Genomic DNA, 144,179 nt, shown 5'->3' with positions numbered 1-144,179 from the left:
AGTCCTCATCAATGTTTGATGTAATCTGCATGAATCACGATACTTTGGTCCAGTGTTTTTTTTTTGGTTTGTTTAACAAACGCAGTAGGAATAGAAATCAAGGGCCCGAGTCGAGAAAATATAATTAGGAGGAAAACGAATTAAGTTAAACTGAAATATAGGTTTACACATTTGATCCTTTTCATGCAAACACTCTAAATAAAGTTTTTTTTTCTTTTTTAATCCCACTGACGTTTACAAGTCAGATATCTCCAGAAATCAAGATATGGGACCGTTCTTGTTTTTTATCTCTTATACAAATTAAACATGCTAAACCCAGAATGGAGATCACAGCTGGACTTGAGAGAGATATCCTACATGGCCTCCTTGAAAATCAATTTCATTTGTCCTTGTGCACTGTTTTTTTTTTTTTATAAAATCACTAGAACTGCTGTCTCAGCAGTATTTTAATCCCCAATGTGATTTTTTTTAAAACCATCATGCTATTGATTGCTCTGCAAATATTACTCAAATATTACTCCCCACTCTAAAATCCAGGCTGTTAGACTATGTAATCTCATATTGCTCTGACATTGTCAGCATGTTCAGCTGGTGAACTTTAAGCAGGCATGCTTTTATTCACTCTTGTTCTCTGCTGGATTTATATCATTTGCTTTATCTACTGAGTTCAGAGTCAAAGTTTGAAAGCTCAGTGCTCTATTTACCAAAGGAATATTTGTAAGAATATTTCACCTGTCGTCAAATAGATGCAAACCAACAAAAGTCACAGTTGCCAGAGGAGCTATACCATAGTAACTCTGCTCACATGCTTTCCATAGATCCTTTTCACATTTTTGCATTTGGAACAGCAAGTAATGTCAGTATATAGGATATCACAGCAAGTATAAGACAAACTGAGTAACACAATAATATAACAAATAAGACAAACCTCAAAAGATTACCTTGTGAAATTTGTATTTACATTTACATGTAATCAACCATAATGCATTTAAAATTGCTTTTAAAAAGCCAAATCCATTTCTCTGAAGTCACTATATAATTTGTACCCTAACAGCACACCTAAAAAATGAGAAACCTGGCCTGTTCAAAAAAGGGAAAATACATTTTCTTTTGGCATGCTGGCAATGAACGTCTCTCTGTAATATCGATGCATTGTACTCTTCTGTTTGTCCTTTGACATAGAAACCCATCAAGAGAAAACCAATTATCCACCCACTGTTGCTAATGACTGAAAAGTAAATGAGACAGTCTGACACATAACTCATCCTGATTGATGTTGATGATCAGGAGGGTCTCACCTGCTGCTAGATCTAATTCAGGCTAAAAACATCAAACTAATGGAGCGGGACGCAATTGCTTCTAAATGAAAAGCAGAGCAGCAACAGGCCATTCACATTAGAAGTCAAAAGACGTGAATGTGTTTATTAAGACAATCTTTTATGCCTAATGATATGCATTTATACATTGTTATATTTACATGGTTCTCCCGTTTCCAGCAGTGGATGGATGTTGTTTTAAGAAGGCTTTTCACCACTCTTCGCTTTCATTTTCAATGTTCAGCCTTCACTATTCTGCTTTATTGTTTGCTTGAGATTGTTATTGTCCTCATGAGCATTTATGTTCCTCCAGCTTCCTTTTTTTATTATTACTTCTGTTTCTTTGTGAATCTGCATTGTTCAGACCAATCCATTCCCTGGGGCAATGTCACAATTTGGTAGTTTAGATTCATCCACTCTATTTCAGCAATGTTCTTTTTTTTCAGGAGGCTTGACCCTTTGTGAGTATTCTGTTTGATGCTGCAGTGTTTTGGTTCATCATGTAAATATCCCTGGAATGGTTTTACAGAGAGTGCAGATCAAACTTCATTTTACTCTCTTTCCTGAGGGAGTACAGCGCATTTACAATTAGATTTGTTCTCTGGATGTATTTTGCTTTCCTCTGGGCTGTTTTCAAAGAGCCTTTACCCGCTGATGAAAAACAATCTGATGTTTCTTCTGAGAGGAGCATTTTGCATGAAATTGGTAATGTTGTCAGAATGCAGTGGACAGAATGATGTGGTCTGGCGTCACCTGTCCAGTCCTGACTGGATCTTGAATTTTATACTTTTAATGACTTATTAAGAAACAAATTATCAATGTTTTGTTTCATGGGTGTAGAATGACTGGGTTTAGGCTACGTCTAAATTAATCCAGATACATTTGAATATAACATTTTCTGTTATATTAGCATTGTAGCTCGCTTGATTTTAACTCCACATCAAGAAATTGATCGCAGATGGCACTGAGGTGCAGATGTGACACACTAGCAGCCTAAATAGTTCTTATGCACATGAGAAAGTGTTCTCTTAAAACCTGGGGGGGGGGGCATGCTTCAATCAAATGCATTCAAATAATGAAAGCTATTTAGAGCTTATTAGCCATTGTGCATTCTGTCGTGCATAGATGATTACTACTAAATATGAGAATTCACAGATGATACTATTCTATTATGTGCACAAATGCAAAATGGTTGAAACTGCATTAACTAGCTACATTATATTTATTCGTTTGAAACAACTCTTTTGTGAATGCTTGGTACTATGGTCAGGTCACTAATGGCATGCTGGTATGACAGACTCTGGCAACATCTCTATTCATATAGTGGCAGACTCGGGATAGCAGTCCAGGGAAGAAGTGAGGATCCCCCTGCAGCTGCTGGCCAAAGTTCAGCTGTTTGCCTTCACACTGCGCTTGTGATTATCTTCTCACTGCTGCTGTATTCACACTTCTCTATCTATCTTGTCACTTCTAATCTCTCCCTCACTGCTCTCATCTGTCATTGAGCCGCTTAAGACTTGCTCAAACATATGTGTAATGGACACACACTGAAAGGCTGCCCCAGTTTTCACTTGCGGACATGTTCAAAGCTAGAAGCTAGTGCATGTAATTTGTAAATAACCCATAACATTCGTTTAAAAAATAAAACCAGAAATCATTTAAAAAAAAATAATAATTAAATGATCAGGTACCTACCTTGTTCTATAGCTACTTTTGACACATTTCAGTCTAAGGTGGAAGCTCAGTTTGTCTGTGACACTGCTGACCCTTTCCCCAGTTGGTTCGTGCAGTGCTTGTGCTTCTGTTTTCTTTATTATAGACCTCATCTTCTCATTACAGGCCAAATTATTAGCAGGTCCCATTTTACCTCCTTTGTTTGCCTCTTTCATTCAGAATCACTCTGGAGACACTGAATTTGAATAGACGTCATCATTAGCCCGACAATAAAATGGTTTAAAAATGGTTTAAAATGGTTTACTGGTGCTCGTATTTGTAGAACATCCTTTCTAAATAAGATGTCTTCATCTGGCTATTTTTATAATTTCCCACAATCCTGAATAGCCATAATAGTCATGAGCCGAAGGGGTTGCAGGCTCTTTGATAGAATTATATAGTGCCTCCTAGCTTATTCCTCAATACATTGACGCAGGACAGTTTAACATGAACGACAAATTCTTATAAGGACCCCTGGTCATCTCTAAAGGGTGTCTTCAGGGATATTTTCTTACTCCTTTCATGTGTGATTTGCTCCTGTTCTTCTCTCTCCTCTCTGGAGGAGAGTCTTATCCAGTGCTTAATCATACAAATTTATTCGTGTTTTCCCCCTCTGCACTTCAGCTCATTTTCAGCATTCAGAACTTCAAAGTATCATTAGACGATATAATATCCCAGCATCCCTTATCTCTATACAACACTGATGCTTCTTTTGAACTTAAAGCTGGGAAGTGTCTAGGGTGTGACGACGAAGCGATAACATTTGCCAGATTGATTTCTGCCAATATTTTCATAGGTTTCCTATAAATGTCCATTCATAATCTGCATTTACCTTGCCGAGACGAGACAAAGGACACACTCAGGTTGATTGACGGCACATGCTCAGTAAAGTTCTGGGAACACAAGGAACACAACAAATGCGATCATTTTATTCTGAAGTACTTTCAACAACATTCATAATATTAAAGAGACAGAAAACCAGATAGATAGATAGATAGATAGATAGATAAATATTTTAAGTTATAACTGTGGTACATTGGCACCCTCTAATGGTCAAAACAAGTGGTGAACGTCTTAAAATATATTTCTCTCTCACTCCGTCTCTGTGGCAAGGTTTGTAGATAAGGCAAAATAAATAAACCCCATTAAACCATTTATATAAACTTTGAAAGCCTTTATATTCGTCTAAAAATTACAATTCAATTAATTTTTTTTATTTTCTAACTTTTAATTTGTATTTTTTTAAATTACATTTTAATATCAACATAATAATATACTATGGAATTATAGTATCGTTATACTCAGATTTTTTGTTTTCAAAAACAAAAACTTTTTTTGTCACACACACGTTTGTTTTTGTGAAAAGTGGGGACATCCCATAGGCGTAATGGTTTTTATACTGTACAAACTGTATATTCTATGGCCCTAGACCTAAACCTAACCCTCACAGGAAACTGACCAGCTTAAACCAGCTGCCATGCTTCAAAACATACATAACCAGCATATGCTGTTTTTTCAAAAAGGAAATCAGTGGCTGAGGCAGTTCATGTCCTGCTGCGTTGAAATGAGCTCATCTCTGCTGGAAGAGCATCAACTGTTTTCTTCCCTGAAGGAGGACATCACGCCAATCAAGACGCTTGTGACTTTAAAGGCAAATAATTAAGATGAGAATGTTGCATACACTGATAACAAAAGAAAGGCATATGCAGGGTCTGGTGGTAAATAATACACTTTTATTATCAGCTTAGTCGTAGAATTTGTACAAAGAGATCAAATAATGCAATTACAAGACTAGACCATTGGACATTTTGATACGCACACAAAATCAGACAAAAGGGCCTGATCGTAGTAGGGCAGCTATGCAAACTTGAGCAGACGATGACAGCTCGAGCAAACAGGGCCATGTTATGTGGTTTCGGAAAAGCATTAGCAGCACACACACACACAGAGAGCCACAATTCACTAGCATACCAGGTGGAGGAGTTAGAGCAAATACAACATGTCAGGACAAAAGTGTCACCACATCATTCAGTTCACAGTGGACCAGACTCTAACCAAGATGTAGATCACAGATAGAAAGCTTTCTTATCAAACATTGTAGTCAACAGTCAGGAGTGGCTTTGCCTCTGATTCTGTCAGTCCTGGATCATCAGTGGCTTCTTCAGGAAGCAGTTGTAAAAGCTTTTCATTGTATGCTGAATACTAGAGAATACTAGAGCAGTGAGTTTTTAATGTTGCTTGAATCCAGATTTATCAGCCAAAGAGAGATTTTAGAAAGCATCACCTAAAGGAGTATAGTGACTGACCCAGGGACAATGTTCAAAACTGGAGGAGCTCATCAGCACAGAGGCACTTGAGAAATGAGGAATACTACATCAGATAAAGGCACCACGAACAACAGTTACAACAGATCTTTGGAACAACAAAATTTACACACTTCAGGTTTATACACTTAATGCATTTTTTTTTAATCTGTCTGTCTAGGGCTACATCACCTTCTTTTGAATTAATTGTAATTTTAGACAATGTATATTATATATAGAGAGAGAGAGAGAGAGAGAGAGATTTAACTACTTGCTGTTCTTTTGCTAATACAGCAATTATCAATTTTATATATATATATATATATATATATATATATATATATATATATATATATATATATATATATATTAGGGGTGTAACGATACGCGTATTCGTATTGAACCGTTCGGTACGACGCTTTCGGTTCGGTACGCGGTACGCATTATGTATACCGAACGGTTCGTTGGAGTAATTAATTATATTTGAAAAAAAAAAAAAAGAGAGAGAAAGAAATATAATGATATGCGTTCAACAAGGTAGCCCAATAACCCAAACAACGTAACAGGCAACGCCCCTGACACTCCCGAAGAAGAAAAAAAACACCATCTTATATGTTTATGTTAGGCTACTCAGCAGGCGCTCGCTCACTCAGTACACGCTGAAGGCTCGTAGCGAAATAGCCAATGCGTTTAACAGACTAGAAATGAGAAGATCCTCCAATAACCAACAGGTCTGGTGTTTGGGTGCACTTTGGATTCCCTTTAAGCTATAATGGTGATGGCAAGAGAGTGGTGGATAAAAAAACAACGGTATGTCGCATCTGCAACATGACACCAGCGGGAATACAAAAAAAAAAAAAAAAAAACCCAGCGGGAATATCTGGGATATATGCGTCAGTACTATCTGGGAAAAGACGAAAAAAAGGAGAAACATGCACGCAGCAAACTATCCCTGCAGCATTTAGACACTATAGCTTACAGGGAATCCAACCCAAACACCAGACCTGTTGGTTATTTTAGGATCTTATATTTCTGGTCTGTTAAATGCATTAGACATTTTGCAACAAGCCTTCAGCGCGTGCTGAGTGAGCGAGCGCCTTAGGGGCCGTTCACATATCGTGCCTAAAAACGCATGGAAAACGCTAAGCGCGTCTTTCTCCTCCTTTCCAAAGCGCTCGGGCAGAAGCGCTCATGAGGCGTCTGTCTTTGCTAAGCAACAATGACGTGCTCTCTCCATGAGACGCGGAAATTTCAGCGAAGGATAAATGGATTTGCAGCTCTAAAAATCGCTTGCAGTAGCTCTGCTACTGAATTTATTTCAAAATTGCAATCCATATACAACTATGATCAGCTGTTCCTTCATCTTGGCTGAGCTCTCAACGTTGTTACGGGAAAGGATGAAGTTGATTGGTTGGTTCTTGTCACATGACCCGCGGTGCGCTTGCGGCATTCTGAAAAGTTGAGATGTTTTTACATTTTGCTGTATCTAAAACGTACCGAACCGAACCGAACCGTGACATCAGTGTATCGTATCGAACCGAACCGTGAATTTTGTGAACCGTTACACCCCTAATATATATATATATATATATACTTTCCTCTATCTATCTATCTATCTATCTATCCGTCTGTCTGTCACAAGGCTGGTAGATGGTAAAAAAGAAAAAAAAACTATTATACCATTTAGATAGACTGGGAAAGCATTTATATTTGTCTACAAATTAGCATTTAATTTATAAATATTTTTTTTTCCTATTACCAGTAATAATTTACCATGAGATTAGAGGATTGTTAAACAATGCATGATTGAAAATGAATGCATGTCAAAAAACCTAATTCATATTTCAAGTAAACACTGGTCTTTAACGTGGAAAAATCTAATATGTTAAATTACATTCAAATGCTTTCAAATGATTTAATCATATAGTAGCTTTTAGAAATTACATTTAACACTGGGACAACCTTCAAATCAGATCTCTGTGTTATACTACCAGAAACATAAAGCCAGTCTGTACTAACTTTCATTTGTATGCTGAGAATGAATGCAAGAACAGCCTCTGCTTCTCTCATGAATGATATATTGAATTGTGCTGAAGATGAAGAGAAGATATCCTCGAAGTCTCTCCTGTAGAGTACAATAAAATGCAAGACTAAATGCTAATCTAATCTCTGTAATGTTACTTCAATATTTTGGAAGGTTAATTAACGAGTTCCTGAGAACAGCACCTGAAATTAGCAGAGGCAATCAATAAGACTGGTGGAAAACACACACATGCCATGAATGGTTGTGGAATGTCACACGTTCGGTTCATTTAATAAGGACAGTTTGTGAATTCTTTGACAGGGCAATTCCCATATTAACAATTACCAGCTACTCATTAAGCCATAACAATCACGTGGTTAATTTTTAACAATGTAATTGTGTGTAAAATCTCATCTAAGTAACTCGGGCCACATACCCAGATGGCATTATGACTGTGATTAGGTGACTGAACGTCACAATCACAAGGCCAGCTTGTAGAGAACAGGCTGTGAAAGTGGGAGGGGCTTTAGCTCTGTGGGAGGAGCCCCTTCTTGCAGGCAACCACTCCTGCTGCTGTGGCCAGAGCCAGGAAGGAGGACACGCCCATGAACTTGAGTAATCCCCCAACGGATGGCAGGTTTCTTTCCCAAAATGTGGTGACAAACGGCTGGGCCGGGATATCCTGAGGAAAAGTGTTCAGAGTAGAATTTGAATAAGATCCAAAACTAAAAATGCTTTTTTGATATTTTTGGATTCAATTAAAACGTTTCATAAAACAAAGTGCATTCAAAAGTGCAGTTCATACCAATGATTCAGGCTCTGGCTGCCAGATCTGACTCGCATGGAGTTTTCCCATTGCACACAAAATCTTTAAGAAAGAAGCATAGAGTATTTAGAGATTATTCAAAATCAGACATAAACTTCAATTAGCATTTCCATTTAAAGCATTTAGCAGTCGCTCCTATCCAGAACCAATGACAAAAAGTGCTTTCGTTTTATATACAAGATCGATAACAGGTGGCAAGGAAGTATATGTGTTAGTTTAGAAGAGCTTCCTGTAAATACATTACTATTTAAATGTCTTGGTTCAGTAAGATTTAAAAAAAAATGTATTTAATGCAATTATTAATTTAATTTAATATACATTACTATTGGCTAAGAACGCACTTCTCTACTTGCTCTCTCTCCAGCTTGCACGGCCCCCTCCATGTAACCGCTCCACTCTGTGGCTGTTTCAGTTCCTGCAAAGTACAGCCTGCCCACTGGCTCCCTCAACACCCTGAAACAGAGAGAAACGGTCACTTCTCATGTCAATGCATGCTGTAGTTTACCATCAGTAGACTAGCATGATGCAGTGCACTAACCTGCCATACTGTGTCATGACACCCGGGGGGAAGCAGGCAGTGTAGCAGCCACCAGAGTACTCCTCCTCACACCAGTTTTTCTCCTCGTAGTGCACAGGCTAAAGAAGATATAGCCATAAAAATGAAGCATGAAACGTTATAAAGAAATTATAAGACTAAAGGATGGCTTCTGGTCACATAGACTCACATGTAATGCTTCTTCTGTGCCCAGCACGCGAGCATAAATCTCACAGATCCTGCTCTTTCTGAAATGGTTTACACAATTCTGGTAAGAAAAAGCCTTACAGCACAGTCATAGTGGCATTTGACCAATATGAAAACAAAGAAATATCTACCTCTCCTCTTTCGTCAGGCCTGCTAATTTTCTGGATTTCCGTGCCAGGATGAAACTGTAAAGAGAAGGAGCCAGCTTACTGTCCTGTAACCTCAAACGTCTCATTTATTTTGTTTTGTAGTTCATGTTCATCCTACGATGGTAAGCTCATCGCTTCATTTACCCCATTATAGCAGGCACAGACCCATCAGGCTTAGTGTCGTCAAGAGTGAGACTAATAGGTGCTTCTTCCTCTTCGATCACCATGCTGCCACAGTATCCTGAAAAAAATTAAGCAGCACAGGTTAGCACAAAGACTGTGTAACCAGTGTTATTGTACTATTAATTGTATCGTTTTTTAATAATATTTAGATTTAGCTTTTATTTTTAAATGTTCAGTTTTGGTTTTAATTTAGCTTAGATTTTAATCATTTTTTTAAGCCTGGTAATACCAAGCACTGCTACACAGAAGTACAGAAGCGAACTGAAATTGAGCAGATGTACGAAGTCTGATGTAGTCAGGCTAGTCATTTTTATTCGTTTTTAAAATGTTTTGATTTATTTTAGCTTTAGTTTTAGTCATTTTAGCACATCAAACTATTTTATTTTAGTTGGTTGCCAATGCAACATTTCTCATTTTTTATTTAAGTTTGTTTTTCCAAATATTTCTATTTAATTTCAGCTTCATTTCAAATAACAAAACAGATTTTTTATCATTACAGTTAACAATAACAACACTGCATGCAGCCAATGCATCTTCAGTCCCAAGAAGTGTTTGTAACTGGCTTTCATGTGATTTGTGTAATAGTAAGTGGACAAGAAGTACAGACCCTTCTTCCTCCAGAAGTCCTCTTTGTAGTACACCATGCATTTGATGACTGAGCCCATGGGGACCCTATGAATGAGCTGGTTCCTCAGAGGGGGCAGTTCAGGGTTGAAATGGATCTTCAAGTTCAGCCCTGGTGGTATGGCAAGTATAACATATTTGGCCTACAAGAACAGAGAAAAATAAAAATGTTTGAATACATCTTTTCAGATAGTTAAGTGTTAAAAGGACTTTGTCCATTAACAACACATATAAAGCTCTTGTAAGAGATATTTTGGGAATGCCGCACATTGAAAGGGTTCTTCTATCTGATGGATTTTGCTGAAATCACACATGTCTCTGTTACCTTGTATATAACAACAAGAGTTTTACATTTCATTAATGGATTTACAGTACAGTACAAAACCTCTCAGAAATGTGGAACTCATAATTGCACACAACAATTTTGCTGAAAATGCAACTTTGCCATCACAGGAATAAATTTAATGTTCAAATAAATTACTACATGCAGCCTTGATCAGCATAAGAGATCTAATAAAATAAATAATAATAAAACATTTACAGACCCCACATTTTTGAACAGTAGTGTACAAATGTAAGGACATATTGTTCAATATAGTGGTTCCAGTCGCCCCCACTGTTCCTCCCTTGAGGGTTAAGCAGCTCTACAGCATCCTTTATTAAGCTTTCAGCACAGGAAAGAGGATGTGACCAGGACAGAGGGATGAAGAGCAGCTTACTGACAACAATCCACCACGCTTAGACACATACATGCTGATACATACTTCAAAGTGCTACATTTTTCCTTCAAATTAGCCGATTTAGCATGAAATGTAAAATACTGCTTACTCAGTGGTTACTTAACTCAAAAGCTAGCACACTAACATGCGCGTAATTTGAGGGGGGTTACGGGGGTCATGACCCCCCCAAAAATCAGATCCAACTAATATAACCCCCTCAATATCATAACATCATTCAGATTAAAATAATATGAAATATTCAGAATGAATACTTTTGTTCGTTTTCTTTATTAATTTCATTTGCCAGCAAGAAAGATAGTATCATATTTTAAATAATCTGTAATGTAAATTAGCATGTTACCTTTTACACAAGAAAATTATTCATATGCCGCGAGTTTAACCCCCCCAATGGTAGACCCAAAGTTACGCCCTTGCACACTACTATATGTAACACATAATCTTGAGTTGCTATAGCCAAAAAAACATTCTATGTGTCAAAATGATCGATTTTTCTTTTATGCCAAAAATCATTAGGATATTAAATAAACTTCAAGTTCCATGAAGATATTTTGTTAATTTCCTACCGTAAATATATCAAAACTTAATTTTTGATTAGTAATATTGATACAACTTCAAAGGTAATTTCCTCAGTATTCAAATTTTTTTTTTTTTTGCACCCTCAGATTCCAGATTTTCATATAGTTGTATTTCGGCCAAATATTGTCCTATGCCAACAAACCATACATCAATGGAAAGCTTATTTATGAGTTTACTCATGACTTGTTTTGTGGTAAAGGGTCACATATTACCATTTATGCTGAATTTTCAGCACCCATTACTCCAGTCTTCAGTGTCACATGATCATTCTAATTTGCTGATTTGGTGCTCAAGAAATAATATAATATAATATATGCTGTATATATAATTCTCACCTTGTATATCTCCTCATTAACTGTCCTGACCTCCACGAGGTCTCCAGTCTGGTCAATGCTGTAGACAGCTCTGTCCAGCTTCACACGGTCACCCAGCTCTCTCGCCATCGCCTCACTGATTTGATTGGCACCTCCGGCAAACTTGCGCTCCTGTCATATGATGCATAGATCTTGTATGTAATAAATATGATCAGTTTAATAGTCACATACATAAACATTCACATTTCAACAAGGACTGAAAATCTTTAATCCACCAATAGGTGTCTCTGTCTCTCAAAGACAGAATTATGATAGAGTTGTATAATTCTGCCCACCATGCGCATACCTTATCAGACAAGTTCAGAATATAAAACTGGTTAAAGAACAGAAACAGGCAGATCATAACTGTTTACTGACAATGTCATTCCATAGTGAGTAAAAGATAAAAGAAGTGACATTTTAGCAAACAAACTGTTATTTGCTTTATTTGTGTTCTATCTAGAAGGCTCCTGAGATAAATATGACCCAGATACAGTGGCCACTATTTTGGTACGTTACATAATCAGTTCATTGTCACAGGAATGAATGGGTATGACACAAGGTTGTCTCTTTGAATATTTGTTTTAAGTGTTTTTTTTACTCTATGAAATCCTCTTTCTTTAATCATAACAGCAAAACATTTCTCTTTCTTCCGCAGAAAGTAATTTTTTTTTGCCTTGCAACAAATCCCGTTGTGAGAGCTGTGGTTAACTTAATTGGGGGTACAGACTGAACAGTGACAATGACTATTGGACTTGGCAGGAACATTGGATTGAACATCTACAGCTTGATTATATCACTATTTCTAACCCCCCATCTCTCACTCCCTCAGCCTGCCTTTCTCTCGTTCTCCCACAGATGTTAATTATACTGTAAACACAAGTGCTGGTGCGGTGAGAAAGCCAAAGAGATGTGCACAAGCATGCTGTGAAAACGTGGTCGTGGAGTTCAAATGTTTGGTATATAATTAATTCTGCTCTTCGTCAGTCAAATAACCAACCAAGATAAAGTATACTAACAGGCAAACAGTTTCTATGAGCTAAACTGTTTAAGACTTACCTGGCCTCCATTCGTGGTAGAGAAGATTCTCATGGTGCCTCCACACTGCTTGATGTACCAAAGGAACCACAGAGCAGACACCTCATGGGGCTCAGAGGTCACGTTCACATTGACGAACAGAGTGGCAAAGCGGCGAGCGGCCCTGCAAGCAACCCAAGGGCAAACGGGTTTTGCCTTTAAAAGCCAATATGCCACAATCTTGTATGATTTTAAATGGTCCCTTCTCTGTACCTGGTCCAGCAAATCTGGTCAAAGAGTTGATGCATGGTCATCTTGTCCCACTCTTCAGCATGAGGGGCCCTCCATGGAGCTTCTTTAGGAATCTAAAGTGCATTTATAATTATAACCAGGACTTGACATTAACACCCGTCAAATGCAGGTGGACTTTGCTCGTCGCAGGTAACACTGTGACTCCAAATAGCCATTTTGGCGGGTTGAATAATTGTAGCATTTTTAAAAGGCATCTGAAATAAAGCCATATTGCAGTGTGACACTACGACACTACAACTCCCATGTGTATTACATACACACTAGTGATGCACGGGTAGGGTTTTTTACTGCAGGTTATGAGGCGGCCTATTATAATTCAGTTATCAAACTGCCCAGCTATTTCACTTCAGCACCGCATTTCACACACACACACACACACACACGCACACGTGCAAATGAGGATTAGCGCATGTAGCCGTCTCTATTCACAAACAGATGTACATCGTCTGCAGATATAAGGAATTTCCTTACACTTTAACAAGTAATCTGAATGGGCTATATATGTGCAATATTTTAAACGAGCCCTGACTAACTGAGTTTAATGCCACAGTTGTGTTTGAATGCATCTCATTCTTGTTTCTGTGGCGGTGCGTCGGTCTCATCATGAGGTGCGCAGTCCGGAGCGCTGTATGACTGATGCAGCAGTTCAATTCAACTTTACTCCAAACATATGAACTTACGGGTTTTAAATACTTTATATTTAACGTGTTCGTTTATGCCCAATATTAGTGTTAAACTGTTGGACTTCAAATGAAATCTTCTTTTGATTTTCACCGTTGACTGATTTTGCATAACATTTAGACTGGTAACTTCCGTGCGCAGATGCGTCAGATTTGTCACAGGACACGTGATATGACAGTTGCGTTCGACTATATATGAACTAGCTGTTTTAAATACAGTATTTTTATATTTAACGTTAGTTTATTAGTATGTTTGAAAGTATATTTCTACGATTAATGGTGATTCCATAGGCTCTCTCTCGCACACCTGGGCAGTTTAAAACAGCAAATAGTTATGCTATGACAAGTACAAAGAATCTCTCTCGCTCCACCCATGCACGATAAAATATCGTGTATCGTCGATCTGATCTGATTAGAAAAATGACAATATTGCCCAGCCCTACAACATATATGGATTTTTTGTTTTGTTTTGTTTTTGATGACCCGCCCGGACCCACCCCGCAAATAAAGTTACAATTTCTTTACCCACCCCAACCCGACCTGCGGGGTCCAAGGGTTATGAGACGACCCACGCATCACTAATGCACACAGTGTTGCCTTGTGCTTGTGTGATAGTGACAGAAAGAAGAGACATCTATCTGCCCTGCTGGAGTTGGACACCGGTGGAGTTATGTGAGACTTGAAATATATAATCTGATTGATGTCTTGAGGTGTGGTAACTGTAGTATAAGCAGAATAATAGACTTCGATCTGTTGAATTATTTTTTTTTAAATAATGCACACCCGAGGTGGTCCATTAATAAAGACAGGCTCTTGATTCATTCTTGAATGAATCAGCCGTCTGAACGAATCGGTTGACTCAATGACTCACTCATCACTTGGTGCCACTTACTGGTGGTTTACTTATTTAAATGTAGCTTATCTTTGCATTTTTTCCCCTACATTTCATATGTGTATATTTTAAAATATGCCACTTCACCTGCTTCTGTTTCTTCTGCAGGGGAAAGATCGGTTTTGGTAATACTGATTATATTTAAATGGTAACAGCCCTATAGTGTCTTAATATAATACGTGAAATTATTAATAAAAATGTAAGAATTTCATATAAAAGATGAAGCATGCATTAGATAAGGTAAGGGGGAAAAACTTTTAAATATGCAAAAAAAAAGAAAGAATTAAAAAAAGGTCAATGTTTGTACATAACATTTATTTTTAATTTTGTATGCAGTAACCTTAGTCATATAAAAATGTAATTTCCCAACAACTAAATTGTGGCCAGTGAAAATACTGAATGGCTAGTAATTTTGGTAAACCAAAATAAGTTGGTGGGGGTGCTTGACACATGTCAAACATTAGAAAGGGGTGGACACTGCAAAAAGTTTGCAAACTACTGGACTATTGAATATCACCCATTCACTGCCATCATAGAGCTTATAAGAACCAGGGCATTTTTTAAAACAACTCTGATTGTATTTATAAACCTAGGGTGGGAGTCAATTATGGGGTAATTTTCATTTTTGGGTGAAGTATCCCTTTAATAATAATAATTTTACAAAAATTATTGGAGAAGGCGTGTTCATATTAACATATTTTTCATTGTTACTGAGAAGAAAATTTTTTAACAATTAATGAAATACAAAACTAAATGTAGTATTTGTTATTTATAAAATACTGCTGACCAAGTGCATAATTGTTTGAACAACCAGCCAGAATTAGCTCTAAATTACTTGTAAGCTGTATGCATTTTATTCACTAGAACAGACTCGTTAGAATCATTTGTTCGTAAATCTGACTACACTGGTTGCATTTTATGCATTCAATTTGCTAAAAAGAGCTCGTTAATTATAGTTATTTTTTAAAAAAGATTAATTTAAATGAAATCATCAAATTACATAAATATTAGGGCTGGGCAAGTTGATGCGTTTTTATCACGTTAACGCATTAATTAATTAACGCCGACAATTAGTTTATCGCGCGTTAATGTACTTTTTATTTTGAAAGTCCGTTGCTCACTGCGTTTCAATACACATACACAATACACATGTTTATCAGTAGGCTACTGGCTGCTTGGGATGAGCTACAGCGCAAAACAGAAAATCATGTCCAGAGTTGAATTCCATCTGGTTGGAATGTCTTGTATAAGCAACTCCTTCTTTAGTTTAAGTTCAATTTGTTTTGTTCTAATTCTGCAGCACTCGCTGCACTGTGCATAAAATGGCCCACAACCTTTCTGCATTTGGCCAGGACGTTGTCAAACGCGCTGTTGTGCAGAGATACTATGACAGAATGCTGGAGACTGTGCGCAACGCAGGGGACGTGTTCAAAAGGCAGATGTCTCGCAGCAGCGATCATATTTCTTGCACTATCTGTGCTAATTGTGCTGACTTTATTTGAAATGTCCCACTGCTGTGCAACATGAATAAAATGTTTAGCACACGTTTCAGCAAAATGTCTCTCAATACAAATCTACTTATTTTTTTTATTTTTTATTATTATTTTTATTATGTGTTTTATGTTCTGTTGTACTGTGGAGTTTCTGTTACGAAAATGTGAATGACCTTGTGTGTCTTAGCAACTGGCTAGGTGCAGATGAGTAAGTAAATGTAAAGTTGGAAGAATGGATAAATTAAGTTAACCTGCATCACTGAAATAATTTTATTATTTTATTTTATTTTTTGGACTGAGATTCTCAGTCTCTTAAAGGAGATTGATGTTGTAGCTTGTAAGGGGCAAGTTAAAATGTTATGATTGAGGTTCTGGACATTTTTTTTTTTTACAAACTTAACAAAACTTTTATGTTTTATTTAATAGAAAATTAATGTTTTAATGTTTTATTTATACATTAATGTTATATTTAATTTGATTACATTAATGTTTAAGTTAAGATTTACAAGAAATGTTAACTGCTACTTACTTTTAACTGCTGTAAAAAAGCACTTTATTTGTTTAAAGTTTTGACAAACAACTTTTGATTTCATTATTGAATTTTGCGCATGCTGCGATTAATCGTGATTAATCGCAGAAAATCATGCGATTAATCGCGATTAAAATATTTAATCGTTGCCCAGCACTAATAAATATACATAAATATACTAAAAAGAACTTGAAAGTCATTTGTTCGGGAAATCGGACTATACTTGTAACTCTGTGCGTGTTTGATTCACTAAAATGAATCGATTCTCATTCGGGAATCAGATTACACGTGTTGCACTGTTTGTGTTTTATAAGTGTCTGTTTTGTGAGGTAGATTCAGCAGCAGTGTTGTGGAGACATTCAAGTATTGCAGTCTCATGTTTTCAGGAGAACAGTTCATGGACCTTAAAACATAAATACAAATGGAATTGGTTCTGAATAAAAAACTTACCTCCATCCCCATCTTGTCCATCGTCCTCCAGAGGTTGTTGTAGTCCAGGTATGCAAGAGGGTTCCACACCGGAGGAAAAGGCCCTTTGAATGCATATGATTTGCCCTTGGAAACAAAAAAACAGTGTCTATAAGAAACCTTATAGCCTTAGCTATAACCTTAGCACCAAATAATGAAAATTGGGATTATTATTTTGTCTTTGTTGACGTAATGTCTTTATCATAGCCATCATGACCTCATTATCATTAGAAGTGTAACCAGTCTGGAATGGAAAATGTTTTTTGCTGCCTAAAATATACATAACTGCATTTCACCTGGCTTGGAATCAAATCAGTTAATGAAGGGGACTCTGTTCACTGTCACGATCATTAGTTGGAGTGCCCATAAACTCCAATAGAGGGCACTCCACTCAGGACTCGGCCATTTGGGTTTCCATCCCCTTTTTCGAACTCCATTTCCCATCCTGCCTCATTCCTGGGACTGACTGCACACACACACCTGCATCTAATTACACACACATACCTGCAGCTAATACACACACACACACACAATCACTCTCAGTCTTTGCAAAGTCTTGTTTAGCCCCATCTAGCATTTCCAAGCGCTTTTCTTGTGTTTGTTCTTCCTGTGTCTGGTTTTGGATTGTGTATATCGCCTTTGATTCTCTGCCGCCTGCCCCGACCTCTGCTTGTGACTGTTTTTGATTCTGGATATCCCTGACATACCTGACGCCGTTCCTGATTACTGCTTGTCGAACCATTCTTATAATAAAGTTCTGCATATGGATCCGAACATGTGTCTTACTCTCTGTAACATTCACAGCCTTTACAGTTTGCGTTAATACAACCAGAAGATCAGAAACAACTCGACCTTATCAAATCTTAGTACGATTTTATGATTTTCACATAAAAATGTGACAATCTTATTCATTAAGAGGAGGAGAAAGATAAATATGCTCATTTAGAGAGTTGGAGTGGAATCTACAATAATGATAAAGCATCTATAAATAGACATTAATGATAATGCTAATTCAGCAAAAAGAAATAAAAAAAACTATTATAATCACATTTATAATCTCTAGATTAACAGTTAAAAACATGCTAAATAAATGAATCTCTGAATCAGGTAACAAGCTGTGATCAGGTAGTCAAAACTCCTGACAAAGTCAAAGAGCTGTCACCTAGAAAGATTATCACATACCACTGGGTTTGATGTCCAGCATCCAATTCCGAGCGATTTGTCATGTCATAGTAATTTGTGCATTTTCAGCATACCGTTTTGGAAAACCCTGTCATTTTATTGCTCGCAGAAAACATCTGAGGGGAACCAGAGTGGTTTTTGGGTAGAACTAGAATGCACTTAGTAAGACAGATAAATTATTGAACACCTTAAATATCAAACCACCGCAAAACACTTGTCAGCACTACAAGGACATCATGCTGATACTTTTTTGAGCGGGCACTATGGCAGTTCTGGCTTACCTAGTGCCCTAAACAAGACAAAAAATGACCAAAATCAAAGAAAAAGAAATCATAACTTAGCAGTCCAGTGGTGGTTTTCATTTAGCATTCCAGGGTTAAAAACTAGCCTATTATATAAGTAAAAAAAGTGAACTGAACTTAACACATTTTTAAAAACTATTAGACCCATGCCTTATACGTTTACATTTATCGATTTGCAGACACTTTTATCCAAAGCACATTTCAGGAAGAATTTTTTTTTTCACTATTTACAGGGTATCTGTAGAATAAAAAATAAATAAATTTAAGGATTTTTAATGACCCAATTTAGGAGCTAAACAATTAAAAATACTACCATATAAGCAGGGTCGGAAAAGAATGTAACATATTACACAGTAAAAGGACATCATTTGCAGTTCAGATACAGGTTTTCACGAAACAAAATTATAAAGATCACATTTCAGCCTTAGACCATTTTTTAGAAACATAAATTATTTTACTAATTTAAAGCATAAATATATATCTTACTGTCTTAATTGTTTTGAGACTTTTAGAAGGCACATTGACTTCTTCCACATTTATAATTGTGTGTTTGCTGCATAAAAACATGGGTCGATTTTCATGCTGATCTAAACAAAAACAGCAGAAGGACTTACTGAAAATGCAAATGAATTCTCTATCACTAGGTCAGGCTTTTAAAACGGCAGAAATATAGCTGCTTTATCAAGCATTACAGGTAAGATGAAATGAAAATGCCATGGGAACTTTTCTGAAGACAGTCAGTTCCTTTCAGAGGCACATTTTTATAAAAACACCCATTTCACATTTTGAACCCTGTACCTGTGCTGTTAGCCCGTCGGGCACCGCAGTGATGCATTTTGGTTGCCTGACTGGAAGATAAAATTGCCCGGGACATCGGGCCAGCATTTGCAAGCCCTGTTTAAAGTTTACATTTATAGAGTTCATGCATTCCCTAGCAATCAAACCCATGAATCCATGAACCCATGACCTCTGACATATATATTTTTTACATTTAAAATACATGGTTCATGGTTCCTTACTATTATTTAGCAGTCTTACTGCCTTTGAAGTGACTTAGCCATTTTCTTCATTTCTAAGCCAACTTACACTACAAGAAAACATGTTCATCAAATAAGGGACCATGAAATTTCCATATCACTGGCGAGCCTGCCTGACCAATGCAGGAGAGGACACTAGATCGCTCATCCTCCAGCAACAGGTCTGTTCCCATGGCGACAGAATTGAGGTGGGGAGATGAAGTGCATCTCTTATGATATCCTTTCAGCCAAAGCAAACCCTAAGTCTCTCTACTATCACTAACCTCATAATGCCGCCCACCAGCCGGTTACAAGCAATGAAACGAGACCACATCCTGTCCGACAGCAATTGTATCATCCTCCAGAGTAATATTCTGTTCGCCTGTGTGTTACAGTGTTGACATTTTACAGAATGAAAATAATGAAATGTTTAAAATGCAAACCGTGAGTTTAAGCATTGCAACACTAAATGTACAGTATTAAAAATGCATATTTACTTTGATTTGCTAAAGATTATTAGTGTTTTAAAGATTAAATTTAAGTCAGTGCTAAATGAATGCAAAATTAATCTAAATATAAATAAGCATGAGCAATTAAATATCCAATATCAGCCGATATAAATTGAATATATTCACAGCGATGCCTTAGAAGAACCATTTTTGGTTCCACAAATAACCATTTAGTCAAATGTTATTTAAGAACCATGTCTTTCTGACCTTGTTATAATCTGAAGAACCTTCTTTCGCCACAAAGAACCTTTTATGAAACTTAAAAGGTTCTTCAGATGTTAAAGGTTCTTTATGGAACCATTTAGACACAAAGGTTCTTCTATGGCATTGTGAAGCACCTTTATTTTTAAGAGTCTAGCAGATCTGTACATACAATATACTGTCTACTGTCTTTTTGTCTATTGTGTATTGTTGTAACATGTTTTATTTTTACTCACTAATTTTTATTTTGTTTTTTGTAGTTTGTTACTCGTCAACCTGTCTGAGCATTGGAAGCCTCTGTCACCAAGACAAATTCCTTGCACACTTGGCAATAAAGCTACTTTTAAATTTGGGAAAACCAACTTTTAAGCATTAATAGTAAAGGTATACGCATATTACATATCATCATAATTGATTGCAATAGAAACAATAATAATGTAATTCCAAGTAATTCCACAACATTAATATACAATAAGTACGTAGATGTGGTTTATTAGTATTGCTCAGAATTTTGCCACTAATGTAAATGCACAGTTCTGCAAACACTGTCTAATAGGCTGTATTAATTTTTGACAACACTGCCTTTGCACAACTCAATCATATTATGATTATGTTCAATCATAATACTGATACTAAAGCTGCCTGAAAGTGCAGTTGCCTGTGAATCCTCATGGACCAAGGCAGAGAAAAGCAGATTTAACTGGATAAATGAGGGGCTGAAAAAAACTACCTAAAAATGGACATAAAAAATCTGCAAAAGCAGAAGGTCATCTGATAATATCGAGGATAAACTCAAAAGGTGAATTATGCCACAGCTGTTTACGTCAATAACAGAACAGGTAAATAGAGATTAATTTATTCATTCCTCAAAGACAATGGAAAATTGTGTTAGTGAGCTATAACAACTTAAGCGCAGTCACATTTCACAAAATTTCAAAAGCAAAAATATTTTGTTGTCAAATGTCAATAGTGTATCAATGTAAAAAGCATAGCTCCCACAAAGTCACTTTCAAATCAAGCAGCTTTCCATCGCTCAACACACTGAATCCCCATGACTAACCTGAAAACTTAATAAATTATTCACACTGACACCAAATTACAGATCGCATGGATTCCTATTAACACCCACCGCACAATTTTAGCTGGACAATGTACTCTGGCTTTATTAATTAGTGGGTTGATCACCAGTAAAAATTCTCTCTGCTGTGACATTTGCATAGCTCAACATTAACAACCTGAAGACTGCAGTGATCTGGTTATGAGAAGGAAACGCCCCTGATCCCAAAGACAGAGCCAGACATCATGGTGTGAGAAAACGAGAGAGAGAGAGAGAGACAGAGAGTAAGCGAGTGTGTCCCCTCAATCCTGATAGCGATTGTCTTTTGATGAGGAGTGCTGCCATGGTTACCCACAGGGATGCTCCGATCAGGAGATAATGGCACGAGGAGAGAGGGGACGGCTCTTTCAGAACATAAACTAACACAAACACACACATCATTAATCATTCTTTTTAAATCATAACACGTACCAAAAAGAAGCCTATAGCAAGACAGACCAGAACAGCATTGGTTGAAATGAAGAAACCAAATGAAAACATCATGTAGCGCAGCTCTGAGCCTCTTCTTTGTTTTCAAGTAGCATCTTTGAGCTTCTGAACAGCATCTCTCTTACAGATATCTGAATCCATGCTGATGTATTCTTCAACAAATAAAGCCTTGAGATCAATCAGATATGCCTACATGTGTTCATGGTCTCTTCCTGGCGTCTACCTCTTTCTGCATTAGTGACTTTGGGTTTATTCTGACAAAGCCTGTTAAAAAACAGCTGGCTTGACATTGACCTTGACAATGATTGTGCCGTCAAACTGCACAAACCAAGGAATGGGAACCAAGGATTGTGACTTGTAATGCAGGGGTTGTATTTTTATAGAAATGTTTATTGTATTGTTTATTAAAACAATAAAGGGGATTGATGAATAATTGATGATAATTCACCCTTTATCATCTTCTGTGGAAGACAGAACGTGATTTCCTCAAACATACACTACTAAATGTTGGGGTCAATAAGATTTTTTATTTCATTTTTTAGAAGAAATTCACTTTTTATTCAGCAAGGATGCATTAAACTGATCTCAAATTTAGACTCACTACATTTAATTGACCACTGAAACAACTAGCTATCATATGACTTGAATTATGGAATAAAGTGCAGGAGACATCTGGACCACTTTCATGATATTTTATGTTTTTGTTGTTTTTCAAAGCTTAAAAATGCCAATTATTGTAACTGCATAGAAAAGAACAGCCTGCACATTCTGCAAAAATGTCTCCTTTTGTGTTCAACAGACAAAAAAAAAAGTCAAATGTTTAGATCCACAGATTTCATTTTTTGGGGTGAAATACCCCTTTTAACAAGATTCTACAACTTTCACATTCCTGATTTCTAATACTGAGCGATTAGCCATTGTAACGATATTGAGACCGAAAGCAAAGTTAAAAGTTTCAGATCTTATAAATCTTATAAATATTCAGTATTAACCAAATATTTACACTTATAATGTATAGATGTGATGGTATTGTGTTACACAGTTAACTATTCTGCTGGGGAAATCAAAGTATTTTGGGAAACATGCCAAAGGGTCTTTTCCACAGCAGCTGAAATCCAGTTCCCTCCTGACATAATCTACAATGAACACTCCAATGGATCTCCACCATGACCTTTCCCTCTGTGTACACTGCCTTCTTGAGTATGTGTGAGTTGTCGCTTTGCTGGTCTCCATCTCAAGAATCCTTCTGATTTACCATGATAACTTTAAAACCACCTGCATTTTTCTTATGAAATATGACCACTAAAAGCAGTAAAGCAGCCCACGGAATAAAGAGCAGTACTAAGAATCCAGTGATTTATTTCTGTAACAGCAGGGTCAGAGCGGCGAAGACGCTGAATCTACAGCCAAATCTAATAAGGTCATGCAGTGTGCATGTGCTAAGGGCAGTGATGCGTCTCCCCAAATTAAATATGGGGCAGGAGGAGGGGAAGCTGGTTTCTTGAGTTCTGCCCTTCTTACCCACTCCAAGCGTCTGAAACCATATTACAGACTTCCTTAAGGCAGCGATTAGCATCTCCAGACTCGAGCGCAGCAGACTAATGTGAAGTAGGGTCTCTATACTCAGCCCTGTTCAGCTGAGCGAACCAGGGCTAGCTCTGACTTCCTGTGCATTAAGACATGAGTGTGCTCAAACAAAAGGCCGTATTATTAGCTGAATCTCTGGCCTGAGGCTGTGAAGAGAGCTGGAGTTTGAGACAGGGGAAAAATCTTGTTTGAATTACACAGATATTTTGCTTTTGATACGGTAATAAGTCTGATCTGCTACACGTGTAGGCCTTCACTGAGGTTTACCTTCACATAGTGAACCAAAGACTCCTCCTCGTTGACTTTGTATGTTTTCACGCCGTATTGTTTGGCTATTCTCAGGATGCGGTTTTGAGTGGGCCCAATGTACGCTCCTCCCAGATCAACCCATTTCGTCTCCTTATTCTAAAAAGCACACAAAATTTGGGTCAGATTCACAATGAAATAGTTACTAATTCACATTAAACCAGTATCAACTATATCTATTTTTGCAGTGCAGAAGTAGCACAGACGCTGCATCACAAGGAGTGTATGTGAGTTTATGTTTTGTGAGTGACATGTTGCACATTGTTAAAACAATTAATACGCCTAGTTGTGACTATAGTCAACAGACTCATGTTCCTATCACACGTAAAAGCAGACCGTGTGTCGTACAATGCAGTAATTTCATTTGCTTCACATGAGTATCTTACCTGAACGGTGTAGGTTCTTCCACCAACGCGATTTCTGGCTTCCAGGAGCACAGGATTCAGGCCGCTCTGCACCAACAGCTTGGCGGCACTCAGACCTGTGAATTTGGAATGTAAAATGCAGACTGTAAGATTTAGTTGACATTGAATATGTAAAAATATCTGATAGATTGGTCTTTAAGAAAACTTATTTTTATTCAGAAGATGATGAGGAGAAAACGGGAAATGAATTTGAACTTGTGTCAACAGCATAAGAACAGATCGGTACTCTGGCTAAATGCTAAAACGGAGCTTAAGAGTACATTTCAGAGTACATGTTTTCAAACTGTTCCTGTCCTGATAATAGTGAAGGTTGTTCAGTTCCTATCTGACTGTGGCTTTCTATTGTGTAAAAAAATAAAATAATAGCATCTACATATTTAAAAGTCTTTTGTGAAAACAAGTTGTGGTGTGGAAATATTTGTCTGTCATTTGCCTCAACATATAAAGGGAAGACACAGGGGTCTGTCTTGGTAAAATTTGTCAAATGGGCATGAAAGTGGCATATTCATATAAGTAACTGAAAGTATAATCAAATTAGCCAATACATCTAATGAACACGCGAGGTATAGAGGATGTGTAGAACTTTGTGAATGTGGGCATTTCCAACTCTGTGGAAATCTGCAGGGCATAGAATATGTTATACTGTATGTTAACAAGGATAATATTTTTTTTCTTAACAAACCTGGTTTGGCCTGTAGCTCTCACTTGGCCTGCAAACTTTTCCCAGAAACTGACACAAAAATAATTAAGAAAACAAAACAATGCAATACAATAGCATAACATTAAAATAAAAAAAATGTTCAGAGATTGTAAGCCTTTTTAAAGTTTTTGAAAGAAGTCTCTTATGCTCACCATCAACCAGCCTGAAAGTCTCACAGAGTCTAGCTTTGTTTTTGAAGCCTTTGTGTCATTGGTATGACAAAGCAAAAAGAAAAAGAAAAAAATCTTCACAGCATCTAACATGTCTCTTGGGGAACACTATGAATATAAATCCACTTTTATGTTTCAGTAAATCTGTCCTGTGATCACTGAGATTCCTGTTTAAACCCCTGAGGCTGAGCAGTGAATATGGTGTCGGACCAATAAACCAACAGTTTCCTCCAATGCCTTGCTCAAAACTAGAAACAACAAGTGAGAACTGGGTTCTCTGCAAGCAAAAATCACAACTTTACAAATTCACAGGACTTTCCTGACCCTGAATACACACACATAAGCACTTCCTCTCCTTACAGATTTATCCTATGAATTTCATAAGATTTAATGACTTTTTACCATGCTGGAAAGATTAATACACACACACACACACACACACGTTTGTTTTTGTGAAAAGTGGGGACATCCCATAGGCATAATGGTTTTAATACTGTACATACATACTGTATATTATATCGCCTTTAACCAACCCTACACCTAACCCTAACCCTCACAGGAAACTTTGTGCATTTTTACTTTCTCAAAAAAAACCTCTGTATGGTTTATAAGAGTTTAGAAAAATGGGGACATGGGTTATGTCCTCATAAGTCACCCTCTCCTTTTAATACCTGTGTCATACCCATGTCATTATACAGAGTTGTGTCCTGATATGTCACAAAAACAAGAGCACACAATCATTTCATAAAAAACAAGTCGTTTTTTTGCCCTTATGAAAATTAATATCTGATTAATATGTGATCATAAAACCTAAAGATGTGGAAAAACAACTTTTAGATAAAAGTTGAATACCGTTTCAGATGGAGTACACAACAATACACATCTGGATAATACATTGTCAATGCTTAAAATTTCTTTTTCAAACAAAAAAATAAATGAAAAGATTAACCCGTTTTCTAAAATTCTGTTACAGCTACAGTGATGAGACAATGAAACAGAGAACATCTGAGGTCAAAGCATGACCTTGGAAGTTTATATAATACTATAAACTGCCTCTGATAAGGAGATATTGGCAGACTCAGCTTACCCAAACACATGGGTCAAACATCTGAAACACTCTCCATCATTCTTCATGCTCTCAGAAATATCGCAGATACAGCTAAATGTGATCATTTTAAAGGGGGTGATTGTTTTCTGTATACTCACTGTAGAAAAGAAACCGCAGAGGCCTACAATCCCTGGCCACCGATGTGAAGTCTGATATCTGACAGGCTTGAAATGATTGTTTTTTTCTAAATTATGTTTTGGCTGAGCCACAGAGCTAGAAAGAAATCCAATATAAGCCTATAAGGCATTGTTCACACAACTCACAAGGGGGATTTAGGTTTTCAAATCCAATATTTATGATTGACTATCTATTTAGCAAGCGATGAGATCTGATTTGTTTGTTCAGACAGCATAGACAATATTACATGTATACATCAGTTACTATAGAAATCCATCAGCACAATGTCAAGAGGCTCTCAAACACTAACTGAGAGTGGCTGTCAGTGTGGAAAAAGAAGATTTTGCCTCTGCTCATGTTCATCATAGCATTTCACCACGATTCCGAATGCACACTGTCAACAAAAGTAACATTTTACAACTTCACAGATTTTTAAACATTGAAATTTAATGTTTTCGGTGCTCGGACTACGACAAAAGCAAAACAAAAAAGGGCCAGTCTGAAACAAAGCCGAGAACTATACATGAGCTCGCAGTCAGATACGTCGCAGTGAAACCTGATTATTTAACCAAGTGGCGTGAGTAGGAAGTTTTCAAGTCTTATCCCAAAGAGATAGAGCAATTTCAACACATCCTCATATTTCACACATTTATGAAATTGACCTTTCGCAAAAGACCTGTCCCCCTTAGTTACTGTTGCTACATCTGACAAGCCATGGCGCTCTCATGTCACACATCATGTTCTCCCGCAGTGAAAAATACATCGTAGTGCAAAGAGAAGACTGACAACGCACCGACAGATGTGTTTAATGTGTTGTAACAGATCGCTGTACTGGCTTAGTTCAGGCGGCACGTGAACTGATCATCTCTTCCTTTTTACTAGTTATAGCACGAAAGAAACATGAATGAACATCAGAAGGTATCTTGTTTCAACTTTTTCAAGTTCAAGTCCACCAATGTAAATTTATTCTCCTGTCTGGTTTGTTTGTTGGACAATATGGCAGATTTGGCATTATAATTGGTCTGATCGCCTGTCAATCAAACTCCCAGCAATTAACAATGTCATACTGTTATTGTTTGTCACTGCTTGACTAAATTGAAGATATTCATTTAACATAAAAAGCTCTCATGTGAAAGGTTGGTCTGTTTGAGAAAGCTGGCTCACAACATAAGTATATATTTTCTTCTTTAAGAGACATAAAATGGTCAGGAAATGAAGAAAAAACTTGAAGTTGGCAGCAGCACAATAGTGGCTGTGGTCTTTGAAGGGACCACAGCCCTGAAGGGACCACACTGACTGATCTCCACCACTGCCAATTAAACACACATATGGACCTGAATACAAAAATGAAGCTTAGCCGACAGCTTGATAAAAACAACATGTTTACAATAAACACTGGAGACAGTAATAGTAAAAGCACACACAGTAAACATCTCAAAGTGTGGTTAAGCTTAAGAAAGATTTCTGCTTGTAGACTCGGGACCATTCACACAGGCCATGCTCTTGTGTTCAATCTGCAAAATAATTTCATTGTTGGTCTAAGTACACATGCATTGGGTTACATTCATGTTTCTTCTCTCAGTAGGGGCCCACATCTGTGCAGCAGTCATTCAACTGCGTCTCAAGAGTTGGACATCCTTTTTTCACTTGGATGAAGGCCACAATATGAAAGAAAAGTTCTGCTGCTACTTTCATTTCATCATGACTTTAACCACACATTCCTTAAATAAAAAAAAATTGTGCAAACTTCTTAACACAAATAATTATTGTGTTCACAAACACCATCCCTTTTGTTCTTCAGGAAGTGATGGACAAGTATGATGCAAAAACTGACAATTGCCAGATAAGTGCCGACAATGATATAAAGATGAGTAAATAATTGCAGAGCTATTCTTTTTTGGATGAATTATCCTTTCAGGCTCACTGACTATCAAAGTTGCAGTTATTCATGTTCTAAACTTAATCAAAAATACTGTGGGAGACATTAAAACAGTAGCTAACAATTTAGCTAACGATTAAGTTTAAGCAGTCAATCTTGTTAAATACTGCCAAGCCAAACGAGCTTAAAAGATCAAGCCATGAATCACAAAACAGCCAGCCTCAGGAATACAGTCCCTAGAAGCTTTGTAAAATAAGCAAAAGAACTAATAAAAACCTAAGACTAGCATTGTTGCCAAATGATAACAGTTATATTTGAGTGTAAAATGACACATTGCAATGCTTACTACTATTTTATAGGAAGTGGCTATAAATAAAGTCTGAATTATGATGGTAACACTTTATAATAACTGCACACTATTAATCATTAATTAAGCATGAGTAAACAGATAATTCATAATTTATAAAGCATTAATAGACAGTAATACGCAGTTTATAAATAAAGATATAAATGCTTTATTCAATTTATCATTTCTCAATGAAGTATAGCATTATTTACAAACCAGTTATTTAGGAGTTGCCAGTGATTTATAAGATCACAAGAAATGTAGTAAATTCAGGTAATTTAGTAGTGGTCAGTTAACTATTTATGTGAGCTCATCTAAAGTGAGGACTAGTTATGCCTTGTAAAGTGTTTATAAAGGATATTTAAAGTCTCAGTTATCTTCTAAACACAGTGATACAGAACATATAAATATTAACAGCCTTTAAATCTCATTTGTAAAAGCTTTACAAGGCATAAATAGTCCTCACTTTAGATGAGCTTACAAAAATAGTTAACAAACAACTACATATGTTTTATAACTACCTGAATTAACCCTGAATTACAGTATAAATACATGTTAATAAACCATTTATTAACACTATAAGTAACTATTACTATACGTCTGAATAAAAAGATGTATGAATGCACATTTAAATAGTTTATTTATCATTTACTTATAATTTCTAGGTGATCTTATGAACCACTGACAACTCCTTAATAACTGGTGTGTAAATAATGCTATAGTTAATTTAGAAATGATAAATTGATCATTAATAAAGTATGAAAAAACAATTATTAAATACATTATAGATATGCTTTTAAATCAGGTATAAAGCATTTATATCTGTATTTATAAACTGCTTATAAATGTCTATTAATGCTTTATAAATGATGAATTAACTGTTTCCTAATGCTTAACTAATGATTAATAGCATGCAGTTATTATAAAGTGTTACCAAGAATTCTTGTCTCTGACTGTGAAAGTCTCGTATACATTCCTTCAATGTCTTTGTTTTCTTCATTTTATTCTTTTCTTTGCATTTCTGCCCAATTCATTTCTAATTCTCACCTAGCTGATCATGATAAAACAACATATTTTTGGATTCACTGCTTCTGTTGAGGCTGGTTCAGGGGACCGTTTACTGGGAAACAAGAGTCTCAGGCTGGATGGAGTTTCCATGGCAACAGTACATATAAAGATGCAGTCGCTTGGCAAATGTAAATCTATACCAATTACCTCCTTGTATTCACTGAGAACAGGAATCTGCTGTGCACTCTTGCTCTAATTGACATGACATAACAAGGTTAGGCTTTTCAGTAAGACATTAAACTAAAGGTAAATACAGTAAAACACACAACATACTAGCTTATAGGCCTGATCCTGATCTTATGCAGCATCAATTTGTACTGTAAGAACAGAGTTATTCACTCTTCTCCTGTTGCACAGGATATATGCTATATGTGGCAGTTGACCACCAAACCTTCTACATTTAACTAAAATGAGCATTTAAACAATTTTTCATGAAGTAGTAAAGTCTATCATTTGCATTCATACTGAAATCTAGAACTAAATATGCATGCATATTTAAAATATTCAATTCAAGCATGCAACTGATTGAAATGCAAACAAATAAAATGAAAAAAGGAAATAACTATGTTATTAACATTTTTGTTCTCAAGACTTTGTCAAAAGCATCCACACCTTTTCTCTGCATCATTATGTCTTGTCCAACATAAGCCAGGATTAGTTTGCAACTCTGTTCCTTTGAAAGGTCAGGTCTACAACTCTATCAAATTACAAATCGCCTTTTGTGTTAATGCTACAATCCAAATCGAATTGCTTTGATTGCACTCTTACAGAACCTGATAAAACCTACAATTACAGATCAAGAAGAATCACATTTAGGAGGCTATGTCTGTCAGCTTTGGTGCTAATTGCCAATCAGATTATCACAACACATTAAGAGTCACCAAGCCCTGGAGGTGACACAGACCTCCTTTAAATCTGTGGTTCATCCCTCAAGGAATTTCTCAATTAAAAAACGAATGTCATCTTTATCAATCAGCTCATTCGTCATTCATTCAAGACAAAGGTAACCAGAATTTTGAAAGAGTTTTTTTGACTTATTAAAAAAGCTTGGAATGGACCGATATTATAATTTAAGTGGATATATAAATAAAATATAAATGGATAATTTTCATGTTATGCCGATAACACCATTTCAATAAATTAAAAATAAACTAAAAATAATGGTTTTAAATGCTACAAATGAATTTATATATTATAGTATAAAGTATAAAATGATAATAGAATAATCCTCTGACCTGCAAATAATTGCACGCAGGAACTTGAATCCATTTTCCTGTCTACATTAAAGCATGCTCCATTCCTTTCTCAGATTTAAATATGCACCAAGATAATCCAATGCAAAGAAAATTATGTTTTTTATTTTATTTAATGCAGCATATAAAAAATGTGTACGTGACAGCAGGCACATGCTTCATGCTCTTCTAGAAGCAATTGCTCTCTCCAATAAGCTGCAACAATGACGTTTGGATGCATTATTGAAAAGCAATTACACAGAGATCAGCGAAATGGCATGTTCTCCTGGCAACCCCAAGGACAGTTGTTCGTCTAGAGAGGAACAGAGCAGTATTATCTTAAGTTGCATAACAAAGCCAGTCAAGCTGGAGTCAGGCTCCTCTCTGCTCAGCTCAGAGGGGGAAAAAAACAGACCAATGACGTTTGTTTGCACAAGCTTAGAGGACACTGCAAAAAAGGCATTTAGGCATTTGAGTATTTCCCTAGCTCTAGGACTCTGTAGACATGTTTTTCCAAGTTCATATGTTTGGTTTACAAAATTTTTAAAAAGAATACTAAAAAAAGTGACTGGAGATATTAAAGAATGAAAGCATTGATTCTAAATACATCAAAACATGCTGAGCTTTAAAAATCAATGTTTGCAATTGGTTTTCACAGAGATCTACAGCTGTATCTATTACTGGAATAAACACTGATTTATTCATTTTAAATAGGCACTGAAACATTTGTGAAATGCAATGACAAAGCAACCAGAAGTCTTTTAGAAGACAGCTGGCAATTTTCAAGAACACTGCAACACCTGGCAATGCGGCCATGTCTGAGATGACAAAGTTGAACTTTAAAGGGCTCATATGATGTTGCTAAAAATAACATTATGTTGTGTATTTGGTATAATGCAATGTGTTTATGCGGTTTAATTTTCTATATATATATATATATATATATATATATATATATATATATATATATATATATATATATATAAAACATTATTTTCCACATAATGTACATTATTGTTGCTCCTCTATGCCCCGCCTTTCTGTAATGCGTACATTTTTCAAAGCTCATCGTTCTAAAAAGTGAGGTGTGCACTGATTGGCCAACTATCCAGTGCGTTGTGATTGGCCAAATAAATCAAGCATGTGATGGAAATGTTACGCCCCTTACAACAAAACTAAAGCAATAAAACCATTATAAACAAGGCATTTGTTGCATCCAGTGGGGACATAATTACTGATTATAATGACTTAAACTGTCCTTTTATGGATTGCGTTGCGTATCCTGCTACATAAACAAAACCATGTCTGTAAACGACAAACAATAAGCGATTTTCTACACTACTCACTTGCGTTTGAATCATCAGTGACAAATTCTTTAAATATAAAAAAACGTACTTACAGGCTGTGATTCAGAAGCGCCAGACATGTGGGGGCGTGTTAGAACGAGCTGTTTTATGTAGGAGTTGTTGACTCTTAACTTTTATAAAGTATATATCTTGGTTTTGAGACATTAGTTTTTGCAAGTTTACAGATCTTCTTTATGTACCAAGAGATTGTAACACTCCAAAGAGAAAGGATTAATTGAAATCGCATCATATGACCCCTTTAAGCAAATACAGCAAAGTGTGGTTTATTTTACAGCTAATTCTGTGCAATGTCTACCCACTCAGACAGGAAGAGAACACCTGTCCAAAGTTTTTTTGCACAATACCTTTCAGAAGTTTGTGGTTGGTTATGTTTTTAAGTTGTTGTTTTTTTTTTTTTTTTTAAGTATCTTATGCTCCGCAAAGCTGGATACAGAAAGAACTGTAATATTGTTTAATATTAGTGACATTTATAAAATAACTGTTTTCTATTTGAATATATTTTACAATATTATTTATTCCTGTGATGGCAACAGTGAAATCATTCCAATTTCCTGAAAGATTTCTTATATTATCAATGTTGAAAACTGATTTATTTTGATGCATAATATTGATTTATTTGAAATACAATTCTTTTGTAACATCATGTCTTTACTGTCTCTTTTGATCAATTCAATGTGTCCTTGCTGAATAAAAGTAAATAAATAAATGATCATACTGACCCTAAACTTCTGAATGGTAGTATACATCTTTGCAAAGCCATTGTTAAAAAATGCTTATTGACACATATCATATAATGTGTCAATAAGCACAAAACCACAATGTAAAAGCAGCCCATTATGACATGGCCTGTGAATCTCTATGTTTCCGGACTTTCCTGGCTGACTTCCAAAACAGGAATGCCAAAGTTCTTTAGCAAGAGCAGGACACCCCCCAGGAAGCATCAGCATCAACCTCCTCCATAATTAGATGTGGAATTCTTGCCCTCCACTTGCACAACCCATAAGAGCTGCTGCTGAGACCTACTACAGTTCTGAGCAAAACAACTCCCTAATGCTTTTATTTGAACACTTGCTGGTTGTTCAGTTGTCAAACTGTTTCTGACAGCTATTTATACATATAAGCAGTTAATAAAGTTAATTGTTACACAAAAACACTTTCTCCTTTCCTAGCTTGATACACACATTCAACAGCAAGTCATCTGTAGGTTGATTTCTCAGACAAGGGTAAACAGAGTGACTTTCAAAAAACATCTAAAGAAATTTTTCGCCAGCACCTGACCACCTATTACTAGCACTTACCTCTTCTATTCTGTTCTATTCCATTCTATTGTTTAAATTTTAAACTTTGGATAAAAGTGTCTGCTAAAGGATTAAATGTATATGTAAATGTGAACATCTTAACCAGTCCACCACTGGTTGATCCAATGGCATGAATTTGGGGGCTGGACTATCTGTTTTTCTGACCAGTGACAGAGGGTGAGAGATTTGAACCAATCTCAATAAACTAGCCGTGGAACTTGTCCCTCACAATGTGCACTATGGACTTCAATGACATCTCAAACTCATCGACTCATTGAGAAGAGGTGTGCTAAAACTTTTCTAAACGGCTCAACTTAAGATTTTTATTTTAAATGGGTAAAAAATCCACTAAAAACTCTACTGTTAGAGCTGTACGAAATGACACACTTTGTTTTCAACCGTGGGAATAAGATGTAAACTGTGACAATTTAATTCAGTTGTTGACATGAAACAATAAGGTCACAAGAGTAAAAGGTGTCATTTCCATTGTTTAGCTGAAAGGCATCAGTTGTCTCTCTTCTATGTCAAGCACAGCCCCTGTGGCGCTTGACAACAGACACAAATACACATTTCCTGTCATTTCTTCCAATATCCCAGGGAGCATAAAAATGATTTGTCAGTTTTGTTTACAACCTCTGCCAATGTGCTGTCTACCCCGAGCAACTCAAGTGGCTTTGTAAATAGTAATTGGATTTGCAGGGAGATCGTTATTAAAAGGTCCCTGAAGCAATGTTGCATTTATTTTCAACCCACTTTATAAAGTTTGGTTAAAATAAGAAAAGGCCAACAGGTGGAACACATCTGCATATTCAACAGGTGTACAATAACAGGCATTTTGAGAGAAAACATCTTTTGTCTCTCTCTACCTCATGTGTCAAATGAAGTCATATCTGGATCCTATTCACAGAATTCATGGTTTTTTCAAATGAAATAGTGCACAAATCAGATGCATATCATGAAACATAACGTACATGCCATTGCATGAATTGCACTGTACCTTTGACCAGTGAGGGAATATATAAATAATCTCACACCTCCGATGACGTGCAATATAGGAAGGGAATCAGTCCTGATGTGAAAAAGGTTCTAATCAGGATTGGATAATACCGGGTCCATGGTGCACAATGTGTGGCCTTATTATAACATTGACTGATTTACATTAATTCGCTTTTTTCAAGCAGAGTAGTATGACTGGTTCAGTGCACAGCACACACTTTCATTTTCTGAAACAATGTTTGAGATGAGTAATCAGCAGTCTATCAAGGTCAGCAGATATTAAATTGTGAGCTACAATGCAATCAGACACAGAATTAACTACAGTATATAGAATAAAACATCTGACTTGATTTTGTGGTCTTTGTTTACATATCACATAAAACTGAAACTGTCGAAAAAGTCTGAATTAATAGAAATAACATTTCCAGCAGGTTATCAGGAGGACATTTTGATGCTGTTTTGCTCAGTTCTGTCTCCAAGAATGCTGTTCTTACACAAGAAAGATTTCATCCAGTGTGCATTCCCTCTGAGCTGGGTTTATATTGTCATGCCTTTATATAATAATGCATAATATTCACTGTGGGAACAAGTCAGTTTGCACAAAATAAATGGAATTCCTGTCAGGTCGTAAGCGTTAGGACATTATGCTGTGCTTTCATGCTGCTCTACAAAAAATAGGTCACATTGTAGGACTGACTGTTACAGATTCCTTACAGTATTTTCTAATCAATACTGCATCCTATAGTAGACAATATATTCATGAATCTCTCTGCAATCTATGTAAAATAAACTATATACATTATTCAAAGCTATGTTTCACACTAGTATTATATGGATTAAGCACAGGCTATGAAGAGCACCAGAGCATTACAAATATGTGCATGCAAGGACTGCAGCGTATGTGGGTAGTTGATGCAGGTTTAAGGAATTTTCTTTTTAGAAGTCAGTGTAGGTTTAAATGTATATAAAATATAAGGAAATGTGAATTTTGGGGATTAAAAATAATTTTGGATTATTTTTAAAACACTATTTTGGCATTTTCCAGTTAATTTTAAATGATCTTGCCGTTTGAAAAATAATTTCTTTTAAGAAAATATATTTTATGAAATATCTTGAAATATTGCTGACGGAAATAAATATCGAAAAATGAAACAGTGTCGATTAAACCAGCATGTATAATAATTATAAAATAATAAAATATGAAATAGTTTTAAATTAAGTATACAATATCATTCCACGTAAGATGACGTCTCAGGTGTGAAAATCCCATTTTTTAAGAAACCTGTTGCATCTAACAAGACTATTACTTCTATAGATCTTTTTCAAATAAAATATATGGCCATGAAATACTGACTGAGCTAAAATATTCAGTTAAAATTATTAAACACATCAAACAATAGCACACGGATGAATGATCAGTTATACACCATTGCTGGTCATTATTCATTTGATAAAAGCAGTGATTGACCAATCAGAATCAAGCACTCCAGAAAACAACACAAGGATGGGTAGCTGACATTGAAAAATGGGTAGCTAATTCATTACACATAAGACACATATAAACAAAAATATATGCTTCTATAATTATTATAAATGCAGACTAGACAAAATGTAAAAAAATATGAAATATTTGTACTTTTTCATATAATTTTGTCATTTCAGTACCTTTCTAAATGAGCTAGTGAGGGTAAACGTGATTTTAAAAGAACACTTTTATACACAAACGCATATTTTAAACTAATATCTTGATGTTGAGTATAAAAAAGTTAATGGGGATTATATGTATAGACTGTTGCATGCCTTGTTACTGTCTCTGCCCCTGGCGTTATTAATATGAAATAAACATGTCACGGAAGTGGAAAAGCAAGCTCAGGTGACATCGCGAGCAGATTCACTTGAAGTCTGCAGAACTAACCCCGTCCTTTTGGCATACTAACACATTCCTATTTAAAACGTAAATATGCATTATTATTAATATTTTGTAAACGCAGCCATAATGCAGTCTTGTTATAAGGCATTTAAGCTTAGAAAATGAAATAGTCGTTCAGCACTGGTCTGTCGCGCGCCTTATTTTACTCAATAACGACGATCATAACTCAGCAATACTATCATCAGACTGTAATCTTCAGTGATATAAAGTTACTTTAAGAGTGCGTTAATTGCAATGAAATTATATGAAGTTTTATGCGCTATTTTGATGACACTAACCTGAGATGCCTCCGCCAATCACAATCACGTCGTACGCGTCCGCAGTCATGGTGCTGTTCGCCTCACACTGACGCTCAGACAGAAGAGCATCTGTGTTCAGAGCATTGTGAGCCCCGCCCCCGCCTACTATCACCGGAACGACAGATTAGAAGAGCACCGAAGCTCCCATCTACAGTAGGGTACAACCTTTAGAAAAAAAGTGCTATTCACTGCGCCTAAAATGTACAATTGCAGAAAAGAATATATATACGTTGTATTGAACATTAATGGAGCAGCATATTTTGTGTGAAAATAAATCATTGAAAAAAAATAAACAAATATATGAGGTGGAAAAAGGGGCCTTTTACCCCACACACGGGGTAAAAGGCTCAACAGCATGGGGTAAAAGGCACAAGGTACTGATACAAATACCGACTAAAATAATGTTGTTTATATATATATATATATATATATATATATATATATATATATATATATATATATATAATGTCTAAGTTAATAATAGTTAAAAACAGTAGGGAACTTTTGACGCTCTAGCGGCTAATAAACAGAACTGCTTGCGTCTTGCGGAAGAACATTGTAGCCGGAGCTACTTCTCTCTGTTTATGTCTATGAAGAATCACAAAGGTACTGGGTTACTTCGCCGCGGTACTCCCGAAGCAATCTAAAATAGTCCGAATATAAACACTTATTATAGGTGCACCCTAGTGATTCAGGACAAGCTAAAACACGGTTTGGAAAATGGATTCATGGTGTACTCGCTTATTATGTTCATTTTTCTACATTTTGAACACAAACAAAGTTACGGACCGCAGCTCTGATTGGTTGTTTTTGACCGGGAGCGCATGAATTTCTGCCAATGGCAATAGGACCACTGGGAGGGGCCAGAGGAGCTTGATTTTTTTCACAGATTATCTGTCTCATATTCTACTGTCAGGACATAATGACAGGTTTAATAAATATGTAAAAAATATTTTTTTTTTTTACAAAAGTTCCCTACAGCACCTTTAAGCAAAGTTTGAACTATTTTCTGTTTATTTGGAAACAAAAATGAATAAATATACTGTCATTAAAATGTTAATATGAAAATATATATTTTTTAAAATACAGAAACAAAATAATTTTAATAAGTAATGATTCTGAAAGTATCGAAGATCCAATAATAATTGAATATATATTTACAGTAGCTAATAACAACTCATTATATTTTATTATTTGATATGATTAATATTATGTTTTTAAAGATCATGTTTTTTTTTTCAACATGGTGATTATCTCAAATGTGGACACCATGCCATGTCAACGAAGAGTCAGCCATCTATCAGTTATCACTTTCTGCCCCAAATACCGTACTTTTACATATTCTTTCGTTATCTAAAAACTGAAACTAACAAAAAATTAAACTCATATATCAAATATATGCATTAATTTGAGCGATTCTCATTTTTGCTGCTTAAAAAACCCATAACATATTTAGAAGTAAGCGCAAAAGGATCAGGATCAGACAATTGCATCTTGAAAACGGATGTTTTTGAAAGTGCTACGCCATGTTTTTTTTTTTTTTTTTGCCATCTAGCGGTTTAGATGAAAATAAGTTAGAAGTTTGAAGTTTTACTGCTAGGAGGTGTCCTGTAAGTTTTTGAGTCTTTTCAATCCTAACAAATGCTTAACAAGTGTTTTGCTGTGCATCTATTATTTTGTTGTGTATACTATTAGAGTTTGCTGCCATCTGGTGGATGTAGTCATGTAGGTTGTGCCTGTAGACTCACATTGCTTCAGGCTATGAGATCTATCATAGAATATATATATTTTTTAACCTCACATACTTCGGTATAAGTAGGTATATAGGTATAAACTTAAAATGCAATATTAATATATTACATATAAAATGCATAACTTAAACTGAAATATTAAAATATGCAATAATGCCTACATTTAGAATAAGTAGCTGTGCATCAGTGAATGTCTACATTTTCAGTTACTTACTTGATAGTGAGATACTCTCTGATAAGATTGTTTTGTTTTGGCCACGTCTGGAATGCTTTGATTTAAGACTTGGGATTTAGTTTAGGGTTGTATAGACATTTTTGAAGCTTGATAGCTCTTGTATATACTTTCATTCAAAAGACCTGCATGAATTTTCTTCATAGTATCTCTTGTAGTGCTCCCCAGAAGAAGGGGAAAACAATTATTGAGTGAATAATGACAGAATTTTAGTTGAAATATTTATTTCAAGAGAATGTAAGAGAGAGAGAGAGAGAGAGAGAGAGAGAAAGAGAGAGAGAGAGAGAGAGAGAGACAAAGTCCAGCTACTATGTTGGCCACAAGAGGGCGTAATTGCTACGTAAGTGTGCAACATTAAGTGTGAAACTCATCTCAAACAACAGCACCTACAGTGAGTGAAATAATCACATTTTGTTATAACATCCAAATGATAACACCAACATGCCAGAAATTTTTATAAAACTATAAAAAACAGAATCACAGGATCACCCCATTGTGTCAGTATTTTGTTGAATGACCTTTTGGTTTAATTACAGCTTTTAGTCTTGTTGGGATATGTGTATCTATCTCTGCTAACTTTGCACATACACGTATTTGCCCAATCTTCTCTGCAGAACTGCTCAAGTTCAGTTTAGTTCAATTGTGTCCATTTGTAGACTGCGATCTTCAAGTCAGAATCACTGAGTTGGAAAAAGGATCACCCCTCATAAATGTATAAACTCAGTCAGGTGCAGCTAATCATCTTCTCAGTGACACACAAAACCATCTGACTGTCATTTCAGCTGTGATCAGCTGTGGTCATTTTGATTAACCCAGCATGAAAAGAGATTTCCTGGAGCATTTTAGTCATTGGTTTTGTAACTGAAGCAAACAATCAGCTGTGGGTGTGGTAAGGCAGTCAAAAGATCTCCGGGATAAAGTCAGGAGAAGGATACGAAAACATTTACAAGGTTTTATCAATGCCTAGAAACACTGTGAAGTCTATTATTAAGAAGTGGAAGGTATTTGGTACGACTCAGATCTCCCTGGATCAGAACGTCACTCCGAACTGGATGAAAGAGCCCAGAGGAAACTGAACAAAGAGGCCTACAGCAACTCTGAAGACATTGCAGGGATTTATGAGATTTAAATGGTTATTGTGTGCATGTGACAACAAGATCACAAATTCTCCACAGATGTGGCTTGTATGGGAGGGTTGGTCACTCCTCAAGAAAGTCCACATGCAGCCACGACAGAGCTTGCCAAGACGCGTTGACGATTTTGAGGCAGATGAGACTAAAATGGTATTATTTGGCCTCAACAGCAAATGATATGTCTGGTGAAAATCCAATACAACCCACCATCCAAATGACAGCATTCCTCCAGTGGAGCATGGAGGTGGTCAATCCTGTTCTGGGGGTGTTTCTCTGCAGCAGGGTCCAGGGACGTCAGGATAGAAGGAAAATTGGATCGGGCAAAATAACGTAAAATTTTTGGGGAAAATCTGCTGCCTTCTTTAGCATATGCCTCTCAAACTTTTGGTCATATAATTTATTAAATGTATTTTTACAGCATTTGATCATCTACAGTTGTTTTTGCTTTTAAGTAATTATTTTTCTGTTTCTTTTTTTCTGACACCAAATTTTTTGTGAAGTAGCGATGTGTGCAACCCCAGTAAAGCAGGACTGTCTCAAATACAAATACGAGTGAATAACTATTTCTATTTCAGTACTGAAAAAATTGCAGATGATATTAACTTCAGTCTAATAAAGTGAGAGGAGAGAATACTACACTGCCTCATATTGGTATCTTATGAGAGATCAAAAAGATATTGCAGTCGTGTGTGGATTCAGTGATCACAATGCCTTTATCTTTTATTGCTGAATCAAAGCATCTCTGTTACATTTCTGGGAGAAAATAACTTGCCTTTTTGTTTTTTAGATAGTTAAACATCATCTTCATCATGTGGACATCACAGAAAAAGGAAAAGTCACACTTTTGGGAAAAAATTGGGACTGGCATCAATTAACAGTAATCATGTGAAAAACGTAACCTCATTCTGTTTGAAACACTTGTCAGTTTTGGCTTGAATTATCACTTGTTAGAGACGGGATAAAGACACACATGTGTACAACACCTGGAACGTTCTGTTAGAATTAAAAGAAGGTCAGAGAACAACGTGATCAACGCTGAACAACGCAGCCGATCGTGTGTGGAGATGTCTTGGGGCTGCCATAAAAATGACAGAGAACTCAACTGACAGCTATTATGTGCATTGTCTGTCATGCTGTCAAATTAGCCATTAAGTTAATTATAGCCCCGCTGAAAGTCACATATTATCGAGGAGTTAAAGTATGTGTAATAAGACAGCTAGCATAAGGCAGCCAGTCAGTCTTTAAAAACAAAAAGGCACTGTTTATTAGATTAATGTGCAGAGCCCAAAGAGCTGTCAGGATTGTAGTGGAGTACAAACCTTTCCAGCAAGCAAACTGTCATAATTTCACATCGGTACAGTTTTAGCAATTTGGGGTGAATTTATTTCCACAGACACAAAAAATTTGAGAAACAATACATTTTCTTTCTTTCTTTCTTTCTATATATATATATATATATATATATATATATATATATATATATATAGTACTCATCAATTACTGTACAATTCCACAAGGCAAACATCATAGTTATCATAACTGTACATGATTAGCTTGACAACTTGCTGATATTATGTCAAGAGTCATTGTGAGACTTTGATGATGAAATAAACACACACATACATGTTCCACATACAGTCTGGCATGGTAGACTGCAGTGAACTCCACAGTAAAAAAAAAACCTAGCTTTACAAAGTCTAAAATTGGCAATATGATCATTACAAGTGTATTTTTCTTTGTTTAAATATTAAGCTGGTATAATGAAGCAAAATGTATGCTGGAACATGTGAGCAATTCCAGAGATCATAAAGGGATAGTTCACCCCAATATTTTGTCATGTGATTCCGAGATATTTTAGGGGGTGAACTATCCATTTCTTTCCTAGACATAACTCCAACTTATTTACTGCATTGTCTATGGAAGCATTTCTGTCCGTGCATAAAGTCTCTTAGATTTTGTAAAACATTGTCCGCCAAAGTGACTCCCCCTCAGCTTCATCACATTTCCCTCAGGATTTACGATTATGTTGTCGGCATCCGCTAGCTATTTTACACATGCAGTGATCAAAACAATGGAATGCAATAAAAGTAAATTGACAGGCTGAGCGCACGCGCAGGTGCGACAACATCTGGAAATCCCAGTGCATGTGCTGCTTTACATGAGATGCGATTCTTCTTGAAGTCTTGATGGGTTGTCGGCAACTTTGCAGCAGTGCTAATGAATTGTAAAATGCTTGCTCTGAATCATCAGCAATAAAGAGTACCTTCAACTTTTCTTGTGTGTGTGTTTCAGCCAGAGGGTCTTTCTCCATGACAAATTTATTCAGCTGCACTCCTCACAGCTGCACGCAAGGATGTAACGGTAAGTAGCAGTTATCCGTGTCCCGCCTGAGCATCGCAGACGTACCGCCTTCAGTTTGGAGGTATGAGGACGGCAGCAGAAACACGTGCTCTTGAAAGGCTGCTTCAAGACGGAGCTGAAAGAGATCAGTGGGTCTGAGCGGGACGTGTGGCTGCAGTGACCCTCACATCGAGCCAGGAGAACCATCTGTAGAGCAAAAACAGTTCATCAGTTCCATGTTTAAGTAAAATATCTAGCTATCTGACGTAATAGAAATTAATCTATTTTTGAGCATTTTTGTAGTCCAAAGTTGACCCTCTTTTACATAAAAACTGTGGAACGTAAATCTAAAAATTGATTTAGTAGTTTCACCAGTGGAACTGGTGCACAGACATGTTTAGCTATAATAAAACAAGACAAGAGTTCTGTGCCATCCCTAATTTGAACCCTGTGTCAGGACTAAGATAAGCTTCCTGAGAAAGTTTGGAGTGTTGAACAAAGAAAGCTTGTGTACTCTTTCACTTTGACCTTGCACCTGCATGCTGATGGGAGAGTGCTTGATCTCTCCCAGACCTGGATGCTCAAGCTACTTGACTCCCTCAAATACCTCTGTCTCACAAATTTGCTTTGTCTGCTTTGTGAGGATTGTTGTGTGACGGATGAAAGGCTTTGCATTTTGTGGGACCGATATATGGGGGTCAGTGATCCACCTGGCTACATCGCTGAGGTCCACTGGCTGATAAAGAAAGATTAGCTCATCAAAAAAACAAAAAACAAAAACAAATCCCCATTTGAAAAGCTCTGTCCTATAGAAGTTCTCTCATAATTAAAGGTTAATGAGTGATGCTCATCTGTAATGATAGACACAAACGTGACCCAGTTCAATGGTCTACTGGTTTGGAATATTAGGTGCTGGCCAGACCACATGCCGCCACATTCCTGAACCCTCCGTAAATGGACTCCTATGTCATGTTGTCTTTCAGCTGCATAGTGTTAGCGAAGTGTCACCCCCATTATAAGGAACACTAGCCTGACTGAAGCCAAAAAGTACCCGATATGCATCACTCATGGTCCGACGTCCATGAATGAAGTGGCATTTGCTTGCTGCTTTTAGCTGATGTCATTATTTAATGTCACCTGAAACTGCAGGCATACGGCCATGTTCGTAAAACAATTGGTGGAGAGATGTGGGGGATTTCAGAGGGAGGTGCAGTGGAGGTGTGCGGCCAGTGGAAGATGAAGATCCAAGGAAACATGGCAAGGTGACAAAAGCTGGGCAGCAGATGTAAGCTCTTCTTCCCCTCTATATTTATCTCAGAGTGACTGCGCAGGTGGATCCTATTGTGTAGCACTGCTTTTTTTTTTTTTTTTTGCATGGAAGCAACAGCTATCCTCATAACTAATGCAATGTGTAATAGGCTTCTTTAAAGGTGACTGGGTTGAGCTTAATCCATTGTGCTGCTTTTAGACAGTGTGTCTGCGTACTTGCCTGTCAATCAGAAACTGTTTTTAGACAGGAAATGTTAAGCGGTTGTACATTGCGTAATATAAATTGTTTTCCGATTTATTTCCAGAGTGGAAACATATTTCAGATTGTCTATAATGTCCATTTTGCTTGGATATCCAAGAAATTATCTCTGTGAATTACACAGGGAAACTTCTTGGTACAGTTCATTCATCATTCAGGCACCTCACCACTGTGTGCTGTCTGGAACTTGACGATATTCCTTTGTGGTTTTGTTTGGAAATATGCACTTCTTGGTTACTGAACTGTTGTATAAGAACCATCTCACAAGAGTCATGAAGTTGCTTGGTGCTTTACTGGTTGCACTGAATGTTTTTAATTCACTGAAAAGAACCGGCTCATTAGTCATTTGTTCTTTAATCTGATTACACTGGTTGCACTGAATGTTTGTGATTTACTAAAAGTGACATTTTTGAATCACTTTCATCAGATGTATAATATCGCCTGCAGTCCACAAGGACAATTTAATAAAAATATATTATTTTTGTGCAACTACTTTGTGGTACCATGCATTTGTTGTATCTTGTTTAAATTCGGAATGCATCACACATAAAAAATGCTAGTGGTGGGTCCTTTTTGAACATCTGTCCATGGCATTTGTCAAACAACAAATGAATGAAAGACTCAGGACTCTGGAGGTCATTTGCCTTGCAATGCAACTTTGGCTGCATTATAATAATTGTCCTAATTCAGAATCAAAATATTGCATATATGTTGTTGTGACTGCTTGCTCTGTGAAGTTGCCTGTTTGAAATGTAAGATTTTATCATGAAATATAACCTTTTATCAATTAACAAAATGACCTTAATAAAGATTAGCACATTTTGCTGAATGAGATTCAAAGATCATGGTAAACTGATAAGAATGATCCATTCATTTCCAAAATTATTGACTGATTGAGCAACGTGCAACATTGAAAACTGTTTAGCAACATAAGGGTTAGTTCTAGGGATTTAAAAAATATAGAGATCTTTTAAATGAAAATTACGATTGATTAGAATATCAGTATATTAACCCAACCCTATTCACTAATCATGTTTCTGGAATCAACAGTAAAAAATACAAATAGTAATGTACGCAAAATCAGTCATAATTATTTTAGAAAGACTGAGCTGCCTTATTTAACTGAACACCTTTTTTTTTATCTCACTGCTTTTGGATTATAAAGGTTGTTTGTCTCATAAGGAAATACCTTGTGTGTAATGATTGCAGAATTAAGATTTTCAGCTCCAGTACAGGGGACTGACTATCTCATCTTCAGTTTATTGGAAGTTGGATATTTGTTGACACCGCCCAGCTGGTTTGTAAGAACAAGAGCCTGCGAATCTTAATTCATGATGCACAGATCATCAGTGCTTGCCCTTCCGAGGGGTACAGGTGAATCAGAGCATCTGGAACTCATCCCAGAGGGTTTATTATCAATGCTTCTATTTTGAGGGGATGAATCTGAGGCACTCTATTCTTTCGCTAACCAAAAGCACTGTGTGGAGACCTGGAATTGTGCCATCTCCCAGACATTTTATGCATCCCATGAGTGCTTATTTCTGGCAAAGCTTTAGGCCGCACAGGCAGGCTGTTTGCAGTGTTCCTGCCAAGGTGTCAAAGTAACTAAAGGTAGAGGTCATTAGACAAGCCAGCCATGCTATCTGATTCAATAAACGAAAACAAGGTTTCTTCTCAGCCTTGGGTTCTAATGACTAATTATGAACAACATCCCCATGGTCAGTATTTATATTTAAAACCTTTAAAGCATCAAGAGAATTGGATGACCAATAATTTTCTCCTATTTAATTCAGATAAGAGAGAGATATTCATTATTGGACCAAAAAACAGTACACAGAATCTTGTAGATTACAATTTGCAACTAGACTGATGTACTGTTACTTCCTCTACAGTCAGAAATCTGGGTGTTATATTAGACAGCAACTTGACATTTTGAAAACCATATTTCCCATGTTACAAAAACAGCATTCTTCCATCTTAGAAACACTGCCAAGCTACGAAACATGTTACCTGTTTCTGATGCAGAAAAGCTAGTTCATGCATTCTTGACCTCTAGACTGGACTATTGTAATGCACTTCTAGGTGGTTGTCCTGCTTCTTCAAATAAACAAGCTACAGGTAGTCCAAAATGCAGCAGCTAGAGTCTTTACCAGATCAAGAAAATATGATAATATTACCCCAATTTTACAGTCTCTACACTGGCTACCTATTAAGTTCCATATCAGTTACAAATTATCATTATTTACCTACTGTATAAAGCCCTAAATGGTTTAGCTCCTGCATACCTAACTAGCCTTCTACCACGCTACAAACCATCTCGCACCCTAAGGTCACAAAACACTGCACTTTTGGTAGTACCTAGGATAGCAAAGTCCACTAAAGGAGGTAGAGCTTTTTCGCATTTGGCTCCCAAACTCTGGAATAACCTTCCTGATAATGTTCGGGGTTCAGACACACTCTCTCTGTTTAAATCTAGATTAAAAACACATCTCTTTCACCAAGCATTCGAATAATGCATCTCATAATTTGTGACTGCAGTTGTATCTGATCAAACGACGCGCATTATTATTCTTTAGCTTGGGTTAAACTAATTCATTTTACTTTGTTGGAACAGCAGCTACGCTAATTATGTCTCTATTTGATTTATCCCGTGGTACTGTAACTAGGATTTACACAAGCATCAGTCTGGATCCAGAACCCCTCAGAAGACCTCAGATGATGCTAACCCTGAAATAACATACAGAACTAACAAATATTGCTACAAGTGTGATTGCATCATATAATAATTGCTGTTATAATATTCATCGTCTGGCTGAATACGTTTTGTATTAATTTCTCTGGAAAATCCTGTCATACATGCACAAACTGACAGTCACCACTTTTAAGCTACTACTAAATATTGTAGAAACTTAATTTTCGGTAAAGTTGCTTTGTAATGATTTGTATCGTAAAAAGCGCTATACAAACACACCTGAATTGAATTGAATTGAATTTGTCTTTAAGCAGCTTGTTAGCAGGAAAGTTGTGGGTGTAGAGATTGTATTGTCTCACAAGACGATCTGACCTCCTAGACCGTTTTTGTAATTTAGTAAGGATCATGGTAGCTCGATTTTGTGTGCATTTCAATGGATGCTAATAAACTTTTTTTTTTTCTTTTTTATAAGACCACGAGAACTCCACACCAACATGCGAAAAAAAAATAATAATATCAAGTTGCCATTCTTGAGGTATGGGAAATTTCTGTATTTTAGAACTTCAATATCAGTTAAACTTTCATCTAACTACATTTTTCATCTAATATTTAGATTTTATTTCAAATTTATTTCAATTACCATTCTTAGTTAATAATAACAACACTGTATGTATGTATCACTGTATCATCAACGTTTTGTCTTCTTACCTTTGAATTGCACTTGTAAATAGGATGTGTAATGGTCTCAACAAAATGATGCCTCATACACCTGTCAGGATCATTTTCCCCCAAGTGTCCACTCTCTGCTCTGCAGGTTACACCATGCAGGATTGTCAGCAGAGGACATGTGACCAGAAGAAATAGAATCCCAGGCTGGCTCAGAGCAGCTGAGTTCCTCATATTGTCCACAATCTCCACAGGTAAAACAAAATAAAGCTTGACCGTCTCCTACAGAAGACAACAAAGAATTCTCCACTGTGTTCTTGATGCCACATATATGAACTGAAACATGTAGTGAGCGTTTTCTGTAAACTCAGCCATCCCCTTGAGTGGTCTGGATGTATCTGTGGGTAAAGAAAGGAGCCACGGTTAGTTCAGGATGAAAGTTGCAGAAAAGACACCCACCCGAAAGTGCAATATCAGGTAATGTTTTGCATGTTTCGTCCGGTTAGCCAAGCTGTTTAAGTTGTTAGTTTGCAGGACCGGGCAGCTAAGGCAAGGTGCAAAGTGAGGGAGAGGGGGAGTTTGTCTGCGTGAGAACCCGGCAGTGACAGATGACCCGAGACAGACGTCTGTTGTGCCTTTGCCAGCTGGTTAAGGTGATTGTTGCCATGTCTCCAGCCAGGAATAAGTGGGCTGTGATGTATGAGGAGTTCTGGCAGACCGCTGTAGTGTTATTCTAACAATCCCAGCACTGAAAAAACATGGTGTTTTTATTACACACTGAAGAAACCTAATATATTAATAAACAGCCAGCAGTGAATTTCCCCAGAAATGAATTTTTCATAAAAAGAAATTTGTCTCTATGCAACAGTAATTCAACTGCCAACTTATTTTTGTGTGTGTGTGTGTTTGTGTGTGTGTGTATGTATGTATATATATATATATATATATATATATATATATATATATATATATATATATATATATATATATATATATTTCATGAGCTCACTGCTTTACAGTCCTCATGACAATGCTTTGTGCGTGGCAGTTAAATTCACTGAGCCACAACTGCTAAAAGGTTTAGCGTAATGAGGGGGAGAAAGAGTAACAGAGCCCTGAGAGTTACCGACGCCGCAAACCTGGATCAGACAGAGAGGAAATTATCATTCACTAAAACAATGCCTTGCATTATGTCTAAACCTCTTTCCAATTTTATTTCGAAACCCGCAATTGCTCTGAAATCGCAAACACATTAGGCTAATTTAAAGCTTTCTCCTTGTTTCTTTCTTACCGGAGTGACTCATTTAATTTTATCATTCCTCACATTAGGATTTTTAGGTATAAATTTGCCTGTTTAAATAAATAGTCCCTGAAATGTATAACTGCACTGGAGAGCTTGTGTTGCTGGGTTTACAAAAGCACAGATCACAGTCTGTTCTTAACTCGGATTCTTTGAATACAGGATACTCTTGCTTAGTCATTTATTTATTGGGCATTGCAATCGTCATCATCTTCATCTTTATCATTGTGCCCAGACAAGACTGTTGACATCCAAACCTGTTTGAGGGCAACTGCCGCACTGATCTGTAGGCAACGTAATGGGAATTAAAAATGCAGTGTAGACACCCCAGCTCAAAAGATAATTACAGATCCAATTCAGGTTATAAAAAATGAGATGGTGACCTCATGGCACAACCATCCATGACAGCTTCATCAGTTAAAAGCTTCTAGTGCTGTTAGGACAGTTGTGGGTGTGTTGCTTGCCAGATTTCAGTGTAAGGAAATGTTGACCACCATGTGTCCACACCTGCTTCAGCCTGTAGATTTATAAAGCCCAATGTGTCTACAAACAGCAGAAGGATTTGCAATCCCCAACATCTGAGACAACGTCCATCACATACATCTGTCCACCTCTGACCAGATGAATTTTTTCCCTCTCTGGCTTTGTATTTCCCTATTGGCTTTGCAAATGTAAATTTATGGTTTATAGACCAGGGAAATTAACTTTGGCATGTTGGAATCTGTCCATAACAACTATCTGATACAAGCTGTACTCGAATGTTTTCTTAATTAGCTCTCAGAGTACAATTGGAGACTGAGACAAGAATTTGGTTTTCTTGTTGGACATTTTTTGAGATGTCTAAACCAAAGTGTTTAACTGGAATATTTTTGGCTCTGCGGTATAATTGTAATTAAAGCTTAACAGTGTTTCCGGTGACAAAATGGCATTACCAATTGACCATTGGCCCTTTTATTTAGAAGGCACTAGCAGGACTTATTCTGGCATATTTCATGTTACAGTTTCTAAGTAAACCCTCTTGGTATACATTTAGTCTTTCCATTTACTCACACTGGTTTCGTTTCAAACTTATTGTGACTTATTATATATATTATTATATTATTATTACTTTGTTATTCTGTGGAAAACTTTTTTTTCATGCAGTGAAGTCTGTTGTTTTACATTTTTACTGGTTTTATAAAAACAGTTGAAACATTCTTGAAAATATCTTATTTTGTGTCCCACAGAAGAAACAAAAAGTCATTGGAGTGACATGAGGCAGAGTAAAAGTGAACTCTCCCTACAATATTTCCAAGTTGCAAGATGCAAAACAGGGTATTTTTCATATTCACGGATTGCCAAATTTGATCCCACAGAAAAAAAAAAAAAAAAAAAAAACAATAAACAAATTTAAGAGGAAGGCAGGAGCCAGGACCGTGAGAGACATGCCAGAACCTCACTTCACTGAACTCCCAGGCCCAGACTGCTTGCCTAGGGACCCCGTCTTAACCAGGAGTCCTGTCAGCAGCTATAACGCCACTTAGGGAGCGGATCCCTGGAATGAACTGTCCTAAGGCGCGGCGCTGGTGGTTGTGAAAATAGAGTATGGATCTTTTAATGGTGTCTGGTCCTCTCAGGCCGCGGGAAGGCTGGAGAGGGTCCATTAGGACTGTGAAATTCCTGACATTCAAAAGCAGCTACAGGTTAGGGCCGTGAGGCAGGAGTCGTTGCACACTATTCAGTGCCGCTTCTCACCTCACCCAGCTCTTTGTGTTGTGACATTGTTAAAAACCATAGTGTCTGTTTGATTTAGATAGGTTAAAACGTGGGAAAATCATAAGCTTTTCATGTCATGGCATCTTCACATGATGGTTTATCATTGCAGACACTGAAAGAACTCGGGATCATGAGTAGGCTCTTAATATCTCAGTCTCTGTCTCCTGTTCCAACCCTTGTTGCTCTTTCTGCTTTAGATATAGCACAGACTGTCATTTTAAGGAGGATTTTCTACTCAAAACCACCTAAGGGGTTGGATTATGTGGACTGAGACAACTGAATCCACATTATTAGTTATAGTTTCCTCAACATTGCTGAGGAGAAATAGGCTTATTTAAAGTTAGAACTCAATTTTGAGGTAATCCATGTCAAAGTCACCTAGTGCCTTCGAACCAAACTATGCTGAGAAAATGATTTCATTGGAAGAACATTTAATCTGGATCATAACAATTGAGCAATAATGTTGTATAAAAGGAATAATTATATTTTATAACTTTAATTTTAGGCACAATATTAGATGTTTTTTTTTTTTTGGTGCAGTCAACAAATATGAGTCACATTCCAAATGAGTCAATGTAGAATTCTGCATATTCTGTTGTGAAATCTCTTGTGCAACGTAAAGCAATACACAGTATTCTGGTTCCTGAATAAATCATTTTTTTTTGAACGAATCATTGGAGTACTGTCACTGTCTTATGAAGACACTAGCTCAGTTTGCATACTGAGTAGGTACTACATTTGTATTAAAACATACTTTGCAACTGTTAAAAAAAGCACATTCTATATAGTTTGAAAGTGTGTAGTCTGTGGTGTTACTAGTATTTCTGGGCCCATTGCACAGAGTTTGCTATATAGGGAGGCTGGGATTAGGGTGGCAATCTCAGTGGAAGCCCCTTAAAGGACATTGTTGTGGGCCCATCTCACAACCTCTGTGCCCTATGCACTCTGTCACCCTTTCTCATCCCAGTTGCGACTCCCCTGGTGCAGTATGAACAGCTGCCATGTTGTCATTGTCATGTGACTTATAGAGTTAGTTGCATGGCTTAAAAGGATACTCCACCCCAAAATGAAAATTTTGTCATTAATCACTTACACCAACGTCGTTCCAAACCCATAAAAGCTTTGTTCATTTTCAGAACACATTTTAAGATATTTTGGATGAAAACCAGGAGGCTTGAGACTGTCCCATTAACTGCCAAGTATGTTACACTGTTAGGGTCCAGAAAAGTGTGAAAGACATCGTCAGAATAGTCCAGCTACCGTCAGTGGTGCAACCGTAACATATAAAGAGACAAGAATACAATAAATAAACAAAACAAATAATAATAATAATAAAAAAAACTTCATTCAACAATTCCTTTGTCAACAGTCTCCTCTGTGTCTCTCCATATCACCGTATGCTGCGTATGCTTTTCTGTATCAGCCGCACCACAGGGATGCGCTGTTTCTATGTGTATTTTGCTTTGAATCGCTTACAAAAAGTATTCTCGTCAATTCATAACATTATGGTTAAACCACTGATGGCAGATGGACTATTCTGACGACGTCTTTCACACTTTTCTGGACCTTGACAGTGTAACTTACTTGGCAGTCTATGGGACAGTCTCAAGCCTCCCGGTTTTCATCCAAAATATTTTAAATTGTGTTCCCGAAGACGAACAAAGCTTTTTATGGGTTTGGAATGACAGGGAGGTAAGTGATCAATGACAAAATGTTCATTTTGAGGTGGAGTATCTCTTTAATTGGAATTCACACTGCCATTCACAACTCATGGGATAGTAAATGGTCCATCAGATGCACACTTCAGAATCTTGGTGGAAGTAGTAGGTCATCCGGGTATTTCTGCCTTCTTTTTAATGAATAATGTGGACTTAATTGTTGCATTGTGGCCACCAACTGGCTTAAGGCTGTAATATGTAGTAAGAGTCACAAAAAACCTCCACTACTTAACTGTTGTATATATTTGTTGGTTATAAAAGAAAAATGATGTGAATCACTTAATGTTCCCTATGAATATCTCAGAATTAATTTCACTGCTTGAGTAATGATTAAAACAGTGATATGAAAACTTCAAAAGGGCATGCTGGGTCTGACAGCAGCTGAGTCCACAGTTGTGGAGCGAGGCGTGTGGTCGCCTAATATTTGCCAATAAGCAGAATTCTCAGTCTTCTCAGTCACACTGACATGTCCAAATTCTCTCCTCCGGCGAAGGGTTACGTCACTGTTTGCTGCATGTTTAGCACCCTATTGTTTGACCAGCTTTTAATAAACCAAAGGGCAGATTCCTGCCAGGATCACCCTGCAGCCCTCCTCTCATGCCCATCTGCAACCTTAGCAGCATGCCAGGGGCACTGCCACCACACGCCGACGCCAGTAACACGCATCTCCACAGCTGAAGCCCACACTAAATATATCCCCTATGATAAAGATAAGACAAACACAGTGGATTTTATAAGCAGCTTGCTGCCAACAGACAGGCAACCATGTGAGCCAATGCTAAACTAATGTTAGCTTTACATTAAGCTTCTCAGAAAAGCGCCGGTCTGATTGGAATGCTAAAGGATGAAAGCGTCTGTGCACAGCAAATCCGTGGCTGTGTTTCCAGTTAAATTAATTAGAGACCCTGTTATGTTGTCCTGTTAACCTTCCCACTTTGATGTAACGTGCAAACTGACAGCTGATGTCATCTTCTGAGAATACCCCAGGCTTTAATTTCTTTATAAAGAGCTTGCAAAGTCGTCAAAGGACTATTACGTAGTATTGATTATGAATGAGTTGCACACAGAACGCTGCTTCACAAGCCTGCTTTTATATCTAACATCTGGAGGGTTCTAGTTCACCTCTTCCTCAAGCTCCATAAACAATCCTCAGAATATCTATGATTTCTCATCTGGTGTGCTCAGCTAACGACCTCTGGCTTAGCATTAAATCGAGTATTCAGTCACTGTCTGTGCAAGACAAGCAGCTGATGGCTTACCTTAGCAGCCGACCTTATGTGAGGCTTATCATATATAACATAGCCATTTTACTTTGGTTATGAGTCATTTGGAGATACGTATGCATCTGATCTTAATGTTATTAATATGCAGTCTCTCTTAATGCATTATATATATATATGAAAATGTAGAATTATATATATATATGTATACACACTTACAAAAATGTCAGTGATAACATTACAGCCATTGAAAATTATATCTGATGACCTGGTCACCTTTACAACGATGGAGGTCTTACCTTCTGCCTGGTGCCATTTAACTGGCAATATCCAATCCCTACTGGCTTTTCTAGGACAGAAATGAAAATTTAAAGCAACAATTGCTTGTAGATTTCTCCTTCTCCTTCATCCACTTGCTCTCTCCCCTCTCTCTGTTTCTCTTTTACTCTCTCTCACGCATGCCGATTGTGTGTGAGCTCTTACTCCTACCCCTCCCTCTCGGCTCCCCTCCCCTCCGCTCTGACATTCACACCCCCTCTTTTATTGAGGGATCACATGGAAAAGGGAAAAGGATGGATGATGTACATCTTGGGATGGCTGTCAGATGTGGAACGTGACACAGCAGTCGTATATCACCTTAGGGACACACACATACTCGCCCCCAGCTGACCCACACAGACAAGCAAATGGGGATTCCAGTGAAATCAGAAGACTGACCAAAAGTCTGGCCCTCTTTTACGAGGTCCAGGTTATAAAGCTGTTAGTGGAGTTTACTTAAAAACAATTTGTCTGCTGGGTTTATTTGCTGTCTTCTGTGAGACTTGGGAGGTGTAGCTCTGTTCAGCTGGAAGCTATTTTGAAGTATGTATGTACAGTAGTTAAATGTTGTAGGATAATAAAACAAAATTATTATTATTATTATTTTTACCTCAAGAATAACTACAAAGATGGAATGACAAAAGCTGTATTGAGTTCGCATCTCTATTTTTGCTACCACATGTATTGAAATTCATACAAAAATAAAATAATGCATTCAAATTCAAAGTACATAACTCCATTCTTGGAATATAAAATAAAAAACAGATGTGCAATTATAAGTTCCCAATAAATGCTTAATTACTATTTCACATCCCTGCCATGGAGAGAATCCAAGAATTTCTGCTTTTCTCAAAGTTTGTCCTTCTGTGGCCAAAAATGTCCTTTAAACATCATGGTCGAGGAGGCAGTTAAATTAAATTACTGCAAATATTAGCACTAGAGGGAGGAATATTTGACATATGGACTTTATTCGAAGGCGAACTGAGGGTTTGTGGCTTGAGAATATCTGATTGTCAGATCTCAGTTTCCATGATGCTATGTTTGGAAAACATAATAATGATAATAATAAAAAGATAATTTCACAGAAAAGAAAAGGGAAAAATGGCCTAACTAAACTGCAAATATTGACTAACATTCAGTTTAACAAAAGAAATGCAGCACAAAATGTGATCAGATGGAACACACAAACCATTATGCTAAGTTAGAAACCCCTTGAGAAATAAAGTCTGTGCTAAAAGCTCAGGAGGTCAAAAGTTTACTCAACATAAATTACCTGCAAGGCCTGGTGTGACCTAACAAATGTTCTCACCTTCTATCTCTCGACCCCTTGACAGCACCATAATTAACAACCAGCAACTCCTGTTCACACTACAAATCTGAACTGAAGTAGATTAGCGCGATGCTAATTCAAAGTGGGCTAATCATGACAACTGGGTTATGTTACAAGGCCACTAGCTGGGTATTTTAGTGAGACGTACACATATATGCATAGACAGAGTAAAAATAAATCATTTCTCTGAATCCTTTCTATGACTGTCAGACAAATGAAGGCTGGCGTTGAGCTGGTATGTCAGTGCAACGTGATAGCCTTAGCATAGATTTCCTCCGAAATCTTCCCGTTCTGGAAACGTGCCCTTCTCATGCCTCTCCATCATATTTTTACTGTATGACTAATGTTAACTATTCTTTCAACTTCCGTTTTGAAATAGGTCGTTGCACAAGTATCATATCAAGGGATTTACAGTCTGTATTTGTCTGTTCAGTTATGTCCATCTAATATTATTTATTTCAGTGCATTCAAACCTTTTTACCAAAGACCTGACACTTTCTAAGAGGACAAAGGGAGTGAAAAAACAAACTGGGAAAAGGACCAGGCAAAATGACCATCTACAAGTTCCTGACACTTTTTCTATTAAATGATAACCTGTCTAAAAAAATGAGGACAATCTTTTTTTAACTGTGTTTTGTAAGTGGTGTCTTCCATAAGATAAAACAAATCTAAATAATATTAGATGCTGTTTAAGAAAAAAACATTTTACCCACTGTCATTCAGTTTCATACTATATTAAGATATTTAAGTCTAGGGTTGCTGTTTTTACTAGGAGATCATAAAAGTCGTCATTAGGAATTTTTATTTATCATGAATGCTTTCAAAAACAACAAGATCTGAATATGAAATGGCAAGACCGGTGATGTAAAACTGAAAAAAAGAAAAAGAAAAGGCAGAATTTTATTTGTTGAACGCCTTTTATAAAATTTATACCCTAAAGCAGAAGTGTGTAATTTGTGGATCTCTAGTCACCAAATACAATATTTATGACTGTTTCAAACAGGTTTCACTAAACAACTTCTGTCTGCCATTGGTTATTTAAACAGATAGCCCTACCCTAAAACATGCCATTGGCTGATCGGCCACTCAAGCAAACAGCATTTCAGAGCCACAACGCTTTTTTGACATGTTTTGGTGAAACCAAAATTCTAATTGTTTACCTATAGTTGTTTCTGCATAATATTCTTTGACATAAGTATTTTAAGTTTGAAAAATAACACACTTCACCTTTAAGGGAACGGTTCACTCCTCTTTTACTATAGAACCTCTCTAATGATCTCTACCCCTTTGGCCAAGTAGGGTTTGGTGGCGGTTTAGTGGTTAAATATTTTAGGTCTGTGCCTAAAGTCAATTTGGCTGAGAAGGTGCTTACTAAAGAGTTAATAACTAAAGCAATACGATTGGTTTTGACTATAACACTATAACTGAAATGTTTAGCAACCACCAATAGACCTTTAAAAAATTAACTGGAGATCTTTTGCACCAGAGGCATTTATTACATTTTCCTATTAAGAAACTTAAGGAGACTCGACTGGAGACTGAATAAACATCAGTTAAACAAGAGCCAGGAAATATTAAAATGATGAACGCCCTGTTGCTTAATTTTCTTAAATGTTGTAGGTTTAAACTCTATAACGGGTGATCAAAGAGTTCATACCTCTCTGAAGAAGGCTACTTACTGTACCTCAGTGTGTTTTAGATGGACTGTCCTGGAGGTGCTGTCAGTCACATTTACTGTGAAGGTTCGAAATCCAGTCATTTCAGTAAAAATCCGTGCGATCAGCAGTTTCACCTGAGGGCAAACATTTATCCACGCAGATTTTGTCCGTGTTCAATGTGGTCAGGAAAATTTGCCACTTTGTCCAGCTGCTTGGTGTAAAATGTGATCACTGTGTGAGTGATTCTCACATTGCTAAACTATTAATATAGCTAAAGTTATCGCACCTTAAATGGTGTACTGTAAAACTCTGAACAATTTGTAATAACCTCACCTATATCAGTAATTTGTAGTCTTATAAAAAATATATTAGGCCACAGAATGACTGTACTCTACAATGGACCTTTTTGCCCATGAAAATTCTTTTGAACTATTGCTATTGTGACCTTCAAGTGATATTCCTTTCTGGAAAATGCTGTTAGTGGAGATCATCATATGCATTCTGCATGGTTATTTGTTATGTGGAGGCCTTTTATTATTATTGTTAATACATCTTATTTTAAGGATTTCACCTACTTGGTGCCATGTTCTCCAGACAGAAATGAAAACAGCAGAAGGGATAACATTAAGGTAATGTTTACATCTGACATTAACTTCTTGTTGATCTGGAAATTTTAAGCTTCATGCTTATAGTTATCTAATGTATTAAATGAGCATGTACATGATTAAATACTCTTTGTTTTGCAGAAATATTTGTACATTATTGTGCATTTACACTACAAATACAATGTGGACTACTTCAGAATGTGGTCCAAATGATCAGATTTTTTTTTAACAAAAACAATTTTATACTTGTATTTAATGCTCACCACAGAAATGGATGTTAATACCAGATTAACCGGGGTCATTGTTGCATTCTGGGATGTCAAAGTATGTCCTCATTCCCCGTTCAGTGGAACCAGGCTAAATATATCCCAGATCCATCAGCCTTTGTGTTTCAGACAGAAGCCTGCTAACTCATGAGGCTAATATTTTAGTAAGTGTGAAGGTTAGGAATGAAGACTTGATAATACTGGTGTGATGTAATGCACTTCTTTTGTCTTGGCCAGGAACTGAGACCTTAATCACAAAAGCTCTGATTACAGACAAACTCAACCTGTCTTTTTATGTACCGCATCAGCGTTTATCAGCTGCATTAAGAGCAGAGCGTGAACAGCAAGTGCAGGTTATAAAATGAGGATGATGAACCATGGGAAAAATTCTTGCTTTCCTTTAAATAAATCATGAAACAATTTTTGGGTATAGTGGGCAGTTATTTTCTCTCATATAGCTATGGCATGTTTTATTATATTGACAGCTTTATCCGCATAATCACAGCAAAAGTGCATGTCTTTCTGTCTGTATATGAAATAAGGTTTGATTTAGCGGCTCATATTTTACGTGGTCCCAAGGCACATGAGGCACTTCTAAACAGCTCTCTCATTCCAGCATGTTTTCAATGCAGGGTCTGCAGCTTCTCTGCTCCAGTCTGTGAGCACATATGTTTAGCTGGCACTCTCATTTCATGTCTTTGCAAATTAAGGTGAACCGAGACAGATTTATCAGGCTGGCTTGACTTAAGCACATGGTAAATATATAGTACTTGCTATTTAAAAATGTATGACAAATGTTTAAAGACTTTGCATGCTTCAGTAAATCAGACACATTATCATCTTTTAAAAAGAATTGCAATTTTTTTATTGCTCAATGGGTTAATGTGACCAGATTTCTCAAATTAAAACTGTTAATTTTCTTAAACTAATGTTCATCGATGGATGATGATATTAGCAGTGTTATTAATGTTAAATGAACCTAAAATGATTACAAATGTTATTGTTAATTACGTACAGCTGACGTAAAATAAAATACTAGAGAAAAAATGACTAAAACTTAAAAAATAAAGCTATATAGAAATATACTTTTAAATTAAAATTGACAAGAGCACATAACTAAATTGCTAAAATGAAAAATAAATATGAAAATACAAAGCTGAAGCTAATTCAAAATATGAAAAAATTACTATAATAGTATACTAAAATAATATGAATAAATACTATAATATAAATAATATAAAAAAAAAAACACTGGATTTCAGTGCATATTGGCCATCAAAGGGGGAAAAAAAATGGGGCATCTGGTTACCCTGTGACAGATGTACAGTATATACTGGTAAGTATACATAGAGCTTTGTGTGTTTTTTATGAAACATGGCTCTAGATGGGTTAGACAGACCGATTGATCCTTACAGTTTCAGTGTGGTTCTCATTCTTCTTTCTTTCATACTAAGAATTATTTGATAAATGCAGAGTAAATCACCATTGTACGGCACATGGCTCCTAGTTTATGTTCAATGAGGGCCACAGGAAATGTCTGGAAAGTGGGTAATTTAACAGTCAATAAACACTGTGAAATGAGCTATGAGAAATGAGTGAGCAAAGCAAAAAACACAGAATTACACAACCTTGCTTGCTTCTCATGGATCCATCTCAGAATCGCTGTATGCTCCTACAATCCCTAAATACGTAGAAAAGACAGCAGTGAGAAACTATACAGACAAGACGACCGCTGTCTCCCCCTGCTGGTTAGCTAAGACCCAGCAGAACCGAAAGGCTTCTCATTGTGAGTCAGTGAGCAGATGGTTCTGCTTAGGCTCCAAGGAGGCATGCTAAATTACTGCACTGTAATAAAAGCTCCACTTCAGAGTAGTTGTTGAGTGGGATTTTCCCAAGGCTGATTTACTTGAAATGAGGCTTGGAGGTGCTCAAAACTTGTGGGGCCCACAGGTTACCAGGGCCTGGACCCTGACACAAACACTCTCATGTAAATGTGGCCGCTTTAGCAAATGACAAAGAATGACGTCTCAAAGTAGGTTTATGATGACAGAACAAATGGACTATTTTTTTGATTGTCATCATTGCATCCAGACCACTTTTAAACTCACCTTCACGATGACATCTGGAAGCACCAGGGGCCGGGTTTTCTCTCCAGTTGATAGCGGATAGGAAGCCATGATAGTAAAAACTTCTCAGACTCGCCTTGAAACCTGGATGTAAATATAAGAAATGCAGAAAATAAGGATGTGTTTTGGTGTAATGTTAATTGGATAATGAAGCTGAGCTCTGTTGACCCTAGTTTTCGAGGAGGGCTCGCTGTAGGTCATCATAGAGCGTCAGTCGGAAGATCTTCAAGATGATCTGTGTCTCTTTAGAAGATAGGTGTCCACATCTACAGCACCATTTGAGTAGACAGAAATGAGACAAAAAAGAAGAATGAGCAACTCACATCAGCACATTCTCTAATAAATATGGAAATAACTGAAACGTAATGTAATATATATTATGCTTTTGAAAGAAGTCTCTTTCAATTGTATATAAAAAAAACAGTATTTATCTGAATTACAGTTAACAACTTTGCAGCATAACAAATGCTGCTGTCACTTAAATGTAATACATCCTTGCTGATTAAAAGTATTAATTTCTTTACTGACCCCAAAGTTTTGAATGGTACATATTATAAAATACATTAGAAAATAATCGATTCCGAAATGATTTACAGTTTTCTTATGGAGTTCATGACGGAGAGCTGCAGGCATTCCAGATTCATTATTTTCAGAACATCGTAAATAACTAAACTTTCCACAGGGCCACACAAACAGGACAAGCACGTTGACCTGTCCGCATTCTTCCTCATTTATTTCCCCTGCCTGCAACATGCCACAGGTCCTCATCTGGTTCCAATGCTTCACTTGAACCGCTGAAACTAATCGCACCCCTTCAATCTAAAGCAGACTGATGGTTATTCTACCTCACTGTGATTTTTAGTGGTTCACATCAGTGCCTGACTCTAAACAGCTGAAATAGGGAGTCCTTAGAGGGTTAGTTCACCCAGATAGCAAAATTATGTAATTAATAACTTAACCTCATGTTGTTCCAAACCCTTGAGACCTCCATTTATCTTTGGAACACAGTTTAAGATATTTTAAATTTAGTCCGAGAGCTCTCAGTCCCTTCATTGAAGCTGTGTGTACGGTATACTGTCCATGTCCAGAGGGGTACGAAAATACATTTTGGTCCAAAAATAGCTAAAACGACGACTTTATTCAGCATTGTCTTCTCTCCGTGTCTGTTGTGAGAGAGAGTTCAAATCGAACTGAATCGTTGCACATCTCTAATACGCATTAATCCACAAATGACTTAAGCTGCTAACTTTTTTAATGTTAACAGCTTAACATTAAAAAGAAATATACCAGTTAGTATATGTCTTACTGACAAGAAACTATGCTTCTAACCACAGCTCGAGCTGTAGTTCCAACCACATAAGTTTGCGATGCTGTTTGCGAATGTTCATTTATACTATGGTTTCGGGAAACCCTGAATCATTGAACTATGTTGGTAACGACAGAACTTGCAAATATAGTTGGCTAACAATGCTTTTGGGAAACACATCCCAGGGCGATTATTGGCGCTGATGTTAAGCTTTATTATGGTTATAGTATCGGTCATTCTCAAAACCGATTTGCCGATAAAATAATTTAAAAGCACTTACATAACGTTTTTTTTTTGTGAGAACCCTCGTTATTCTAAATTTTGACATAAATTTTCATTTTTGCACCAGACATATATATTGGTTCAAAACATTTTTTATCGGTTTACTTAATCTGTAATAATCGATATCGGCATCAGTCCTGAAAAACACATTTCGGTCGACCCCTTGCTCACTATGTCAGTGAAAAGTGCAACTGATAATGCATAGAGGGCATTGAATACCACCTGTCACATGCTAGACAATTACAAATGAAAACATGATGCAGAAATGTATGAAACTTACTTTAAACTTGCACTACTGTTCGATAGTTTGAGGTAAGAAATTAATACTTTTATTCAGCAAGGATGTATCAGATTTATCAAAAGCGACTGTAAAGACTTTTACTTTGTTACTATATATATATATATATATATATATATATATATATATATATATATATATATATTTATAAATGCTGTTCTTTTTAGCTTCCTATGCATAAAAAATCCTTTCCATCATCAAAGTCTTTCATTTTGTAAATACCACATCAGAATATTAGAATGAAGGACAATTTGACACTGAAGACTGGAGTAATGGCTGGAAATTGAAAGAAAAAAACAAGAGAAAAAAAGCCTTAAGTCAGCCTCATAGACTAAACAGACCAAACTGCATCTGACATATTATGCCAAGTATTATTATATGCTCATACTAATGGACTTCACTTTACTAGAACGTTTGAAGATCTGTCCTCTTTCCAACTTACATTGCCTATTCTTTAAATATTTAGTTCACCAGACTGGCAAGATCAGATGGGTCTTGGTTCCTTACGAACTTTCAAGAAGTTTCCTTACTTATTCAATGTGTGTTTAGTCCTGTTACTTAGCTGCTTTGAGGTATACTATCTATAAAATAATCCTTTACTAAGAAGAAACTTATTTTTCCCTTCAAACTCTAGCCTGCAAATGTCCAACAATGTATTGTCCAAAGCAAATTGAGTGAGACAGTAATTTGCAGCATGATACTGCTTCTGGGATTATATTTGGAAGCAAAGCACTATGAAAACAATGTATAACAATAAACTGACCTGCAAAAGTGTGTTTTACATCAGAAGTATCATGAGATTGCGTTTGAGCTTCTGATTATTTATGAAGGGCATGTGTTTCATCCATTTGTTCTTCTGCAAAGTGCTGCACTGATAAAAACGTTAACAGGACAGACAAGGGTCTAAAGTCTTCTGTCAAAATGGTCAGAAAGCCAGTAAGGGGCTGACATGTTGTTTTGATGTAACATTAATGGTTGTAATAATTAAGGTTGCAATATTTAATGTAATGTTAAGAGAAGCATATACATTTAGGATGTCCTAATGGAGATTAGCTCTGCTGATTACCTGTCTTTTTCCATAAGTCCTGCTGTGGAGCTTTAAGCAGCAAACCATGACAGGAGCACAGCGAATCTTCCTCAGATCCAAATCCAGTGTAGGGTGGCACCTGTCTTGCTGATTTAGGATGGGGCGAGGCCTTGTATGAGGCAGGTGTGAAGTCCTCTGTGAAGCCACACAGGAAGAAAACATCAAACACACACACATTTAAGCAGACATAAGCATGAAAAACTGTACGTGAGGCAAGACAGGTTACATTTTCCCGTATGAATTCAGTCTGCATCCTCTGTTCCTCTGAGAAATGAGCAAGTGCTTCATCAGTGCATGTGTTAACCTGGCTCCATTAGGCTCATGTGTAACTAATGCTATGATCTCTTCAGTCGGTATAACGCCACAGCAGACAGATGCACACGCATCCATATTGTGTTACCACTGGCATGGAGCGAGCTCGTGTGCTTCTCATTCCCGGGCTTTTAAAGATAAAGAGGTCAGGCTGGTCATTGCTCATATCTGCTGTCCAAAAATTGAGTCACCTTGAGGTGTCAATCAGTTCGGCTCCTTTAGTCCTCTGCTGTTCAGTTCATGTTATTCTGACAGTTATTCATAGAGATGAAAGGACACTAGAGAGCATTAGTGTCTCATAGAGACATGGAATTTACCACAGGAAGACTTTTTAAAAATAATGAACAGCTTGTCAGACCACATAGATGTAATGTGTGCTGAGAATGAGCGGTTGGGGTAGGCTATGTACATTTTCAGTGGAGAGTTTGTTGGTAGCAATCAAAATAAATATGAAAGTGACGCAACATTCAGCCAAGTATGGTGACCCATACTCAGAATTCATGGTCTGCATTTTACACATCCAAAGTGCACACACAGTGAGCAGCCATTTTTATGCTGCGGTGCCCGGGGAGCAGTTGGGGGTTCAGTGCCTTGCTCAAGGGCAACTCAGTCATGGTATTGCCAGCCTGAGAATCGAACCTACAACCCTAGGGTTAGGAGTCAAACTCTCTAACCACTCTCTAACCACTTGGCCACAACTTCCCAGGATGAGTTCATTACATTGTTCTAAAGTCACAGGTGAAACTCAGTACTGACATCATGTGGTCATTAATAGCGGTGCCAAACCCCTCTCATCCTTGAGTCACCAATAGCATATTTAGAGTGATATTACTCTAAGTGAAGTTGTCGCAGTCACATAATCACCCTATGACCCCACACTTTAATGACGCTTCCATTAATCAAGTCACAGTCTTTATAGAATTCTTCTTCTACTGCTCCAGTCTGTAAAATGTTAAGGAGACATTGAAATTCTAGTCCATTATAACTGAAACAACTAGCAACTAATTAAACAAATTAACAATTTTATTTATAAAAAGAAACTTTTTTTGGTCAGTACTGACTTTGAGGCCAACCTCCTTGTCCGACTGGTCCAAATGAGGACTGTGCGGTCAGTTATTTCTCCAGGCTGATGTTTGGGAAAAGGAGCCTGCTGTTTGACAGAATCAAGAGCAAAATAATTGTAATTTTTCAGAACTTGAAGGACAAGTGAAATTTGCTAATGGGTTCATAATTATTTTCTCACTGGGGGATTCCCACAAAACCTTTTTAGATGACATTTAGTGAAAGGCAACAGAATGCGTGACAAGACTACATAACAACAGGAAAAAAAAACTTAACAAATCCTTCTTCTTTCATAATGAGTTTGGCCTGTAAAACAAGCAGGGAGCAAACTGAAAAGTGCTTTAGGGAAACTGGATGTTCTTTCAGCCCTGTCAGTCTGGATAAAAGCTTGGCATAGAGGATGGAGAAATTTGTCCAAGCAAAAGAGGAAAGAGGAAGCTGATAACCACTTTGTCTTATCTAAAGGTGGAACAAACTGGATCGAACAATAACCATTTAATTTCAGATTAGATATGTTCATTTATTATTATTATTGTTTAATTTTTTTGCAGTGCTGTTTTTTCACTCACTGTTTTTCATTCACAAACCTTGGGAAAATTGCCCCTGTGCAGACATTTAGGGGACACATGATGGGATCACAGTCTGTAATCATAAAGGTTCTGGAATAGAATACTATATTTCCTGATTGATGTTAAAATGGTGCACATTGTAGAAGCATCTTTAGGAGCTGGGAGAGGAAAGTGATGCCTCCAAATCAGGGTTCCTATACAGGAGGAGACCAGCTGCATTCGAACAGGATGTTTTTACTGGGTTGTCATTAAACAGTGTGCTATACATTTGATTTTAATAGTTTACCCAGTGGGATTCCACTGTTTTTGAACTCTGGCTCCTTTACTTCTATGGTGTCTTGCACATATTTACTCTACATTTTTCTCCCCTCCTCTGAGGTACAGTTTCTTGGAAATAAGCATCAGAACACTGGACCTTGAGGTAACAAAATAGTGATTATTATTAATATGCTTTGCACAGCACTAAGGAAAAAAAATAGTTTTAATGTTCCCTTAGAATAATTACCAACCTGTTTGTCAAAAGCAACCCATGCTGGAGCATCACTGTGCACATCACAAATGCTGAGATTTGTGAAATTTGTCTCTTCTAAGCTGAGAAATAATGGATAGAAAATAAAATGTACACTAAAATGTTGTCATAGTTTTGTTATGACAGCATTTCTATGAGTTTTACTTGTTCTGTCGTTTCTACTCCGTGTTTTTGGTTTTCTTCATCAAAAATAGAATGAATTTTACTGTGGGTTGAGAATTTGGCACCACTTTCAACATTTTAGGCAATAGTGACTAACTAACTAAACAGTATAGTATATGTATATTCTATACACACACACACACACACACTATTGAATTATTTTCAGTTTAAGTAAATATGAGCTAACTGCTCCAGATACTAATATAGATAGCAATACTACTTAAACAGCTCCTACTCACAGAAACGTATTGTCCCTCAACACAGACAAAACATTTATTGAATTACATGAATAGAGCGTAAATAACCAGAAGGACAGGATTTGTATTTTTTCACAAACATGTTATTGGTGGGTTATGCTGTATATTAAGAACAAATTCATCACAAAGCTCTCTCAAAAAAAAAAAAAAACACTATACATGCCTCTGGACAAGTAAATATTAAGGAAATGATTACAACTAACTCAAGTAATGTATTGTCAAAAACAAAATACAATAAGAAACACTTGAGTCGTATATGTAACAGACTTCATGTTGATGTCTTTATGATTAAGGGTAAGCAAAATAATATAAAAATATAACATAAAACCACACCACCAATTTTTGTATAAAGTTATTGGCACAATATATCTCTCTTCATCAGAATGATTAAGCTATGTACAGTTAAGAACAACATTTTGGAGGAATATATTTAGAACAACAGTTCAGACAATACATCAAGTTTCAGAGTTGTATCGCTGCGATACAGAGATAAGGGAGAATATTCATGTGCAAACTACTTCAATCAGTGGCAATACAGTAGATCCAGGTTTGATTTAGGATGCCAGGCCCAGCAGAAATCCTCCGACAAATCCCCCCGAGATAACAATATTCCTCTTCACAAATTCTGTCGACTGTATAAGAAAAATACAACACTTATTGAATGCAGGATAGATAAAAACAACTTTCTAAATAATAATACAAAATGCTTTATAGAATTTTGGGAGCGCAAAATAGCTATTAGACTGGTATATGAAGTAATGATGAATGAATGAAAGAATACCCACGTCTTCAATAAAGGAATTGAGCTCAGGGGCTGCTTTGTTTGCCTTTTTCTTCAAATGCTTTTTAGCTTTATTGACATCCTTTTCCACTTTCCTCCAGTCAACCTGCACATAGCCACTGTGGTTGGCAATCTGAAAGGAGAAAATTAAGATTTCTTTTCCCTCTTAAGTAAGATGACATAGAAGCATTTAAAGCCCTTAAAAGAATAGTGAAAAATGCTAATTTGCTGAATATGTACTGACCCCCAGGCCATCCAATGAGTTTGAGAAACAATCATCGGAACATATTTGGAGAAATTTAGCATGACATCACCTGTTTAACAAAGGATTCTCTGTAGTGAATGGGTGCCGTCAGAATGAGAAAGCAATATTATGGATAGAGGGCTTGTTTTTTGGCCGGAAGGATCTGTTTGAAGTTAAAAATGTGAAGTTAAAAGTTGTGATTTGGATTATTGTGATGTTTTATCAGCTGTTTGAACTCAGGACCCAACAACATAGGATCCATTGGTGAGCAAGTGATGAAATGCTAAATTTCTCCAAGCACATGGACATGGATGCCCCGAGAGGGAGTAAACGTATAGCAAATTTACATTTTTGAGTAAACTATTCCTTTAAAAATGGCTTTGACATACGATGCAAGCATTTTAATAAACCATACTTGTAGCAAAAGAAATCCTCCTCCAACAGCAGTAGCCACAATTTTCCCAACTCTCTGAAAAAGATAACCAGCACACCTAGAGGACAGAGATTTTAAGTAATTAATGCACCCATTATTATACATTAATGCAGTTCTTTCATACATGTAGAACAAAGAATTGAAGTACACCAATCAGAGACTACAGCACATGTGAAATATCTTAGGTTTCTTGATCTATGTTAACACTAACCATCCAGTCACTCCACCCATCATGATCTGTGAAGCCACAGAGTACTTTTCTGCAATGGGTCCAGTACTGTTCCCAAAAACAAGACTCCACCATTCATGCCTCCTGGCATAATCAGTGATGTTAACAACCTCATAAAATTCATCTTCGCTCTCTCCATCTACATCTGAAAACGAAAGTAACTGTTATTATACATGAAGTAATCACAAAGCGTTGATGCATGTGAAAATACACCACATATATAATTCATTAGAACGTTTTGCATTGGTAAACAAATGGTAGCCTATACAGATTATTATTTCCACCCAAGAACCAAGTGTAGGTTTTACACAACCTGTTTTAGATTGTTTTATATTAACCTTTGTTTCGATCTGCTTAAAAACCAAGTAGAAAAATAGCATGAACCTTTCATAATGTGATAATTCAGGTCTCACCATCGCACCTTATACTGAAATATCGAACCTGAGAGCAAGACACTTCAGATTATATTTTGAATTTTGGCATGCAGTTAACAAAAACATGAATGAGAATGAAAACAGTATGAGGTAACGTTAATTTCCCGAGATTTATCACATGATATCCGACTTTAATCACCGATTATTTTGCTGCTCTGCTACATTTGGAAACACTTGGAATCTCATGCATATAAACTGTATGATCAAATAAACACGTTGTCAAACCAGACTGTTTATTCAAATGTTTGTTTTGCAAATTTGTTTACCTTCACCGCGATCCGCCATTTTATGAGGCTCGGCTCTGTTCACAGCGTTCGAAACCGCCGCAGCTTGACGCAAAATCCTACGCAGTTTACGTGCGATAACTGTCCACGGAATCATACCATCGCTTCTAAGTGTTATTCACAAAATAGGCTACATATTGTTTCAAGTGTAATTTTTAATTATATATATATATATAATTATTGTTTACCTACAGTAGCAGAAGTCTTTATACCGTCTGAAGCTGACTTAATTTCGTATAAGAAACACTATAAGAAACTAGTTAAGGGAGAAAAAGAAAGAAAGTTAAAGAAATACATTTTTTTTCTTTTTCTTTGCTTAACGTTTTGATAGATGTAGAGATATCCAACAACTTTAAAGAAAAAGAAAAAAAGAAAACATGATAGGATATGGCAGAACAGAATGGTATTTATTATATGAAAGTTAGGCATTACACCATTGGACAAACACAGAAATGGAAATAACTGCAAGCACAAAAAATAAATACAGTACGGTGCAGTACAATACAATACTAATAAACAAAATACATTGATAATAAAGAAAGAAATAGAAAGCGAGATCTGCCCTGTATTACACATTTCTACGTTTATCTGAAGTAATAAAAATCATACTGACGCCTGCAGATCTAACTGTATAATAACTAAGAAAAAAATCAACGTTACATCCTCAAAAAGCTAATGTTTCAAACAGACAGACTCTTGAACCAATAAGGCGTTTTAAACTGGTGTTACGTAATCATAATAAACCCAGCTGAGCCAATCGCAGCAGGCGAAAATGCGACGTAAATTTGAGGTGTTTGTTATTTACCCTCCCCCTTAAAAGTTTATATGAAAAAAAAGGATCCCAAGACAAGGACGATCACGTGATCCTCAACCGAGAACAGCCATTGGCCAGAACCTCAGAGAGGGCGTTCCGACGGCAGCGGCGTGGGCTCGCTTGAGTGACACAATTATAACAAGTTTGAGCTGGCGGCTAGGGGGAAGTTTGAGATATTACTAAATAACAGTTTACCGTTGAATCCCGCATTGCTCGTTCCGCATGCGTTTCGGTGTACCTGCTACCCACGACTCATTCATGTCGAGGACAATGTGAAAAAGAGGGTGTTCAGAGGAAATATTTTCCCGTCTGTTGTTTTTTTTTTGCGTTTAGATTTACGCAAAAAATAGGTGCTCGGCTTGCGGTGCGTAAATATTTTCGCTGGAGTTTTTTGTCTATGAAATCGTGCGGAGTGTCGGTGGCCGCTGTAGCTCGCGCTGCTGCTGCTGATGGTGATGAGGAAAAGAAAATGGCGGCGGGAAAAGCGAGTGAAACCGAGGAGGACTTTCCGAAGCTTACGCCGCAAGAAAGAGAGCGCTTAGCCTGCGTAGACAGGTCAGTCAAAGCCCCTTTACTTGCACCGATAACCCTCCGTGCATTTCTATGAGCGTTCCCCGCGTGTTAACGTGGTGCAAATGAATGCGGTGCAGGTAAAGTAACGCGGAACCGCCTGTGTTGTCCTCTGTTTGCAGCACACTGTTTGGATTTCAGAGGCTTCATGAAGATGGCGCCAGAACGAAGGCCTTGCTGTTAAAGGTGAGAGTGTATGACGCTGATGGAGGTCTGGAGACAGACACACACACACACGACTCTGCTAATCATATAACAGCACTCTTCAAATATGCTCTTGTTGCACAGAAAAATAAAGCGTAATATTAATACAACCCACCATGCAATTACACTTAAGGGAGTCTGTGTAGACAAATATATACTTTATTAATCGGCAGCATTACACGTTCAGAATATGCACAGAGACAAACATTTTTTATTGTACAAAATAATGCAGTGTGCGTGTCACGTTTATACACTCTATAAAAGGTATAGACGCAGTATTCAATTCGTATTGTACTATAGAGTAATTATGTACTTAAACGATATACTAAAAGTTGAATATAGTTCTTCCAACTCCATCCACATACATACAATTTACTGATTTAAGTAACAAATACTATATAGAAAAACGTCGTGATTGTTTATCGACGCCAATATAAACTATATTATGGCCAATCTCTACCTTTATGCGATTGTCAAGGCATGAAGATATCAGGATATATTGTAAATATTGACTTTTCGTTAAACTTATTTGAGTATCGTGAAAAATGCTACACAAGTGAAGTTGACTATATAAGGCTGTCAGTGATCTTCCGTAGTTGCTCCCTGCGAGTATTTTAAATATTAGTCCGCTTTGAAAGTTATTAAACTGAGTGTTATATTAGTTTGGGTGCTTGCTTTGTCGAGGCCTCGCGTTTGTAAACCGCAGGTAGACTTTGAGAAGAAATGCTATTTGATATGAAGCCGTTTTCGCCTGTTATGACCTCGTTAACCCTTCGTCAACACAGTTGAGTGTAATGAGGGTGCTGTTTTTATTCTTTTGCAACCATTTTAATATAAGTTAAACAAGCGAAGGGTGTTGGATTTAATTAATGGTCTTACGTATAGAGAAATGTGTCTTGATAGCTTTTTATTGAGCCAGAATCTGTCGTTGGTGGATAAGTCCCCCCCAGTGATGAGCCGAGCTGTTCAAACTCGGTTGGGCTAAGGCGGTGTACTATTGAATTTATTTGCCGATCGAAGACCAGTCTGTAGGCTGTCGTAGTGTTTCAGGATAAACTGGGGAGGTTAAAGCTCTGAACCCAGTGGTGAACCCGTTGTTATGGATCAACTGGGGATCGTGTTAAGTTGGGATGTGCGCGTGCATGTGAGCTGTTTTACGTCCCATTCCAGCAGATTCGTCAAAAGTGACTGCAACGCTGTAATGTAAAGACGTTGGTACATTCTTAATAAATCTTGATGCAATTATTACTCTGTGTTGTTTCCCTAATACCTGTTTTAATGCATGCGACACAGTTTAAGTGTCATTTTAATGTGGTGACATCGTTCACAAACCACGCCCACATTACCTTGGCACATTCACTTCAATGGAGAATGACAATCATTCAAATAAATAAAATTTAAATTGTAATTCTCTTCTGAGCAGACAATTAGCATGCACTGAGTGAAAATACCGTTATTTAGCAGTCTGTTATTTACACTAAGTGCAAATAGCCTAGATTTTATTTACACTAGTTAAAAATAGCAGTATGTTTGCATTAGGTGTACAAATATGCAATTTATACTTGGTGGAAATAATGGCTGATACTCTATAGGCTACATTATTTAAAAAAGTATGCAATTGTTAAAATGTACATTTATTATAGTTATCAAATGGATGCTGCTATTTTGATTTATTTCCAACTTTACTGTGAATGTTTTATTCATTTTATTGAAAATACATGTATTTTGGACTAGCTATATGATGGGGAACAATAATATTAAATCACTTACCTCTCATCCACATTTTCACAAAAATGAATAAAACATTCACAGTAAAGGTTGAAATAAAGCACCAAAATAGCTATTTGAGAAGTATTTGGTTTGGGGTAGGTGTAGGGAAAACTAACCGTCACATAAGGCAACATCCATTTGATAACTATAATATTTACTTTTTATAATGTCACCTATTGAGTATCTGCCATTATTTCCACTAAGTATAAATTGCATCAGTCTGCACTTAATGGGATGTAAAACAGCTCAAATTTGTGTGTGTGTGTTTTAATGACTTATGTTTTATTTATACATATGGCTGTTGTTTACAACATGGGGGAAACATATTGGTATTTGAAAAAATTAATTGTCTTATTGCAGGACTCTTGAAGTAAGCATGAACTGCAGCAAATTGATAAAGATGATTGAAGTCCATGCACTTAAAGTTTTTATCCAAAGTGTAGATGCAGTGCTTCTCACAGGTTTGAAATATACTTGCGGAGGACATATAATGTGATTTTATTTTTTTATTTTATTTTTTACAATATTTTAATTTATTGAAATTACGTAGGCTTCTATTACATTTAATTACATACTAATATCATGTATTATTTTATGCATTGTAAATTATGCAAAATTACAGCAATTAAATGGTAGAGCTCACCTTACTTTGTCATATAGTGTCTCAGTGAATGGGACACAGATTTTACTGATACTAGTAAAATATATACATTGAATAATATGTCAAATAATGTTCTTCGTCTTCCTGTGGGGAAACATCATTGTGTGCACTGATCAGTCAGTCTCTTACTGTCATTTTTTTAATCCTGTAAAAGTGTCTGATATTTAGATTTAGACAATAGTACGCTGCTGTCCCTTCACAGTTCCCACTCTCATAAATTACTCCCAGTTCATGTTGACTTTTAAACCTAAATATAAATGTTAAACAACATATTTCAGCACAGTGGATGTTTTTGCTCTGAATAGCATATCCCTCTCTACTGTGATCCATCTGTTTAAATCGCGCGCCCGCCCCTCCGGCGCTCATTTACTAAAGATTTCAACTTAATGCAGACTGTCAGGGTAGGCCTTTATGCAAAAATGGAAAGGCTTGCATGAATTTGTGACGAATACTAATAAGTAATTGACCATTAACTAAAGGAGATGCATTTTGTCCATAGAAAAGCGTTATTCAGTGCTGTAATTTGACGCGACTGGCTGCAGTTGTACATGCACTGTGGGCAGACCTGACTAATCGATAATGAGAATCATTGTTAATGATTTTCATTATCAATTTTATCGATTAGTTGTTGCAGCCCTAATCAAGGTCATAAAGTAGACATTGTCATAATTCATTAACTCAAGTTCATAATAGAGGTCGACCGATATATCGCACCGGCAGATATCCGTGTTTTGTAGCGCCGATTTAAAGTCAGGCACGTCGGCGGGCAGCCCCGTGTTATTGGTGCGGTGGAAAGTGCTGCTGCTGCCACTGCATGTGAAGCACCCCAAGACAAAACTTTTGGAAGATTCAACAACTGCCCTGGTAGATAAAGGTAGTCAGAGAATTTCACTCTGTAAGTGGGGTGGAGAAGTTGTCAGCTCTTACAAACACTGCAGCGTGATTGAGGGCTCCGTTACTCCGCCCCGCTCACAGACAGCACCGCGCTTGGAGAGACAGCTGTCCGGGAGCTGCCCAGAACGGTGAATGACATTTGTTGGGAAGCATGGTTTGATGCAGACAATAACCATTTTTCCATCCAACTCATTTGTATTTAGGGATGTCAATATTCAATAATTTCCATGATCGTCTTTTAAATTAACGATCAATTAATATGCTGCAAAATAAGTCTGCAGCGGTATAATTATGTGCAAAAGCCACTTGGGAAAAAAGCTTTCTCATCCGAATTAAAGGGGTTTTAGTCTGAATAAAATGCTAGTAGCAGGACTGTAAAATGAATAGATGTGATTATGATCATTTGATAAAATGAAGAGAGCGCGCCATACGTTGGAGATCATTTATCTTTGTTGACTGTTTCTCGTCGAGGAGACCACTGAATGTGCCTCTTTAAATGGTTTCGTGGTGCTCGTTGTTGTATTTTAAAACGCAACTGCAATGTTTTCAAATGACACTATAGTAATGGTGCAACGGATCATCATTGATCCGTGATCCGTTCAGATCAATATCTTCGGTTCGGCACAAACCTGACCCGCAGATTGATTTATGAAAAAAAAAAAAAAAAAGTTGCGCATGTTCAGTCCACCCTCAGCGGTCATGGCGAGCGGAGGAACGGAGGAGCTTTAACGCCCCACGCATTTTGGCTTCCCTGTCAGATATAATGATGAAAGGTTAGAGTGAAAAGATTGTGCCAGATCTTTATGAACAGGAGAAGAAAAAAGTTGTGGATAAACTATCCCGAGCATCCTCTGTTGTGCTCACGACAGACGGGTGGACATCCAGGGGGACGGAGAGCTTTGTGACGAAAACGGCTCACTTCATCACAGCAGACTGGGAGATGAGAAGTCGGGGTATTATGTTAGGAAGAAGATATTATGCCATGTGCACTTTGTTGATTTCATATATTTTAATTTAATAATTTAATGTTAATAAAAAAAAAAAAAAGACAAAACGTATGTTTATCTTGGCCTTTTTTTTTTTTTTTTTTTGCTGTTTCGAAAAATTATCCGATCCATACGAGGACGAGCGAGCGCGGGTTTGACTAGATGTATTTGGAGGTTATTGCTCCGGTCTCGTTCTGCGCATATCCAAATGTTTCCACATTCGCAGTTTATCTGAATGTTAAACTAGAATATATATATATATTTTTTAAATAGACGGAAAATATCATCCTCTTCACATGACCAAAAACGTCCTTGGCATAACAGCAGAGAGGACCGGTATATGGTGTATTTAAACTAGGGCTGTAGCTATCGAATATTTTAGTAATCGAGTATTCTACCAAAAATTCCATCGATTAATCGAGTAATCGGATAAAATGTGTTTTTGCTTAATTAAAGTGCAATATTATTTATGCGAGAGAAAATAAGACTCCTGGGGCTCTTAAAATGAACAAATAAGTTTCCTTTTTTAGAATTTTTTTTTGACTTTTTAAATGCATAAAATGCATTGCATACATCAAAAATAAACATTTAATTATTACCCATTGTTTCTCTGTCTGTACTCGTAATGTGAACAATGACAATAAAGTTGACAGATGAATTAAGTTCATTTAAGTGCCATTCAGTTGGGGTTTAAAATAAAGCATTTTCTGAGATGCACATTAAACATTAAACACATAAAACATTAATTTAATTTATCTTTTAATTTTTAAAAATTAAGCAAACTTAACTTTTTGGTAAACAAAGGGGATTTACTATTAAAAATAAAACATGGAAGAAATGTTGTGTGATTAAACCTTAAAAAAAACGGACTTTTATTTTGACGGGTCGACGTACCTTTACAGTTCTTTGTATTGTGATGTGACAACGGTCAAATGCTCATGAAGTGACTGTCAGTGCAGTTCTGGAGATGTTGTTCATGTGTTCACGTCCTTATTTAGTGAGACAGCACGCGCGCTTCAGTGTGCGTGATAAAGGAACTCGCGCTTCTGCTCCATTCATTAACAGAGACACACAGAACATGCAGAACATGATATTAGTCCATATTTGATTTGATGTAAGTGCAATGACCTATTTTTGATTAATTCATTCACAATTTGTCAAATTTCGTGCCATTCCGCATTAAACTGTTAAACTCCATTAAACTCTGTTTTTATGACTGGATTCCGCGATTCCCTCCGCGTTTTCTGCATCGCGGAAATCATATGGCCCTAGTTGTTGTATGCCAGCTCTATCTTGCAATGGACACACGCCACGACGTTCTCTTCAGGTTTGCCCGCGCGCTCTAATCAAAACACTGCTGACTCCTTGCAGTATGCGATCTCGGATGCAGCGCTTGCGTCTCCTTCCACTTTGTGGGTGACGTAAACGCAATGTGTCACATTAAAAAATCATTGCGAAAGAACCTGCGAAAAATAAATTAAAAGAGGCTTCGAGGCAGAGGAATTTGCCTCGATCATTTTTTGTAATCGAGTAACTCGAGTTACTCGAGGAATCGTTTCAGCCCTAATTTAAACTGACCAGTGTAACCTTTTATATGTTTGGTTGACTGTACTTTATTTTAATAATGAACAGACTGCGATGTAAGTGCGAAATTAGAATGCACTTTAGGTGTTCTGTGTCATTTATACCAAACACAAATGTTGCTGGTTGCTAGTGTGTTTGCAGCACTACTATTATTTATTTTTTATATATTTATTTTTTATAATTTTCAGTTTAATTGATTTTTATTTCTAAAATTGTATTTAATTTAAATGTATATTTGTGTTTACATTTATTTTCCAACAAACAAAAAAAATTCTGCTTGATAAATGCTCTAAAACTTTTATGTAAATGATTGACATATATATAATTTACTACTTGTTCACTTTATTAATTTCTTTGGTTAACTTTGGTTAAATTTTTTATTTTAATACCGTGCATTGCACAAATTTAAGATTCGAGAGATGGTTCAAGTCAGTGCTCAATAAATGATGATAAGTTTAGAAATGTTGTGCATCCACTTATTATTAGTGCAACATTTTAGCATGCAAATGAAGGGGAAAACTTCAACATATCGGCCCTAAAAATCGGCAGCACATATCGGCCATCGGCTGACCCTGACCTCTAAACATCGGCATCAGCTATAGAAAAACCCATATCGGTCGATCTCTAGTTCATAAGCAATTGCTTAGCATTAATGTGTGCTATTCATTGATTGAGAATCAGTTTGTAGGCGAGTAGGGCTGGGCGATATATCTAACGATATGATCATGCGCATCTAGTTAGTAAATCTGGTTCTGTGATTACCGCTAAATCGCCATCACCTGTTTATAATTGGAGTGGCATTTAATAGACAGAGCCGTAGATCACTGACAAGCTACGCAATATTGTGTTCATTATCGAAGGCGATACATCTGGGATAATGAACGGCATATTGCCGTTGTTCACTGACAAACTGTGCAAAATGTGCAAAATTTTGTGGTTTGGTGCAGCTTTTCAGTGAACCACAGCTCTGTGTAGTAAATGCTGCTCCATGTGAAATCACGCACGTGTAGAGATTTACCGCGGATTACAGAACCAGTATTACTGACAAGATGCGCATTAAATATCAGCCGATATTTATTGTGCATCCCTATTTGTTTCATAAGAAATCTTTGGGTCCATTTCTACAAGTCCATTTAGACAGTTATGTTTTTCACATCTTCTGATAGACAGGGTGAATGTTTAATTACCGTCTCTGCCCCAGGGGCAGACATTTTGAGGCTGTGTTGGCTCTGAAAATAATGAAACGATTCAATTAGAAATTGACGTGCATCCCTCAATCACTCCACTCAGTGCTCTTGTGCTGTCAGTGAGCGCTGCTTGCTGTCTGTCTGCTGCTGTGCAACTCTTACCGCAAGCTAGCCATGTCTGTCAGAACGTTCAGTGTCCCAGATACAGCCAGCACCTCTTTAAAGACCTTGAGAACGCAGCAGTTAAATGAACGCTTCATTTTAAGTTTCAGTATTTAGAACACATATTAATGTGTTTAGCAGTGATATTATTGGCTAAAATATTCTCAAGTTTTTTTTTTTTTGGTTTCTAGATATTGTAGAAAAAGTAAATGTTTGTGCAAAATATTTTAGTGTTGTGCTTATTATTTAAAAGAACTGAGTTCTGACATTGAGCTTCGTAAACAAGCACCGATTATACAGCGTCAAAGTTTGCATTGTTCAGTCTGAATGTTTAACTTTGCATGTGTTGTAATTTGCAGCCCTAATGCAGGTTTTAGCAATTTAACACCCCAAGTGAAATAATAACACAGAGACAATAATACAGTGCAAATACCTCTGTTCTGAACTTATTTTGTCATAGAAAATAACCCATGTATTTAACATTTTCTGTGACCTTCAGTTCTGTTCAACTCTGGTGACCTTGTAGGTGTTTCAAAGCTTTAAAGAGACAAGCAAACAATATTGCTGGTTGGTTATTGGATGTTGCATTAGTATATTTACAATGTTGGCTCCTTGTTTACTTCAATAGCCGCTTTTCCACTGTCGGGCCAGACCGAGCCAGGGCTTAAAACTGACCAGTAGCACCGAGGCCAGAATAGCGCTGTGTTTCAGCTGGTGGGCCTGAAGCTCCGCTGTGCTTCACTAAAACCTGCCCTTTACATGCCTCTCAGGAGCAACATCATACAACCCCTTCATTTCACCAACAAAGAGAAGAAAACTGAGGAATAAGTCACAGGAACATGCGCGATCACAAAACGAACATGATAAAATGCATGCATGCTTTGTTAAATATTTCAGTAATTCAAAAGCATCAATGTTTTAAAGTAGAGTAATTGATACATTGATCATAATGAATGAATTTATCAGGGCTCAAAATAAGTCACACAGAAATCAGAGTGCTGTATCAAGGCACCTCAGTGGGAAGTCTGTGGGAGGGAAAAAGTGTGGCAAAAAACGCTGCACAACGAGAAGAGGTGACCGGACCCTGAGGAAGATTGTGGAGAAGGACCGATTCTAGACCTTGGGGGACCTGCGGAAGCAGTGGACTGAGTCTGGAGTAGAAACATCCAGAGCCACCGTGCACAGACGTGTGTAGGATATGGGCTACAGAGAAGCAGCACTGGACTGTTGCTCTGTGGTCCAAAGTACTTTTTTCGGATGAAAGCAAATTTTGCATGTCATTCGGAAATCAAGGTGCCAGAGTCTGGAGGAAGACTGGGGAGAAGGAAATGCCAAAATATCTGAAGTCCAGTGTCAAGTACCCATAGTCAGTGATGGTCTGGGGTGCCATGTCAGCTGCTGGTGTTGGTCCACTGTGTTTTATCAAGGGCAGGGTCAATGCAGCTAGCTATCAGGAGATTTCGGAGCACTTCATGCTTCCATCTGCTGAAAAGCTTTATGGAGATGAAGATTTCGTTTTTCAGCACGACCTGGCACCTGCTCACAGTGCCAAAACCACTGGTAAATGGTTTACTGACCATGGTATTACGGTGCTCAATTGGCCTGCCAACTCTCCTGACCTGAACCCCATAGAGAATCTGTGGGATATTGTGAAGAGAAAGTTGAGAGACGCAAGACCCAACACTCTGGATGAGCTTAAGGCTGCTATCGAAGCATCCTGGGCCTCCATAACACCTCAGCAGTGCCACAGGCCACGCCGCATTGAAGCAGTAATTTCTGCAAAAGGATTCCCGACCAAGTATTGAGTGCATAACTGAACATAATTATTTGAAGGTTGACTTTTTTTATATTAAAAACACTTTTCTTTTATTGGTCGGATGAAATATGCAAATTTTTTGAGATAGGAATTTTGGGTTTTCATGAGCTGTATGCCAAAATAATCAGTATTAAAACAATAAAAGACCTGAAATATTTCAGTTGGTGTGCAATGAATCTAAAATATATGAAAGTTTAATTTTTATCATTACATTATGGAAAATAATGAACTTTTTCACAATATGCTAATTTTTTGAGAAGGACCTGTATACATTAGAAGTATCAAACAAAGTTCTTTTTGCACTGTATATCAGCACCTTTGACAACAAACTGATCGATTTCTTCAAATGGGCATTCTGACTTGTTTCACATTCACTGTTTGCTTCACAGGCTGTTCGCTGCTATGACGTCTACATCTTAAAAGCTGAAGGGAAAGTAGAGCCAGAGGTGTTTTGCCAGTTAGGTCACTTCAACCTTTTACTGGAGGAATATCCTAAAGGTGAGTTCTGATTGAAGAATTATTTCTGTTATTGTCATAAAAAAGTGACAATCAGTAATCTGTTTCTTTTGTTTTCTTCTCAGCATTATCTGCATACCAGAGATACTACAGTTTACAGTCAGACTACTGGAAGGTGAGAGTTGCTTGATTCTCATTGATTGTGAACTTACACAATTTACACTTGTTGTTAAATCCACCCAACATGTAGACAGTGCTAAATGAATACATTGTGTTAAGATCACACCCACTTTCAGAGGATCGTGGTAACATTGGTGCATTTTCAGAGGTTGTGGATGCATTTGGTAACATTGCATTTGTCTAATGCAGTGGTGCCCAATCCAATTCCTTCCTGCAAAGTTCACCCTGATCACACACAACTGAACCAGCCAATTAAGGTCCTCAGGGACACTTTATAATTACAGAGAGTTGTGTTGAAGCAGGTTTGGAATTGAACTCTGCAGGTAGGTAGATCTCCAGGAATAGGTGCAATGCATCACAAACAATATCTAAACGTGGTGTAATCATTGTCAAAAGGGTTTTAAACTTAAATTCTGCTTGGCAATAACGATACAATAAGAACTGAACAAATATAGATGCACAAGACTCAGTGGACCATTTGCAGTATGGCTACTTGTATTTGGATCACATGTAGCAGATGTAATTCCAGGTGTCCAATATTAGTGAAAGCAATTCAATTTGATGTGTCGGTTTAGCTGTAGCTGTCTATAAGAGAGTTTTTAATGTGAAGTGAGATACTGTGGGAGTGTCAGTAATGGCCTCTGACAGTTCTGGGTTCCAGACACCGTTCTCTCATTGAGCAAGAGTGACATTTTTGGCTGTGGAATTTCCATAAGCAGAGTAAACTTTTTGACTGCAGATATGGCTGTCAACTGTAGAAGTGTCATCTCTCACATATCAGGCGCTCCGCCTCAGCATACTGCTAATAGAAACTGATTTCCAGCACAGATGGGACAAACTTGGGTAGTTTCTAACTATAAATTTCATTGCATTGGCACGATTTAGTTTGGATGCCTGAATGGAAAATTTGCCAATCTAAACATTGCAGACCGCAGCTGTGGAAGTTGAAGATTTCATATTTTCTGCCAAGCTTATGTAACCGCCCCTCCCCCTCTCCCTGTTCAGGATTTATTTTTTGCTCTCAAAGGCAGGGCATGTTCTAAATTTGTGTCTGTGGTGAAAGGGTTAAAAGGTGCTGTCTCAGCAGTCAGACAGCTGTGTGATGATCGGCCCATGTGCAGTACTGTCAGCCTGTCAGAGTGATGGACCATGTGCTTTGCAGTCAGTGCTTATTTGGCACTCTTTATTATTCTGCGCCTGTCCTACTTCACACTGCTGTCTGAGGTCTTGCGAGACAGTCATCCTTTTTCAATTGTAAATAAGTAGCATGTGCTGTCAAGCTGGTCATTGAAAGCTCATGTTATTGTTGACTTCGTGACCACATTTGAATAGAGCCACATTCGTCTAAAATGTGAAACCTGGTCTTGTGCATTGGAATGCATGAGCTGATGAAAATGTGCACTTTGAATTCAATTTCTGTCACATACAAATGCACGTAAAATTTTCTCTTGCTTTATCTACACTATTTTTCCTGTACTTCTGCTCTGGTTAAAATGCATCCGACTGAAATATATAAATTGTCATTAACTGAGAACAACGAGCACTTGTCTCTATGAATAAAGGTGACTTGGGTCTTTAAAGTGCACAATCCAAACTTACATTTTTATAATTCATGAATGAAAACATTTTGTAACAGGATATTAATGTACCGTTTATATGGTAATGCAATGTCTGATTTTAAAATGGGTTTTAAAGGATGAGTTTTGAGAGTAAGTTTTCAGTTGATATATAATTTCTGCTGATTTCTAAAATGTGAAAAGACAACGAAGAAGCCTTTTTTTTTTTTTTTTTTTTTTTTTTTTTTTAAACAAAGGTCAAAACTCCTGTTATGTAGATTTTTAAGGGTGCACTCTTTTCATTAAATTAATCTATTACTTTTCCTACATAATTTTTTACAAAAAACATTGGTAAAATATTTATTCAGGTAGTCTTAGACCTTTCCAACGATATATAGTTTGTCAAGATTAGATTAGATTTAATTGTAATATAGTGAAGTAAATGTAGGTGTCCCGTATACGGGACGGGGGTGACAGTTAAAGGGTTAACACTACAGCCCAGTCCTAGTTTAATTCTTAAATTATTCACTTCGTCAAGTAACCATCTAGTTTCATCATCTAACGAAAGTGCATTTGTGGGGAAGACAAGCCACAGTGGGTTTCAGTTTGAGTCACGCTTTGCCTCTGTGAGCACAGATAAGTGGTTCAGATAATGTTTCATTGATCCATATTGTATAGCACATCCCGTTATGTAAATATAACCTTTAGTGGTTGTGGGAGACGAAGTCGTTGCCACCTTTTTAACATGTGCTCATTAGCCGCAGATGTTTCTGTCCCCTGCTGAGTGCAGATGTGTCAGACCTGCCGAGAGGGTAAACCATCTCTACTAATACTTAAGGGGCCATCCTTAATTAGAAAGTCAATTTGCTCTTTAATTCTACTATGATGAATGGATGAATAGTTTCTTATAATGTTTCTAATTCTCATCTTTTTTTTTTTTTTTTTTTCAGAATGCTGCCTTTTTATATGGCCTTGGTTTGGTTTACTTCCATTACAATGCTTTTCACTGGTAAGTACACAATTACTGTATGTTCTGTAATTCATTTGTTTTCTGCATTCCATCTGGTTTCTTTTTCTTTTTTGTTAATCTGTAGTGTTGAACATTGTTGAAATTTCATCCCTAATAGCATTTTTCATGACCTGAGGTGTGATGTTGATGCTTTCTCAGCTTACAGACTAATTAGGAATTCTGTATTTTGTTATTCTCTTGTTTGTCTTTTTTTATTTCATTTTTTACATTCAGTCTTTTATTTTTTTTTGTTGTTGTTGCCAATGTCTACAGAAAGTATGTGCATCATTTTTGTCTATTTTCTCTCAACGAATAACAGAAGTGTTATTTTGGAGACAGTAGCTCTTGTGTAAAGTACGGCTAAGCAGTTAATTGAATTGAATTAGCTGTTGCAAGATATGATTAAACCACAAAATTTTGGTAAATATATGTTCTGCATGTACTGTGTGGTTAAAAGTAAAGGGGCTCTTCATTCTGCTTTTGTTAATAGTTTATTTAAAATACAAGTGTGTGTGTAAGTGGGCTGTTTTCAGGGTGGCTTTGTTTCAGGAGTTTGGTTCACATTAGAGGACCCATTATGATTAACCTACAGCTTGATTGTTTGTGTTCCTAACTCTGTATTGGTGTTTCTGCATCATTCTACAAGTATACAGCCAAAACACTAGTTGGTAGTGCTGGCTACGGCAGCAAAGCACAAGCAGAAAACTTTGATGGAGAAGTGGCAACAGTGTTGACATAGACCTTTTTCTTTTATTCTCTTTTAAATCTTTGTTGTTCTTTGATATTGTATATGGATAAACAATGATAATGGACATCACTTGATTGATTCACAGTTTATGACCTTATCAGTCCTCCGTTGATTTATTAGAAGCTTAAAAATGCAACCGTCATGCACTAGGTGACTAAATACTGTAAGTTGCAATAAAGAAATTCATTCGATTTGTGTTCAACGTAGTTCAATTATGAGTTGAAAGATTTTTGGTCTAAATAAAACATGGTCAGATTTAAAATACGTAATATTTATTACACAAAGGTTCTATAAAATGTCTGCCTCTCTCAGCATTCACACAGTGCTTGTCATAATTGATCACTGTAACATTGTAACAATGAAAAAAGGGTATATATATATATATATATATATATATATATATATATATATATATATATATATATATATATATATATATATATATGTGTATGTATATATATACACACACACACACACAATGTAGCTTCTTTATTGGATTTTTCTTAAATTAGGTAAATGTCTCATGTTTTGGTCAGGTATAGTTATCTTTACTGGTTTACAGCTGTTTATTTTTTTTATTTTTTTAATATTGAGCATTCGTAAGGACTTGTAATGTATTTAGTCAGATTACATCAGATTAAGTTTAATGTTCAAGATCTGCCGAAGATCAATATTGTGTTCAGCTGGTAATCTTGTACCATCACTGAATGGCAGTTGGGTCTAAAGGATTATGGGGAAAAGCATCGCATTCCCTCATTCATGAATCGGTCAACTTTATTTTTTTTTTTTCTCCCAAGTAAATTAAGGTCAATTTGATATATTGATGATGTATAGCGTATGACATTTGATAGGATCTTGGATCTTGATTTGGCAAATATGTGTACAGATGATGTGATATTTACTACTGGAGGTCCCCTCTTTCCTTATCTTAGGGCAGTGCAGCACGCCCCCTCAGATGCCCATTCTGGACAGAGAAGGTAGGCATACCATGTTGGTTTTATAAGGGTATGCCTTAGACATGCTCTGTAGATATCTTCAGCTTGCTTAAGTTGCAAGAATATTTGCATTAACTTGGCATACATAGAAGTACATTGTGTATGATAGATTAAAATGGAATGACTTGTTAATCGCTGTTAGAAATAAACCTTCTGCATCGTTCAACATTTGGTATGAAAATATCTGCTGCCGTTTTAGGTAGTTGGGGTTGAAAGGACAGATGACAAGCTCGTATTTGTTAAAGCTCTTCATGTGTAATTTTATTGTTATTATTTTTAAGAAATCCTTTTTTAAATCATACTTTTGGTAAGTGTTTGCGCCATGTACAAATACTTAATGGATAGTTGATATCATTGCACAGGTTAAGGTTGGCTTAAAGTTCTGTTACATTGTGTCATGCTAAAGCATATGATAATATGTTTTGTGAAGTTAAGATCTGTACTTTTAAAACTGTGTAATAGAACTTTTTTTGGGATATTGTCTTTCCCCATAGATGACTTTTGTGAGTCATTGTAAAGCCAAGTTTTTTTCCTATGGTGATGTACAATGTCACAGGTGCTGTTGATGTAGTGTAACTGTTATTCAATCTGGAGCATTCCATTAGGTTGTTTTTTTGGTCCCATGTAGCTTTCAGGTCTTCTTCAGGTCTAATTCTTGCTTGCTTAGTAAATGATGAGGCAATCTTCCTGTGCCTTTCAATTCCTGAGCAGAAAACTGCGATGACTTGCTTCCCATTTTCACTCCGTTTCTCTCTCATTCTTGTCCACACTCATGCCAATCGCACTAATTCTGTGATCTCCAGAGAGGTCGAGAGACGATAATGATTTTCAATACTATAATATGATCTGGCCAGATTTTGTTTATAGTTTGTGATCCTAAAGTTTGTGGTTAAAATAATCTTACTTATCTTTCAGTTTTCTATTTGTGTAGTTTTCAGATAAGCTGTGTGATTACGTGCTGGTAGGGCTGCACGATAAATCAAAATGAAATAAAAATCATGATTACGCAGAAGCTGCGATTTTCTTTCATATATTTCAGTGAAGCACGGTTCTGTGATCCATAGTTAATTTCCATCCGAAGGCCAAAGGTCGCTCCTTAATGGGGAAACTCCAAATACGCCTCGCAGAAGAAACCCAGGAAATGCCTGAAATCGCTACAGCTGAATAAGCAGATTATTTCAATTCTTTCATTGATTCAACTTGACTAATAAACACACGACTACAACAATGTATGAATTATCTGTGTTTACCTTATTATAATTTTCATTATAATAAAGTATTTACTATTGATCACAGAACCGGCTTTACTGACAAGATGCACAAGATAATCACATTCGACTAATCGTGCAGCTCTACATGCTGGGTTGGTTGTGTCATGGGTTTTGGACATGTAACTTATGAAAGTATGAAAGTGACTTCAGTAGTTTACTGGCTTCTGGTACTCTTAGCAAATTAATTGTCCTGACTTGCATAGATTTTTGGTTTGTATGTTGTGTAAGTGGTACTGGCAGAACAAGTGAGTGGGATGTTGATGCTTGATGATGAATATTTGCAATTGGAAATCAAATTAACCAGCATTGGGACTAAAAATTTAAAGGTTGATGATGATTTAATCAATAAAACGAATTGATGGTTGGTTAAGCAAGCTGCATAGTGTTGGGGTATGTGTGAATGTGCAAAACGCAGACGCACAGAAACAAGCGAGTCGTTAGGGGTGACAGGCTAGTTCTATTGCGCAAATAATTCAATGTACAAATTATGCTTTTATTGTGATCCAAACTTTTAATGTACATTAAAATAAACAATACAAAGTCTTTGAACGTCAAATATTGGGAACAGCTCCAAAGCCCATCTCTTGTCTTATATCTTCATGTTTTTTTTCCCCCAATATTCCAAAGCAATGGACACCATTTGTGAATGAAAAGCAAATTATATTTTCAGTTTAGAATTCTATTTTCAATTTAGAAAAGCAAATTATATTTCCAGCACGAGCAAGACCTTTATATTGGATGTTGAGCTGAAGGGAGAGTGTAATTGAATACCGGCAAATTATTGATGTTGTTGTTGTAATTATTATTATTATTATTATTATTATTATTATTATTCCAATATCTTAATTCATTCCTATGACTTATTAGGGTGTACTTAACACTAGGCCCACTTGCCTTGAACTGAACCAGAGCGCGATTATCCCCCTCCCCACTCCACCACTGGTCTGCACTGACACTTGCACTAAACATTCTGGGATGAAGTATGCTTACATCATGTACGAGATAACCGAGAAAACCACTTTCACTAATAGAATGCCTAATAAAGATATAATTTATGCCATGCAGCATAAATGATACATGATACATGATTTTGACTTGCATGTATCAGAGAATTATTACGGAGGTAGCTGAAGTTAATGAAAGACTTTGCAGCTTTACTCGAAAACTACAATTCCTGTTCATCAATAAGGTGATAACCAGACCCATTATAAACATTTATATACCTTTTTTAATTAAATTAATTGACACACAAAATAGTTCCTGTTCTGTGCTCCGGCGTGGTGGGCAATCACTTATTACATGCGTACTATGCTCTGACCCATTTATTCCAAGCAAGCCAGGGATGGCTAAATGAAGAGCAATCACAATTAGGGATGGGTGATATCGCATGCGATTGTCACGTGCATTTCGGCAGTAAAGCTGGTTCCCTGATTCTGCTAAATCGCCATCACCTGCTTTCAAATAGAGCGTGGAAAAAGGAACGAAATGTGTTAAAATTGAATGTGACGAGAGATAAAGACTGAAACCAATGATTCCGGCATCGAACCCGGGTAGGGGACCTAGTAACATTGCTTGGTTCAATCCCGGGACGAGCGCTGTGTGAACAAAAGCCAGATCTAATGCCGTGCCGAAGTGATGATGCATGTTATCGCGCAACTTTTACCGGCTGTTTTGAAGAAAGATCAACATTCGTGTCGAAAAAATGTGCAAACTGTAATGAAGTTAGATAGTTCCTCACTTCCCGCACTGACGCCGAGATTGTTCACTTGCTTTAGTGAAAGTATAACGTGCCTAATGTTTTCGACTCGTACATTATACGTGTCGTTACGGGATCTGTACGGGTTGTGTGTGAAAGCACGCACATATCCTGGGTAATCAAATCTAGCGACCCGGAAAAATCTCTGGAACACTTTACCCCTGTATTTGCCGGAATGGCAGTGTGAAAGGGGCTGAAGAGATGCAGAAACCGGGTAAATAAAGTAAACGTTTATAATCCTCTTCGAAATTAAAGGATGAGATGGTGAGTATATTATAAAAAAAAAAAAACAAGAAATATTTTTAAAGTGATAGTTCACCCAAAAAATTATAATTAGCCTATGATTTTCTCACCCTCAGGGAATCCTAGGCGTTTCTGACATTCCTCTTTCAGACGAACACAATCACAGTTATATTTCAAATTATGCTGGCTCTTTCAAACTGTATAATGGCAGTGAATTGGGCCCTTTATTTTGAAGCCTAAAAAAAAAAGTGTATCCATCCATCATAAAACTACTCCACACGGCTCCAGGGTGTTAAAGGCCTTCTGAAGCAAAAAGATGCTTTAGTGTAAGAAAATATTGATCGAGCTTCCAGTCACTCAAGCAGGTGCGTTCACGACGTGCATTTGAGCGTATGACATAGGCGTAGCGAAAGGCGCAATGTAAGCTAATAAATACTGAGACTAAAAATTTTATTAAACAGGCTCTAGCGTATTTATTTGCCTGTCATATAGCTTTGGCTCTCCTGAGAGAGATGCGATTTTCAGGGAATGAAGAAATTATGATAAATCTTTGTGTTCTGTTATGCAGAACTCTCACACACTGCAGTCGTTTGCAGAGAGAGCAGAAAATACTATTTGGAGGGAAGGGAAGAGGAGGGGATTGGGGCCATTGAGTTCAGTGGGCCGTGGCTCAGCAAAAACACTCTCTGTTTGTTTGAGCCAACATTGTATAAGCAAGCAAAACCCACTGCTGTGAGACAACCATGTGTTGCAATCTCTGTCAGAGGAGGAGATTGTGTGTGTGTGTGTGTCACTCTCTGTTGTAAATTTGAATGTCATATATACATGAAGCTCAAGTGTTTCAATAGTATTTCCATTGCAATGATGCTTCTGCTGCTAGCTTTTCCTTTTGAAGCTTATGCTCCATGCAGTTTTGATATTTGTTGCTTTAAATCATTCGTCACATTTAAATTTTTTTGATTGCTAATTATAAGTATATATATCATATTGTTTACATAAATGACTTTGTCCCTTCCTTGAGATTTATTTTGACGTTTCTTGTCTTCCACAGGGCGATTAAGGCATTTCAAGAAGTGCTTTACATTGACCCTAGTTTCTCAAGAGCCAAGGAGATACATCTACGACTTGGCCTGATGTTTAAAATCAACACAGACTACGAGTCAAGCCTCAAGGTATGTCTTATGCATTTAGCAAATTTTTTTATAATTTTTTTTATGTGGTCTGTGTGGTGTTGTCTCTGTGTACTGGAAGCTTATGTCACTAAAACAAATTCCTTTTATGCGCAAGCATACTTGGCAATAAAGCTCTTTCTGATTCTGGTTTACATGTAGACTCAGTTTGGCTGTAGTCCTCAAACAACTTGCAATATAGTAAAACCAACATGACAAAGAATCGTGATGTAAAAAAAATAAATATCGTGCTATGATATTTTTGTCATATTTCCCACCTCTAAATTAAGGTGTTGCAACAGTCCAGTTAAAGACTAGATCCCATTCTGACTAAAATGCTGGGGAAAGCTGTGCATAAACCAATGCCCATAAACCTCAATAAACTGGAGCAACTCCTCGATGTGATAGTCATACAGAAAATGATTACTTCATGTTATTGCTGCTAAAAGCAATTGAATCTTAGGGTGTCATGAAAGGGTTGGTACACCCCAAAATGAAAACGTCATTAATTGCTCAACTTCATGTTGTTCCAAACCCATAAGACCTTTGTTCCTCTTTCGAACACAAATTAAGGTATTTTTGATGAAACTGGAAAGCTATCTGACCCTCCATAAATAGCAATGCAACTGAAATGTTCCCATGTCCAGAAACGTAGTAAATACAGCGGTAAAACAGTCCTTGTGACATCAGTGGCTCATATGTATTGTTTTGTGCAAAGAAAACAAAAATAGAACATCATTAACTCCCCCGAGTTACGTCTTCCGCCATTTTTGGAGAGTACCCAAGAACGTGTTATACATAATCAGCATTTTTTACGTTCGGGGGAAAACTGTGCACATGAATGTAATCTCCATAATAAGTGTGGTTTATGCTTCGGGGAAACGCGTGTATACATTTTATAATTCTCTCTAAAATGGTGTCTTCACTGGAGATTTGTCTCTGGGGCTCATCTAGTTTTCCTGGTCTCCGCTGACATTCAGGGCTGTAAATGTCATCTCTAGGTGCTCTAGGATCCACCATCTGGGCTGGATATGTACTGGATCCGAGTGACCATCCAATCTGGATACAGACTGGATTTGGTGGTCACCGTGACCTCCGAGTAAGAGAGAAACAGACTAATATTAACGTAGATGCCATTCTTCTAACACTGTAGCTAGTACATCGGGTGTTATGGAAAGTGTTCCTGGTTCCAGTTGACCGAATTAATGCAGCCTAAAAAGCCTTCAATGGATTTGAATAATATAAATGTGTTATGTGTAAGCCAGGTTAAAGAGATGAGTCTTTAATCTAGATTTAAACTGGCAGAGTTCTGCATCTCAAACAATGTTAGGTAGGTTATTCAATGTGCTTACTGAGTTTTCAAGTTCATGAGGTTTATGGCATCAGATCCTCAGTCAGATACATGGCTGTATACATTACATGAAATAGTCTCTGAATGGTTGTTTTACTCATCACGCAGACAGTCTATTCATAAGTGGGTGATTCTTATATAAAACTGCAGTGTCTGAATGTGTGTGAAATGCTGTGCATTCAACATTCCCAACCATCCTTTAGTCTTCTGGGTATTGTGAGCCAGAACAAATGATGGGGTGCTAATAAATCGCGAGAACTGCACGTGCAGCACGTCCTCCCTCTGCTTTGGGGAAGGAGTGGCAGGGGTTTGTTGGCAGGCAGCTGAATGTTCACCGGCTTTCTGTGTGTCCCACTTATGGCAACAAAGCCTCTGCTCTGAGGGCAGGCAGCAGTGCTGTCTTTACTCTCCCTGCATTCTGTGACTCTCTCCCGTACACAACCCTGCACTCCTCGAACATAACCCTCTGGTAAGTGTCTACCATAGGAGACAACAGGAGGTGATCTTGCTATTGCTCCTACGTTTTAAAATGATGTATCCATTGTAAATGCATACAGAACTTATTCAGTTCTCATGACAGAAATTGTTACTGTAGCTACAGCATAGTGGAAATGTGACCAATCTGATGTAGAAATATTAATGAAAAGCATTTATAACGCACTATATGGCTGCTGTAAGAATTTATAGTTAGGAATTTAAAGTTGTAGTATTTGATTCACTTGGATCAAGTATGCACTATGGGGCAGCTGTGCCCTGATGGTTAGAGAGCCGGACTAGTTATCAGAAGATTGTCTGTTCGATTCTCTGTGCTGGCAGGAGTTGTAGGTGGGAGGGAGTGAATGAACAGCGCTCTCTTCCACCCTCGATACCCATGGCTGAAGTGCCCTTGAGCAAAGCACTGAACCCCCAGTTGCTCCCCGGGTGCTGGATCTGTGTGTGTGTGTGTGTGTGTGTGTGTGTGTGTGTGTGTGTGAACTTGAATGGTTGAAATGCAGAGCACCAAGTACGAGTATGGGCTACCATACTTGGCAAATGTCATGACTTTCACTTTCACATTTGACTGACTATACAAGGTTAAAAAATGTATATATTTTAAGATTTGTCTTTCACCATTCTAGTTGACAGAAGCTGTACTTGTGTCCATTATCCATATATAAATTAAATGCACAGGGTTTTATATATATATATATATATATATATATATATATATATATATATATATATATATATATATATATATATATATATATATATATTAGGGGTGTGCACGGATAGTCGAACATTCGAATATTCATTCTGCTCTAATTATTCGATAAATAAAAATGATATTCGAATTTTGAAAAAAGTTTACTATAAAATCTAATTTGGTCACTTTCTGTGATTCTCTATGGCATATTTGAAGATTAATGCAAGCTAAAAAATTGTTAATGAATGAATAAGGGGCCGTTCACATCACGCCTAAAAACGTGTGGAAAACGCTAGGCGCGCCGCTTTCTCCTTTCCAAATCGCTCGGGCAGAAGTGCTCCTTAGGCATCTGCCATTGCTAAGTAACAATGATGCGCTCTCTCCATGATGACGCAGAAATTTTATCAAAGGATAAATGGATTTGGAGCACAAAAAATCTCTTTCAGTAGCTCTGCTACTAAATTTATTTCAAAATGGCAATCCATATATAGCTATGATCAGCTGTTCCTTCATCTTGGCTGAGCTTTTCAACGTTGTTACGGGAAAGTATGAAGCTGAAGGTTTAGTTTTTGTCACATGACCTGCGGTGCGCTTGCGGCATTATGAAAAGTTGAGACGTTTTTAACTCGATGCGGTGCGGATGCACCTGTAAAAAACGGGCGCGTCGTACCACGTCGCTTGCATTATGAGGGCGCATACAGTGCGCCTACATTGGAAATAACGAACTTGAGAACATTGATTGCGACATTGTTGCGACATCTCTCAAGCAAAGAGTAAACACAGCTAACTTGGAGAATGCAGTGAAAACTCTTCTTCTCGCGTCTTCCCTAGACCCTCGGCACAGACATCTCAGGTTTCTCGATGAAAACATGAGAGAAGAAAAAAAAACTTTTTGAACATTATTAGAATATTTCCCTTGATGCGAATGGTGCGGAGGCACGAAGAAGTGGATGCAATGCTCACTCGTCGGAAAAGGCTGATCCAGTTCTTCAGCGATGATTACAGAGAGTCCAGCCGAGACGAGTGGGAACAGTTCTTGCTGGAGCCATGTATTCCACCAGATGAGGATACCATTCAGTGGTGAAATGAAAACACAAAGTGCTTAACAAAACTTGTTCACTTAGCACACCGTTTTTCTTTGAGTCCCGACAATGTCTGTGCCGTCAGAGCGCGTTTTCTCCCCGGCCGGCCTTATAGTTAATAGACTAAGGAGCCGACTTCCCCCCCGATCATGTTTACATGCCCGTATTTCTTAACAAGAACATGTAAAACAACAGGAAAAAAAAGCAAAAAAGATTTGCTGACAGTTTAAAAGTTAAGTGTAGGCTACGTTCTACAATAGCCTAATTGCTGCAGGCTGCTTTTACATTTTTTCTTTTTTCACTTTTTTTTTTCTTTGTTGCTTTTAATCTGTACTTTTGTTTGTTTGCACGCATTGTTGAAGGTTTTCAGCTACAAAACACGATGTTTAATGTTCAAGCTTATTGTGTGTAAAAATAAATAAACGAATATTCAAATATTCATTTTTTTGAGAGCTCAAATATTCAAATGTGATATTTGCGGAAAATGCCTATCATATATATGCGCGCGCACACACACACACATATATATAGAGGTCACTTTGGCGTGGGTTGCTGCTATTTTGCTCCAAGCATGAACTGTATAAAGATGCTGTGTAGAGTTAAAATTGGTTCAAAAATGCATTTTATGGCAGCAGTGTTGCATTCTATTGCACTTCATCTTACTTTCTTTTCTTTTTTTACAAAGAGCACTTCCTGAAAGTGTGTTGGTTCCATTATTAGAACTCTTGTAACTAGGGATGTCAACGATTAATCGATGATCGATTAATTGTCGATAAGAGATGCAATCGATTAAGGCTATCGATGGTCGGTTAACCGATTCAATGTTGGGCTGCGTGCGGCTCATGCGCACTCAACACGTGCGAGCGGCTGTGAGTGACGGTGACGATATATAAAAGCATCATCATTCATTCACAATGTACAAATTAAGCTTTTAATGTGATTTAAACTTTAAAGTACATTAAAATAGAAACAACATAAAAGTTCTTCAACATTAAATGCAATAGAAATGTAGTTACTAATCATTTCATCAGATAACTGTTTTATATCGTGCGCTTTGCAGGGCTGCGGGACACAGTGACAGGACAGGTAGTCTATTCATTCCTACAACTTGTTAATTCATTCCTACGAATTATTAATGTGGCAATTGTCCATGTTTCATTAATTTTGTTCCCTAAATAACCCATGATTTAAGTGAAATAAGGGAACAAATTAATAAATCGAACGAATTCTTAATTCATGAAATCTTTAATTTCCCTTCCCATGTTTACCACAGTAAGAGATGCGAAAACAGTTATTAAAAGCGAAAGATAATAAAATAAACCTGGGAAATTAGAGGGTTAGACTATGAAGATTTAGGAAAAGAAACGATGCCTAAATATACTGAATTTGTGGAAATTCGTGCCCAACCGGCAAACCAGAACAGAGCCGCGTAAATGAAGACTATGGGGTCCAAAAGCATGGTCGCGATCTAACATTTTCCAGTTAACCTATTATTCCTCTAATAAACAAAGCTTTTATACCACACTTGTCATAATCAGATCTTATCATTGTAAATAAATAATTGCTGGATTCAAAACAGCGATTAATAGGCGCTGTGACCGACACATTCCTGGAGCATTCACTGCTGTCACTAAACGGTGACGCCGAGCATCGTTCACAAGTTTCTGCATGGACCTGACTAGGGCACAGGTTCTAAGCCCTGGGACAAAATGGGATGCTTTAAGGAAAATTTATAGCCTACTAAGTAATAGGCCCAACATAAAAATAACAATTTGTTTTCATGTTTTTTTTTTTTTTTTTTTTTTTAATAGGCTATGCGAAATATATCCGACTTAAATAGGCTAATTAAGATTAACGGATTTAAAACAGAAGTGTGGGCGCTCCATAAGTTAACAAAAAAAAAAAAAAAAAGTCTCAGCTGTTTCGATCGCCAAGGAGCCTGCTGCACACTTATATTCTAGCGATTCAAACTTACATCGCAGTCTGTTCATTATCAAAATAAAATGTCAACTAAACATTAAAAGTTTACACTGGTCAGTTTAAATAGACCGTAGTATACCGGTCCACTCTGCTGTTATGCCAAGGACGTTTTTGCTCATGTGAAGAGGATCATCTTTTCCGTCTATATGCGAATGCGTGTTAAGTACAAGCCTAGTTTACATTATAAATAATAGTTTAACATTCAAATACATTGCGAATATGGAAACATTTCGATTTGTGCCGAATGAGACATGAGCAATAACCTCCAAATAAATCTAGCCAAAGCCCCGCTCGCTCATCCTCGTCTGCACGCATGCACTGTCACGATCTAATGCGCTGTATGCCGGATTTTTAAAAATCTGACATTTTCTAGCACAGAATCCAGCAGGATCAAATTAATGTGAGCAACTGTGTTTTGGTGCAGCAGCGCCGATGTAGTTCACTTAATGTGCAGCGCAGTCACACGCGCTCCACATTTCGGATAATTTTATACAGTAATGTCAGTTGAAAACATTGCAATTGTGCTTTAAAATACAACAACGAGCACCACAAAACCATTTAAAGATGCGCGTTCAGCGTTCTCCGTGCGGGATTGGAAACTGTCAACAAAGTAAAATGACCTCAAAATATGGCGCGCTCTGTTCATTTTATCAAATGATCATAATCGCATCTATTCATTTTATAATCCTGCTACTAGCATTTTATTCAGACTAAAACCTCTTTAATTCAAGTGAGAAAGCGTTTTGTGTGTGTGTGTGGCTTTTGCACATCCTGTCATACCGCTGACTGCGTGCCTGCAATAGACGCATTTTGCAGTATTATGGTTAACGATTAATCGATTAATTGATCGTTAATTTAAACGACGATCGATCATGGAAATAATCGAAATTTGACATCCCTACTTGTAACACCTGCTGATATGATGCAGTAAATAGCCTGCCACCTCCTGCTTTACTCATCCTTTTTTTTTCCCATGCTCTCCTGTTCCTCCGTCCCAATTTCCTGCAGAGAGCTAGAGAGCGAAAGCTTACGGCAGACATACTTTGTGTGTGTGTGTGTGATGAAAAATGCCTGGAGGTATAGAGTGAGAGAGAGAAGGAGAGGGCAGCGTGTCATCTCTCAGCTCCTGTCGCTGCTCTCTCTTGAATAGGAATCAGTATTCGAGAGAGAGAGAGAGAGAGACACTCTGGTAATCCTTCTGCATTATCTACTTGCCAGTCAAGAGCCATAGAGAGCGAGCAAGCGTGTAGGAAGCAGTTGTTCAGTGGAGATCAGCTCAGCACAAAGGGCTTTCTGTGGTCAGTAATCCTTGTTTTGTTTGTTGGACGATGTCTGTATGAAGCAGATAGATGTATGTTTTCTTGTTTTGACAGATGGTTTTGATGACTCGTTGGCATGTGAGTGCAGAGATTGATAAATGGTTGACTTTCAATGCTAGTTCATGGCTAAATTAACTCTTTATTACAAAACATTTTATATTTCCATTATTCCGAAATATTTGAATTTGGTGTCTATATTGGTTATGGTCTGTTAATTTGACTCCAGTGACTATTATATTGGACAGGCAAGCTATGAATGTGGACTGTTGGAAGTCATATCGGTCCTTTTGTGATCTGTCTTTGACGTCTTGTATGCTGGACATCAGGACATTGTAATGCATGGCCATGTTCCTTAGTTGTTGCTATGCAGGTGAAGGGGTTTTCTCTAGGTACCTCTATGCTGGGACAGGTTCATTGGTTTCTTAGTAACCTGAGCAGCTGGTGATTCTTCATGTCTGTGATTAGTGTTGTGATCATGCTGCTTACAGAGATTGTTTCTGTGTCCCCTGCACAACATAATGTACAACACTAGCTGTCTCTAAATGCAGGATCACATCCTCATGACCTTGCTGTATTTCATTTCTTGAGTCAGAATAATCTGTAACGCATCTGATTTTTTTGCTTGTGTGTTGAAATCCTTAATATATTTTTTAAGCCTATTTAATTTTTTTTTATTGGTCTATTTCTTCTTCAGTAGATTTTTGTATTTTTGTGTTGTACCACAGCCCTCTACGGACACCTTGGCAACTGAATCGCCATTGGCTAGTAATTTTTTCTTTAACTCGCCAGACTGATATACATATATTATAAATATTTGTAAAATGGCACAGTTTTTTTAAATAACAGAGTACACTCTAGGGCTGTGCAAAAAATCGAATGTGATTTTCATGCACATCTCATCAGTAAAAACGCTCCTTTAATTGGAAGTATTATCTCCAGCACGTGTGTTCAGATCAGGGTTGCCAGGTTTTCACAACAAATCCTGCCCTGTTGCTTCTCAAAACTAGTCCAAAACTAATCGCGATTCCAGGAGGTTCCCAGATTTAAAAAAAATGCTTCCTGGGGTTAAAATATACGTTTTTTTTTTTTTTGGCATGGTTGTCTTTGGTAAAATTCACATTTTAGGGGCTAAATATTTGCTGGATTCATGAATATTAATCAGGTTGTGTGTGTTTGCTGAAATTAATACAGGGACGGTAATAAGTGAGCACCAGCCAATGATATTGCCATCTGCGCATTAGTTCTGCCTACTACCGGAAAACCTGGCAGCTCCTTTTAAAGCTGAAGAATTCCAAAGGAACACCATTATTTTTACAGGAAAATACAACAAAGAATATCCTTAACGTGTAGCGCGTCAATAGTCTCTCTCTCTTTCTATCTCTATCTCTATCTTTCTCTCTCTCTCGCTCTCGCGCTCTCTGCCTGAGTGTGAGACAGAGCTGTGCATCCATTGAGATGAACTGAAAATAGCACATGTTTGATGCAGAGTGAAACTCTCAGCTAGTGTGTTCAGCGGGTGAAAATATATTTGTGCTAAACTTACACTTCGTCTCCAACTCACACACTGGCGAGTAAAATCGGAGAATTTATAAGCCATTAGTTAATATTAGACATCATTTAGTCGCCCAGAGTGGAGATTTAGTCGCATAAGCGAGCGATTTACTCGCAATGTAGAAGGCTTGTGTGTGTATGTGTGTGTGTGTGTGTGCGCGCATATATATACACATACACCCACACACACATGCTTACGCTTTTGCTTGGCAACGCTAATTTTACTTAATTGCAATTATTGTCTGCGATTTAATCACAATTAATTGCATAGTTGTGCACAAAACTAATAATGTTCAAAAGTAAGGTATTTTGCCCTTCATTTAAAGTAGGCCTATACTGCTATGTGAAAAGGAGAATAATTAGTGTGTGCTCACACTAGGAAATCTTAACTGTGTACATTTGACTCCCAAAGCCTGGTTTGTTTGACAAATGTAATCGTTACATTTAGCAGTCCCTGGCTCGGTTGATAGAGGTGGTCAAGAGCGCGGTTCAGTTATATATAGTTCAGTGCGCGTGAGTGCTAACAGCACCGGAGTGCAGATCTTCTGATACATGCTGCATGATTATGCGTGAATATTTCTGAGGGGTAAAAGCAATAGATCTGTAAAGCAATATATTGTGAGAGGGATGCATGTTATCACCGCTTCCCATACGATTTAAAATAATAAACCACAAAGTTAACAAAACTATTTACTCCACTGTGTTGAGCGAGAGCGCTTCACGTGCTATCGGAAACTTCCTATTTCCAACAAAAGCATGATTACGAGCTTGTTGCATTCTTTTCTGTTAAAAATTTCAGTTGACAGTGGTTTGTGAATGTTGTGAATGCCTAAATAATATAACAGCATTGCTCGGAGAAGAAATGGTGCTTTCACTGTAGATGGATGGATTATTATGTTGTTATGATTGTTTGATGCCAAAATCATTTGGGCATATCTAACAGTAGGATTTCAGTATGACAATTTAGACAATCAGTACCTACTTTCTATAAGGGTTACTAACTGGATCCAGTCTAATCAAACTTTACCTTCTCTTGCAGCATTTTCAGCTGGCATTGATTGACTCCACACCCTGCACTTTGTCCAAAGCTGAAAGTAAGTACCCTCCAACTCGTGTTAATTTTTATTGCATATCTTTTTATTAGGACAGTGCTTTCAATTACATTGTGCATGAGGGGTTTTTTTTTCAGCGAAGTGTGGTATCTCATTAAGAGGTTTTCATAAGAAAAAGGAATATTTCCTCAATTAGATTTTTCCTCTTACCATTTCCATCCTGCCTGAGACTGCAGTTGCCAAGGAAACTGCATGACTGGATTCAGCCGTGTGTTGCCTTGAATACGAGCAGTAATGCCATGCTTGAATTACACAAAGGGCAAGCTAATATTCTTTCTTCCTGGTGTCTGTACACCCATAAGCTGAAACTGTTAAGGCAAAGAACGCTGGTGTAATTTTGAGGCCTGATATCAGATTTAAATGCCTTGTTTCCATCAGAAAAGGATTTCCAGTATTGATCGGTTCTTCTTTTTGTCCCTACAGTTCAGTTCCACATTGCTCATGTATATGAAATTCAGGTGAGTGTTCCCCTTTTTTTCCCCTTTATTTGATCAGAATATGCAGTGTTTTATTGATACTCATGTTTTGGGGTATAATGTTCTATTGGTTCTGCATGGTATAGATGGAAACAGTGACTGTTTGCTTTTAGAGACATTGTTTCCTGAAATAAATTCCTATCCATATACTTTTGTCATAATAGTTACCCTGTTTAATTTGAAGCAAATGAAGATAAGGTTAAGTGGGAAAGGCAACGGGTGTTGAATCTGTGATGTCAAGCATTTAGATGACAAATCTGAAAGAAAAGAAAAAAAAAACTTACTAGTATTTACATTCAAACTTTTATTAACAGAAATGCTGTATTGATATTTTAAGTAAAAAAGTATTATATTGAGGAGGTGGAGAAAGAAACATGTAAATATGATTTTCTTTGTGTGTTTTAGCGTTTCAATTGAGTTATTTTTAATTTCTAAAAGGGATAGTTTCCCCAAAGTGAAAATGGTTATTAACTCACTCTCATATTTTTCAAAACATGTATGAATTACTTTCTTCTGTTGAACACAAAATATATTTTGATGAATGATAACCAAACTGGTAGCCAGTGAGTTCAATAGTTGGTTACCAAAATTCTTCATATTTTTGTGTTCAGAAGAAAAACTCTTGCAGGTTTGGAACAACATGAGGGTAAAGTAATTTCCTTATACATTAATTTAAATAATTTTTAGGAACATTTTAGGAATTCCCAGTGAGTTCTTCATATTTGCCATGTGTTCAAATGCATTCAGCAAAGCATTGAACATGTAATGAAATTTGGCCGTTATTAGTGGTTTCAGAAAACACTACCCAACATTACTTTCGAAACATCCATACTACTTGCCATGATCACTGTTTTCATGCTACCGTCAGCTTGTCTGATTGGTAAATCTTGTGATTTTCACCAGTACTTCAAATTGAATTTTACACTGTCTGGAGCCCACTGTTGTGTTCTGTTGGCATTGTAAATGGCTGCTTGTAAAGGTGCAGGTTCTAGAGTTTAGAGGACAGTGGTGTTGGTCCTGGGGTTTGCTTTTGCTCAGTTTACTGCTTCTGCCCAAACGTACAGTCTTGATTGATGGATTTGTTTTTAGGGCGCCATCTTGAAGACATGCGTGTTCAACGAACTGATCCCCTCCCTTCCCTCCTGCTTTAGCTTCAGCTTGCCTTTAGTTAGTCTCTTGTCACTCAGCCAGTCCTTTCTGTTCAACTAGCATAGTTCTTATCCACTAAGCCGTAAATGAAAATGTAATGCAATCATATTAAGACATTTACATATTCATTCTTTCTATCAAAACTTTTCTGTAAACAATGATGACTGCACTAACCAGCCAATCAAAGCCTAAGTTTACCAATAGGTTGATTTTAAAGTCCTTCACACAGATGAGTTTGAGTTGTTAGACCAGTGTTTGTGGAGTTGTGCTGCACAGGTTGGTCAGATATGGTGATCAGCTCCAGCAAAGATCTGTGTCAAGGTTGCTAAGAAAAACAAACACTATTTCTGAGAGGGCTTCTCAAGTTACACTGATACAGAGCATGCCTCTGTGTGTCTGACTTGTTAAGTCTAGTCTGGTCTGGACTGACCCTCCCCCTGTGTTTGTCTGTCTCCTCCTGCGTCCCGGTGTCTGGCCTGGTAAGTGTCCAGTGTGTTTCCTCTTTTCTGGAGACCATACATTGTGGTCAGCTTGACGAGGCCCTTTGTGTCCACCCTGAGGGGCTGTAAAAAAGCACTGACCCTTTTGTGTGTGTAAAACATCTCTCCCCTTCTCTGTCTGTCTGCAGAAGAAATACCGCATCGCAAAGGAAGCTTATGAGAGTCTGTTACAAACAGAGAATCTCCCTGCACAGGTGAAGGCAACTACGCTCCAACAGTTAGGTGAGTGTGTTTTACTTGCTTCCTGCTTCCCACAGTCAGGGAAAAGCCTGGAAATATCAGAGTTTGTGATTAGAATGCCTGAAAAATTAATGGAAGTTAATTAAGTCATGAAATGTCCTGATTTCTGTCATTAAGTATTTTTCTAGTTCAGCTCAGCTATGAAATGTTTAATCAACTGTAAATTACTGTGTAAATTGCAGTATTCATATAATGATCGTAATCACAACCAGCTGAAAAAAAGAAATGTTTGGGAACCTGGGCTTTATTTTCGATAGTGTGTTTCTTATGTAGATGATTGTTTGCTGTGTGATTTCAAACTTGATTAGTCACACTTTCTGCACAGATTTTGCATACAAGATCTGGATCCGATTGTGGTAATAAGGAATATATGTGGCAAAATATGGTAAATATTACTGTCTTGTTGGGGGGAAAAAAAGAGCATGTCAGAGGGAAGGGATGTTAATTTTAACTGTCATTTGCATTTTTGGAATTCTGCACAGCTGTTTGTGGAATTCTGCAGTTACAAATTCCACAGAGTTGTAATAAGATGTATTTTGAAATGCATTGAGAGAATATTTCATGTAGGTTTTTGAATCTTTTTTACACTTTCAGGTTAGGTAATTGATCATCATAATTCATTCATTTAGAGTTCAGACAATCCTCACTAATGTATTGCATCATGCCATCTCCCCAAGTGCTGCTAGTGGTGTTCTCAATAACAGCATCCCCGAATGTACAGTCCAGGTTTTCTAAGATATGTTCCAGTTCTTGAGGGTGTGCAATTTTGTCAGGTGCAATTGCTAATAATAAATGTGCAGATTGCTTTTTGGATACCATTGTGTGGTTAGAAATCTGAGCTAAGATAATCCATAAACTTGAAAGTGGCACTAATGAGCAAAGCACTCCAGGAAGGAGCGGTCTGCAAGGTACTTTGAGTTAAAAGCATCAATAAATCATGAAATGATTTAAATAATTGGCACAGTTGTGAGTTGTGAATCCTCACACGAGCTTCTTTCTTTTGCTAGTCCCAAAAGAAAGCAAAAAAAAAAAACGGCTGCCATAAAACCATTGCCACGTTGCTCCTGCAGTTGTCGGCAGTGGTCTGGTTGCTGTAGTAACGTGTCCCGGGTGCAGGCGTTTGCCACAGGTGTTAAGAGCTCGGCTGGGATCAGTGCCTGGGAGAAGCCAGGCCACATGGGGGAAATTCTTTGTCTGCACACGGCCTCATTCTCCTTAACAACCTCTGGGTGGCTGGGAATGGAGAGGAGAGGGGCTGTTTGGACACAACCATTTCTCCTGGGACCTTTTGAAGCTGCTGGTGGTAGTAGAACCCCCCCACCACCACCACCCGATCCTACTTTGCCTCATCTCCCCACCCTATCCTGAAGACAGCAAGAACAAACCATTTGCTCCCTTTATGAGTACCAGTGTAACAGCCTCCATAGTGCACAGTGTGGCTTCTTGTTGAGAGAGAGAGTGTTCTAGTTTTTTTTGTTGAGAATGCGGTTTCTTATATAGTCCTCATGTTTCCCATCACTCCCTCAGGCTGGATGCATCACACGGTCGAACAGTTGGGAGATAAAGCCAACAAGAGCAGCTATGCTATTCAGTGTCTGCAGAAGTCCCTAGAAGCAGACCCCAATTCGGGACAGTCTTGGTACTTCTTGGGCAGGTAAGCAAAAATTTACTTGAATTAAATCCCACTTCCACATACATAACATTACATTGCATCGTTTAATTTTTTATATATATATATATATATATATATATATATATATATATATATATAGTTTTTATAACCGTGCATGAACAATGTTGAAGTTATATATTGAATAGATTTATACAAAGATTTTGGCTTGTGCCCTAAAGTAGTCCTGCCAAGTTGTTTATGAGACTCTTTTTAGTTTGTGTAAACCAAACTTTTCAAACGATGCATAAATGGATATCTTAAATCCAGTGTAATTTGCTGAAAGTGTCTTGTCAAACACAAAAAATATAATTCTTAAATTTTAAGAGGTGTTTTTGCTTGTCATGCAGGTGTTACTCCAGTATTGGGAAGGTCCAAGATGCCTTCATATCTTACCGACAGTCTATTGATAAGTCTGAGGCCAGTGCAGATACATGGTGCTCAATTGGGTAAGCTCTTAATGATTGTTGTTTACCATGTTAAGCTGCTGCCATTTATTATTTATGTGCATTTCTTGCACATTAAAATGAGACGCATGTTGTTTGTATGGATTTTTTTGGAAGCTGGGTGTAAATGGGGTCATTTGGGGCTGATGTTGCCTCAGGCATGTTCTCAGGGGAGGGACAGGAATGCTCAAGACATTTAAGCTGAAGCGTTCACCTCAGAGCTGTGTAATCACCTTCTCACCTTCCTAAAACTTAAAGCAACCATGTACAAACACAACGTTTTCGCCGATAGGTTGCCAAAACCCTTTTACCATATTGGACCACAAGGTACCTCCCAAAATGTCAGCAAAGCTAATCAGAAAATAAGAAATGGTTTATTTGTATATAGTTGTTACTAAATGCTGAAATGTTTTGAAATGTTTGTGTATTGCACATCAAAATAGAAACCAAGCAACCGCACAAATGTTTCGACACACCATTGTTGTCATTTGTGGCTTGCTGTGACAAAATCAAATATGGAAGGTATGAATTGTTGCTTGATGTGTCATTCTGTGGCAGCTAGTTAGGTTTGTTTAGCTTTCCCTTGTTTACCATTCCTCTCTGCTGTGTTTGTGTCTCCAGTGTGTTGTATCAACAGCAGAACCAGCCGATGGATGCACTGCAGGCATATATTTGTGCAGTGCAACTGGACCACAGCCATGCGGCCGCCTGGATGGACCTGGGCACACTCTACGAGTCCTGCAACCAGCCGCAGGATGCCATCAAGTGCTACATCAATGCCACATGCAGCAAGTCCTGCAGTAACATCCCAGCTCTGACTGCTCGCATTAAATGCCTCCAGGTAGAGAAAGTGCTTGCACTTGATGATATCAGAAGAGGAAGTGTACATGTATCATTTTAATGTCCGTCATTTTTTTTTTGGATGGGGGGGGGGGGGATATTTGTTTTTCAGCTCCTTCCTGTTTGTTGAATCATATCCCCTTGTCTGACATACTATACACTGAGAATATGTGCGTCATTTTCATCTATGATTTGATGCATACCACCATTGCATTGACTTAAGCTTACCTGAATCCGACGTTGAACATGTTTTCTGCGCAATCTTTTTCTAGGCTCAGTTGTGTAATCTTCCACAAGGTAGTTTACCAAGTAAAAGTAAAATGCTCCCTAGTATTGAGGAGGCATGGAGCCTACCAATCCCAGCAGAGCTCACCTCCAGACAGGGAGCGCTCAACACAACACAACAGGTGAGAACAGATAAGCTAGACAAGCCACTCTTACACCATCTAATGGTTTTAGACTCATAAAAATGATTTTGGTAGTGGTAGCTTGGACAATGTGGCGTTTTAAAGAAATATTTTGGGTTCAGTAGTACAGGTTGAGCTTAACACCATTTGTGGGTTATTTCTACCACCGATAACAATTGAAACTTGTTACTTAATTTGTATTTATTCTTTTTAAAAGTAAATGTTGTGGCAACAAGGTATTTACTGTTACAGTACAGCCAGATAACACTTAAAGGGGTCATATGATGCGATTACAATTTTTCCTTGCTCTTTGGAGCATTACAACCTCTTGGTGCATAAAGAAGATCTTTAAAGTTGCAAAGAATAAAGTCTCAAATCCAAAGAGATATTCTTTATAAAATGTAAGACTTGTCCACACCCCCCTAAAACGGCTCGTTCTAACACGCCCCCACATCTCTATATCACTGTGTGGGAAGATTTGCATAATGCTGCCCGGAATTTCATGCAAAGAAAGAAGGCTTACCTTTTATTCTCCAATCAGAGCACACCTCCCTTTTCAGACCGATGAGCTTTGTAAAAATCGGCACGTTTCAGAAGGCGGGGCACAGAGGAGAAACAATAATGTACAGTATGTGGAAAATAATTTTTTGAACCTTAAACTGCATATAAACATTTTATTACACCAAATACAACAAATAATGTTCTTTTTAGCAGCACCATATGACCCCTTTAAATATAATATATGTACACTACTAGGGCTGCACGATATTGGGAAAAATTTACATTGCGATATTTTATTTTTCTGCGATATATATTGCGATACAAACAAAAATGGGGTGAGCAAACTTACATTCTCATTTTAAATTATTTAAACATCGACACCATCGTGTCAATTGATTAATATGCACGAGGGAGAGAGAGCAAGACAGCGCTTGTTGTTTGAAGACAGACATTTGTTTGAAGACGCGCTTTGCGCGCGCTCTCTCTCTCTCTCAGGCCGGTGACAGGTGCAATATAAATAGGCCCCGGTTTTCCGCGCGGCTTGAGTCTCATAAGACGCACGTCTCATGCAGGCAGTCTGCAAGCTCTAACCTGTTAACATGGGAGCCGAATTAAAAACGGACACGCCACGCAGCTGAGAAGCTTGCGCCACGCATCAAGTGTGTCGCCGGCCACGCGCTCGCTCTCTCTTTTGCGCGCGATGTTTGGCCCCTACAGTTAATGAATAACGGATCAACTACGACAGCCTACATAGCGCATCCTGCGATGTGACTATCGTGGATTTGTACATCGCGATATCGATGCTTAAACAACCCATCGTGCAGCCCTATACACTACCATTAAAAAGTTTGGGTTCACTAAGAGATTAAGCGGCACATCTGTCAACATTGATAATAAAACATTTTCTTGATCACCATATCAACATATTAGAATAATTTTGTTATAAATTACGTTTAATATAAAATGATCTTCTTTTTCTTCCATATGTTAACCATGTTTTACCATATTGCTGTTTTTACTATGTCAAATAGATGTACCTTTTTTTTAAAGGGTTAGTTTACCCAAAAACGAAAATTGTCATTAATAACTCACCCTCATTTGTTCCAAACCAGTAAGACCTCCGTTTATCTTCGGAACACAGTTTGATAGATTTAGTCCGAGAGCCCTCAGTCCCTTCATTGAAGCTGTGTGTACGGTATGCTGTCCATGTTCAGAAAGGTAATAAAAACATCATCAAAGTAGTCCATGTGACATCAGAGGGTCAGTTAGAATGTGTTGAAGCATCGAAAATAAATTTTGGTCCAAAAATAACAAAAACTATGACTTAATTCAGCATTGTCTTCTCTTCCGGGTCTGTTGTGAGAGAGTTCAAAACACTGCAGTTTAGTGATATCCGGTTCGCAAACTAATCAATGTAACCTGATCTTTTTGAACCAGTTCACCAAATCGAACTGAATCATTTTAAACGGTTCGCGTCTCCAATAAGCATTAATCCAAAAATGACTTAAGCTGTTAACTTTTTTTAATGTGGCTGACACTCCCTCTGAGTTCAAACAAACCAATATCCCGGAGTAATTCATTTACTCAAACAGTACACTGACTGAACTACTGTGAAGAGAGAACTGAAGATGAACACCGAACTGATTCTTTCGGTGATTGATTCTGAACTGATTCTGTGCTAATGTTATGAGTGCGGGTAAACCGAAGGCTTGAATGAAGAGCAATCATCGCCAATGACATAATTACGTCGAGCGCAAAAGAACTGGTGAACCGTTTTTTTTTTGTTTTGTTTTTTTAACCAGTTTATTGAATCGAACTGTCCGAAAGAACCAGTTCGCGGAAAAGTACCGAACTTCCCATCACTACTAGTGTAAATCTAAAATATCTTAAACCGTGTCATTAATGAAAATTTTTGGGTGAACTAACCCTTTAAGCATTAGAAATTTCTTTTGAAAACATTTAACAAATCTTGCTGACTACAAACTTTTGAAGGGTAGTTTATGGCTGTACATTTGGTAGCAGTTGTTTTGAATCAACAGAAGCCCCATCAACAATTTTTTTTTATTTTTTTTTTTACGATTAAGCTTATCTGTATCGAACCTGTGATATTCCTTTAATGAAACATCAAATTGTGTGGTAAGCCCTTCATGATAAAGTACCACTAAAAGGTCCTTAATTTCCAGTCATACAGAACAATGTTGTTATTAACATTGCTTCTGGAGAATAATCTTAAACTGCAAAGGTTTAAAGTTATTTCCACTAGTTCATTAGACCATAGGACTCATCGGCACACATCATCTTTTGTTTCAACATATTGGTCACTTATTTTGGGGAACAGTTTAAATCTACAAATTGCATATATTTCTCATAAATTGAATTGAAATAATTGTTAGTCAGAAAGTTGCATAAACCTTTCTCTTGACCTGGACTTTTGCTTATTGTGTAACGGAGAAGTTTGACGTTGAAACGTCAGTATTGATGCTTCATTGTCAAAAAACAATTTGGGTTGCTTTAGTGAAATGTTCATGCAACTGTCCTAGCTGCAATTCTGTATTTCTTGCCAATAGCAGAATACCTGCAAAGCTCATCAGAGCAATGAAGGCCAGTCCCAAGTCCCAGGCCAGTCTCTTCCCTCTCATATGGTTTCTGGCCAGACTGATGACCAGTCCATCCCAGCCAAAAAGAAGAGGACCGCTAGTCCAGCCAGGGTACTAAAGGAGAGCATTTTAGTTTAATCTATTACAGCTGTCATGTAATGTTTGATTATTTATGGGTTTCTCGTCCCACCATCAGAATTCACCTGTTTCCTGGGCAAATGTTCCAGGTCATCATCAAGTCCCCAACTGGAGTTTAACCCCACAGAATCTACAGGTTGGTTGCTCATTCTGGGTGTTTCTACATCTGTGAACAGTTCAGCTTTGCTATCACAGGAATAAATTACATTTCAAAGTATATTAAAACTGATAACAGTTCTTTTAACCTGTTAACAGCACACCCCCTATTATGGGTCTTACAGCTGAAAATGACCTACCTAACTTAAAATTGCAATAGTTTCTAACTTCAGTGTGCTACACACACAATTGTGGTGTCTTTGAAAAGAAGTTACTAACCATCCAGAGTTGATAATGCTCAATAAGATAAAGTTATAGAAACTGACGTACCTTGAATATTTTTTTACAACACTGATTTTTTTTTTTTTATATATATAAAAATACCTGAAATCATTACTGGAGCAATTGGTTTAACATTTATTCATTTAGCCGACGCTTGTATCCAAAGTGACTTACATTTGCTATATATGTCAGAGGTCGCACACCTCTGGAGCAACAAAGGGTTAAGTGTCTTGCTCAGGGACACATTGGTGTCTCACGGTGGATTCGAACCCAGGTCTCTCACACCAAAGGCATGCGCCTTATCCACCGTGCCAACACCTCCGTTTACCATTTCACCGTACACCACATTTTAAAGTCACATGTCTCTCAGTTTCTGTTTCAAATCTGAAAATGATGCCATGAAAATGAGATTCCTGTCTAGTCCACCCCCCACCCATGTAAATATTTACAAAAATACCCATCATGAGATAGGTGCGTCACAGCTCACATCACAAGCTGTCACATGAGAGCACCAGAATTCAAATAAACAATATTCCGCTTCTCTTTGACATTTTTTTTCTTCTTTTATTTAGTGGTCTCCTCCTGTTAGTGACACTGTATGCTACAAAACCATGCTGTTTTTTATTTTATTCAAAAAATACTAGTGGTCAACCAATTTGTGTTTTTTGACTGCCGATAACTTGGAAAGCAGGGTGGCGGATATAAAGCAGAGATAATTAAAAAATATATATATTATTATAGATATTTAAGAAATTTAAAATAATTTGACAACGGATTAAAAATGTGTAAAAAACATACTTAAGATTAAAATTGTTTTTCACAAATAAATATTTTATTAAATTATAATATAAAAAAAGTAAACACTGTAACCAACAGTTTAACCCTTACCTTTCTTACTAAACTGATTATGCATGTTTTGATGTGTACTGCTTACACAAATTTAGCAAATACATTCCTCATAAGCTTTCCATTGGAAAACAGCGATCTGTCATCGATGCTTGAGACTTAAACCTTCATAATGATATATAGTTTTTATTGATGAATTTTGGCCCGTCTCATTTAATCTATTCATAAACATTAACATATGTAAACAAGATCCTTCAGTGCTCCGGCATCCAGGTATAATAATAATAATAATTCCTTACATTTATATAGCGCTTTTCTAGGCACTCAAAGCGCTTTACATAGACAGGGGGTATCTCCTCATCCACCACCAGTGTGCAGCATCCACTTGGATGATGCGACGGCAGCCATATTGCGCCAGAACGCCCACCACACACCAGCTTACTGATGGAGAGGAGAAAGAGCGATGAAGCCAATCAGCGGATCTGGGGATTGTTAGGAGGCCATGATGGTCAGAGGCCAATGGGCGAATTTTTTTTAGCCAGGATGCCGAGGACACGCCTCTACTCTTTTTGAAAGACATCCTGGGATTTTTAATGACCACAGAGAGTCAGGACCTCGGTTTAACGTCTCATCCGAAGGACGTATAGGATAAGTTTAAATTGTAATAGTATTTCACAATGTTACTGTATTTTTTTAATTCGGTGAGCCATAAGAAACTTATTTCCCAATTTTTTTTAAAAAATCATTAAAAGAAAACCTTGATTCCTAAGAACTACCCAAAGCATACTAATCAGGTTTTTTTTTTTTGGTTTTTTTTTTTTACTCAGCTTCTGGACCAGTTACGGACCAACAGGGCTAATCTGAAGCCAGTGCAACTGCAAATGCTGGAACAGTTGGAAAAGCAGCTCAGTCTAATGCAACAAAATCAGCAGGTATGGATCATGTACAGTGGTGCATAGCAGACTGCAAACATTTTGTTAGATTTTAATATTGATGGTTTGCCATCACTCTTGCTCTGCCCAACAGGCGAGACTGAATGCTATGGGTCAGATACGACCCAGTGTGTCCAACGGTCCTATAGCCGACCCCTCACTGCTTATGAACTCTAATTCCACATCATCCTCTCACCATCCACACATTGCTCTTTCCCGCACTCCTTTCACCCACTCACGATGCGCTGCTCAGCCAATAGCCAATGGACCTGTCCCTGCAAGCCCCGCCTCATGCACGGCTGGAAACTTGGGTAACACAGATGCCGTGTCTGTGGGCAATAATCACCTCCCAGGAACGGGGAGCAACGGAAACGTGCCTTACTTGCGGCAAAACGCACTACCTCATAACTGCACAACCCCCACCAGCAGCAGCATGGATGATGAACCGTGGAAAAGCCAACACATCAACTCCACTCAGGTGAGATTATAACGTCCTGATCATTATTATCATGTTAAGTACAATATTCAAGTTCTTTAGAATCGCTGTGTGGCAAATAAACCACACTTCAGAAATTTCTCCCGCTCAAAATTTGTTGTTTTTTTTTCTGAAGAAAGGTAAATATAGTGATGAAAGCAAAAATATTACATGTCATGGATAAGTATTTTTGTTGAACCGGGTTCAAAATTAAAATTTCTACCTGAGATTTGGAGCCAAATTACAGAGGGGTAAAATGACTTTAGAAAGATTGTGACATTCTTTTTAGTGTAAAAATAAGGTAAATGAGCAGGCACCATTATATATTCAATATCAACTAACAATATATTGTGCTTCTCTAGTTTTGAATTCTTAGGGTAGAATGTAAGATGTATTTCACTGATTAATCCAGTTTTTCTTCCACTTTGTCATTATTTCAGGGGCTTCAGAAGAGTCCAGGTTCATGTTCTGCAGGTCCTAATGGCGAGCAGCCTTTCTCTTCCGCTGGGCCTTCCCAGCCTACCCCGGCAGCCGGCACTGGCGTTCCAAATCAGGCCGGACGTTCGGCCACAGCCAGCGACACGTTAGCGCCAGAGGCCAGTCACAATCACCTCCCCTCCCTTAGCTCCCCTCACTCTGCTACCTCAGGTGGACAGCAAGGCATGGTTCACACCAAAGAGAGCAAGCCTTCAGGAAATGGGCATTCCGCAGGGACGCCTAACAGCACTGCCACTGCAGAAGGACTGCCTAATCATGTCCATCAGGGCCAAGCAGACGCTGCTGGGGCGAAACCCTGCTCACCAGGTGTACTTAGTTCAGACAATCCTCAGCTCTCTGCCTTGTTGACTGGAAAAGCCAATGATAGTAATAATAGTAATGGTGGTGGATTGATGGCTGCCTGCACAAAGGTTAACAACGTTCACCCAAGTCTGCACCTGGGGCTTAAGGCACAGGAAAACTCGGTGGCCTCCTCCCCGAGTTCTGCCATGTCTACAGCCACACCCTCACCCAAATCTGTAGACCATCACAACACTCAGAACAGTGTTAACATCCTTAACAGCCCCACACTCAATGGCAAAGGTCTAGAGGACTCTCAGAGCCCGTTGAAGGTGGCATCTCCACTGGTTTGTCATAAAACCACGTCTCCCTCGTTCACCCCGTGGTCCTCCGTCTCCATCTACCCCAGCTCCAGTGACGTGCTCAAAGCATGCAGGTAAGTTACTCATTCTTGCTTGCATATGAGCCGAGTTGTGCAGAATTCCAGACCGATTTCTTGATCGGTTTTGTGCTGTTTTTTGGTTATGGTTATACTAAGCCACCTTAACAGGATTATCAGCTTTGTTTGTGTGCATGTGATTACATAGCCCCATCATCACCTTTTCTGGCATAATATAAATCCATCCTAGTTGATTTGGTTTAAATCTGCTGTAAATGATGTTTTAGGCTGATGACTTGATGTATTGTTTTGATTTGTGCTAGAAACAGATTTGCAGTGGTGAGCTGTTAATTATTTGGAAGGTAGTTGAAATAGTGCTTTTGTTTAGTATTATGTTTACAGACCCTGACATTTTCAATACTAGTGTATGCACAGTTTTATTTGTTTATTTATGCAGTGCTAATTTCATATGCATTTAACCTATGTAGTGACTAGTAATAAGCAAGACTGATAAATTCCTGCTTGCAAAATATTTTCTATGCCACAGCATAGGAAAAAAGAGCTATTCCATCATTAATAATGGCAGAGAAAGTACCACACGAGACTAAGCTGCAGAAAATGTCAAGCAGTCAAACTTGTCAGTTTTCACAATCACCAAGGTTCCGCTTCCAAACAAAAAACAGCATGACTACGGCTCCAGCCTCACAGTTGTAATTATTTAGAGAAATTTTAGTTACCGAACTTTTGACCCTCTGGCATGTTGGTTAAAGTGGGACATTTCGTCAGTGCTTACAGTCTTATTAGACTGTTTGTTTTGATTGGAATGGCTGTTGATGGGGAAGGACATTGCCAGTGTGTATCTGTCTCTAGTGAACTTGGCTTGTGGCTCCACCTGTGTCTAGAGAGCAACAGCACATGTGCTGACCCTCAGTGTCCCCATCATGTAGATATGAATACATCAGAGATTACAGTTTTCACCACAGCATGCACTCTATTAAAATGAGATTTGGATATAAATTATCTATTGTATTATTATATTCTATACAGCCATCTGGACATGCTAATTAATATCTCATGAAATGTATTTTACAGAAACCTAGGGAAGAATGGTGTGTCCAATAACAGCATCTTGCTGGACAAGTGTCCCCCTCCACGGTTACCACCTGCACCCTTCCCTCCTCTGCCAAAGGAAAAGCTCAATCCTCCCACACCTAGTATTTATGTGAGTGAAACATCATCAACATCTGACACTGTGCAGTAAGGCTGAACGATTTGGGAAAATAATCTAATTGCGATTTTTTTCCCCAATATTGCGATTGCGATTTAATATGCGATTTGTTTTGTAAAGATTTTTTTTATCCTCTTTTTTCCCCAACAAAACGTAATGAATTATTTAAATATGACCAACACAATATTAGATGCATTTTGTGTGAAATGTTCTTTCCCATAGGCTGGGCCTATTTGTTATAATTAAATTAAAACATGTATGACTTGAAATAAATGACATTTTTATTGAACTGCTCGTTACAGAAACATCTATGGCTTTGCCACTGTGCATTTCAATAATTTAAACAAAGGTATGCGCACTTTGTAAACACTGTGTGCAAAATTTACAGTCTGAAGAAAAAAATAATTAAAAATAATAATTATCTTACTGCTCCAAAGTCAGTAAAATTTCACACAACTGCAACAGCATTTGCTTTGAAAATATTTAGTAAAATCAAAATAAATAAAGTTATAAATAAAAAAATGGAGAAATGCACTTTTAAATTAGACAAAAACTATTTGAATATTATAATTTGGAATAGATCAACCTCACTTATCAAGTACACAACAATAACACACCACACAGACTAAAGTTCACTACGAGTATGGCACTGCCAGCTATAATGATCCAACAGTTTTGTTCTCAGTGGCTCACAGGTTTTTTGCTAAGAAAACCAGAATATTGACTTTTGCTGGCTTCAAGGATGAGCGAGTGCAAGTCACAATATTCCCTCCTGTGCTAAAAAGACGCTCTGAGGGAGCGCTTGTGGCAGGTACAGGTACTCTGGTAAGGCTCAGCTGTGCGGCTTGACCACATATCTGTAGTGCTAGCAAAAAACTCCACCGTTTTAATAAAAAGGACCTATGTATATATATAAAACATATTAATAGATAAATTGAATAAAGGCCAAAGATAAGAAACGTTTCATTTTACCCCAAACGAATTATATTTTATCTTGAACCACTAAAGAGACATCAGAGCCAGCGGCAAATGTCAGAAAATCTAGCCGAGGAAAGGCTACTCTCGGCGGATACATGATGACGGAGCTCCCGCTGATCGCATGGAGCTCATCTCTGAGCTCGGCGAAACACATTTTTTAAATAGACGCTGTCATTATAAATAAACCGCATATTTGAATTTAAAACAACTACATTCTCGCCTGAAATACTTTTAAAACTACATTTCATGACACAATAACAGTAATATTTTGAAAATTATCCGAATAAAAATGGCGGTTGAAAATGCTCCGTGGACTCAGCTGGCAGAAGCCCCCCCATGACGCGAATTCGCGTCTGTTGTGAAGTTAATTTCACGCGCGAATCAAGCGAATTACTCGCGCGAATGAAGCGAATGATCTCAAAATGGTCAAGCCGCAAACTAGGCGCGGTAGACGCGAATTTGACGCTCTATTCGCGTTTGGTGTGAACACAGCATTACCCCGTGAAGTCGCAACGGGAGCACGGCATGCTCTGCATAACACCTGAAGCTGTGCAGCATCTTCTTTTTTGAAACCAAAATAGTTCCACACCACCGACGTGCTGTTCCTCTTTGAGATTAAAGTCGCAGCTGTGTCAGTTACTGACTGTTCCGTCGAGGCAGAGGCCATTGCGCTACAGGTTAAAGATGAACTGACAGGATGAAAAGTTGTTGCAGCCGAGTTCTCCGCTCTTTCGCTCGCGTCACGTGCCCACCTCAAATCGCGCACGTTGCGATTAGAAAATCGCATTTTCTCATATCGCGATATTATCGCAAATGCAATTAATCGTTCAGCCTTACTGTGCAGCCTGGATGCTCTTTATCTACTCTTTTAGTTTTACTGCCATCATACTATTTACTAGTCAAAATACAAGGCAAAAAAACCCTTTTTTTTTTATTTTTTACATTTATGCATTTAACTGATACTTTTATCCAAAGTGACTTAACAGTGCATTTGGGCTATACTTTCTTTACCAGTTTGTGTATTCCCTGGGAATTGAACCCACAACCTTTTGTGCTACTAATGTTAATGCTCTACCACTGAACCACAGGAACACTTTTTCTCCAGTTACCAGTTTAGTTACCTAAACCAACTTTTTAAATCCTTGTCAGTTGGAGAACAAGAGGGACGCTTTCTTTCCACCTCTACACCAGTTCTGCACAAATGCAGCCAACCCCGTTACAGTGATCCGTGGCCTGGCTGGAGCCCTCAAACTAGGTGAGAGTGTGTTTCTGGGTACTTGTGCACATTTGACTGCTTGCCAAAGCACTGCTTACGTGTGAGCACTAATTTGTGGTTTTTGTTTTCATTTGTCATTTTCTGGGTTTTGTTGTCTATTAGCACCTTTGTTTAAATGATTATGTTGTAGTTTCATAACGGAGCACTCTGTCAAACATTTAATTAGCACCACTACAGAAGGAGTTTTACACACACTTCAGGATGATTTTGGTGCAAATGACAACAGCACCATCTGCATGTTGAAAGTGGCATTACACGGGAGCATCCCCACCACAGAAAACCTCATAAATGACATGGAATATATCATTTTGCTGAGAGATGGGCTCTATTGGTCACCTTACTACAGAAAGCAGAAGTATTTTAGGAAAAATTGACCTTAAATTTTACAATTAGTTTTGGACTGATATTGTCCTTGTAATTGAGTTGTCATGCTTTATAAATTTTAGACCTTTTATGTATACTTTATTATTGGGTGGCAAGTTGCTGTCAGGGAAATGTGGGCCATATCGGCAAAATTTGTATTCTCCTGTCATGTTAAATGTTATTTTTACTACATAGCAAAAAAGGGTTGTTTGTCCATATTTTTCTATATTTGGCCCCTAACTGTGTTTAAGGGTTTTGAAACCTAAACCTCATATTCATGTTTGATTTACAATCACAATATCCTTCTATTCTGTCTTGTTGCTAATTTAAAAAGGCTGACATTTTAGATCTCACATTCCTTTCAAAACCATGCCTTAAAAATGCAAAAAAAAAAATAATAATATATTATTACTATTATTATTATTATTATTATTATTATTGTTTAATATTTATGTGTTTTGGCTTCTCTTCATGTCAGATCTGGGATTGTTCTCTACCAAGACTCTGGTGGAGGCTAACCCAGAGCACATGGTGGAGGTGAGGACTCAGGTATCTCAGCCCACTGATGAGAACTGGGATTTGACGGGAAGCAGGAAGATGTGGAGTTTTGAGAGCAGCCGGTCTCACACCACCATCGCCAGATACGCTCAGTACCAGGCCTCGTCTTTTCAGGAATCATTGCGGGTGAGTTGTCATAATTCACATGTTAAGGGAAAAAAAACATGCAATCCTAAAATGTTGAGAGCATAATTCATTAGTGGCATCAGTTTAACATAACTTTAAAATTCTTGGCCGGCTGAACATAGGCCTACTGGATCAGTGCATTTTTTCATCAGTCTTTATATGAATCAACAAAGAAACCACTCACTGCTCTTGATTAAAAAAGCTTTTGTAACTTTAATAAAACACAATATTTAATTTATACAGTCAAATATGCAATGCTGTTTTACATTTGATTACTTTATTCAATTTCTGTACCTAAGAACTAATGCTAGACCTCCCTAAACAAAAAACTGAAAATCACTGTTTATTGTTTGTTTCTTTGCCGTATTGTATTTATTTGTGCTGTTGCTTGTAGTTGGATAGAGTAATCCTTTTTTTTTTTGTAGAAAGTATAGTTTTTCCATAAACATAGCACATACCAAACTGTCCCAAAACTCTAAAACTGTGAAACAAACTGGACTGTGAAAAAGTTGAACCGTGCCACCCCTAATACCTATCAAAAAGGATAAACATCTCCCGCTATGACGACACACATGTACCGTGGTTCAGAACCAAAAACTATCCATTTGAAAGAAAACCAGAGGGGGCAGGGGAGGGGGGCAGCCGCTTAACTCTGGTTTGGACCAAGCAATCAAACCAAGCGTGGAAGCACCCAAAGACAGACACTGAATGCTGTTGATACTGTGAAACACTTCATGATTGATGCTTAGATTCTAATGGTTGCTGATTCACATTTTGCATCTAACAGGAGGAAAATGATAAGAAAGGGCAGAAAGACCACTCAGACACAGAAACTGCTCCATCAGAAAAGTAAGTCAATGTTCAGTTAAAGTCCATATGTTTTAAACACTTTTGACAGAACAATAGTCTTTAACTGGAGCCTGCGTTTGTTCCAGTGTGGTCCGCAGAAGAAGAGGTCCCTTTAAGCACATCAAGTTTGGGACCAACATTGACTTGTCAGATGAGAAAAAGTAAGTGCTCACTGGTTTTGTTCTTCAAGGTGTTTCTTTATTCATGTGCAACATGGAATAGAAAGTTGCAGATCTGCTTGAATGCATTAAAGTCATTGTGAAGCCAAAACTTGTTAAACTAGTGAATTTGCTAGCACAGCTTTTGGTTGGAAAATTGCAGATATAGGCAGAGCTGTGATCAAGCATCAGTAGGGCTATTATGAAAGTGTGTATATACTACCATTCAACCAGACAAAATGTTATCAAAAACCGTAACAATGTAAATTATGATTACAGTTTAATCCTAATGTTGTGTTCCCGTCGTTTTGACCTACAGAGATTCCTTTTTCCTGAAAATGCTAGTTATTGTTAACACATTGGACTAAACTTACTGACTCTCAGGTGAAATAAGCTTAGATCAGTGAGCCTTACAACCAACCTTAATTGAAAAAAAATTGACATGCATTGAATCCAAGATTTGGTGATAATTTTATCTTAATGAGAGATTTACAAGCAATTTTTTAAAGACTGGTCATTTTTGTACCAGTACCACTTAATGAGGTAAAGGATTTTAAAGTGCTGTAGAAAGAGTTTACGGTATTTTCCGGACTAGAAGTCGCACTTTTTTTCTTAGTTTGGCTGATCCTGCGACTTCTAGTCAGGTGCGACTTGACTTAATTTTACATGAACCAAGAGAAATGAACCAAGAGAAAACATTACCGTCTCTATACTGCTCATTGCTCCTGTAGTCTACACTGAGCAGCATAGAGCACCCTCTTGCGGCTGTAGACGGTAATGTTTTCTCTTGGTTCTAAATAATTGCGACTTATAGTACAGTGAGTGCGACTTATGGTTTTTTCCTCGTCATGACGTATTTTGGGACTGATGCGACCTGTACACAGGTGTGACTTATAGTCCGAAAAATACAGTAATTGAAATCGGAAGGAGAATTGTGTTCGTGTAGTGTTCAAGACAGGCAGGGAGACATGCATCTGACCTCTCTGCTCTGTGGTCATGCAGGTGGAAGCTGCAGCTGGCTGAGTTGAGTAAGCTGCCTGCCTTCGTGCGGGTGGTGTCTGCAGGGAATCTGCTCAGTCATGTGGGCCACACCATTCTCGGCATGAACACAGTCCAGCTCTATATGAAGGTCCCAGGCAGCAGGACACCAGGTCAGCACATACACATCTCGCCGCGCTTTACCTCAAATACAGACATTACAGAGCTGAATGTAGGGATGTTAATAAAATTACTAAGCGATTACTTTGTTCCAATCAGGTCATCAAGAAAATAACAACTTCTGCTCTGTGAACATTAACATTGGCCCTGGAGACTGTGAATGGTTCGCCGTTCCTGAGCCGTACTGGGGTCTCATGAATGACTTCTGTGAAAAGTGAGCACAATCAAAAAGGCTTTAATTCCTAAAACACAATACTTTGTTTAATGTAAAATATGCATTTTTGCATGTTTTTATGGCTTGCATATGTACTGACTGACATATTTTCTATGCAGGAATAATATAAATTATCTAATGGGCTCGTGGTGGCCTAATCTAGAGGACTTGTATGAGGCCGATGTTCCAGTGTATCGTTTTATCCAGAGACCCGGTGATCTGGTCTGGCTCAATACAGGCACTGTGCATTGGGTTCAGGCTATCGGCTGGTGCAACAACATTGCCTGGAATGTAGGACCACTCACTGGTAAATAGTTGCTTATCATATCACTGTTGTTGGGCCTCTGGATCTGTTCTAAAACCTTGTGAGCCGCTGATGACCTACTGCCTACATATGCAGCTGTTTTCTGAGGGAGCGACTGAATCATTGTTGAATGTATTAAATGAATGTTTAGAACACTCAACTTTGGGATCTTGTTAAAAAGCTTTTAAATCTTTTTTTTTTTTTAATTTTCTAAAGGTAACTATTTTGTGTTTTGAGATCACTTTAATTAAAAATGCATAAAAAATTTTTTTTTTTGAAGAAAGCTATGTTTCACAGCCTTGTAAAGTGAAATATAATATTAGTTATTACTGTTATTTGTGACCCTAAGGTACATTTTTAACAATAGCCAAAAATACATTGTATGGGTCAAAATTATAATATTTTCTTTTATGCCAAAAATCATTAGGATATTAAGTAAAGATGTTAATAGATATTTTGTAAATTTCCTACTCTTAAATATAGCAAAACTTATTTTTTGATTTGTAATATGCATTGCTTAAAATTAATTCGGACAACTTCAAAGGAGATTTTCTCAGTATTTACATTTTTTTGCACCCTCAGATTCTAGATTCAAATAGTTATATCTCAGCCAAATATTATCTGATCCTATTAACCCATTCATCAATGGAAGGCTTATTTATTCAATTGACACTTAAGACTGGTTTTGTGGCCCAGGGTCACATTTAGGTGCTTTACTCTAAACCTTAAATTAAAATGTAGATCATCTATTAGTTATTGATCAAAGTGTCTAATTCGTATCTGTTCTTCATCAGTGCATCAGTACAAGTCTGCTGTGGAACGCTATGAGTGGAACAAACTCCAGTGTGTCAAATCCATTGTTCCCATGATTCACCTCTCTTGGAACATGGCCAGGAACATCAAAGTGTCAGACCACAAACTCTTTGAGATGATCAAGTAAGTCTACTCAGCCACATTTACGATTGTGGTTCTTTGAGAAGTCACAATGAGAAATCTCAAGCAGATTACCGAAACTGTTTAATAAGGTTTGTTCCTCTTCCTCAGGTACTGTTTGTTTAGGACACTAAAGCAGTGTCAGATGTTGAAGGAGGTGCTTATAGCTGCTGGTAAAGAGCTAGTTTGGCACGGAAGGACCAAGGACGAGCCTGCTCACTACTGTAGCATCTGTGAGGTGTGTATTCTTCACCTAAAATCTTTTAGATTTGAATCGTCTACATTTGTTTCAAATTGGACGTTGTCAGCCCTGAAAAAAAAATGTAAATTCTAAAAATACCTGGAAAAGTCAAGTATTTAAGTATAATATTTAAAGTATTTCTAGTTGTGCTCCGCTCTAAAATATTTCTCTGGTTTAAAATTTCATTTTGCAAATGTGATGTCGATTTAAAATGATTTTTGAAATTTTTTATCCTTCGATCACAATTGGAAGCGTCATGAAAAATTAAGTGCTTCTAAAAACTCTACATCTTACCATGGTAATCATCTTGAGATTACGGATAGAAAATATGCCTGTGATGTTGGAATGTATTCATTTTTAAAATTCAGGAATTTCTTTATTCGACAAATTTTATACAAGGCTTTATTTATAGATGCTAGAATGCATGTTTAAGAAATACAAGGCTTTGTAAAGCTAACATTCAAAGTTATTTTCACTATTTTCATTTGATTTGATGTTTTCTGTTCATGCATGCGTTTTAATATATATATGTATTTATCCCAGGTGGAGGTCTTTGATCTGCTGTTTGTCACCAGTGAGAGCAACTCACGTAAGACATACGTGGTGCACTGCCAGGACTGTGCTCGGAGATGCAGCCCTAACCTTGAGAACTTTGTGGTTTTAGAGCAGTACAGAATAGAGGACCTCATGCAAGTGTATGACCAATTCACATTAGTAAGTCTCAAAGGCCTTATCTAGAGAAGCCCTAGCTTTCCATAGATCTCTGCTGAAACCTTTTCTACCACCTTTCTTATATTTGTATGATTAATAGTCTCAGATAGCAAGAAATGAGTCTTCTGGCTCTTTCCACAGGCCCCACCCCTGCCCTCCTCCTCCTCAACTTGACGTTAACATTAAATATTCCTCGGATAACACCCTGGAACGCAACACATCACTTTCTGATATTCAGGAGACCTGACCCAGTTCCACACCACTGGTTTCTGTAGCAGACCCCCATCATGGCTGCTGGTTCGAAGCTGTTTGTCTATGCAACCTTGCCAAGTATGGAGTCCGTCCCACTGGAGTGAAGTGGGATCGTCTCCATCTTCAGGACTGTTTCAGCTTGTTCAGCACCACTTCTCTTTGAAACACAAACTACAAATGGACTAATTTCTGAGGAAAAATGGTTTTGTGTATATACCACAAATGGCAAAATCACTCAAAACTACTGACTCTTCCTTTTTCTTTTACTGTTGCTTTAATCCATTTTTTTTGTATTTGTTTCTTTTGTCCTCTTCTGTACTTCACGTATGAGCTAATACGTAATTTTATTTGAATTTCATTTCCTCTTGTGTTCTACCATAGCTGGACTTTTTCCTTTCAACATTTTCTTTAGGTAACAAAAAAAGAGAGAAATTTTGTAATGTGAATTTTTTCTTTTCCTTTTTAATTTTTTTCTTCTCTTTTTCTTAAGGATAATGTTAATTTGGGGGAGGGGGGGGTAGCCAAGTCAAAGAAAAATGGGTTGCACATAGACTAAGGAATAAACTTTATTTTGTGTTTTTGTGTTATATTTCTAATCTTGTAAATTTACACTATTTATAAATATTTATTGCTTGGAAAATATTTGTTGATGGAATGCTATGTTGTTGTTTTTTTTTTTTTTTTTTCTCTCCAGAGTTCCTGCCATTAAATTTTATGGAGTAATGTCATTTTGAACATTTCTCTTTTTACATTTTCTATACATGAATAAAACTGCTTAGCGAGCATTGTACAGTAACATGAAGATTGATATGGTTTATGGGTTACTAATCAGAGTTGTCTTTGTAATTAAATGATTCTTTTGTGATGAAATTCCTTGTCTCGTCCATCAATTATAATATGTATACATTTTGAATATAATTGTTTTTATTTTTGCATAATGTTTCAAGGTTTGTTTGTTTTGATAAAAAAGGTCCTTCACTGGATATATACTGATTACTGATGATGTTACACAATCCATTTCATTTACTGTATCTGTGACCTTTATGCTGTAAGTGATGGGCCTTAAAGGGATAGTCCACCCAAAAATTCTGTCATTTACTCACTTTCTTATTCCAAACCTGTATGTCCACCTTCTGTGAAACACAATAGATATTTTGAAGAAGACTGGAGACCATTGACTTCCATTGTATGTACAATAATTTTTATATTTTATTTCTAATTTAGTCAATGTTCCACTGAAGAAAAAGTCACAAGTTTAGAAACAACTTGAGGGTGAGTAAAAGATAACAATTGTTATTTCTGGGTGAAAGATCCCTCTCAAGTATGTAGTTTTGGTCTAGAACTTATCATTATAGAGGCATTCGGGATACCTGTATCCATAGAGAGCACTGCATGGCCTTAATGTCTGTAAAATGTCTTTTAAGGTTTGGACAGCAGCAATTATTCTTTGGTCAGACTGAGATTGGTCTGCACAGATAGCGAGAAAACTGACCGCTTCTTTGGGAAGATGACCTGACTGCACATCATTGGGCAAGAGCAGATTGTTAATGACATGTTTGCAAAGTAGAACAAAACTCTGTGCGGCTTGAACAGTTTCACACGGAGGCAGTCTTTCACAAGATCCACTGAGACAGGAGAAGACATCGAGGTGTTCTGGTAACAAGTCTTCATCAGGAGGATATCCTGCAGGAAGGAGCAATGTAATAATGATTTAAGCATAACGTGTATGACGGAGAGCGCCAGATTAGGTTAAACAAAAAATGATCACTGCAGTAAACCTCAGTGGCAGAACCAGAGGGGTGTCCAGGATGGCACTTAATATCCTAATATTTCATTTTCCTTGTTTAATTGTACTCTCAAGCCACACGATCATTTTCTTACAGAGTGAAAAACCGAGCAAAGAGAACGGAGACAAGAAAGAGCAGATAAAACTTACTGAATGTACATTGTCTCATGTAATCACTCAATGGGTGTTTCAACCGCGGAAAGACAACAGCTTCTAAATATTGTCACATAACCGCAGAAAATCCATTCAGTGTTCATAAACTAGTGAGAAAAATGTACACTAGAGAGGGGAATTTTGCAAAAATTACATTAATTTTATTTTTATTCATATATATATATATATATATATATATATATATATATATATTTTTTTTTTTTTGTTTGTTTGTTTGGTTTTTTTTTTTGTAATTTATAAAATAAATATATAGATAAAAAAAAAGGTCTAATATGACTGGGGTCTAAAAGGGTTCCCTGCCTACAGCTTAGATTAGAAAAAAAAAAAAAAAAACATTCAGGCCATTTAATCGCAAACTATCACAAAATTATTCCTGAATAATTCTCACTACAGGCTGAACTCAAAGTTGGTAGCCCTGTTTGAAGTAAGTTGAAGTTTTAGGTTTCTTTTCACTGTATTATTTTAAGTTAATGCTCCAACCGCTGGTTATTATGAGAGAAATAAGTTCCAATAGACTAACATGTAGTCTGATGTATAGCTAATGTAGGGTAATCTGAATTAATCTTATCATGCTTTTTTATTTTTTTATTAATTCTATAAATAATTATAAATATTATTATTAATGTTGAAAACAGTTGTGCTGCTTAATATGCAGGATTCTTTAATGAAAAGAAGACCTGAATTACACTTGAAACATGAAAAGGATAAATAAGTTTGTTTGTGTACATGGTAAAAGCAATATTTGACCATAACAACTATTTACAGGTTGCTGCACACATAACTAAACCAGAACTGACCTTCCTTCAAGTCAATGATCCCTATGTTACTGGTATCCACAATGAAGACCCTGTTATCATCCAAGGTACCAAACATGTCCTCTGAGATGTTGGTGTAGAAGAGGCTGAACTGGAGGCTGTTGGAGCTCAGGCTCTGGGTCATATGAAGAAGCTGGTAGGCGATGTCCGCACGGCGCTCCAACGGAGAGGAAAACAGGTTCCTGAGGGGTGTGCTCCCTGCCCAGACCATCATCCTTCCACAGGAGCCATGGTAGCGGAGGAAGGGCCAGCCCTCCGCGCCTGGAAACATCTGGAGGCAGAAAAGTCAAGAGTAGGGCTGAAAACAGGAAGCGAGGGAGACTGAGCAGGCAATGCCAGTGTGTTCATTTTTGCTTTCTTTACACACACTGTTTCAAACTTTCACATAGCATCTTTAGGTTATAATAACATTAAAAATGTATATCCAGGTTTTGATTTTCAAAGATTTATTATAAAATTGTAAAGTTATTTTTCATACTGAAACCGTTGAAAACACACAACATAGTAAGTGGATCCACATATGACAGCCTCTGAACTTGGTAAGTACTAATTATATTATATCATAATCAATACTTATATAAAGACACTGGACTACATCCATCAGTCATCGCTTCTGAAATAAATTCAACGGGTCACCTTGTTAATGCTATAAAATAATTACAACAAAACAAGCAACAAAATAAGATTTCATGATGAACAAGAACATGAACGACAATATCACATTTCCCTTACATTCAACTTCCAAAAGTGCATCATCTTTGCCATGTTACATTCATTTAGTTGACTAGTGCTATGTGCTGTATTAACAAAAACATACATGGGATTAATAAAAACACTAACACTGACAAGCTAAGCAATATAGCATTCATAATTGAATGATTCATCTAATGAATGTGATGTAGCGTAGCTTGTCAGTGATCTAAGGCTCTGTGTATTAAATGTCGCTCCATCTAAAAGCACGTGAAGGACATTTCAACTCATTTCATATCTCACAATAATAATTAATCAATTAATTGAAATAACGATGTTTTTAATTAAGGTACGAAAAAGAAATACTATGGAAGTCAATGGGAACCACCAACATGTTTGACATAAAAGGCGAGGTAGGATTGTGGCGAAACAGTTTTAAAATAGAAACTTGAAATGGCCGGTTTTGTGCCCAATTTTGACCCCCTGCCAAATTATTACCCCCCTCGTTCAAATCGCTACCTGATTGTCTAATCCTAACCCCACCCCTAATCCTAACCCCTCCCCCAAACCTACTCCTAAACCTACCAATACTAGGGGGGGAATTATTTTGGCAGGGGGTCAAAATTGGACACAACAACCGGCAGTGATATCTGTGATGCAAACTGATTTTTTTCTCACACATTGTCATTTTAAATTAAAAATTCTAATAATTTGTGTAGCAGTTCCCAACTGAATGTGATGATGCAAGAAACATTTAATGTTTTCGAAATTTTAGAAATACAAGTAAGAGCTAATTACATACTAGAATCAGAATTACCCCTAGAATTTCCTTCACCGTTCTGTTTGTTTAAAACAATTTGGTTCCCCGCAGTGTTCAAGACTGAGTTCATGCATTGGGAATGCACTGAGAATCACCTTGATGTTGCATGTGTCATGCTCAATTACTGCACAATTTGCAACTGGCAGCCATCTTATTGTTATACCTGCATTATGAAAGGTTGTTGATTGACAGCCAAGGTATAAAGAAGTCTGAGTTTGTCCTTTTCACTGAAATGCTTCATCTGCACACTTCCCACATCGGTCACTTCAAAGTAGCGTCGCACAATGCGGTCCAGGAGCCTCTGAGATGGACAGCGCAGCATCGGGGTCACCAGACCCTAGAAAAAGAGTTGATTTAAACAACTCATACGTTTTCAAATGAGATCTATAAGGCGTTGTTTATTCAATTATGGATATGTTCCTTTTGCACTTTAAAATGATTTGTTGTGGGGGGAAATTACATGCAATTTAGAAATGGAACATAAATAAACAAATGCCCAAAGTTGAAAAAACTCCCATATAACATAATTGATTTAAAGTTTGGCTACAAAGGAAGAAATACACTTGTTACCTTCATCTTCAGCAAAACTTTAAAAACCACTGATGCCACATTGTAAGTGCGTAATTGGCACCTCCTAGTTTTCAAATTAACAACCCTTTGAAATTGAATTGTTCAGACCTTAAATCCTAAGCCACTGCTGACTGCAAATAGACATCAGAATACAGAGACTGAATGCAGACCTTCACCATGCTGGGAAGCAGTACGTTGGAGCGGACCCATCTCTGGAAACGTGACGTGGCCTTGAGGACCGCTTCAATGCTGCAGGATTTCCCTTTGCCTGCTGAGGTGCAAATGCTATTGTCTGATATCTGTTGCAGGTGTGGAGACATCAAGCGGGACACCACCACAGGTCTCCAGCCCGCTGTGCTGTCTGTATAGTTTCCCTCATATGAACGCACATCTGCTGAGGAGAGATTCGACTGAGCAGTCAGCCATCTTTCAAACCTGCGGTACAATAATAATCAGTGTCCACATTAGCTTCCTGTTTTTGCTTTCATTGCTCATGCGCCCTCAGATCAATGAATAGATACTGTGAGCTGCACATTTTGAAGACAATTTTGAGCTTTATACTGACTTTTTATATTCCTATAGCATGGAATGTATTTGAACATATATAGGGTATAAGCAGAAAGTTATTTAAGCTGGATATTTCATAAAAAATGTTGTATATATAATATATTAGGTCAATATTTTAATATTTAGACATATTTTTATTTGAACATTTGGATACCCTGTCCTGGAGATCAATATGCTTGTATTATAGTGTGAATATCTTTAAAACCTCTCTTTAAGGACAAAGAGAATATTCTTCTCCGACTCAACAGCGAAATATTCTAGTTTACCTTATTTCATCCTTGAAAAACTTCTTGCAAATGGATGTTCCAGTGCAGGCGTTGCATTTATCCAAACCCAATAAGATTCTTCTGAAGTCATTGAGTTTCTCTTGGGGTGCTGGTGAGGGGTCTGGAGTACCAAGAGCCAGTATGATGTACAATGTCCAGACCTCTGACCATATCCCTGCCATCACTGTATCCGAAACCCCAGAATCACAGCACCATAGTGGGAGCCCAGTATGGTTAAAAACACACGTAACATGAGCACATTAAAAAATGAAGTGGCACCTCTTGAGTCTTAGCTGTAGTAGATCTGTTATATCCCCACCTCACTTAGACAGGAAACACATGGTGAACAAAGATAACCCTTGTCGTCATGGTGATACTTCCTCGTGCATTCAGCCTAATTTCAAAGCTGTACACGCAAAGGTTGGACACCCTGTTATACACATTGAGTTTTTCTGAAATTGTGATTTTTTTAAGACCTTTTGTGTATGTAATTTATCGAATCCACCTGCATAATGCAATGTTATTTTAAAGATCACATTTTGAAGTTTGTATAAATTGATCTGAGAGGGAAAAAAAAACTTTTAATATAAATTAATGTTAGAAATATTGCAAAAAACAAATTCATGATAATGTTTTATATTTAAAATCTATAGCTTGGGCTGTTATTCAGAATAGTACTACTATTTTACACTTGCTGTGTCTGCAGGACACTGTCCACAGACACACAGTGTTTTTGTAAGGTGCTTAACAAATGTTTCAAACAGGCTTCCAACACTAAGATCATGTCTAATTATAATCATTCACTTATTATTCACAATTTATTCACTTTATAAGAAACATTCTTTCCACCAACAACATATGATTAAGTGTTATCATCTGCAGTGAAAGACACATGCTATTTAGTCTACAGAATGTTATGCAAACATTGAATATGGACATACCTCAATGCTTCTTTGTATACTGTAAAATAATACTACAATACTGCATACAAAACTGGATATGCAAAGTAACCAGAGTAATTTGAGAAGGTAACTTGCTTGCTGAAATAATCAGGCTATGTGACACATAATAAGTATATAATATTAGATATACAAATGTAATAAATAGTAGGCTATACTGTGCAGTACGCAATATGTTAAGTATTCGTCTCTGATAATATCCCTAGTTGGTAGGGGAGAGCGGGGTCGAAAGTAACGTGGGACGAAAGTAACAAAGCGATATTTCTCCGAGCCTCTTTCTGCATTTGCATTCCCAGCTATGACGGTATATTCAGCATGCAATCCTTGACGGAGCTGAGATATATGACGTGATTTCCTCATCATTTCCCAAAGTTAGGTCCTTAAAACTGTTTTCGATTACAAAAAGTAAAAGTGTTTTTCTTGTTTCATGTGTCACAGTAATGATCAATCTACAGGTTATTTAGTGCTTTAACACATCCTAAAGTTTGCATTATCAGATTTTTTTTTTGTATAAAATTAAACTGAAATAAATAAATGTTAGGAGTTCCTGTCGGGACGTAAGTAACAATTGTTACTTTTGTCCCGCTACAGTGACAAAAAGTATTTATTTTGTTCCAGTGCATGCTATATTGTGACTTTCTTGCATCATTTCTTTCAAATGTTTATGTCATATTATACCAAAAAAACATGTCTGAGTGAGGGTCAGAAAGACAGACAGAGGTCTGGTTTTATCCAGATGTTTTTGAGAGGGTGTTTCTGGACATAGAGGAACATCTCTCTCTGGGCAGCTGCTACATCACATTTACATTTAGGTTTTAGCCATATCTTAGCCTTTACACCTCCACCTATGAATTTGCAGTGTTTCCAGATGTTTTAATGCACATTTTCAATTTATGCATAAAAACAACTGGATGGAAACATAAATAGGCCTACTGTTACATTATGTTTAGGTTTTTTTTATTATGCTAATGTAATGAAATTTTTATATTGTACATTCTGTTGAATATTATTTTTTATATATATATATATATATATATATATATATATATATATATATATATAAATACATTTGAATTGACAATAAAAAAATACAGTCAGGTTTTGAGACATCTGATGAAACTTAAATTTAAAATGAAAATATCAAGATGTAATTAAATTTTTTTTAAACATTTTTGCAAAGATAAAGGACAAAATATGTTTGCAGTTACATATTAACAAGATCACAATCAGGTATAGTTATAGAAAATGAGAGTAACAGAAAAAAATCTAGCTTATATTGTTGTGTTACTTTCGTCCCAACCGATGGGGTTGAAAGTAACAATGTGCAACTTATGTTCAAAGTGAAATTATACTGAAGTCTTTCTGCATTTCTACAAAATACCACCTGGTATTGATAGACCACACTTGTGAGTTACTAGCCACAGCAGAAATATATCTCTGTCTACAACATGATCTTTTAAAATTATGTTTTTCTGATAAATGGTAGCCCCTGCTCTCCCCTATTGGGCGCTTGCTGTAATATTACGATTTTATATTATCTCGAGACAAGCTGTGCAATACACAAAGCGGGCAATAGATGTCAGTCATGAGACTTGAAAGACTGACTTCAGCTGCATTTGATCCTGAAAGATTAAAGTTATTCCTGTCGCGTTAGTCAGACTCGTGATTCATAGTGCATGTTAAACATGCTTGTGTTTTTACTTGCGCTGACTCACAACTGTATGGAGAAAACTGTAGCAGTGGTTTTCAATCCTTGTCCTGGGGACCCACCGCTCTGCAAATGTTGTAAATCTCTCCATCTGACAGACACAGTTCAGTTCATGGGGTCTCTCGGCCTGATTATCTGAATCAGGTGTGTTATATAACTGGTGTTAAATCCCTGGTTTGTCCCCAGGAGTCAGGACCAGGATTGAAAACCACTGAACTAGAGATTATTCAAGATAAAAAGAAAATATCAGTATGTGGGAGTAAATTCTAGAAGTTTTCTTTGGTCTATTCATCCGACCACAGGAAAACATTAAATTATTGTAGGGAGTAAATTTAACACCGGCTCTTATTCAAGGCTGTGTGTCAACGATGAATCATTATTTTTGAAAAACTTGAATGCTGGTGAATATTGTTTAACTTTAACCCCATCAAAATAAACAATTTATTAGACATAAATATTTAAACACATGAATGTATTAGTCTGCTATATTCTTTTAGGTTTTACCTTCTCCTATTTCGGTATTAGCTGTACTGAATTAGGCCTATGTTATTCATTACAGTCATTTAACTGACATTTTTACACAAAGTGATTTACAGTTCACTCAACAACCATCCTGTTAGTTCATGATATCGATCTTTGTGCTGTTAGAAGCACCTTTCTTGTACTAACCCAGATCAGGCTACCTATAGGCGTTATTGTAAAGCATAGTTTAAATAAATGAACAAATAATATAATGAATAAACACAATGTCTGTTTGTAGAAGTGAAGTAAAGCAGTGACCTGCTCTGCACTGAGAGTGAACTGCTCGTGGCTCTATATATAGGGGACATAAATAGTCCAGCTGCACATATTTGACTCACCGAGTATTAATCATCGTGTTTCAGTCGAGTCCCGGGACGAGCGGAAACCCAGTTTATTGACTAAGTGACTAAACCAAATCTCACTACATGAAATGGTTGCACTTGCAAGCTTTCCTGTGACAAATAAATACCTCATAGTTGCATAAGAATTATATTTTATTACATTTTAGTTGCATAAGACTGATATTTTATGATATCCTATTTATTATTTTATTAATATAATAGCCTACATATGGCTAGTATTATCAGCACTAATACAAAATGTAGAAAATATTCCAAATGAACTAGATACCATTTGAACTAATATACTATACTACTATAGTTCACTATAGCAATAGAATGCTTTATGAATGGAATAAATTGATTTACTGTAGACCTATATTTACTCTTGCAAATATGTAACTTTAAAGCAGAATGATCCCTGACTTCGGAAGTGGACATGTCCGTTATTATGGCCGTGAGCACGAAATTCCCCCAAATACCAGTTGCGTTAGTGTTCATGCTGATGATCTTACTCATGTGTGGCATCAGATTATATTTCCGCTATTATGTCAAAGTGCACGTCATCATAAACCAAAACGGATTGTAATATAAATCATTACCACCGTCTAGGGATAATTATGTATCACTTTTAGTAACTTAAGAATGCCTAAAATGTAAAATGCATTAAAAAAAGTTTTAAATTTGAAAACACAAGGCAAGTTCAAACTAATTTAAGTGCAACATTATTAATTCCCAAATATAATTTATTTACGTAAATAACAATGCTGGCAAGATTTTATTTTTTTGTATGTTTGATTTCAGACATTAGTTTTATGTAAAATACCGAATCATAAATCAAGAGTGTCATAAAAAAGCACTGGGCTTTTGTCCATCAACACAATGCGGCTTCCGTATGTGAACTGATTAAAAAAGGTTTGAATGAATGTCATTTAAGGCAAAGTACTGGGTTAAATGCAGAATTCCTTGGAGAAGTAAAATAAGTAGGCTACAAGTTAAAAGGTATTTCAATTCAGCAGGCTATTCGCCTTTCAGACGGTGTGAAAACAACAATGGTTTGTCGACATAAAAACCACGCGATGGCGGTGTGTACAACTCAGCTGAATTTAGACAGCAAACAACGAGCAACATGCGAATTTGCTTTGAGGACATGTGGATGCTTATTCATTGCAATGATACTGCAATTTAATTGTTTAGATAGAAATAAGAATGATGTAGAGCACATCGCATTAAATATAATTTCACATTAACCAATGATAGCATTTTAAATTATATAACCTATATATTTATTTATAATTTCTTCGATGTGTTATTTCTTATCCATGAGTAAACCGACAGGAAGTTTATACTAATGGGCATGTGTAACGAGAAGCTCACACTTAGAACGCTGTTGAGGATGGAGGTTTCTTTATTAGTTCAATGACTCTCTGGTACCCTCGATTGATCATTTCTTTTGTATCACTTCTTTTCAGAGGATAATAAAGGGAAACCGGGGTAATTTTCACTCATTTTACTCGATGCACTGAAAACGTCTCAAGGTAGGTTATTTTTTAAAAGTTGCAAAAAAAAAAAAAAAAAAAAAAAATTGCTATTGAACGTTTCCATTGGTACTGTCCAGGAATAATAATAATAATAATAATAAAAACAATTAATTCGTTATTTGTTTGTTTGTTTGGTTTTTAAGATGGCAAAAAGTGAAACACAAATATGGCATGCAGAAATATCAGACAATTCTTTTGCCCAACAAATATTAATGCAATTGATAAACTGTAGCCTATATGTATAACACAAAACGGTAACACTTTAGAATAAGGTTCCATTAGTTAATGTTAGTTAATGTATTAATTAACATGAACAAACAATGAATAATACATTTATTACTGTATTTATTCATCTTCGTTAATGTTAGTTAATGAAAATACAGTTATTCATTGTTAGTTCATGGTAATTCACAGTGCATTAACTAATGTTAACAAGCACAACTTTTGATTTAAATAATGCATTAGTAAATGTTGAAATTAACATGAACTAAGACTTATAAATGCTGTAGAAGGATTGTTCTTGCTTAGTTCATGTTAACGAAAGTAGTTAACTAACATTAACTAATGGAACCTTATTCTAAAGTGTTACCCACAAAACAACTTTCCCAACCTGACATTTCGTAAAACTCCCTTGTACAGAGAAAACAGGTAAATCTTATGTTTAAAATGCTGTAGCAAAATATGATTAGTTTGATAATGTAATTTTAGTTTGAAGGACATAATTCACAAAGATATTCTAACTTAACAAGGATATAAGAACTACACTCTTTAGATTCTGAAAATGTTCTTTAGAAAAAAAAAGTATTTCTGAACTGCTCACTGAAAAGTTATTTAAGAAACCCAAAATGGTTCTTCTTTAGCATTCTCTGTAAAAGCCTTTTAGGAACATTTTTATTTAAATTTTATTGAGCGCAATTACAAAACCACTGCTAGAGAAAAGAAGCATTTGTGTAATTTGTGCAATTTCAACTCATATTTATACTGTTAATATAAGTAGATGTTTAGGAACAAATCTGAAAACCATTATGTTTGTCTTGGTTAATGTGTCAGCTGTGAGGAATCAGATCTGTAGGGTGACGGTTGCCACCATGAGTTAAATGCTGGGGCTTGTAGGAGGCTTTGGGTTGCGGTGCATGATGAATGAATCAGCATGGCAATCTTGGCATGCTGACAGAACACCTTCAGGGTTCCTGTGGGCTTCAGTGTGGTCTCGACCGCTTTCGATCCAGTCCACACGCTTTTGTCCAGCCCTGGCGGATCTGTCTACATTGGAGTAGAGTGCAGAGCCCATATTTGTCCGCTCTCTTCCTACTACCATTTGCTCCCTCAATGAGTCACGTCTTTTTCACTCTATCTAGAATACCCCCTCAATACAGTTCAAGGAAAACGAAAGCTTTAGTTTTTACACTGAGAGGAATTGAGATTTCTTTTATGACATTTGAGCTTTAGTTAGTGGAGTTCATGATGGTCAAGATACCTGTGATCCTGTGTGCTTGTGTCAATGGAAAACTAAATGTTTTCTATCTACATCATTTATTAAGTAATCAGTCAGTGTTTGAGGTAGCAAGCTGGTAATGACATCATTGGGACAATCTGGCAGTGACTGATCCCCTATGTCAGCGTCACTCATCAGATGACTGTCGTTGTCTTTTATGGCTGTGCTGTTATGTGTCAACAAAGCAGAAAGGAAAGATCCTGCTTCTAATCTAACCAGTGACACCTGTAGAATTGACGTACCATTTGACCAGGGTGTGTGTTTGTTACACGTATGGGGACTTTGTTTGTTTACTCGTGTGACATACGTTTTGTTAGCAAAACTTTCCCCTCTTTGTTTTTTATTACAGTTAAGCAATTACTCAAATTACTTAAATGATTATTCATAGTTCAGCAGCCATGCTTGATGCTGTATTTGCAGAAGTGCAACAGGTTTATCTTCAGTCTCTGGTATTCACTTGCACTTGCTATCACACATGGATGGATGTGTTATTTATAGTTGTATGTTTATTTTATTATAATATATATTTATAATATATGTAAATATACTTGACTACAAATGTATAATTGCAAAATAATAATAATAATTACAACAATAATAAATCAGTAAAAATCTAAATCCAAGCTAATAAATTCCTCCATATAAAACATGTTCATATATATAATACAATGTTGTTCAGAAGTTTGGGGTTGGTAAGATTTGTGCATGTTTTTGAGCAAAATCAAGGAAACATTTCTTTGATCAAAAATAAATTAAAAATATTAATATTGGGAAATACTATTGCAATTTATAACATCTCTTTTCTATTTTATATTGACTTTATAATGTAATTTGTTCCTGTAATTGCAAAACAATTTTTTTTAGAACCCATTACTCCGGTCTTCAGATTTCAGATTTTCCAGAAATCTCAATAAACATTTTTTATTATCATTGTTGAAAACAGTTGTGCTGCCCAGTATTTTTGTGGAAACTGTGATACATTTTTTCCCAGGATTCTTTGATGAAGAAAATTCAAAAGAAATTAAAAATAGAAATAGAAAATTAGAATTTCTGGTAATACAAACATCTTAACTGTCACTTTTGATCAAAATCATTCTTTGATGAACAAAATTCTTTATTTCCTAAAAAAAATTGATATGCTGTTTAATAGGTTTATATAAGCACATTTAAATACCACATGTCTGTGTGTGTGTATGTGTGTATATATATATATATATGTGTGTGTGTGTGTGTGTGTGTGTGTGTATGTATGTATGCATGTATCATACATGCATTCTGAGTCATTTATTTTGAGCTTGACTGTCTTTATATTTCCATGTAGGTTTATTTATCTTACGTTTGAGACCAGAGTGGACTCATTGCCTTCTCACTTCTTCCATGTTCCGTCCCTTTAACGGTTTTTTAAAATATGGGGAGGGGAGGGAGGACAGATCAGTTTGTGGAGGAAGCACTGTCATATCCAAGAGGAAGTATGACTCAGCCGTGTTGCATTTTTCAAGGCTGATTCAGCTTTGCCAAGGAAATGGGGTCTTCAAAGTAGTTTGAGTGCCAAGAAAGTGACACTGATCCCTTCTGTGGTCACATTGTGCCAGGTGGCATATAGCAGTCACTGCAGTGTGAGTCCAGCAGTGCTGTTAATGGCTGCTGAGGAACAGAGCTGTCACTTCTATGGAGTTCAGCATCTGAAAGTCAGCACTAAGACAAGAAAAATGAAGAAAGACCCTTCTCTGTTCACTGTTCACCCTGGTTCCCTGAAATTCCCCTCATGCCCTCTCTCGCTTTCCTCTTCCTCATCAGCTCTCGTGTTTCAGTGCTTTAGCATTGCATTTAACTCTTTAGAGCCTAAAGTCTTACATTTAAACCAGAACTTTGTGACAAGAAGCATAAGTGATCTCATTGTTAAGAGAGAGTGTGAAAATGTCTTCGTTTGGAAATTATATTGTATTAATTGTATACACTACCATTCTACCAAGTTTGAGGTCAGTCAGATTACAAAAAAATAATTAATTAATACTTTTATTCAAAAGGATGCATTAAATTCCTCAAAAGTGACAGGACAGATATATGTCACAGTTTTTTTTTCTGTTTTTCTGTTCTCCTGCGTTGTTTCAGGCCCTTGACCTAGTTTTCCTGAATTCCCTCGATAAGTTCATTCAGTTCACCTGTGTCCTGTTCATTTAGCCATTATTCCCACTCTTGCTTTTGTATAAGTACTCCCCATATCTGTTCAGTCCTTGCTGGTTGTTTATGCGTACTCTGCATTGGTTTGCCTTCCTTCTGGATTCCCAGATTATTATTAAAGATTGTGTATTAGTCAACTCCAACTCCGTGGCACTCCCAGAAAACAGCGAACGGCAGGCAGAAGGAGGAGCCATGGAGGGATCAGGAGAAACCATGGCGGACCAGACAGAGGGAGGTACCAGGATGGAGACAGCCAAGGTAGACAAGGGGCTGGCAACTCCAGGGTGCCGGCCGACAGTGGCGGAGCAGGTGGGAGAGAAGCCCAGGGCAGAGATGGAGAGTCGATGAGCCTGGACGAGGATCTTGTCCACCTCCTAAGTCCGCCTCCATTCCATCCTTTGTTACCTTAAAGCGCGAGGTTGCGCCTGGTCAGAGGGGATATATAATATTAGACAGCACAACTCTTTACAACATTAATAATGAGAAGAAATGTTTATTGAGAACAAACCAACATGTAATTTCTTAGGTATAATATGAATTCTGAAGTAATTGCTGCTTAAATTTAAACTTTTCCTTCACAGGAATAAATTAAATGTAAAAAAATTTTATAGCATACACAAAATTAATACAAATAACAATAGTACTGTAAATAAATACAGCTTTGCTGAGCATAGGAGACTTATGGAATAAACCAAAATACATATACATTACTGACCCCAAACTTGGTAGTTTAGATAGAGAGATGGTTAGGTTTTGGGGTAGGGATTGGGTTAAGTCTGTACAGTATTTTTGGACAGTAATGTTGATCCAGGAACATGTCTTACTTGGCAAAATCACTGCGACCAGATAGATAGACAAATAGCACCTGCTATGTCGTTCAATGTGTTGCATCTCACACAGCCAAAACCTCCAACAGATCAATTTTGCAATGGAACAGTGCTTGACTTTGGGATATTTTGCTGCCCTAGAGCCTGGCGTGAATAAATGTGTTGAGGGGGAAGAGGTTTTCTCAAGAGATTAACCCTTAGGATATCCCCTGCACTAGAAAACAGACTTTCAGCTGATTCACACACAAAAAAATCCATGCACGCACTTACCTTGAAGTATGTGTTGTAATGCTGTAATGCAGGGTAGTCGCTAGGCAACAGTCTTACTCTTAAGCTATACGAAACAAAAGGACTCACTCAAAATCTTGCTGTGTGCAGATTTGTAGAGAATCTTCAAATAAAGGAGAATGAGAAGCTCTAAATCACAGATTTGGCTTTAGTAGAGCTGTCACTGGAGCAGCCATTGAAGGGATGGTTCATCCAAAAATGAAAATTAAGGAAAAAAAAAAAAAATTAATGTAAAATGTAAAATTTAATGTACATTTTTTTTTTTTTAATGTAAATGTAAAATTTACATAGCACATATTAATGCACAACCTTATTCTAGATCCCTGGATACCTAAACATAAGTACTACAAGTACCTTACTTAATATCAATAGCAGCAACGTTCACTGAAGGAAAACTCAGTTAATAGGGCATTAGTAATCCCTAATCTAAAAAAGTTATTGTAATTCTGTCATGTACTAAGCCTTGTGCAATTTCCAAAACACCTGACACCTGTGAAGCACAAAAGATATTTTATCACAATGTTCATACTTCTGTTTTTCATACAATGAACGTGGAAAAATTTGGAAAAGAACCCTGTGTTGAATATCTCTACATGCATGTTATATCAAATCATTAGGGTTTGGAACAACATGAGGGTAAGTAAAGGATGACAGAATTTTAGTTTTGTGAACTGTCTTGGTTAATATTGGCTTCAGCTGCTTTGTAGTATATTTAGTTAAAAAAGTGCACCAACAAGGAAAAACTTACCAGATGAACTTTATAAATGGTAAAAATACTTTTTTTAAAGAGAAAGAGAGAGAGAGAAACTTGTAATCCCTGTGTGGTGGCCTCCTGTCATGTGGTGTTCATTTCTGTCATGCTTCTTCCTCTTTTTTTTTCATCTATCATTGATGGCTTCTCTCCCCTCCTCCTCATATTGCACAACAGCTTCCTTTCTACAAGGCTCAGGGTATGAATGAAAATCGAACCCGTGTCACATGCCACTGGCTGGGGTCAGATGCTCCCTGGCTGCTGAGTTGCTTCCTCGCCAGACTTTGTAAGCTACTGTCCTGCACTATAGGGCATCAGGGATCACATCAGGCTCGTGTGGTCAGATACAGCAGTGAGCAACAGCAGTGCACAGTTGACAGCCAGACGTTACCTTATTTCATAGTGTCACTCTTAGTCTGCTGCTGTGGAACTGTGGAACAAAACTGGTAGAAATATTAAGAAATAGTTTCCATTTGCTTATTTATTCACATTCATAATGTCCAATTCAATACAAGATATTTTTTGTTGTATGGACAAGCATACTGTGTTGGAACAACTTGAGAGTGATTAAATATAGATTTGGTTGCACTTTTCCTTTAAGAGAAGTGATTCTGATGAAAGAACAAGCAATGACATGGTTTGTGTCGTGCAACTTCAGGGTCAGATGTAACATGTTATCAAAGGCAAGACATCCACGATGACTCTTGTTAGTCAAACTTGACATTACAATGATATGATTATTAGTCATCAAACCTGATGCCTGGTCCCATATTTGATTTGAAAAGCAAGGCAAGAATTTATTGTTAATCATTATTATTATTTTTTTACGACTAATAAATATAAGTAGTCATATGAATGACTTTTGTGGTGTTTTTGGTTGTTGTCCTTTTTAAAGCTTGAAAGACATGGTCACGAACTGTTGATGTATAGAAACAACAGAATGTGTGATAATACAAATGATTCCACAAATTAATCATTTAATGTTTTACAGATAAGCAACATTTGAGGGTGAGTAAATAAAGATTTCATTTTTAGATTAAGTAATCCTTAAATAAGGAACGGACAACTTATTGAAATTTAGCAATGATTTTTTTATAAGTGTGATTTTATTTTAGTAAGATATTGCTGTTTTGTAGGGGATCTCAGGAATGAATTTTGGAGAAACACTTCAGGCAAATATGGTTCTAAAAAATTCTATGAAAATATCTCAAACACCCATTTATGTGAAAATTAAATTAATCAGATAATAAAGTATAGGCGTATTATTCTGCATTATGTTTCAAAACATTTCTTGAGAATAAAAAAAAAGGTGATTCTTGTACAGTATTTTTAAATGGCTATTACATGCAAGCGCTGCTAATTCATATAGAAACTAGCATGCAAATGTTGAATATAAGCATAAAAATAATGTAAGTATAATAATATAATCTAAACATAAAGAACACAAAGGATAAGTCAACAATCAAACTGTATGGTTTTTATCCAATTTAATTCACAATCAACTGATACACCATGTTCAGCCTCGGCATAGAAAGTCAGTGATGTCACACTTCAGAAGTGGAAAGAGACATGAGGACATGCTGCTATATTAAAAGACAGTTAACCCTTGACTGTTCACCTCTTCTCAGATGTCTAGCAGCTACTCCTGTCTGTACACACATTTACTTCCATCACCCCTAACCTGCAGGGTCACGGATGACTGCTTGTGGAAACATTAGTATTTTTAGTAACCCATTTAGAAAATGTTCACTAGAAAGATGTTTGCCATCATGCATGGGCAACTCTTCCACAATTGGATGTAAAATTAATGTATGAGCATATTGGAGTCAACTATGCCAACTAAAAGGATAAGGGTGCCCAGAACTGTCAGCAGTCCAAATATTTTAATGCATGCAGTGATTATGCCTCTTGTGATTTATGTTTGTCTGTTTTGATCCTCTCGTTCTAGTGGCAGGATGCAGTGTGGTATGTGCACACCTTGGATCATGACAGAGAGAGAGAAGGAAGGAAGGGGGGGATGGAAAGAGGACGTGAAGCACATCCGCGCGTGCATCTGTGCTGAGGGGGGTCCTCTTCCTTGAAAGGACCAGGATACTCACTGACGAATCACGCTGCAGTTTTGTTCTAATTAAAATGGTATGATTCTGACTTTGGAGGTGGGACATATCGTTCATCTTTCATCTAATGTAAATTATAAATAAATAGCTAGCTTTAAATAACAATTAACAATATGGTTAATATGGTTGAGGTTAATTTCTTCATAATTTTTTTTTTCATTTCAAGTTTGAAAATAAAGTGCCCCATTGTGCCATTTTTAAGGTTCCTAATATTATTTATTTTAATTAATGCTTTTACTCATCAAAAATAAATTAAACTGAATGGGAGTATGGACATTAATAATATTACAAATAAATGGTTTCTTTTAAATTCTGTTAATTAAAGAATTCTGGGGAAGAAAAAAGCTTCATGGTTTCCACAAAAAATATTAAGCAGCACAGTAGTTTAAGACATAATAATAGTAATAATAAAAAAATAAAAATTAAACATTTTGATATCCAAAGCACCCACCACAGGAAAAATTATAATTTAAAATATGTTAAAATATTCCTTGGCAAGCATAAGAAACTTCTTTTAGATACATTAAAAAATGTACTGACCCCACACACTTTTGAACTGTAGTTTATAAACAGCCAAAACAAAAATAAAAACATAAAAAATCATGAAGCATATATATAATTTTTTTTTTTTTTTTTTTAGTTAAGTTTTAGTTAGTTTTATACAACTTCATTTTATTTGTTATTTGGTATCATTATGACATAGCTCTGCAAATTGTTCAATTTGCCCACTATGGCATTTTATCCTAATTATCATAATACCCTCAAAGTTAAAGTTTAGGTTTTATACATCAATATCAATCAATCAATCAAATGTAATTTTCTCTGTATTTCTAATGAGCTTTTATTAATTTTGCATTTTATTGTAGTTCACATACTTTAAGATTGTTTTTCATTTTTCTAATACTTTTGTCTAATTAAGATGACTTCACCGTTAGTTTTTGTCTTCATAATACTTTTGGTAGCACTAACCTCGGAAGCAACAAACAAAATGTTCCTTTTATCTGATATCTGAGGTGGCTACTGGTCCACATCATGACAGCGCCGGTCCCACAGACACTGTTTTAACCCCGAACTCCTTCATATGTGATCTCTACGCATACACTTAACACATTCCTTCTGCTTCCCACCCAGTCTGCGGTGGTCATGAGACCAGCACATGTGTGTATGAGGTACCAGCATTACCTACAGGAGAAACCCCTACAGCAGGACAAGACTTGCAGCATGTTGATGGAGGGTATCAGGTTGTTAAAGCTTTACAAGTACTTGGTACTGAGTAATGCAGACAGAACGCATTCCCACCCACACAGGGGGCCGCCAGAGATGCCAAACGATCGCACCAAACCCATGGCACAGTCGTCAAGCGCAGGTATGAGTCATATCAGGGTTTGGATGTTAGACGTCAGTAAAGAGATTTGGTGTTGGATAGGCAGCTTCCGGCTCCCAGGAGACTCTTTTTTTTATCATTCACGGCAATATGATCTGATTCAGATAACTGAAGCTTGATTAAATTGACTTTACAGTTTTGTCATTCCTTCCATTTACTCTATAGAATTACTTTTGTGCCAGTAAAAATTAATTCAACCTTTTGAAGAAACTTATGAAAATATGATTTGAATATGAATAAAATGTCTTTGAAACTGAAAAAAAAGAAAAGAAAAATGATAAAAGAAAATAACAGACAAAACCTTTGACTTTGTTTTTAATTCACTGTATGTTTTGTTAACTGTTATTTGTTTATTCTTCTTTCACATTCTATTTTTACATTCTATTCTAGAGTCTAGTTTCTGCTGTTACAATTTAAAGATAATAATATCATTATATACTATAAACGTTTGTGTGTTTGTGTTTGTGTGTGTGTGTGTGTGTGTGTGTGTGTGTGATATATTCAGCCATCACTCAAAACAGGCAATCAAGGTCGACAACCCTGGCCATAACACTTAGCATATGCACTTCTACCATCACAATTAATGATCACTTAATTCTGAAGAATTCAAACAATATGAAAATTACAATCATGGCTTGTCAGACTGTACAGACCTCAAAGATCATTTCATTGCATATTCAATACAAAGAATGTGGTTGCTGCCAATAGTTTTTTTTTTATCATGCTGATAATTATGTTTAGTTATTTTATTTAGTTAACATTATCATCCAAAATGTAAAATTGTAAATACATTTTTAACAATTATCAACTCTTTCAATTGTGACTTTTATAAACCAGTTACTGTAAATGAATGTTATTGAAACCATGAATGAATTCAAATAAATGTACATTCTTTATTGTCACTACAGCACATGTACAAGTATCAAAGCGAAAGACTTGGATGCAATTATGTTGTCACAAGAAGGGACCAGAATCCAAAAAACACTAACTTCATAGTAACGTAATGCACAGTTCTCATACAGTGGGTATAGAAAAGGATCACCCCACTTTGAAATAATCACATTTTTTTTGCTTTGCAGCCTGAAATGAAGATGGACACAGTTTTGGTTTTATCCAGCTGTATTTATAACATCAAATCATAGATCATCAAAAGAAAAAGTACAAAACAGTTAACAAAACATACAGTGTATTAAAAATAAATTCAAAGTTTTTGCCTGAGATTATATTTTGATTTTTATTGGTACAAAAATAATTCCATAATACTCACCCTCTTATAGTTCTCTTTTTCTTTTGCAGAACACAAAGTTATTCAGACTCTTTTTGTTTTATATATATATATATATATAAGAACCTTATTCTAAAGAGTTACCTAATGCTCTACATAATCTATATATTCTTTTCTATTCTGCATAATACATTTTTCTTTTTTTGGTTGATTTTCTTATTGAAAACAAAAAACATACCAAATACCAAAATTAAACCAAAATATATATTAATAATTAAATATACAGTAATACAGAATCATATAAAACATTAATAAATGCTACATAGGAATGTTTTTTTATTAGTTTGTGATACTTAATGCATTAACCATTGTAAAAAAAAAAAAAATACAATTAAACCTAATTTTTAAGTATTACTGATTACATTTATGTAATTTGCATTTTGCTAATTCAAAGTCGAAATCAAACTAGAACGTTTAGTGTTGTCTTAAGGGAAATCGTTTGCTTTTGAACAACAACCTTTGGGACTATTAACACAGTTTTTAATAAAAAGGATTTATTTGCCTATATAATTATTGGCTCATCTTTTAGAGCATTTGGAGAGAGGCAGTTTTCGCACCAAGCGTCTCCGTCCAGAAATCTTCACAGTCGAGACAAAGCCTCGTCGTCTCCATGGTACCCGAGCGAGCAGATGGATCCATGCAGCTAAGTGAAATGCAGAAACTTTCGTCAGTTTCTAATCTGCTCTTGGCACTGAGGTCCATGTAAGCTGCGCTGATATTAAGAGATTTTCTATGAGTCAGTCAGGTATTAAAAGAAAATACAATGCTCCTGCGAGCACTCTTTTAATGGGGGGATTTATTGTCAAATGCATTTGTGCACCAAAGAAGGTTTCAGCAGTGCCTTTTAATGCTTGTGCAAAGACACATCCAAGCGTGCAAACTAATAGCCCCTTATAAACAAGTTGTGCATTGCCTAGTGTTACAATATTTCAGCACATTATAGTCCAATATTATAATGCATTACAAGGACTGTGGGAGGTAGAAAGAATATTTAGAATATATTTGAATAGATCTACTCTTGTGTGGGGCGTGAAAAGGTCAGGGCTGACTGAGACTAATGTCGCTATATGACCTTTGCAGGTTATCTGCGTATTACACACCACATTCAAACCAAGTACACTATGGTGTGTGTGTGTGTTTTGTGTGGCCATGACTTCGCATCTGATTTATAGTGAAAGAAAATAAAACGAGAGGTGTTTGCTTACAGCCGGAAAGCTTCATGCGTTGTTGATGACAACGCAGCTCGTCGTGCATATATTCTGAATGAATGACGTCAGTGCTGTCGGTCATCCCTCACTCCCACACTGCACCCTTCACCTTTGACCCATTAAAGAGAAGCCGTGTAAATATGCGATCTTGATGGTCAGATAAATGCGTGGACGTTTCTCTGCGGTTAATCTGTCCAAGGGAAGCCCTGACAGAGCATCAATTAGCATTCCTCACAAACCCAACCATGGCCCCGGAGGACCCCCGCTGATGTCATCACACAGCTCTGGCTGCACAAGATATCAAAGGAGCGATTTACTTCCATTACACACTATTCAGAGGTTTACATTGCTGGAATACTTTCACCCTGGAAATGCTAGTGTGAATTAACTCGTGGCTGCGAACGATTGGATAACTAAAGCGTCAGAGTTTTAGCTTACAAAGAACAGAAGTGTTCTTGTCTGGAAAGAAAGTGTTGCCCTTTTATGATTTAAAAACTCTTAGTTTGAAGATATGAGACTTCCTGTAGCGCAACAGGTGTTAGCAAAACAAACTAATAAAATATAAACCCTGCGTTCAATGTAAAACATTGTGAATAAGTTTAAGCTTTTATTATTCAGATTTTGTATTTCAATTGAAATGTAACATTTGAATCACTGTGAAACGCTTCCGTCCCTCATCTGAGGGGTGTGAGTTTAGTGCTTCATGAAGGGAATACAGTCACATGACGGTTGTGTCTGTTGGGGTGAGCAGACAGATGGGAAGTGGCTGTTCCTGGAGCAGCTCGAGTCTGTTTTCCCTGTTCCTGTTGTTTTATTGAAGTGATTCCAGTATCCACTGGCCTGCAGTATAGAGCGCATACAGAGGCTAATGACCACCTGCCTCCATATTCCTGTTGTACAAACAGTAGTGCAAGGGGAAATGGCATCATTGGAAACACCTGTGCCAGTCTGCCATAATGGCCCGCTGCATTCAGACCCCCCTCCACTTTCATTTCTCTGTTCTTCCTTTTGTTACTGCCTAAAAGTCACCTTAGGCTTTGAGCACGTGACGTTACATCGTGAATATCAGCATTATGCTAAGTATGCTAATTAAATGTTTTTAAATAAATATAAAATAAAAATTAGTATTTAACGTTTTTTTTTTTTTTTGTACCATTTACCAGGAACTTTGCAAACAATATACAGCTCTGAGAGTTCTTTTTTTATTTGAACCAAGAGGTCAAACAACTTTATGCAAATTTATAGATCAGAGTTTATCAAGCTTGGTACAAGTTTGCAAAACTTCACATGTGCTTGTATTTTTGCTTTCAGACTCACATGCATATTGATGGAAGTGAATTGTGCTCAAAGTCTAAGTGTGATTGAGCCTTACCATGACCTAACCAGGACATTTTGTTGAATTTGTCCTGCCTGGTAGAAATGTCACTGCTCCCAAAACTCTCTCATTATGTTCACTTCCGCACTATAGTTTACTGTGGAAATTTGGCATTGTGAATATACTAAGCTCTTGTATGACCAATTCTTTTGTGATGTTCCTTAAGTTGTTTTGATAAAAGCATTTACTTGCATTCAGTGTGAACAAGCAAAGTGTTCAAAGTGGTTGTTTCAAACACACAGGGACAACAAAAGGAATTTCAAATGGTTTTTGGAATGGAACTTTTGGAATGTGGTTCAACTTCTAAAAACCTAACCTAGCATACTACAAGTGCTCTTTGAAATGTAACAGGGATTTTGTAAAATTGTATTTTCACGCAGTGTCAAAAACTTTTCTATTATGCAGCAATATGGAATATGCTGTATGAATGCATTTTGAAAAGACACATAACACAAAGTGAGGACTGTGAGAGATGTGCTTCAACATTCCTGCAAGGTATTTCTCTCAATATTGAAGTCAGATTGTGTGAAGACATAATGAACTGAGTTCTCTGGGGGGCTTCAGGCTTTCTTCAGTTCTTCATTAGTTTTTCTATGCATCGAATCCCAAAAGACATAACGGTACGCAATATAGGTAATTTTCAGAACGTGATTTTATATTGCATGAATGCTGAATTTTCTTCTAACTTTCATTGTGTGTGTTGTGGGTGGTTGTATTTAGACGCAGATGGGTAATAGTGATAAGAAGCTCTTCTGGGTGTACGGCTGAAATATCTTGGATGCCTTTTTAATCCCTGGTGAAATCTGACAGTCTGTCATTGGACAGAATCCGTGCAGCCTTCCGAACATCAAGCTGAACCCATAGTAAGAATAAACATGAGGAGAAATAATTGGACATCATAGTTTTTATGCTTTCAGCTTTTTGATTATATTTTATTCTCATGGTAGGAAAAAGTATTTTTCAAGCATGCATAATGACTTAACAACTCACCTTTTCAATTTCTAAGCAGAGCAGAATTTCTCTGCTGGCCTGAAACCCAGCAGACAATGTAGCTGTAGATAGTACCACACAGAAATCTACATTGTATGCCAGGTTCACGACAGCACAAAAGAATTCATCCTTCGCTCTCCAAAAGCAATGCGATTCAGCATGTCTAACTCTCATTATTTGTCAGCCTTCAACAACTCAAAAACATTTGCACAAAGACAGCCCCTTGTGACAGGCAAATCACAAAGAGAATGTGACATGTTGCCTTGTCCTTTGTTACCTAATCACTTAAACTGAATCTTCAGCAGTCAAACGAGAAACAATGTCTCGCTCCTTCCTTCAAAGATCTCTGAAATGGTTTCTAGAGACAAGCTACACTTTGAC

At 37.1% G+C, this 144,179-nt stretch overlaps 5 protein-coding genes across 12 annotated transcripts; 1 reads left to right on the top strand and 4 right to left on the bottom strand.

Annotated features, from left to right (window-relative positions):
* Window positions 1-7,620: 7,620 nt before the first annotated feature.
* mao (monoamine oxidase) lies at window positions 7,621-36,581 on the bottom strand. Its single transcript, XM_026217836.1, has 15 exons — window positions 36,503-36,581; window positions 23,975-24,069; window positions 23,550-23,687; window positions 16,922-17,026; window positions 12,839-12,930; window positions 12,608-12,749; window positions 11,531-11,680; window positions 9,863-10,022; window positions 9,217-9,313; window positions 9,055-9,108; window positions 8,907-8,964; window positions 8,720-8,817; window positions 8,523-8,634; window positions 8,161-8,223; window positions 7,621-8,037 (listed from the first exon to the last, which is right to left on the bottom strand). Exons 1-15 carry the CDS (start codon window positions 36,549-36,551, stop codon window positions 7,882-7,884), a joined length of 1,569 nt encoding a protein of 522 aa, XP_026073621.1. The 5' UTR covers window positions 36,552-36,581; the 3' UTR covers window positions 7,621-7,881.
* A 4,566-nt stretch (window positions 36,582-41,147) lies between these two features.
* On the bottom strand, window positions 41,148-53,304 carry LOC113053112 (norrin-like). Its single transcript, XM_026217835.1, has 3 exons — window positions 53,158-53,304; window positions 46,908-47,263; window positions 41,148-42,186 (listed from the first exon to the last, which is right to left on the bottom strand). The coding sequence occupies exons 2-3, from the start codon at window positions 47,097-47,099 to the stop codon at window positions 41,962-41,964; spliced, it is 417 nt and encodes a 138-aa protein (XP_026073620.1). The 5' UTR covers window positions 47,100-47,263; window positions 53,158-53,304; the 3' UTR covers window positions 41,148-41,961.
* Window positions 53,305-65,023: 11,719 nt separating this feature from the next.
* On the bottom strand, window positions 65,024-67,531 carry LOC113053111 (FUN14 domain-containing protein 1). The gene is made up of 5 exons (XM_026217834.1): window positions 67,413-67,531; window positions 66,695-66,857; window positions 66,466-66,541; window positions 65,811-65,939; window positions 65,024-65,657 (listed from the first exon to the last, which is right to left on the bottom strand). The coding sequence occupies exons 1-5, from the start codon at window positions 67,525-67,527 to the stop codon at window positions 65,580-65,582; spliced, it is 561 nt and encodes a 186-aa protein (XP_026073619.1). The 5' UTR covers window positions 67,528-67,531; the 3' UTR covers window positions 65,024-65,579.
* A 758-nt stretch (window positions 67,532-68,289) lies between these two features.
* Window positions 68,290-120,011, top strand: LOC113053109 (lysine-specific demethylase 6A-like). Of its 8 annotated transcripts, none has more exons than XM_026217825.1 (31): window positions 68,296-68,799; window positions 68,937-69,000; window positions 78,468-78,576; window positions 78,660-78,709; window positions 81,221-81,279; window positions 82,960-83,004; window positions 87,344-87,464; window positions 96,970-97,024; window positions 97,466-97,500; window positions 99,296-99,389; window positions 100,935-101,061; window positions 101,427-101,525; window positions 102,144-102,363; window positions 102,635-102,769; window positions 105,841-105,978; window positions 106,064-106,141; window positions 108,057-108,161; window positions 108,256-108,639; window positions 109,077-109,849; window positions 110,885-111,014; window positions 113,148-113,253; window positions 114,116-114,321; window positions 115,109-115,170; window positions 115,257-115,331; window positions 116,331-116,479; window positions 116,586-116,700; window positions 116,820-117,007; window positions 117,799-117,940; window positions 118,049-118,175; window positions 118,722-118,892; window positions 119,031-120,011. In XM_026217825.1, exons 1-31 carry the CDS (start codon window positions 68,642-68,644, stop codon window positions 119,061-119,063), a joined length of 4,353 nt encoding a protein of 1,450 aa, XP_026073610.1. In that variant the 5' UTR covers window positions 68,296-68,641; the 3' UTR covers window positions 119,064-120,011. The 8 variants fall into 8 exon arrangements, with proteins under 8 accessions (XP_026073616.1, XP_026073610.1, XP_026073612.1 ...); XM_026217824.1 differs by having other exon boundaries at window positions 68,297-68,799; window positions 105,838-105,978; XM_026217827.1 differs by lacking the exon at window positions 82,960-83,004.
* LOC113053110 (deleted in autism-related protein 1-like) lies at window positions 119,810-125,159 on the bottom strand. Its single transcript, XM_026217833.1, has 5 exons — window positions 124,830-125,159; window positions 124,167-124,431; window positions 123,590-123,763; window positions 121,899-122,187; window positions 119,810-120,824 (listed from the first exon to the last, which is right to left on the bottom strand). The coding sequence occupies exons 1-5, from the start codon at window positions 125,009-125,011 to the stop codon at window positions 120,478-120,480; spliced, it is 1,257 nt and encodes a 418-aa protein (XP_026073618.1). The 5' UTR covers window positions 125,012-125,159; the 3' UTR covers window positions 119,810-120,477.
* Between the last annotated feature and the right edge of the window lie 19,020 nt (window positions 125,160-144,179).

The sequence above is a fragment of the Carassius auratus genome, chromosome 34 (assembly GCF_003368295.1).
Source record: "Carassius auratus strain Wakin chromosome 34, ASM336829v1, whole genome shotgun sequence".
Lineage (NCBI taxonomy): Eukaryota > Metazoa > Chordata > Actinopteri > Cypriniformes > Cyprinidae > Carassius > Carassius auratus.
This window is presented reverse-complemented; position numbering and strand designations above follow the sequence as displayed.

Coding starts and splice junctions, on each gene's coding strand:
- mao (XM_026217836.1), bottom strand. CDS start 36,551: ATGACTGCGGACGCGTACGACGTGATTGTGATTGGCGGAGGCATCTCA. Junction 23,688..23,974: donor GAAGAACCTACACCGTTCAG/GTAAGATACTCA, acceptor TGTGCTTTTTAG/AATAAGGAGACGAAATGGGT. Junction 12,931..16,921: donor TGGACAAGATGGGGATGGAG/GTAAGTTTTTTA, acceptor AATGCACTTTAG/ATTCCTAAAGAAGCTCCATG.
- LOC113053112 (XM_026217835.1), bottom strand. CDS start 47,099: ATGAGGAACTCAGCTGCTCTGAGCCAGCCTGGGATTCTATTTCTTCTG. Junction 42,187..46,907: donor TTTACAAGTGCAATTCAAAG/GTAAGAAGACAA, acceptor TTTGCTCTACAG/ATGGTTCTCCTGGCTCGATG.
- LOC113053111 (XM_026217834.1), bottom strand. CDS start 67,527: ATGATTCCGTGGACAGTTATCGCACGTAAACTGCGTAGGATTTTGCGT. Junction 66,542..66,694: donor ATGGGTGGAGTGACTGGATG/GTTAGTGTTAAC, acceptor TCTGTCCTCTAG/GTGTGCTGGTTATCTTTTTC. Junction 65,940..66,465: donor GAGGATTTCTTTTGCTACAA/GTATGGTTTATT, acceptor TTCTCCTTTCAG/ATTGCCAACCACAGTGGCTA.
- LOC113053109 (XM_026217824.1), top strand. CDS start 68,642: ATGAAATCGTGCGGAGTGTCGGTGGCCGCTGTAGCTCGCGCTGCTGCT. Junction 101,526..102,143: donor GATACATGGTGCTCAATTGG/GTAAGCTCTTAA, acceptor TTGTGTCTCCAG/TGTGTTGTATCAACAGCAGA. Junction 108,640..109,076: donor AACACATCAACTCCACTCAG/GTGAGATTATAA, acceptor TCATTATTTCAG/GGGCTTCAGAAGAGTCCAGG.
- LOC113053110 (XM_026217833.1), bottom strand. CDS start 125,011: ATGGCAGGGATATGGTCAGAGGTCTGGACATTGTACATCATACTGGCT. Junction 124,432..124,829: donor TTTTTCAAGGATGAAATAAG/GTAAACTAGAAT, acceptor ATTGTACCGCAG/GTTTGAAAGATGGCTGACTG. Junction 123,764..124,166: donor TGCTTCCCAGCATGGTGAAG/GTCTGCATTCAG, acceptor CTCTTTTTCTAG/GGTCTGGTGACCCCGATGCT.